At 40.8% G+C, this 144,179-nt stretch overlaps 3 protein-coding genes across 3 annotated transcripts in view; all 3 read left to right on the top strand.

The window, feature by feature from the left end:
* Positions 1-1,746, top strand: part of LIN7C (lin-7 homolog C, crumbs cell polarity complex component) — a 12,674-nt gene extending 10,928 nt beyond the window's left edge. Inside the window, exon 5 of the mRNA XM_035550214.2 lies at positions 1-1,746. This exon is cut by the window's left edge and continues 1,828 nt beyond it. The gene's annotated coding sequence lies outside the window, so the exon portion shown is untranslated.
* A 7,200-nt stretch (positions 1,747-8,946) lies between these two features.
* On the top strand, positions 8,947-83,683 carry LGR4 (leucine rich repeat containing G protein-coupled receptor 4). The gene is made up of 18 exons (XM_035550379.1): positions 8,947-9,137; positions 39,669-39,740; positions 54,728-54,799; positions 56,272-56,343; positions 66,913-67,128; positions 67,656-67,727; positions 69,455-69,523; positions 70,117-70,188; positions 70,275-70,346; positions 71,035-71,103; positions 71,350-71,421; positions 72,540-72,605; positions 73,844-73,915; positions 74,821-74,892; positions 75,207-75,332; positions 76,757-76,878; positions 77,516-77,590; positions 80,713-83,683. Exons 1-18 carry the CDS (start codon positions 8,947-8,949, stop codon positions 81,987-81,989), a joined length of 2,859 nt encoding a protein of 952 aa, XP_035406272.1. The 3' UTR covers positions 81,990-83,683.
* Positions 83,684-88,967: 5,284 nt separating this feature from the next.
* CCDC34 (coiled-coil domain containing 34) lies at positions 88,968-111,129 on the top strand. The gene is made up of 6 exons (XM_035550388.2): positions 88,968-89,167; positions 92,457-92,592; positions 93,866-93,973; positions 107,871-108,029; positions 108,882-109,023; positions 110,671-111,129. Exons 1-6 carry the CDS (start codon positions 89,013-89,015, stop codon positions 110,883-110,885), a joined length of 915 nt encoding a protein of 304 aa, XP_035406281.1. The 5' UTR covers positions 88,968-89,012; the 3' UTR covers positions 110,886-111,129.
* Positions 111,130-144,179: the final 33,050 nt, after the last annotated feature.

A 144,179-nucleotide genomic window follows, 5' to 3' on the forward strand; every position in this document is an offset into this window, starting at 1 on the left:
TTATATTCAAAAACAGAAGATATGTTAATGCAGTGAAAAAGAATTCCAGAAGTTTCCCTGACTTTCTGCTGTTTAAAAAAAAAAAAAAAAAAGCTGAATTTAACTGTCATACCTCTTTTGTGTTCTTAGTATGTCCTATTGTAAAATCTTACATACAGAGTGACTGTACAGAACTTGGAGTTGTTAGTATCTAAATTACTGATTTACTGATTGTTACATTTGTTAGGGTAAAAAGTTGCGAGGCTTACATGTTGCGTAACCCTAACGTGAACTTGTCTGGGGTTAATTGCTGACTACTTCTGATTTGGAGGGTTCACGTTTGTACTGCAGAAGGAGTAGCATCAACATCGCTGTAAAACGTTGTATGGAATGGTGCTGTGGTGGCAATAAGGAAATCTCCAGGTATAAACAATGTCTTCTTCCAAGTGTGGTTGATGATGGCTCATTTTTTGTGTGCCATTCTAAAGAACCTTTTTCTGGACAGAAGTACACTTCTGTGAATCTACCAGGTTTGAGGCTGTACTTGTGTAGCTTAGTTTATTTTAAAAGCTTCACTTTTGGGTATATATCTATAACTAACTTGATTGTCTACTGGGTGTCTGTTAACTTGTATGGCAGCTATGAGTGCATCCTAATTGACTCTTGGTAATAAAATTCTTAGAGACTTAAAAGTGCAGTTCTGACCGTGTGGCTACTCCCTAATTTTTCCACATGGAACAGTACGATCGATTGTGAAATAATTCAGTATGTGAAAGAAAGTAAGAGGTTAAAGATCTAAAAATGACAGCATGAAGTTTGTACTTCTTCAGCTAATCTATGGGAAAAGAAAAAAATGGGATTGCTACAGGCCAGTGAGAAATGTGATTGCTTTCTGCATGTTTGCAAGCATGGTCAGTCTGCAAAGAGAAATTGAGATTTTAAAGATACTGATAGTTTGAAAATGCAGTATAAATATTTATCAGTTAGATGACATTGAGCACTGAAATGCATGGTTGATTATCTGTCATAGGTCTCTATCTAAAGGCCTCATGTCACTGATAGGACCATGTTGTTGAATTGTATATTTTTATGGAACAACTAATGTTTAAAGTATTGAGACCAAAATCACTAGTCAGATCAATCGTGGATGTGTTTTAATTTAATTGTAAAATAGTAGATATTTGCTTTAGAGCTATATATAAATATATATATATATTAAAGAAAAGTGTGGATACAAGATAGAAATGTGCATTTTAAAACATGTATCCCTTGGTGTTACTGAACAAAGCAGTGGTTTTTGTTACTCTAAGGAAATAACTTTAGTGTAGCTAGAGCTGCTAAATGCCAGTAGCGTTGTCATTCTGAGTGGAAGCATTTGGATACAGTTTGTCATCCACTACAAAATGTGGGGGAGTGTACCAGGGCATATAAATTGTATGTGTAGAATTTAATACCAAGTTTTTTTTAATTGCAACAACAAAAAACATCCAATAAGCAGATAACTTGTTAATGGTCATCTTTTATTACTATGAAAACCCTAGTATATTGAGGAAAGGGTGGATTAAAATATGCTGAGAAACTTGATTTCTTTTACTACTGAGCAGTGCCTGTACTGTGTTAATATGCAGTCCCTACACGCTTGACATACTTGGGTGTGCAAACAGATTAAGAAGAGATAACAGTTCTGCAGGTAACTTCTGCATCTATTGCTGCTGTGAGGGATCTCTGGGTTTTATCAACAGAAAAATAAAAGGTGAATTTCATGTGCATTGTGTTTGTGTGGTTTTTTTCTGACTTTCCATTTTTGGTACTGTTTTCAGGCAGCTGTAGTTGGGTGTTTATAATCTCTGGGGCATAACATAAACAGTGTATGTGTGTGGGCGTGCAAAGAAAACTTTAAATCCTGGGTTTTAGTTTGTTTTCCTGGTTGCTTATGAATCTTGCCTTTTCTGCCCTATGTTTTGTGATGTGTTGGAGAGACGAGGAGAAAATTAGAATGCTATAAAGGGCATGTAATATTGTGGACCTCCTGCATTTTAGAGACCTCCTTAGTTTCAGCTGCATGAACTTACATGATGCGTATTATTCTGAGTCTGATATTATCTTCTAATTGTTTGAAGCAAGTATCTCCAGTAATGAGATGTTAAATATCTGTAATTCCTAGCTTAAAGACCTTGTAAGGTCTTTTAAGAAAAATGTGCCTGAAGTTATGAACTGAGATAAAGGCAGGAGAAATGCTTCAGTTCTGAATGCAAAAAGATTTTTTTCATATAGGTAGGCTGGAGTGGGAATTGAAAATATATGCAAAAATATTTTTATATTTTTTTTATTTGATACAGAAGACTGGTATCACATGAATTGGAAGTATGAGTTTTCAATTTAATTTTAAAAAAATCAAATAATTTCCATGATCTGGCTGTGTTCTTCTGAATGTAATCCAGATTCATAGAGAAAAGCTCTGAATTGCATTTTAAGACTAAAAGTGAATCGAAGACTGAATAAAGGTAATGATGTTTCGTATCTTAAAAAACATGAGCTTATCTACCTCGTGTTTTTTATTGAAATTACAGGCATAACTACTTTGACTTTAAAACAACTGGGGAAAAAATGGTAAAACACCTATTTCTACTTGACTTCTGATGTCAACCATGACCTAGCAGTCAGTATCCAAACGAGCTGGAAAAGTACTTTGTCAAAGTACATATGCCTTCTTAAAAGTGCATCCACTGAGCAGAACCAAACTTTTACACATAATAGACAGAGCAGCTGTTTCACTGAAATTATTTTCCCCTCCCAATAATTTCTCATGGAGGTTCGTGCTGGGTTTGGTGCTACTGTGTATTTTCATCTAAGTTTAAAACAATGCTAATTGGAAAAGGCAAAACTTGTATGTATCTGAGACTGGCTACGTATTAACCCGATGAACCCTGCCTGCTGCACTCCTAACACCTTGTCGTCCTCAGTTTGCTTGCTGGTGCTGGCACTCGCTGGTTTCTGCCCACGTACTGCGCCGGTTCAGTTCAGTAAGCTAGCAGAGGCCGGTGAACTGTGTCTTAGTTCTTTGAGTTTTTCTGTTGCCTTAAGCGAACTCAAAAAGTGCAGCGTATGGTCGAGGGAACTGTGTTGGTGCACGGGAGGGTGTGACCACAGTGGATAGACAAATGGGGTGAAGTGACATGGAAGCCCAAGAGTTGGAGTCAGCTGGGCTTCTGATTAATCCTGATTAGAAGCTAATTTGAGAGCTATGTTCCTATGCAAGATGTGTGTGAGTTGCTTAGAACCAATTGTGTGGCCTGATGAATGTAGGTATCAGGAGGCAAAGTTGTTTTAATAGGGTTGGCAAAAAATGGTTTTCCCCAGCCATCTATCTATATATATAGAAGGCATTTGTGTAACGTCTTCTGTCTATAGGGCTGTTGGTTATTAGCAATGCTGTGTTAATGACCAAGCAAAAATACTATAACCTACTTCGGGCATGATAATTGTCCATAGTCCATAGTTTGCCTCTTCTTGAAAAACACATCTGCTTTCCCCCTTTAAAAGTGAAGGAGAAAAGCCTACAAAACTGAGTTGTATTCTAATACTTGCTTGCCAAAAAAGCCTTCAGATTAGACACATGCTAATCTTTTCTTCCCGCTCTTCAAAGAAGAAAGGCGTATTGTTGCACTTTGCAAGACTTGGGGAAACTTCCTCTACTAATTTCAAAATGAGCTGTCCTCAGATACCTATTATGATCTTAGTATCTGTTTAGTTCTGCCGCTTGATGTATTGACAAATCTTTCATATGTAGAAGCGTTTCTGTTAATACAAAAAACAGAGTAAAATCAATACATTCTGATATTGCTGGGTGATCATCTTCAGTTTTAGAAAATACTGCTTTGAAATGTGTCTTGTTGAGAAATTGTGATGTTTAAATAGTAATTTCCTCCCTCTTACAATTAAGTTCCCTCCCCTTCTTCCATCATTTTAATAGCATTTTATTTTCCTGGCTTGTTAATGTGATTTGATAGCACAGAAGGCAAATATGATTATCCAAGTTAGCCAATTTGTGTGAAGTTACTGGACTTTTGTCCGTCATGTGTCTGATGATCTAAAACAGATGATAAGTTCTTCCAAGTTTCTTTCTGATTTCTCCTTTGCTATCTAGAAAATAGATCTGTGGAGTGCAAGGGAAAAAGAATAATAAAAATAAAATAAAATATTAATAATAAAAAATAAAATAAAAAAAAATGTTGTCTTCCTGAGCAGTGTTGGGCTTTGTCCTGTGTACTTCAAAAGGTGAGTAAAATCACCTGCACGTGGTTCTTATATAATCACAGCTTGGCTTCTCTGCCCGAGCAGCACAGTAGTATTGTCTGAATAAAATCTAATCTGTGTTGGAGACAGGCTGGCTAGCAGCAGAGCAGTCCTCACAGCTCTCATCTACTCCAAGTGGCAGTAAGTAAAATGCAAAGGTTAGTGATTTATTTTATTACTTGCATTTCGGTAGCACCTCGGAGTCCCGGTTTTGAATCAGGATCCTATTGTATTTTGCAATGTAAACACGGTACAAATAGTTTGGCTCCAAGGAGCCTCAATCTATTGCTAAGAAATCATAGGTTTAGTGACTGAAGAGAACCAAAGTGAAAACACAGTAGGCAATTACAAAAACTTTTTTTTCCCCAGTTTCTTCTGTAATTTAATTTTGAGCTTTTATTTATTTATTAATATCTCCAAAGGATACAAAAGTGAGTCTGGCTATCAGCACAGACAGGCAGCTTGAGATGCAAATACCCATGTCACCTGTGGTAGCCTTTTGTTTGTTTGTTTGTTTGTTTTTGTGGTCCCAGGCACACTCCATAGTTAATGTGGTGTTGCTGATGCTTTGTGAAAGTATGAGATGTGTACAATGTGTCTGAGTGGCTCCCGGCAGTAAGTGTGTCACATTGCAGTTCGGTAACTGTGTGCAGGAACAGCTTTAGGTGAAGGTGAAGGCATAGTCGAAAGAAAAGTCCAAAGTAACTCTCATTAGACAAGGAGAATGCTACTAGTTAAGTAATTTAAAAATAAAAAATAAAAAAGGAAGATCAGGATAACACGTGACAATTACTTCTGGGAAGTGATAGTTGTCTTTGAAGATTGTGATACCTGAAGCACTGACGAATAATGTCACTTGGTGCCTAGTGTCCCCAGAAATTTGCACATTAATTTCCGTGTCCCGTCTGGCATTTTTGGCATAAATGCCATGCTTTTGGGTCATTCTTGCAATGATGGCCAGTGGGTATATATTCTGAGTGGCAATTCATCAGTGACCGGTCCATTTGCTCTCCTTCACCAAAACTATATTTGCAATGTGTCCAGACCCCTTGGAAAGCATCAGCATTAATGAGTGTCAGATCCTGAATCTGTACCAGACCCTCTCCAGTGCAAGTATCCTCTGACTTTTAGGCCTGGTGGTGATTTTAAAACTTAAAGATGTTTTTTCAGTTTTTATATAACCTCCTCACTATTTAACAACAGAGGCGACATCATAAAAAATGTTTCCAAAAATTTGACTGCTGGCAAACAAAGCTGATCGCTGAGGTGGAGAAATGCTCGTGGCCCCTAAGGGACTTACTTGTCTGGATTTTGCCCTGCAAATGCTGAAGGGAGGCCTTGGATAAAGCTCTGCTGAGCTAGGGCTACTGGTTGGCAGGAGAAACGTCGCAACCTGTCTGCTGTGACCAAAAAGCCAGCATGTTCTCTTGAGGAACAATAGTTCTGTGACGTTTTCAGCTTTCTGGTTTGCTTTGCAGGTGCAGTTGTTTTTGCATTAAGCTTATGCTACAGAACACAGCTTGAATTTCCCTGCATTGCAAGCCAGAAGGAAATTATAGGAAGTAAATTGTTAGTGGGGGGAAAAAAAATAGAGAAGGATAAAAAATTAGCAGAGAGAAGAAAATAGTCCCAAAATAACTAGTGTACGCTTATGCCCAAATTTTTGAAGATATTTTAATAGCTGATAACTCAATTTGATTATAAAACTTAATTACTGAACAGTTACTTTCCATTCCTCCATATGAAAATACAAACTACTTGAAATAAAGCTCACATTTAGCCCTTACACCTGGTTATAGGAAATCTGAAGCCTGTTGGGTTGGGCACCTGCTCAAGAGCTTTTCAGGATACCAACTTAAAGTTAGTCCTAGAGAAACTAAAACACCTTCAGATGAATAAATTCTTTATACTGCTTCAAAATATGAATCAACTCAGATCTGCTGTTTCACTGCAGCGTTTGAGGGAGTCAAGAGCAGCACGGATCCTGCCTTGTTAGGTAATGATGAGGAATTACTTGCTGTAACAAAACAGAAATAACACTTGTGTGGATTTTCAAGGCTCCAGGTACAGGAAGAAATCAGGCTTATGGCAGTTACCTAGTCATTTCTGAGAACACACCAAAATACGATATTTGGCATGTACACAACCTGACTTGGATCAATAGAGGGCATCTGGGAATGTTATTGGGTTAATTTATACTAATAGAAAATCCAACTCAAAATCTATGGGGTGCATATTCCCTGCGACTTCACTGGGGATGTTCTGTTATCTATGGCTTGAAAATAAATAATTTGCCTTGCTAGTGCAGCCGAATGTTTTGGAAATGAAAAGAGCAGAGCATGTAATTGCTCCCTTACAAGATTCAATGTGTGATTTTTTTTTTTTTCTTCCCAGAGCATTAGGGTTATTCTGTGATGATGATGGGAAGTTTATCAAGGGAGGTTTGTTTAATAAAGACCTTAATCAAAAGGATTTTATTCCTTTAACGTGGGAGCTGTAATAATATTTTGCTAAACAGCTTAGGATCCACATGCGTGTTCTGAGACTAACTTTGGTGCAAAGGCTTTATCATTGAAGTTAGGTTTGCTCTTTCTCGTTACTTAGGCCACATTATAATTCTTCAAAATAGGGCTAAGGTGGGATTTAATGCTACGCAGTCCTTAAGCTGGCCCTCTGCAAAGCCAGATTTCACCATCAAAATGCTTTTCTGGTTTGGTTTAATTCCTAGTGTAACATCTTGCCTTAAATATTGTGGAACCAGCCAGCCCTTAATAACGACGTCTGTGCCTTCACCGGGTCGCATGTACTTGTTTTGCAGCCCCTTGGGAAAGCCCATAGGGCCTAAGGACTTCAAAGCTGTGCCCAGAGGAGGGCAAACGAGGAGTTGCTGCTGAAGGGTTAGGGGAGGGCCAGGCGAATGATGGTCAGGTACCAGCTGCCAGCAGGTACAGCGCTGTCTCTGGCGTGTGTCTGAGCAGTGGGACACCTGATGAAGGCATAAAATGAGTCAAAAAAACCCAAACCAGTGGTGATGGGAGGTGACTGAACCTCTCCATCAGCAGTGAAAAAACATAAGCGCATGCTCGGTGAGCAGAAGTTTTCCACCTGTGGTTTTTCACTGATGGACTGCTTTGGTAGAGGGGGCTCTGGCTGTAAAAGGCCCAGTTAGCACCAACCTTATGCATGGGGTATTTTTGTGGGGAATCACAAGGCCGGGTAAGGGCCAATTAGCCCGGTACAGCTCATAAACCTATTGAATTACTGCCAAGTACATAAAAAGCCAGGTGACGCTCGGATCCAAACTGTGGTATCGGGCAGGGAGGGAGGGTCGGTGGCAGGAGAGCTGCCTGCTGATCTTGTATTTATGGTACGCTATCCTCTTCCTATGCACAGCCCAGCTCACGGGTCCAAGGGTAGCTCTGGGGATACCCCAACAAGAACCAGGTCACAGAGCCAGGCTGCAAAGTGCTCGCGCTCTGTGCAGGCAGTCCTTGCTGCAGGGGGTGCCACAGGCCCTGTGCCTTTGGAAGTTGAAATACCATTTACACATACAGGTAACATTTAATTATGAGCATTTTTTAAAATAAAATTCCTCTCCTTTTATTCAATATATGAGCAGTGCATCTCTTTCCTTCGCTCTCCATGTGCTGTTTTTAAACTGTGAACCTTGGGGGCCTTGCTTGTCTGCATCAGCTTCTCTTGTGAGATAAACGAAGGTGTCATTAGGGTCGCTTTCTGGGCAAGCCTTTGGCCTTACCAAAGCAAATCTCTTTTATTTATTTATTTATTTATTTATATATTCAGTGTAACCATTCTTCTGAAGTCTCAAATTGTCCTTGTGTTTCTGAGCCGTGTCGAGGTTTGGGTTGTCGCCTTCGTTACCTCAGTAAACTCGGTTTAGCCTCTCTCAAACCTGAGGCGTTATTCTGACGAGATGTAGGGGTTTCCCTGCACCACCTCCCGACCGCACCTCCAGGACGGTGCAGTGCGGCCGGGCCGGGCCGGGCCGGGCCGGGCCGGGGTCGCTCCGCGGCGCTGCGCGGTCGCGTCCAGGCCGCGGGGGCACGGCGCGGAGCCAGCGCCCGCCCCTCTGCGCCCCGCCCCCCGCCGCCCATTGGCCGCGCCGGGGATGTGCTTTGCATATTCACGAGCTGCGGGCCAATGGGGGCGCCGGGGCGGCCGCCTCATTAGCATATGCACCTCGGCGCAGGGCGCACAGCAGCAGCAGCAGCCGCCGCCGCCGCGGCTCGCAGCGACCCAGGGCCGGGAGGGGCGGGCGGCGCCCCGCAGCCCCGCCGCAGCCCCGCGCCGCTCGGCGGCCGCGCTCCCTGGGGACCGCCCCGCGGCAGCCGGCGATGGCCGCCCCCGCGCCCTACCTGCGGGGCTGAGCCGGGCTGAGCCGGGCCGGGCCGGGCAGGGCAGGGCAGGGCAGGGCAGGGCACGGCGCTGCATGGGGCGGGCGCGCCGCTGAGACAGCCCCAGGGCCGCGCCGCGCCGGCCAGCACCGGGCTGGCGGCCGGAGAGGGCTTTTTTTTAATTATTTATCGTTGGTCGTTTCCGTGCTTTTAATTTTTTTTAGCTATTGTTTTCATTATTCTCGTGTTTTTGCGGGGGGCCGAGCCGTGCCGTGCCGTGCCGCGGCGGGCGGGCGGGCGGGCGGGGGGGCCGGCGATGCGGTGCCTCCTCGCTCTGCTCGGCCTCGTCGCATGGGGCCCGGGGAGCTCGGCCGGAGGGCCCGGCGGCGGGGCCTCCCCCCCGCCCTGCCCGGCCGCCTGCAGCTGCGACGGGGACCGAGGAGTGGACTGCTCCGGCAGGGGGCTGGCCGCCGTGCCCCCGGGACTCAGCGCCTTCACGCACGCCCTGTGAGTGGGGCCGGGGGGCGGGGGGCTGGGGGGGGGGGGCTACGGCCCCTCCGCCTTTAAACCCCGGGTAGGGGGCGGCGGCAGGTGGAGGCGGCCGGGGACGGGGGGGGGGGGGGGGAGCGCGGCCGCGGACCCCCGGTGGCGGCGGTGTGCTGCGGGCCGGCGGAGGCCCCGGCTTCCCCCGCGGGCCGGCCCCGGGAGGGCAGGGCGGGGGGCTCCCTGCCGGTCCTGCGGCACAGCCTCGCGGCAGGGCCGGGCGGCGGCCCCCGGACCCGCGGGGTTGCTCGCGAGGAGCCGTGGGTCCGGCCCCGCTCCCCGCGCCGTGCCAACACGAGAAGCGCGTCTGCCCTCGGACGCGGCGCCTCGCTCCCTTTGTTTGGCAGCGCCTGGATCTGCCTGCGGGTCACCGGAGGCTCCGGCCGCTGAGCGGGGTCCCGGTTTCCCCACCCTGCTTGGGCAAGCACCAGGCCCTGCTCCTGTCCGCGGGCACCGGGAGCCCTCCTGCGAGCCGCCCCCGTGGGTTGCCCGGCTGGGGGACAGGGAGGGAGCCCGGGGCTGGGAGGCCTCAGGCTGGCCGGTAACGTGCCTTCTGTGGCCCCCCAGGCGAAGCGGGGCTGCTGCCCCGTGTCAGAAGCTACTTGGAGTGTATTTGGTGGAAGCCACGTTTGAGCGCTGCGTTTTATGGCTCCTGCGCCGTCTGGCTGCCTTGTGAAATGGGATCGGTACGTCCCTGCGTGCCTGCAACATGGCATTTGCCGGCTAATGGGTGCGAGTTGTCATAGCCAACACCCATTGCAGATAAGGCTGCCAAAGAGTTTCAGGTGTAGCTTCCTACTTTCCGAGCAGGTAGGTTCCCAGAAGGCTTGTGCTCCAGCTTATGGCCAAATCGAGAGGGGACACACACACACACACGCACACGTGGAGGGAGGGGTGTTTGTGTCTGCCTTGGTTGGCCCAGTTTGAAAGCGAGCAGCAGCTTCGTGGCCATCTCCTGCTCCGGCCGTGGAGGATCCCCATTTGTGTCTTGGCTCTTGTTTCCTCATTTACAACATGAAAAAATGGGTGCCTTCGTGGCACTTCTGCGCTTGAATAAGCCTCTGTTGCAGCACAGCTGCTGGAAGTGTAGGGTATGCACAAAACAGTTTTGTAGGCCATAGAAAACTCACCTCTGAACCTGCTCGGGCTGTGCAGCGTGCAGCTTTGCCAGAGAAGCTGAATTAGCTTGTGTGGAGCAAAAAAAAAAAAAAAAAAAAGTAATAAATAAATCGCACCCCCTAGCTGACACATTGGTGTCACGGCCAAGTGTCTTAGCGACACGAAGAGAAGAAAGCTTCCCCGTGCTCCGTGCCTGGCAGTACAGCTATGCCAGGAAATCCCCTTTGCATTGCTACAGGGCTTTTTTTGATTATAGCCATAGCAGCAGAGAGTCCGTGGCATGGAGGTGGCTGAAGGAGGGCTGCAGGGAATGGGTTGCGATACCAAGGGCCAAGTCATGCCTACGTTTTCGGCTTTGGCCGGGAGAGAGAGTGGGAGCTGTTGCTGACAATTAACCCGAGCTGGCAGCCAAGGACTTCCAAGGCAGCGGAGAAGCGTGGAAGGGAGCTGGCATTTCTGTTTTACTACTCGTTTTAATTTCCCTGCGTTCATTTTAATAACTTAACGTAACCTCCACTCGCGTTGTTAAGGCAGCGCCGTGTTCCTGGGGCCGCAGCGAAGGGCCAGGCGGTGACTCCTTCGGGGCCTTGGGAGCGCGTCCCTCGGGACTCCCGGTCTCGCCCTGCATTTCCTTCAGCCGCTGACCGTGGCATTGCACGTTCCTGCCCTTCGGTGGCTTGTGGAAGGTCCAGCAGACCTCTGGGGGGATGTGTGCTGAGCAGGGAGGCCTGTGGGGATGGCCATGGGGATAGCCATGTCAGGCCCCACAGCGCTGAGGGACGGGCTGACCCGCTGACAGGGCCTGAGGAAAGGAAGGCAAAAGTGTGCCCCCAGCTGCCAGCACCTCGTCTCGGTGGTGGTGCTGGGAGGTAGGAGAGCCCTGGGGAGCTGGGGGGTGGCAGGGGGGTGGTGGTGGTGGGAGGGGAGGGATGGGGAGGGAGCCGGGAGGACACCGCCGGGGTAATTGCCTGGTGCTTGTGCTGGAGGTGGCCATTGGCTTTGTGTAATTTAGGTGGGTGTTTATGTAACGCTTAATTACCAGCTGCCTGGCTCTCTGTTTGTGAAGGTTGTGATTTTACTTTGTTGCAAAATAACTGCCGTCTGACAAGTTGATATGCCTATGCAATAATGTCCAAGTGTTTGTTTGGCTTTGCTAATCAGTGCCATACGTTTCCCATCTTTGCTGTGACATTTCACGTCCTGTGTGCTAGAAAACTTCCACGTTAATGGAAGGAAGTTAGAGCAGGGCATGCTCATGGTGCTTCTGCTTCCCATGCGTGCCTGTCTGGGAACTGAACTCCCTGTTTTGGGAGGCTGATGCTTGCGTGAGTGCTCTGCAGGAGACAAAAAGCAGATAATCCTAGATAATGGCTTCAGGGATGTCTTAAATGGGCCTGCCTGTTTCAGGGGCTTGCCTGACAGCCATCGGTGATGCAGGCCCTGCGAAGGGCCTGCAATTATATTTTGGGCATTTTAAATATGAAAACTTTGCAGATAACTTTCTTTTTAGTGCCTCTGATGAACTTGTCCAGGATTTCCCTCCCCTCACTGCTACTCTCATATTTTCCTAGTGGCAAGGTCCATGGCTTTAATTTTTCTTCCCTCGAGTTGCGAAGGGAGTGCTTTCAAGCCCCTGGTGGCCCTGAAGTCTTAACGCTTCTACACAACGCTGGGCACAAATGCTAGAAACGGCACACTTGTTTATACTCTCTGCTACCCTCCCTTTGTGAAGCAAGCCCACAATCACTGCTTGCTTTTGTTTTAAAAGCACTCCAGTTTTGCTGGCCATGTTCTAGTGTTCCCTCCTTCCAAATCCGTTGCCTCTCAAAAACCTCAAATCTCCTTTATCCTCTTCTCCCATAAAGGATAGTCCTCTGCGGGATGGAACAGTCCTCTCGCCTTTTGTTTTTCCTAACCCATCTAGCTTACTTCTGGCAGCCTTTCTGTGTGCTGTGTTGTGCAAGAGCTCCGTACGATCAAGGTGTCCATGTTCAGAAGGATCCTGTTTTAGTCATTTTGTAACATAGGCTGGTTCAGCAACTGTAGAGAGCTGATTGCCTTTTCAGTATACAGACTATGTAGAAATACCCCCGCTGTCTCACGTTTGAGTTAATTTCCTGCTGTGTTTATGTATAAATGGCAAAATTATATGGTTCTGTTTGGAATCAGCAAAGCTTGAGTGTTTTTGTGTCTTCCTTTCTGGCACTTTTATTTTTTGTAGAATGGTGATGCAACGCGGTGGGTGGATGTGAGATGTGGCCTCCTCATATACCAGGCACCAACACGTGGGCATTGAGCATCCCGCTGTTGTCAGATAAGCATGGTCAAGACCTGGCTGAGGTTCTGCGAATGCTGTCTCGCAGAGTGGTTATGGTGAAAAGTAGGGATGTCCAGACCTGGCCTTGAGTCTGGAAAATGTAGCATAATTGCTGCCCTCCTGAGATAGAGAAGCCTTATCTAATTAGAAGGTTTCACAGTTGCACTTCCTAGGTCTTTGCTTGCATTCGCTGTATACTGGTGTTAGGATGGCAAGTAATAAAACACTCATTCTGTCTTATGAGAAACATGCTTTCCATAATTCTTCAGGAAAGGTACAATCATGCCATTTTAATGCACGTATTTTTGTTAATCAGCAGAAACGTTGTTACCCTGCTTTACTAACCCCTGGTGCTGGTGCAGCCCCACTTCCCTGGCTGGTGCAAACGGACAGAACCCGGCCCTAAAGCTGGCAAGGGCTTTACCTGTCCCTCATCTCGGGGATGCTGGAGGTGTGCACCTTTCAGCCATGGCACCTCTCCGGTCCTGGTGCTGCTGCCATGGCGTGGTGATGTGCAGCTGGCACGAGGGGACTGGCTCCATCTGTGCGATGTTGGGCTGCTCCGGGGCATGAGAAGTGGTGAACAGAGAAGTGAGGTTGTTGTTTCAAAGCCCGTTGCATATTTTTGCCCTTCTTATGTTCCCTGTTAGCAGCAGACTTCGTGTTTGGCCACTACCCCTCTTTTCCTTTTCTTCCTCCCTGAAAAAACCCGATGCCCCACCATAACACATAATTTGTCAGGTATTTGGCGTGTGTTTGATATGTTGAGCTCATTTATATCAGCAATATGTCATTTCTTGTTTGGTGCTTACTGGCAGAGGCTCATAAATGTGACTTGGGGGAGCAAATACTAAGATAAGTCTGCAGTGTGGAGAAAAAAAAAAGGTTGGACTTTAGTGTAAGCAGGTTTATGCCAGTAAATAATTAGCTAGTTCTCGAGAGGAATTTACTAGTAACTATCTGCTTGAGATGGAAAATATGGAAGCTGTAATATAAGGACTCAAAAACAAAACAAAACCCAAAGAAACCTCCTCCGCAAGGATCTTTATTTGTTTTGTATTCTACATCTAAGCCAGCAATTTTTGCAGAACACAAGCTCTTATTTACCCAGAGAAAATTACTGGCCTAGATTTCGGAAGGGCTGAGCACCCATATCTCGTTTTAGAGAGGGTGGGAGCTGCTGGGCTCAGGGAGGGTCTCTGAGTGTCAGTCGTGCTCTTCCCTTCCCTCTTCTCTGCCACCTTTGTGCTTGTTCCTAAAGATCTCCCTTGTGTTGGGAATGGATACGAGCTGATGTGTTTATGTGCTGGGGAATTTGCAAACAACTGGGATTTGCCTGCTTAGTGTTTTGCAAACAAGCAAGGGAGTGAAATGGATGAGGCTCTTTAGCTTCGGTGCTGTGTGTGGGACTTCATGGCCAGCAGCTATCCCACCGGGATCCCACTGGGGTTCACGCTGCGCTCTGTGCTGTCGGGCCCTGGCTTTGGGTCTCTTCAAGGAGGAAGTCCAAAGTCAAACACAGCCTGGGGGAGAAATCTGCACGATCCTAGAAACAGGAGACAAAGGTCGGAGAAGACACACGAGAGGATAAGTCAGGAGGAGAAGCCATCCCGACATGATCAAAATGATCAAAAGAAACCTGTAAACAGAGGCTGAGGATTTAAATGTTAGGAAGCCTGTGTTAGCAGAGGTTTCGAGAGCATTTCCAAACGTTAGAGGTCCCTGGCCACCTTCCCTACCTGGAAGACTGCTGTGGTGGTGACCCAGGGTTTTGCTACAGGGAAATTCTCTTCTGTAGTTTTTCATACCTGCCTTTCAAGTACTGCTGCAGTTTTCTGATAAGATATTCTGAAACTGTGGTCAGAAAAGAGATTTCTGTTCATGTGATATTGGTTCTTAATTATTTCCCACTGCGCAGTTGCCCTACAGAGCCCTTTTGGGAACGTGGGCGCAGCTGTGAACACTTCCTCTGCTAACACAGAAGCAAACAGCTCAGGGGGTGTGGGACAGTGGCTTAGACAGAGGAGAGGAGGACATCGACATCACTGTGTAAGCACCGTCCTCACTAGGAAATCGTGCGAAAGCCTTTCTATCAGAATCGGGTCCAGATTCATTTGAGTTTGGGAACCAAATAAAGTTGTGAAGTCCAAACGGAGAGCATCTAGCGTTGTATGTGTTGGTGCTTGGAAAGTGTAATTAAATGATGCAGAAACGGCATGTGATCTACCTGGCAGAAGAGTGGACTTTATTTTTAAAAGTGCTGAGTTACTGCAGCTGTCAGCGAGTTTCACTGAAGTAGAAAGTTTCCAATATTTTCAAATCTTATGTCATGTATTTTAAAATACATAACTGAAATAGTTGACTGCATTTCGTTTTACTGTTGAATAATTTAACTGTTCCAGGACTGTAGCAAGGCCAGAACTTGCAGAAATGTACTATAGTGGCTGAGAGATGAGGGGGGGGAACCAAACTGGGTTTCAGCTTTATCCTGAATTTGACAGCACATTCTGCATAGTCAATAAAATGACATTGTTACTGATATACATCTCATAGAGAACAACGGAGCACTGTATTGGTCTCAAAATGAGCACTTGAGTTTGGGTGTGTTCAAAAAAAAAAAAAAGAATTAGAATACATAACAGATAACTGATGGCTTTGTGCATAGTGTCAATCGATGTGATAACATGTTTGGGGAAAAAAGCAGATAGCTACTCTTGAGCAGGTGATATCTGCGTGTGTGCCCTGGTGGAGCGGGGTCTGACAGCTGTGCAAGATGTTTGGCTTTGGAAATGAAGAACATCACCCGATGAACTGTTGCCTGCCTCGTTTTCCAGGTGCTTTTTATATTTACTCTGCATACTCACTGAATTACAGGGGGGTCATATTTTTCTTAGGTGGGCCGTTCACTCATACGATGTGCCTAGAAATTAGTAAAATTCTCTTAGGGAAGAGAATTTCAACTGTAATTTTTTTTGTAAACATGTTAAAAAACATGTCTGGATGATTTCATTTGGTATCTTGTCAGATGAAAAATGATCTTTGCTGCATGGCAGAAATAAAATGACTTCCTTACAGGCTTTCATTGTTTGTATTTTGCATTCCCATGTAACGAGTACAATTGGCTAAGGACACCTGAAAAGCAATGAGCGTGTGGAACATAAGGGCAGTGCGTTTTGCACTGTTGAAAAATGTTTCTCTTGTTTGTCAAGCGATGCCACTCTTAAGCATAGCCAGATGTTTGGTACTATAACACAGGGTAACTCCTGAAACTTAGAAGGTCTGTTGCTGAAACGCGATGCACAGTATGACAGTAGATTTTGTTGTTGGCCAACTGTTATCGGTAACTCCACATTTAATTAAAAGTTCTGCTCTATAACTTTGCCTGTAAGTCCTTCAGACAATGATCTGTGATTTTTGACAACTCCGCCTCAAGGTTTTGATACAGGGAAGATGAGTATTAAGCAACTTTTCAGTCTGACTTTTTTATCACCTGAAGTTGAGGAAATATTGAAGATAGTTGTGTTCAGGAGTAAGAAAACTCTAATGAAAATGGAGGAACTCTTTAAAATACAGAAATCAATTCCTGTGAGTCTTACATTAACGGTGCAGGAGGAACCTCAGACCGTCTCTGTGGTCTGGAGGGAGGGAACAGGAGTGATACAGACGGTGGTGTGACTGGGGAAGGGAGAAAGACACTCGCCATGAGAGCAAGTGCTATTTCTTAATCTTGAGGAAGAAATCAGGAGAAATCCCAAAGGGAGGTTAAGTTGTTGAGAGCGTTGTGAGGAGTGCCCTGAGAAATCGGGCCTCCGGAGAGCAAACAGCTGTCTTTGCAGCTCTCAGTTGAGCGCTTTATTATTTAAGTATGATTATTTAAGTGCTGTACTTCCTTCTTTCCTCTCCCCCGGCCAGTGCTGGGGGAATGCTAGGTCTCACAAGGGCTTTTCTTCACCCTGAAATCTTTGAGAAAGTGTGTTGGGGCTTTCGAATGGTGCACAATTAGCAATGAATCATAAATGGATGTGCAATTTCTGAGGTATGCAGGGGAGGCCTAAACCTGTTTAATTTAGCTTAATGATGCTGCAAGCACAGTTGTGTATTTTATAACCTTGTCCTGTGAAAATGTGTTGTTGTTTGGGAGTTCTCCCATTACCTTCTGACATCTGCATAGCTGCACATGAATAGCCTGACCCGGCGTCTCAGCGGGGAGACCCGTGTGGCTGTGCTTTCAATAGGCGTGTTACTGACAAAGAAAACATATGGGATGTTTCATTGCTGTCTTTGCAAGCAGCACATGGGGCTGTGAGGGCACAGGCCTGGAGGCTTCGGCCTCGTAAGCTGGCCGCGAGCTTTGTAGGGAGCTCACAAAACACTCCTGCCAAGGCCGTCGTGCCTCGCGTGGCCACGTGTGGCTGAGGGAAGGGAATCCCAGGTGGACAACAAACCATCTCGGCAGCCAACGTCAGTAACGTGGCCGTGTCTCTGAAAGCAGAGATCTGGGTGTGCAGGGCCAGGTCTCAAGAGCAGCTGATCTCTCTGCACAGAGACCTGCCTGTGCTTCTCGGCTTGGCAGGGCTGGTGGATCCAGCTTGGCTCAGCTCCAGCGTGCGCAAGCTTTGAGAGAGCCATCTTCTTTTTCAGGAGGCACGGTTGAAGGCGAGAGGAACGTATTGGTTTTGAACCAGAGGAGACCTCCTTTGGACCAGGAGTTGTGCCTGCAGCTCTAAGAGAACTTCACAAAGCTGCAGTCAGCAATGATCTACAGGCTCCTTGTTCATCTCTCTTGGTTGCGGTTTTGCTCACGTGGCTGCCCATCTGGAGCACTGACTGCGCACCCAGCTGTGGCCTCGCTGGGCATCTCCTTGGAGTCCCCAGTGGTCTTCATGGAGGTTGCAGTGAGGAAGGAAAGGATAAGATCCTGAACAACTTCACATGCTATGGGGCTGTGCTTTGAAAATGTAGCTGCTGCTGGTTTGGACCTGGACTGGCTTCTGCCTTCTGATAGTTGTTACTGCTGGTGGTTTTAACACTTGGATTTGGGAAGGGGAAAAAAAAAAAGAGAGAAAATGCATGTGCTAATATTGACCAAACTGTTAATATTTTACAGAACTAGTGTGAGTCTTGTTAGGTGTAGAAAATCCATGTCTCTTCCAAGGGCGAATGTGCTAGCACTGTGAGTGTTTAGTGGAGACATTACATCTCTTGAATATCTAGGTCAATTATTTATTTAGAATTGACGTGCTCTTCCTTGAAATCTCACTTTCAAAAACTCCAACTAATTTCTTTACATGTTTTTTGTTACCGTTTTTTACCATGTTTCCCACAAAAACAGCTCTCTGGTTTCCAGGTCAGAAAACATGCAGTATCCTGATATTTATTTTTTTATGCAGGTTTTTGATCTCTTGTGAGGATAATAAATAGCAGTTGCTCACTGCTTCAGCAGAGACCTCTGCAATGGTGCAGCAGGGCCAATTCTTCCTTTATAAAAATACTCCTGAGTAATTGTACCAGTAAAAAAAAAAAAAAAAAAAAAGGCTCTAATTTAAGCAACAACATATCAAACATCCTGCTCAAGAGTAGGACTGCTTGTACTGTTGTCTCTTCATTTACATAAGACAAATTTTTGTGTCCTGATACCATCATCGGGTGAGATTCCATCGCACATGGGGTTGACATGTATATCCAAATACCCTGGATGTTTGTTGGACTTGTCTAACCAAGCACATTCCCCAGTTCCTTCAGGCAAAGTGCATCACTGGGTCTCAGTTCATTCAGTGCCGTCATGAACAGAAAATAGGGAAATAACAATACTGAACATCAAAAATATCTTTCCCAATGCCATTTTTTCATCAAGTTGAGTTCAGTAATGGGTTTCCCGTCTTGCTAGAAAAGGACCAGTTGGATTACATAGGCCATGCTGCTGTGCAGGTTGCTCTACACCCAGCTTGTCCTTTGCCATCATCTCTTGGATTCGACAGCTGCTGTTTCAGCTCCCTGCCACCCAAGCCCCTGGCAGGGGACAACACTCAGGGCTTGCTTCTCGCTCGGGTCTGTCTGGCAGCACCGAGGCCCTTGGGTTGTGTGATGTGGGGCTGGCAGGGAGCTCTGTACAGTTTGAGCCCCTGTGATCTGTTGTCTTAGCAAGTGTGCCAGATTGCTCTTTGTATGTGTAAGCTCAGTTGGTATAATAAATGTAACAGAAACAAATGCTTCCAACCATGAGGCATGTAATGTGCATGTAGCTTAGTAATCACAAAGTTAAGAAATTCTGCCTTAGCAGGGCAATATGAAATCATCTTCCTCCATGAGCTTCACTTGTGCTAGTGCAGAATAGGTGGTCATACGTGCCTCATGCTACCGAAACAAAATGTTTAGCTCCCTTGCTTTGCTCCCTGATGACCACAAGATGTGTACTTGAACACCTGGGACTTGAGCATCATACCCATCCTGTCTGACAGTCTGATACCCAAAGCACATGTACTGCCATACGTTCCCATTGCTTTTCTGGTTTGGGGCTGTTTTATAGAACATCACGTTAATTGGCAAGCATCTGTGGATGTATTAATTTTGGTATGTCCTCTAAAGCCACCTTGCTCTCCCTGGAGTGGAGTCCCCTCACTTGTTGACAGTACAGCTCAAAGAAGTCTGAGCTTTTTTCTACAACTTTAGAGCAGTAAATATTAGTCATGACAAAAATAATTATGCGTTTGCCTGCATGGAGCTGGACTGTTGAATGGCCAAGTACTCAATGTGTGCTTTACTAAACTCTAGATGACTTTTTAAAATGACTTTTTTCACTGTCCTGTTTGTGTGTTGCAGCATTGAGGACTGATGGCATTGTTGGGTTATCCCTGTTCTCCAGCCTACTTCTTTTCAACAGGTGCTAGTTGAACATGACTTCCACCTGTAGCTCCTGCACAGTCAGTCCCTGCTGGCTTCTCACACTTTTGAGGTACTGGCGAAACTAAGGATTCTCCATGGTATTTATCACAGAATCATCTAGGTTGGAAGAGACCTCCAAGGTCACACACATGTTGTAAAAAACAAACAAAAACAGAAACAGAAGCAAAAAAAATCCAAAGATGGTAAATCAGAATTCATTTTGCTCTTATGGAGAAAAAGGACAACAAATCTGTAGTGCCTACAATTGCTCATCTCATTTTAATTAAGTACATTTTTAATTGTGGGTGCCCTTCTTGAACTACTGTGCCAGGTTGAAAAGTGGCTTCTGATTTTAAGACAACAGGTGAATCACAGCATGAATCACCAGCAAAGATGCAGAGTATTTTGTATGTGACCATCTTCAATACTACAAAAGTCCCTGCACCTCTGATTTAAAAAAGAAACCCTGGAGTAGCAACACGTTACTTCAGGGTTGGAGTCCTTCCTGTATGTTTGTAGTACAGAGCAAGGTGTACGTGTGGTGGTGGGGATCGCTGTGCAGACGCTGTTTGGGTTAGCTCTGTACCTCCACAGAAACGTATTGGTACGTAGAGGTACAGTTTGGAAAGTTAATCTAAGGGATTTGCTGAAGAGGTTAAGAGGCAAGCAATTATGAAGTTGTTAAAAGTTTTGTAAAGGAAGCAGAACAGTTCTTGCAGCACAACAGTGTTAGCAGACACTTCTTTTGAGGCCGATAGCAGATCTCTTAACAACACATATCTCCAAAAATAGTGGGAAAGCCTTAAGGTTTGTCTACTGTAAACATTTTGCTTCTCTTTTGGAGCTCAGACTCGCAAGCATGGGTTTATATGGGATTTTCTTCTTAACCTTTCATTACTAAATAGTCTCTTTTAGATTTCCCTGAACTGTATAAGAGCGCAGACTCTGTATGTGCTTTATATTTTTAAAAGCAGTTAGGGCATAGTTTATTTCCAGAGAATATATGCAGATCATCCGAGAAGCTTCAGTGAGTAATAACCAAGTGTTTGTGTAATTAAAAATGCAAGCAAAGCCTACTCTGATGCTGTCTTGCCAGCAATAAGGCATTGCTAAAGCCTTAGAAAGGCTCTTTGCCCCAGATAACGCAACTCGCATAGAAGGAGGAGATTCTGTTGCAGCTTTTCTTCACAAATCTTTTTGGGTTGTTCAAATGACTTTCATTAGGTTTTTGCACAATAGCCCGAGGCTTTTGAGGAACTGCTAGACTAGAAGCTCGTCACACTTGTTCCCATATGTTGCAGTCATTTGAAGAAGGCAGTTTCCAAAACACAATGGTGGTTGAAGCTCAACAAGCATCTTAAACGTTGAAAATCTCGGTCACATTTTAGGTATTTTTAACTGTTGAAAAGATGCTATCTGGGGAGAGATTAATGAGCAATAAGTAAACTATGTTGGATCCGGGCTTGCAGAATGCAGTTTAACTGCTTTAGGTTTCAGCACACTCGTTTAATTACTGGGTTACTGCATGTTTTCTCCGGGGGGTGGAGGGACGTATATATGTGTGTGTGTAGGGGAAGTGTATACATTTATACAAAGAACACGAATTAACTTTGGGGATACTGTGTTTGTGTTGCCTAAACAATCACACTTTAGATTACCACTGCCTTAATTTCCTTTCAAGAAAATTGTAGATAGGTCTTGCTATCGCTTACACTTGATTACTTCAGTATTAAATTCCCCTGTGTGATTTAACATGCATGAGCTTAATTATTCTTTTCTGGCCTAGGGAGAGATTTCCTTCCAATAATTACCTTCACTGCCCTTTACCCTTCTGCACAGGAGTTTGTTTGGAGAGCCGTAGTTGCTCGGTAAGCAATTCCAAACACGGCAGTGCCTGAAGCTGTCTTGAAAACATAATTTATACCTTTTACATTGCGTGTTAAGCTTCATTTCACCGAAGCACAACTACTAGGTGGAGCGAATTAGTGAGTTTTAAACGTTTCTCTCTTCACTGAAGGCAGTACGTGTTCACCAGAAAAACACTAGTTTGCACCTCCCTTTTATACTGTGGTGGGGTGATTCAGGTAAAAAGGAAAGGAAATATAAATTAGTGACTAACATCTATTAATTCAGCCATTTCTTTTTACTAGCAACTGCTGTTTAGTCATATACTATTTAAATGTCAAAAGAGAATGACTCCTTATGAGCTGGATGTGATGCAATGTTGCCAGACTGATTGCTCCTGCGATAGCAAAGAAATACATATTTAATCTGGTGGAAATTCTCAGGTTTATATCTTTCTGATTGCTCATCATATTGCCCTTCCTGATATGTAGTATGGAGGAAAAAAAAATACAAGTGGTAAAGATGGGCAAAAACAAAGCAGAGAAGTTCTTTGTTAAAATCTTTTTATCTTAAGTCAGTGGTAGTTGGAGGAGGCACGACTTCTTGATTGTTTCTTGGAGTGGGTGGTACAGAATTAGTTCTAAGAGCTTTGTCCTCTGCAACTTGTATTAGTCTGTACACTATACAAGATACAGCCTGATCTGTCCAAGGGATGTAGATGCTGCCTTCTCTGCCATGGTTACTGTTGTAGTCCGTACGTAACTGTTTTGTGGTTAATAGAGTAAAAAGCAGCAGAAATACCTTTCAGATTTGGTGGTGACTCTGAGATGTGTTGGTGTTTATTGTGGGATCTGACACCGTAAGTGCAGAGTGCTAGTTCAGATCTGGTTTCCAACTTTTATAACACTTAACAAATTAAAAGAGAATAGGGCTTACCAGTCCCAATAAAACCCTTTCACCCTCTTAACTTTTGGGGGGGGGTTAATTTTTTAGTAGTATCTTTTCGCAGTTTTGCTGGCTGTGGATTGGAAAAGCTGATGGTAGTAAGGGATGAAATTGGTAATGAGGGAGACGGTGCGTTGCTAGCCCTTAGGTGTCCGTACCTGGGGCAGGTTTTGAGCTGCACGACAAGTTTTGCTGGTCCCAGCTTACTGATTCAGTAAAACAGTCTTTAAAGGGAGAAGAAACCAGACTGGATTGAAATAAGTGAGAGCAAGGAAAACCAGATGTCTTTATTAATGGAGCTTGGGGTATGTGCTTTGTCCAGCTCGCACCATCCTTTAGCATTCTGTCTTAACAATAACATTGTTTTTTCATCAAAACATAATTTATGTTGATCAGTGGCCTTGAGGTAAGAACTGGGGTGTATTTCCCTGCCCATGTGATAGTTATCATGGAGCAGGAACACGGCCATGTTCTTTGTGTGGAGAAAGCTGAAGAGACACAGGTTTGCAAGTCCAATTTTCTTGTTTGGATTCATCTGCCAAATGCATGCTGCCAGGAAGATGCACATGCAACTTCTGTCTACAGGCAGGCTGGAAATACAGACAGATTACTTGATTGCCTTTTGTGGGTCTCTTGCTTTTCCATCACACGTGCATTAGATGTGTTTATATTATAAAAAAAAATAAAATTGATCCTATGTACATGATTAAACTTGACAAGCCTTAATCTCTGTTGCAAAGTGTGGGCTAGATAGTTCATGTGGTAGGTCTTTGTTTCTCAGGTAAATACTTGTGATGTTGTATTTGCATTAAGTATGCTGTTTTTCTCTTGACAGTTTAGTGATAAAAATCTACTCAGTTTTAAATATAAGTGTAGTCATGTAAGTACTAAGAACAGTGTTAAACTGAAGAGAGAAATTGACCTTTTCAAGAAAATAACTAGTAATAAGTGCTTCTTTGACCTCATTTATTCATGACAGGGGCAGGCAGTGGCTGTCAGTTTTTGTCTGAGAGTTTCTGAGAAAGATTTCATTTGCTTTTATGATTTTCTTTTAAAGAAATAGAAAATACGCTAACAGTTCTTACTTCTTTAGATTCTTGTGTCAGCAGTAGTAAGTGTTATTATCTTTTGTTGATATTAGGGGAGAATACAGAAGTGCAGAGCTCTACTACTGAATTTGGTTAGCACAGCTATTCAGTTTGGGCTGCGATTCCTGACCAACCAAGTCCTGCTGGCAGTTTCCCCCGATGTGCGGACAGCTGTAGCAGCAAACCCTGCTCGTGCTGATGCAGCTCATTCTGCTTAGGTGACGAGACACCGAGCAGGGACGGAGGGATCCTGTCCTGATACGAGGGCAGCTTTGCCAGTGTGAGCAAAGGGACAGTCCTCTGCCAACCTGTGCTACTGCTGCCACAATTCCACTGGCAAAGTGTGCCTTTTTATTTATTCTATTTGTTCTTTTCAGGCCATAGCTGTGTGTAGGTAGTGAGATCTATCTGTGTTGGATGCTAAGCCATGCACTAGCAAGAGGCAGGTCTTCCCCTTTGTGCTCTACCTGTAGAAAAAAGCTCCGAGTCTGGGGCTTTTTTGGGGGGCCAGGCAAGAGGGAGGGGGGGTTAAGTCTTGGTTGTCTTTTTTACATTATATTGCAGTGGCATGTGTTACTTCCAGTGAGAATCTGTGTGCCTCGCTATGCTGTATAACGTGTAGGGGATTACTTGGGGTGGTTTGGGAGTTGGTTTTGAAATGTGTTATATCAGAGGCTCTCATTGAGATATTTTTTGTAGCTGATGCATTGGATGCACTCGGGATGACACTTGATGTGCATTGTTGGAATTTAAATTGCTGTTCTTTCTGTTTGCTGCTGCTCTTGAACTCCTGGTAAATAATGACTGGAATTGCCAATAACACAACAACGTGAGAGCAAACTTCTGCTTGACCGATGTTGAAATTCTGTCAAGGCCAGTGCTATAACAAGTTGTGATAAAGGTTTGTGGGCAGGCTTCCTAAAAATGTATGCTTGGAGTTAGGCCTTAAACCAAATCATGCATATATTCTTTCTTTTTTTTCTTTCTTATCTTTTAGTAGAGCTATGTCCTATTTTCCTGCGGTAGAAGGAAGCAAGAACGCTGTGGGGAACAGGTGATAGTTGTGTGTTATTTGTTGGGCCTTAAATCAGCCATCTAAGGCTGATTTAGATGCCACCTAAGGGCTGAGCAGCTCACAGGACAAGCTTTGTTAGCTTGTTGGGTCTACCTTCTGCGCCTGCTGTCCCTTCCCCTCATCGCCTCGCCACTTGGTGACCTGCCAAGCAAGCTCCCATGTTAGCTTGTCACTCGGGCTGGTTTTGGGTGGAAATGGGCTGGTTTGGGTGGAAAAGGGCTGGATGTCCTGCGCAGCCTACACCCACGAGGAGGATATTTTATAGGGGTTTTCTTAAAGCTTTTATGTTTGCTGTTTGGGGGAGAAGTCCTTTAGGAAATGAGCTGCTGTTTGGTCTCACACAGTAAGTTTCTGTAGCTGTAAAGAGTTAAAGGGGCTGTTTAGCAGAGACTGCCTACATTGCTGCAAAGCAGCTGCGATGTGCTGTTTCACATAGAAATGCTGATACTCCATCGGTTCGGTTGTGAGTAATGGAATACAGATGACCTTCATCTGTATTATATACAAGCCCGCACTGAATCGGCTGCGAGGCCACCAAAACCAGCAGGGTGTACCCAAGCGTGGACAAGTGCTGGTTTTTGGGCAATGCCAGTGCTTGGCGTTGCGGTCCCCACAAGTCAGCATCCATATCGCAGCAGCTTCCGCATCTGCCCGGGCCCAGGGATGCTTCAGCCGCATCCCCGCCGGTTGCCTGCCTTCTGGGAGCTGCTGTCTTGTGGTGGATGTGGGCGAGCTGCTGTAGCTATGTCACGTTTATGACCGGCTGTATTTTTTTTCCCCCTTAAAATAGCAAGGAACGTAGAGCCAAGAGGGGACGCAGTAAACTTGAACTTCTTTTTATTGCCGATAATATTTAAAAGCTGAAATGTAACAGTATTTCGGTTGTGAATACATGGAAATTGTGTATACTGCTTAATGTGTTTCAGAAATCCCTGTTACTTTTCTTCCTTAAATACAAGAAAACAGGCGTGTAATGCCTCATTGAAAGGAGCCTGTAGGGGTGCTTTGTGAGGGTCTTAATTAAGGGCTTTGAAAGACTAAACAAAAGGAAAAAAGAAAATGCTACAGGGTTATTGTTATTCCAGCCCATTGGCTCAGCTAGCTGCCCATCCATTGGTGCCTTCTGTCCATTTGGAAGCTGAATGACACTTTTGTTCGTGGTTAACAGAGGTGAAAGAAGCCAATTATTGGCTGTCTTTTCCACAGGGCAGCTGCAGACGGATTAAACTGCAGGCAAATATGGACTTTTCTGCCACAAGGATGGTTGTGATGACAGTTAGTTTTGTGGAATTGTATGAAAGAAAACAGATTTTTTTTTCCCCTCCAGTGACTTGTGTAGATGTTTATTGAAAACTACTGTGAATATGCTGGCTTGGAGTGGGATTGTGTAAATGGATGGATTCCCTCTGCTAACAGTGTACTCAGCTTTTTCTCTGTGTGTGAGAGAGTGGGATTTTTTGTGCTTCTTTTCTTTTTTTTTTTAATTTTAACTGTAGTTTTTTTCTTTTCCTTTTTTTCTTTTTTAATTGCTATGCAGTATGCATTAACCCTCTTATAGCTGCTAGCTCAGAAGCCGCAGAAGGACACTTGCAGGTTAGCAGGAAGTTGTAGGGCTGCAGAATAACTTGGTGTATGCAACTAGGGACCTCAGAAAGTATCTGTGTGCCAGAAACTTGCCACCCCTGCTCCCATATCTCTTATCAGTTGATCCAAAATATTATCATATCTTTTCCTACAGCCCTTGTTTTTATAAAAAGCGTACTCCTTTCCCCCAGATCTCTCTGTTTAAACCTATGGTCGTAGTCTACATGTGTGCAAAAGGCTCAGTTGAGAATAAATCAGGTTCACTAACTGTGTTGCTTCTGGAAAAGTCTTTTCCAGTTGGGGACTAATTTTGATAAAGGACCCTTGTTGCCTTCAGAGTTTATCTATCTTAGTTTATTATGCTGAACACCGTCTCAGCACATTAGCTGCTCAGAAGACCTGTTGGTGATTATAGTAGGTTGCTTGTGGCCTCTTTGCATAGGCACCCAAATCTGCCTTATGGCTTAGAATAACAGTATGAAAAAAAAAAAAAAAGCTGTGGTGATCTCCTGTGGCTTTCTGCTGGTGGTGAGAGGAGTCTGCCTGTTGTCCTCTGGCTGTGGGAGGTGGCAGTTGTGGGAGGTGACTGGTGGTTCATCCTGGGGTGCATAAAGCAGAGGTTTTGTGCTTTCAGTTGTTTTTATTTTCAGCCTGGCTGGTTACTTTCTGTTACAGACCTTGTCACCGGCTGACTGTTTACCTGTAGCTGTGACTGCCTGATGGCCAGCACAGGCCAATGGCAATCAGCCGTGTCCCCTTGGCAGGGCGCAGGCAGCCTCCTCTCAGGCCTCTGGCCTGTCTGAGGATGCAGCTCGCCGGCCATTTGTCATCTGCTGGCTGGCGTCAGCGTAGAGCCCGAACTCTGCCAAGTTCCTGAAAACACACAAGATGTGTATGTGAGCAGTGCCCTGAAGTCGTTTGTGCAGCCTTGGCAGCAATGGCTGAATGCACAGATGCGCTGGCAGTAACAAGGGTGACCAGCCTGGAGGCCTGGCTAGGCCTTCCAAGGGGGCGAGGGAGCAGCACATATCCTGTGAAGCAGCTTTTTTCTTAGCCTGAGGTGCCAGCAAACGGAGGTCCCCAGGTGGGGGCTGAAGGTCCCCAGGTGTGGGCCGCCTGCTGGGGGGCAAGTGCTGGTGCTGACCGCCCCCAGGCTGTGCTCTTGAAGTCCAGGCCTCACTTGCACGAGAAGTAGAACTAGTCTGCCTGTCATTTGGAAAGGAAGAACAGTTTGTGGCCAAATTTGGAAAGCACTAATGACTTGCCGTTTTTTCCAAGTGTTTGTAACGCTAGCTAATTTTTTATTGCAGGCTTTATGGGAGGGAACCCACCATTATGTATACAGAGTACACGGACACGAGTACTGCTGTCACTGTAGGTCCTGGACTTTGGTGCATGTCATATTCAAATGGAGTTTGGGGGAGGAAAAAAAATAGTTTAAAAGCTACGCAGCTTTCACCACCGACGAGTTATGCTTTTCAAAAGAAGGCAAAGCATACCTGAGGTTTTATTTCTTGAAATGTGAGTTCTGTGTTTAGTCTGATAGGAATGAGATAATTCTTGACACTTTCATTATATAAGAAAAAATAAAGCTGAATTGAAATACTTGTTTGACGACCCTTGGTTACTAAAGTAATGACGAAGTAGAAGCTGAACCTGTAACTTGTTCCTAAGAGTGTCCTGGCAGGCGCTTTGTGCAGCTTTCATTTTGATTAGTATCTAAGGTTCATTGGAAGGTAAGAGTGGATGTTCAGCCTGCATTTTCATGTGTATTAGGGACTAGGCAATACATCTCAAATGCAAAAGAGGAATGTGGCTGAAACCAGTATAGCTCAAAAGGGATAGGAAGCTTTTTCCTTAAACTGAAAATTAACTTGTCTGTTAAAGTGTGGTAACTGATGACTAAGAATTACCCAAACCTAAGTTCTACATCTTATCAAAACTGGCTAGCTCATGCTTCATCAGCTAGTTTAAGATGCCTTGCAAATTGCTATGTAAAAGCACATTTAGTGCTATAAAGGCAATTCCAGGTGCTGCCATGAAATCTATTTTGACACTAGAAAGCGGTACTGTGTGCTTTTCGTTTTCCCACAGTATATAGATAATTATAGTGCTGTAGTGCAGAAAAGGCTTTTTTTGCCAGAAATAATTTTTAGTTACATCAAAGTTATGTGTTATATGCAAGTGAAAAAATGGTAAATGTTGGCACCGTTATGTACAGGTTTGGCCTGATTGGAATGTTTATATTTTGTGTTCTTGCTTAATCCTATCAGTGACCGTGTTCATACACTAATTTTGTTTTGCTTTTTTGCTTTAATCTTCTAAAAATGTAGGGCTTACCCAGACTTTTGAGGCTCAGGTTGCTTTCTAAACATTGGGTGGGACAGACTAGCAGACCAAAATAAACCAGAAGAAAATGAATAAAATTCAAAATACTCAGAGTTACTCAAGTTGGCTTTTTTATGAAATTGGATTTGTAGCTGTTTGTGTTCTCTCTCTCTTTTTTTTTTTTTTTTTACAGAACAAAAATACCAAGTGAAAATGCAACAGAAGACTTTTATAGGAATATAAACGTATAACAATAGTACTGCTTTTCTATTGGTGTAAACAGATTTAAGTGCCGGGCTCTGTCTTGACAGCTCAAAAACATCAGTAGTTTTATCCCCCCCCCTGCTTCTGAGATGCGGAAAAGATTTCTCTTCTTTGAGTAGGGTAGCAGGGGCTTGGAGAGAGGGGAAGCAACCTGCCCAGCCCCACGGCGTGAGTCCGGGTGGGGGTAAGGCGCTGAACCTCCATGGATGCCTGCCTTTAGCTCGGGAGGCTGCCATGCTCTCAGAGGAGCGTTCAGCTGGAAGTGTTTGTTGTAGTAAGTAAGTGCACTGTTGCTAGGTGGAGCGAGACGTGGTGTCCTGGGAGTCCAAAGGGTGGACGTGGCTCCGTACGCTCCTGTTGGGCGGTTTAAATTGTATGGAATTGCCCTTGGAACTGTAAGATGGAATGAAACATTCACTGGATGTGTTTATGGCTGTGAAATAGGGACCTGAGAGTGGAGGTGGGAAGGGGAAAAAAAAAAAGACTTTACTAAGCCGGTTAGATGCATAGTTTGGAGATGTTCTTAATATTTCAGCACTGGTTGTTCACAGAAGCTTTTGGTAAAGAAAAAATACTTACGAATTTGCTCCACAATAGTGTGCAAAACATTGACTTTTTCACATTTGAAGTGTCTGGGTTAGCAATATGTGCTTTAAGTGAAAACTCCAATATGTCTCTAACCTGGGACTAATGTAACTCATTGATGAAAATACCAAGTTCTAGAGTTGTTGTGTGGTCACCTTGCTGGCTGATGGTATGATGTGACTGAGAGATGGCAAGGACAATTGTCCCTACTGCCTGTACTGTCCTGTTTGAAGGTGGTTGCAAACATAGTGTTAAACTTAATTTATTTAAAACATGACAAATATCTTTCTGTCAAACTCCTTTAGGGAATTTGGTGTTCATTTCACTGGAGATGTAGCTGCTGTGTGTCATGTTTTCTTTTGGTGGAATGTGTATTGAAGCCTTAAGCCTGTAACCTGTTGCCGTTCTTTCCCCTTGTGACAAGACTGGTGTCGCATTTGTGTGTGGAGACCTGTGGATTAACAATGCCTTCCAGTTGGCTTTACGGGCTTTTGCAAATAATCTCAAGTCTTGCCAGCAAATGCTGGTTGTTGTGAATGGTTTGGACATGTGTCTGAGCTAAGGGGATCCCAGGTGCCAGCCCCTGATGTGTGGAGAGTTGTTAATCCAGCCAGTTTGATGGCATTATTGTTAACTGAGATGAAGGCATTAAAATATTCCTCATAGTTCCTTATATCTAGAAGATACCTTAGTAAAATATGAAAATATTGGTAGCACGAGAATAGCATTTTGAATGTTTGTACCCCAAAATTCCGTCGTGAGGTTTACAACTTCTCTTAGCTCCGTGCTTAGACTGAGCTGTGGTGGCTGGAGGCAGGACCCTAGCCAGAAGGAAACGAAGTGGATAAAGCACAGAAGATGCACAGCAGGCATCAAACAATTACATGGCTTAGATTTGACCCCCCTCGCGAACAGCCTGGGTGGTGGCAGGATGCAGGGAGCCTGCCTGGCGAAGGTACTTGGCGGCAGTGCTTGGGAAGATGTCGGTCCTCACAGGCACTAGATGCTGCATGGTTCTCCCGAAATCCCTGTGCAGCGTGAGGGGATTATCTGCCTGGCATTCTGAACCGCGGGTGGTCTCGGAGCCCTGGATAGCAGTGGTACTTTTTATACAGAGTTTTTAAAAACAGTGAAGTCAGAGAGTAGCTGTGGTAAAACCGTGCTGAGAGCCCCTCTGCTAGGAGTGGGGTGGCAGCAGGACGTGCCAGATCCCACACTGACCTGGGACACAACACGCATGACCCCAGGTCCCGCTCTCTTCCATCCATCCACGGACTTCTCCACAGTCAGCATGGATCAGTTGTTCCTGCTTTGTGACGGATCCCGGTGGGTGTACGAGGAGCGTCGCGGGCTGCTCGCCCTGCACAGCTGAAGCCTCCCTGCTCAGTCCCCAAGTCAGAGCGTAAATGGTTACAGACACCTGAGGAACGCATCATTTTACTCCCTGCTGTAAATAACCGCCACTTATGTGAGGGAAATGCTCGTACCCACCAGCCCGTAATCTGCACCAAACGTGTGGCTCTTCTTAAGTGAATGGAGGGACGTAGGAACTCGTGCTATATTTCTATTCCAGGCCACCATCCCTTTCCTAATAATGCAGTGGAATTTTTTCGTGGTTAATTCCCCACCATGTGTCAACAAAGACCATTAACGGTACGTGCGATTGCTTAATGGCTGGCCTGCAGTGACTCAAATACCAGTCCAAAATAGGTCTTTGCATACAAGTATTGTTCTCTCCAGGATCTTGATGATGGCTTGATTGGCACATGAATAGGGTACATTAGAGCTAGTTACTGTGTCTGAAAGAAAGCTAAGACATCATGTTGGAGGAAAAAAACAGGTTGATGTGACATGGGAAGGAGAAGGAAGGAGAAATAACTTACAAATATGGTGGGGGAAGAGAGGGACGTTGCTTCTGTTGCAGGAACAGACCTGTCTGGCATTTTTTAGCCTTTCTGTGGCTGTCAGTGAAAATGTTGTAGGTCCTGCTTCAGCAAAATGCTCAAGGCTCACTGGCATCAACAGAATGTGTATGCGTTTTTGGTATTTTCACTGAAAAGAGCTCTGTGTACCCAGTTTATTAAAGCTTCTCAATGTCTAAGGCGCCTCTGGTAGCCAGGATTTGTGGCTGTTTTGAAGGGTGATTGCTCCCTGAAAAAACATGTTAAGTGCTTCATCCACAAGTGGGTGTCACACAAATGTTCCAGTTAGATCCACAGAGAAGTGGATGGAAACCCTGCCCAAATAGCTGAACGTGTTGTTAATTTCCATCTCTACGAAATGGACGGAACCTACACATCTAGCAAACGAGAAACCGTCAGAGCACCCTCCCATCCTGGTTCCTTGCTTCAAAAAGAAATAGAAGGAAAGGAATTCAGTCTCTATGTCTGCTCTCTTTTTGTTTTATCATTTGGATATCTTTACTTCTGCAGGTGTTTTGAAAAGGCCATTGTAGGCAGTAGCTGGGTGCAGTGGATGAGCAGGGCGTCCTGGGAGCTGGAGGGGCATCCAGGCTCCTCCTGGCTTTGACAAGTTGCTTCGCCCCGGTGCTCCTGGCTTCCGTCGTCCCGTGCTGTTTGTCTTGTCCACTTAGGCAGCAAACCCTTCCAGGCGAGGAGTGTCTCCAGCTGAGTATTTGTCCAGTGCCAGTCACACTGACACGTTGAGCCGGGGCTCTTAGCTTCTTGTTGCAGTACAAACAATGGTGATAAGGCTTTGTGCTCATTAGGGAGATAGCGTGGGTACTTGGGAGACGACCAGGGCATTTGCTGGGTGGGAGGGCAGCAGTGCGTTAATACCTGTGGCTTGTTGAGCCAATCGCAGCAGAAGTTGACTAAGGCTTTGAGTATTTGGATATTTCCTTTCTTACAAGAACAGTACCTTAGAAGAAGTGGAAAAGGAAACATACGCATAAGTGGCATGACTGATGTGCTTATTGTGAATGCAAAATGGGCTGTGCATAAAGAAAGGTTTCTGCACTTTTTAAGTGCTGGAGGTCTCTGATCATTTCAGAGGCAGTGGGACCATATTTAAAATTAATGAGGAGGGATGGAATCACGAGCTGTAATAATCTGTAATAATGCAAATCTGTAATAATGCAAAAATGGTTTCAAATCTTCTGCTTCATTTTATCATTAATAAACTTGTCAGTGTGAAAAGGAACAGTAAATTAAGTCTGCGAGGAGAAAAATGTGTTGGGGCATGGTGGTGGGGACTTGGGGATATGGGACAGCTAACGCTGGAGCACCCAAGGGTGCCCTTGCCTCCTGCTGATGCTTGTGCAGACCTTGACAGAACACGGAGAACTTAAATTGTAAATGCAATCAATGCCAGTCAAACGTATTGGGGCATCAGTGTGCTATTACTTTATAAACGTTAAATAATAGTATAGGCTGAGGTAGCCAAACCTTGCAGTAGTGAAAGTACGTAGTATGTAAAAGGTAAGAAATTAATTAGTCGGCCTATTACTTTACCATTTTTGAAATTCAGGCACTGTTGCAAGCTCACTTTTCAAGCGTAGGCTTCTCTGTAAGCGTCATCTTTCCTTTGCCTGATACTTGTTTTCATCATGTTCGTGATTTTTAGCTGATGGGCTTGGCATGTCTGCATGTAATATACCCTTGAGATGTAGCTGCATTAATTGGATTCACAGTCCAGGCAATTACTGTTCAAAGTAGTAGTTGTGAAGTGATGCTTCTGGGAGATTTGCTTCTTGTTATCAGGAAGATGCAGTAAAACAAACAAACCCCCCTAGTTTTTTCTTTTTAATTGAATGAATTTAATCAGAATTTCCTTGCTGATTCTTGAGGTTTTCTGCGCTTTCATTACATACCAAATATGACTAAGACGCGGGACAGTGTTAATGCAAGCTCATTTGCTCTGTTCCTTGAGAGTTTTTATTTTCATCCTGAAGGAGCTGGCTAAGGGGGAAAACAGTTCTGAAATGGGGATGGAGTTGAGCTCTCGGTCTCCCCTGAGACTGTCTGCTGGTATGTGATGTGGTTGAAAATGACATTGTTTTTCATCCTGTGAGCATGTTCCTGCAAGGCATTCAACGCTGCATGTGCTTCTTCAGGACCGTAGCACCACAGTGCAGCTTAGAGCAGCCGAAGGTCAAGTTCCTGCCAATCTCCCTCCGTGCTCACCCTCCGCTCCAGCTCCTGTGCCTCTCTGTGCAGCTTTCTGAGCCCGTTCACCGTGGGTTGAACAAGCACCGATGCTGGCACAGCAGTGGAGAGGAAGGAACCCAGTATGAAGTGTGCACAGAGCTCCTGTGAAACCTTTAGTAGGCAGGAGTGGATTTTTCTTTGTATTATTTTTGCATTTTGCTATTATTTAATTGCTGTTCTGTGTAGGATGTAAATGACTAGCAGTAACAAAACCTGAAGTATCCTTTGGACTTGCACTGACTTATGTCCTCAGAAAGGCAGTGCCATTTTTAGCAGTTCTGTTAGCTGATGTGGGTTTAGCCTGGACTCTATTCAAAGCAATGACCACTGCTGTACAGCTATGTATTTTTCTTAGTATACCAGTATATGAACAATTCTGTGTCTGATTGCCAAAAAAATAGGAGGGAGCAGAGGGTACAGAAAAAAATTGTTGCTTTGTGTTGGTGATCTTCACCTAAGTTAACATAACTGGACCATTACCCAGGTATTAATGTCCCAGTCATAACGGACAGCTCCTTGTTGTTGAGTGTTTCCCAGCATCACGTTGACTTACATTTGCAATAATCTGGTTTATTTAATGGGCTTTTAAGAAATATTAACAGCTCCGGCTTTGCCTAGTACTACTAAACTGGGTCAGGGTTGCTACCTGGGGAATTTTACATAAGACGAAGACCTTTTACCTAATTGTTTTTGTACAAGTAGGTGGGAGGGCTTTATTCAAATATAGATAACTCTGCCTAAATCATTTTGTAAGTGTTATAATTAAATTGTTCAGTGGCAGAGGGCCCAGACCTTGGAAAAGACTGAATGGAGCCTACAGTATTACATGCTATTATCTATCAGCAAACAGGTTAAGCTTGCTCAGAGGGAGTATTTTATAGGATTTTAAAGGTGCCTTGTTGAAACATGATCTTTCCTTCAACAAACACTCCTCTCTCTCTGCTTCCCTCTCGCCTGTCCCTTCTTAGCTTCACAAAAGATAGAGGTGAGGTGGAGGGACAAAAAGTTGGCTGTTAATGAAGTGTAGGGGGAGCGCAGGAGTATTTTAACTTTATTTTTTAAGCAACCCGTCTTGACTGGCTTTGACCGAGATTTTCTGTAGCTAGCTCTTGCATGTCTTTTCAGGCTTAAGGTCTTTTTATTTTTCTAACCAAGCAGAGTGTTTCAGGCCATCAGCATGTGCTCAGATGCAGCGCACAAGTGTGGTGGGAAGGAGTGTGTGCAGGCTCAAGGGGTGATAGCCGAGCCTACGGTGCAGGGTAGGAACCAACACCAGCATCTCCTGGGAGTTTGAGGAGACATACCTGCACACCAGGGCTGGGGGGGAGGAAGGTTGCTCTGTCTAACATAGGAACACCTTTCAGCTGGGAAGATGCAGTGAAGAATGGTACATTTAGCCAGAAAAAAAAGAAATAAAGAAAAGTTGTTGCAGGTAGATGGCCCTCAGTTCAGACAGACTGGCGTTGTTTTCTTTTTCTCTGCCCATTAATTACTGTGGCTCTTCAGCTTTCATTCCCTGCCTCTGTCTTGGGCCAATTTTTTGATCACTTTTGTGTGTCCTTTCTGTAGTACTCTGCTGGAAGCCTATGCTTTCCCATGTTGCGTTCCCTCTTTGTTACAGCTTTTCTTGCCATGCAGGAATTATTTGTTGTTCCCCCTCCTCTGTTCGGTCACCTTCACTCAGCCATCCTGGCTAGACAGAATCCCCCTGTAGCTGTCAGCAAGGGGGACATTTAGGACAAGTCGTCTCACAAGGGTCGGGCTCTTTCACGGTACAGGCAGTAATTTAAAGTAAGAGAGAAGGCTCTCTGTGCCCTGCCTGAGACTGAAAATGCTGGGTGTGCATTTTTATCTAATTCTTCTTCGCGTGATCTCACCGATGAAAGCCTTGACTTAAGCCACGCTCTAAGATAGATAAATGCAGTGTTTTTATTTTTAATGCGAGAGAATTAGTTAGGTGCCGTTCAAGATACAAGAAGTGGTGCAGAGTTCGGTGCAGCAGAGGTGGCCAGATGGGGGGGAGGGTGGTTAAGGGACTCAGGAGAGGCACAGGATGCGTGAGGGCTGCTGTGGGGCTGGCAGGCCGCAGCAAGCTGGGAGCGCTGGGTCCTGAGAGGAATGGGAGCTGTTGGGGGATCGGGTGGGATGCGAGTGCTTCCAGCTAACCGCCACGCTCAGGTGTGGTGTTCCTGCTCGTCTCCAAGCCTGGGGGAGTTCGCCCAGCGATCGATCGAGCAGCGACCAGAACAAGCCGGGGGGGCCTGCTGGAGTGGGCTGCAGGCCGAGGACAGCCAGTAGCCGCGGGGGTGCTGCTGCTTGGCTTTCTTTCACCTTTGGCCAGGAAAAGTTAGACTGCCGTACCCGGGAGAGTGAGATAACGTTTCCAGCAGTTTCTGCGAGCTACCTGTTTGACTTGTTAGTTTGTTTGCTTTCTTCCTTGGTGCATTCCTGGAAGAAGGATGAAACCCGTGTGTTACTGGGGTGGGCGGCCACTGCTGCGGCTCCTCGGTCCGGGCACGTGAGCCTCGGTGACCCTGTGGGCCTCCGGCCCAGGCAGCAGCACTGCTGCCAGAGCAAGCACCGCGCTGCCTCCATGCTGCTGCCACGGCTCCTCTGCCTCAAGTGGCGAAACTCACGGCGGCGATAGGGCCGTGATTCACCTTATCCCCTCGATGCGGCTTACTCTCGCTGAAGCGGTTGCCACCTTGGGCTGCTCATCCCCGCGGTTTCGGTGCCAGCTCCTTGCCTGCTCACGCCCCAGCCTGTCTCGCTTTGAGGCGGTGAGGGAGCCGCGGTGCGCTGCAGCTCCCCGGCACAGATAAGCCGAGTTAATGGCTAACTGCTGAAAGGCACAGCTCTGCCCCGCGCCGTGCCTGCGGGACGGGGCGCTTGGCTCGCTGAGAACAAGTCATTTAAGCCTTTCAGATATTTAGTCTGAACTTGAGCATACCAGGAAAATGTAGGGCAAGGTTTTTTTCATAATGGTGGCCACATTCTTTAAGTGTTGCCTTGTGTTGCCTTGCTGTCACATGCAGATGTGAGTCCCAGAAGGGATGCTTTGGCATGCTCCTGCTGAAGTGTGCTGTGCCTGACCCTGCTTGCTGCTCTTCCAGCTTTGTGGCAAAGCATCAGGACACATTCTCCCCAGGTACAGAAAGTAGAGGGTGTCTATTTCAGTAGAGCTCATGGATAGCGTTAATGCTTCTCAAATCTTCACTTTTAAGGTGTTCTGATTAGTGCTTACATCCAAAGAGTCTACTCCCCATATTAAAATAATAGATGCTAACACTCAGAGCTACAGGCAAAACATTCTTTGCTAATTTCAGATCCCAGAGAAAGCTGAAATTATGTCGAGTTTGGATGTCAGCCATGCGAGATGTGTACATGATTTCCACTGACTCCGTGGACAATTTCATGTGAAGGTTCTGAGGATCAGGCATTTCTGGCTCTAGAAACTTCAAGGCTACTGCTTTCAGATGGCCGGGATAATGTATGTCTGTCCTGAAGAGCAACAAATGCGGGTGCACGCAAAATCCTTGACGAGGTGATATGTATTTGTTTGGGAAGTGCTTTCTGAGGATGTGTCCTGCTGCCCTGTTTTCACTGCCACCATTTCATACAGTATACGACAATAAGGATTTTATACCACCTGTACGGGCTTCTGAGAGGCTTTCCAGGAAAAAAGAGAGTTGTGGTTTCCATGCACACCTTACTATTTCTTATGATTCACTGAGGGGGTCTACTCTCTTCTCAGGCTCTTGCCCTACTCATAAATGCTTCCAAATGGATAGTGGAAAGGCTTGTGTGGTCGTCTGGAAGGGAAAGGACTAGCCTGGTTGTGAGAAACGCGTGTGTTGGTGACAATTTGAAAAATGTACGTGTGTGTCGGGGCAGGGGGGCAGAGAGAATGAATGTTGCAGTCTCCTGTGGAGCAGACAGCTGACGATTCATGCATCTGATACTTTTATTTGCTTTTCTGCACAAGAAGAAAAATGTCCCCCCACAGCAACTGCAGCATCTTGCGGTACCCAAGCTGCTGGTGAGATACAAAGCGCCTTTTAAAACAGGCAGACGGCAGAACTCAGAAATAAATCATCTCTGATTCAGCTCCTACTGGAGCGGAGTGAAGGCGCCTCTATTGTGCTGCAGTGAATTTTATTTTGGTCATCTCTCACAACTGGACTTATTTTCAGTGTGCTAAACCTTATTTTGATCTCCATTGATACTGGTTTACATCAGTTTACCAGCTGCTGAGGAGTAAGTCTCTTGGCTTACATTGGTGTATGTGTAAATGAAGATTTGGTCTACGTAATGAACAGCTAGTTTAAGGAAATAACTGCATCCAGATTTCATGTAGCAGGGTAATGATAGTGCCAGCGGCAGGAGGGCTCAGTGCTGCTCCAGAGGGAGAGCAGGGGGCAGCATACCAGATAGATGCCAATTATTTACCGATTTCAATAAATTCACTGGCATCAGTTGACTTTGTCAATTGCTGTAGAGAAAAAATATTTTTCCCAGTAACTGTGCTTTTTTTTTCTTTATATGGTACATTCTGTTGTCAGTATAAATACGGAAACTTTTTTAATGAGCTAGGTTAGACATTATGGTCTGGCAATTGGAGGAATAATGTGGGCATTCTTCTCGAAAGGCGGTTTAATTAGCTACTGCAACGACTTTGATTGTAGATTATATGGTACTGACATGGCTTTTGGTTCGTCACAGCACGAAAGGAGGCACAGGTACCCTGAGATACCATTTCCTTAGAAGCAGCACCAAGCCCTTTGCACGTTCCTTGCTCTCCTTTCAAGCCAATTCTGCCCTGTCCAGCACCGAGTCCTCTCCTGGGTGGGAACCATGGAAGAGTATATCCTAATGATGAGCCTGTTCAGTTTCGTGACTTTTTTTTTTTGCTGATACAAAATGGTTCTTCATGGATCTGTGCAGTTAGTGTGCAGCAGGGAGAGTCTAAACTGATCTTCCTCTGCCTCACTAGAAGAAGCAGATGTTTGAAACACGGTGGAGGCTATGGCCAGGCTAGGAACATCCATACCTTGTGGTAGTTTAGGGCTGGCACTTAATTGTGAGGCTGAGCCTTTGAGGTGACAATCAGTCTGCTGGCTCGCATGCAGTCCTTAGGCCTGTGGCTCTTCATGCGAGAGCTTCAGGGTACTTGCTGAATATGGGTGAGAAGGAAGGGGTTGTTTGGTTTGGTTTGGTTGCTTTTTACCCAAAATACATGGGGAGGTGACACAGATGCTAGAGGACAACAATAGTGTTCGTTTGGAGAACAGCAAACAGAAGGAGGTTGGGAAGGCTGTGCTAATGAGCATCACTGGATCTGTCTTTAAACTACATTAAAAAAAAAGAAAGTAATAAAGTAGAAAGTAAGAACTTGGGTTATGTCATGAATTGTTAGGCAGTTATTAGTTTAATTATCAAACTGAATTGTTTTTGTGCTACTGTTACTTATATTGAGTAACGGCTTGCTTTAGGACGAGATTATCCGTGGTGGTTACGTAGATGTGAACTGAGGTGATGGCACCAAGTTTGCCACTTACTGCTTATGTGGAAAGAAAAAAGCTGAACAGGTCTGCATACCTATCATGTAAGCACTTGCTGCTGGCCTGTCTCTGCTTATGGACTGAAAATGAAATCTGCTTAAAACTATTACCTCGAGGACGTCTATAGGTTTTGTAAAAAAAAAAAAAAAAAAAAAAAAAAAAGACTGTGGTAGAGCTGGGACATGTTTCTGCTCTTCTTGTCAGTTGCTCCAGAAGCTGTTTGCCAGAAGCTCTTTATTAAGTCCCAATATATATTTTTTGTTGGTGGTGGTTTTTTTTAAAGACATTGTGGGGTGAAAATTTGCATGGTGGGTGGTCACAAGCTTTTTTTTTTCTGTAATTTTTTCATATGCTGTGGTTTTCGAGCAGCCTTAATTGTGTGTTCAAATTGTATACACGTGCAAGTTGGGAAAAACTAGTGCTGGGGATAACAGTACCATAGAGACTGTTCTATACATATGTACCGTGCAGTTTACAGTCATTGTTTTGCTTATAGTTGTCAGAAAACATTTTTATCAACATTGCATTACATAGGCCTTTGCTGCGACCAGAGTCTCAAATTGCTGTGCTTTGAAAGTTTAGCATGCAAATTTCTAGAAACAGATATTACTGTTTGATGATAGATTTTTTTTTTCTCCTACTGTCTGGTTAGGCTTACTTTTTTCTCCTCCTTTTTCTAGAGTGGAAAAATCCCTTACTGTTTATTGACAAACCTGTGTTTCTTCTTCCACAGAGATGTGAGCATGAATAACATCACAAGGCTACCAGAGGATGCGTTCAAGAACTTCCCCTACTTGGAAGAGCTGTAAGTATTTCACACAAGTTAGTTTTGCTACAACATCAGATGGCTGTGTAAAGTGGAAGGTGGGTGGGGAAATAATATTGAGTTGAGCTGTGAACAGAGAAAGCAATTATACCTTAAAAATCCTCTACATGTTTGGAAACCGGAACAGTAAAAGCTACCTACAAGGGACTTTTTACAGTAATTATTTTAATCATGACTAGAGTGATGACACATCTTAATTACAGCGTTATCCAAAGATAACACAAGAGGTGTGTAATTACCATTGTTTTCGATGGAGCTGCAGTGTATCTGTTGCATAACTTCCATAAAATATATGTTGTTTCAGTTACTGAGCAGCTTGCTCCCTTTGCCCTTGTAGGCTGCAGAGACAGTGTTCACAAGCCCAGCCTGACCCTGCTTCAGAAACTGAAGTTACGTGGTACAGGACTTGCTCTTAGTTTCTCTGGCAGAAGCTCTCTCTCCAGCTCCCACTTACCTCCTGTCCCACTTGCTTTTTAGCTTTAGGTTTTGCTTAGGTGGTACTTGCACTTCTGAACTCTAGTCCCTAGTTTGTGCTTGATTCGTGTGCCCAGTATTTTGCTGAACCCAAGTCTTCACTGGGATGCCTTTGCAAAGGTGAAACCCTTAACAACACAGCACTAAATGAGATTGGGTTTGAGAGCTGTCTGTTTTCAGAGTCAATAAACAGGGAGGAGGCTTTGACTTTGAATTACTACTTTCATAAGTACTATTATGTGACAAGTAACTTCTGTGTGCCTTAGTTTCCTTATCTTTAAAAGAGGGCAGTGGTTCAACCTTTCCCCGAGAATGTTGAGAACTTGGAATCATTGAATATCCCGAGTTGGAAGGGACCCATAGGGATCATTGAGTCCAACTCCTGGCACCACACAGGTCTGCCCAAAATTTCAGACCATGTGACTAAGTGCACAGTCCAAACGCTTCTTAAACTCTGACAGGCTTGGTGCAGTGACTGCTTCACTGGGGAGCCTGTTCCAGTGTGCGACCACCCTCTCAGTAAAGAACCTCTTCCTGATGTCTAGCCTAAACCTCTCCTGCCTCAGCTGGACACCATTCCCACGGGTCCTGTCACTGGTGACTAAGAATAGATCGGCACTTGCCCCTCCACTCCCTCTCGTGAGGAAGCTGTAGGCCGCGATGAGGTCTCCCGTCAGCCTCCTCTTCTCCAGGATGAACAGGCCCAGTGACCTCAGCCGCTCCTCATACGTCGTTCCCTCTAGGCCCTTCACCATCTTCGTCGCCCTTCTCTGGACACTCTCCAACAGTTTCACGTCTTTTTTATACTGTGGTGCCCAGAACTGCACACAGTACTCGAGGTGAGGCCGCACCAGCGCAGAGTAGAGCAGGATAGTCCCTTCCCTCGACCGACTAGCAATGCTGTGCTTGATGCACCCCAGGATATGGTTGGCCCTCCTGGCTGCCAGGGCACACTGCTGGCTCATATTCAACTTGCTGTCGACCACAACTCCCACAACTTCCAGTAGTAAGCAGTAGAGAAGCAAAAAGCACTGCAATTTTCTTTTCTTTTGCATTTTCACAGTATCAAAGTAACATTTCTCATAGCAAAGAACATTTAAAATACAAAGTGAGGCTGTCCCTATTTGTGACTTCATATAGCCTGAAAATACTAATTCTGTGTTAAGAGATTTCTTTCCCCAAGGTGCTTTTATTGAAGAAAGAGTTCAGTTTCCAAAAAGAGATGGGTCCTTACGAAGTAGGGAAGCATTGTTCCAAGTGTTAAAGAAAAGGAAACTGAAGCAAAAAAAGGAAAGGCATTTGTAGAGGGCAACCCGATAAATTAACCCCATAGCAAAACTACAGATAAAACCTGAAACCTTTTAATTCTAGTTATCTGCTATAACTGCACCTCCTTGGAACAAAGGTGCTGAGAAACTGATAGAGATGGCTCAATTGCTCCTGAAGAAAGGCTTGTGTTTCTGAAAGCTTCTCTGTGTTTGTCCCTTGTGCCGCAGCTACACTGATGGGTCTAATAAGGTGTTCTGTCTCTGCTTAGAATTTTGGTCTCTCCTATGTCCTGATAATATAGCAGCTACCATTCCTGATACACTTACATGTCTGATTTCACTGTGCTTTAAGAGACTCTGGTTCAGGTCATTACAGTTGTGAAGTGTAGATGAATGTCAGATGAACTGTGTGTGAGATTCCTCATTTCATGCTTAACAGGTTCTGTTTCCTTGCATATTACTTTAAGCATTGCTTACTTTTACAATATAGTCTAGAAAACCTGGCAGAAAACAGTTTTACCAGAATTTCAGATGGTTCATATGCACAATTGACGTGATTTGAGAAAGGCTGCGGTATGGCATGAGTAACCAATTCAAAAAAAGGAAAGGAAAAAAAAAAAGAGAGGCCTGGGGGAAACTTGCTTGGCTCAGAATTTGTATTGGCCAGCACTCCCTATGTGCTTTATAATATGTGCTACTGTGTGGCTGTATCTTATTTTGTTAGCCTATATTTGTAGGCCATTTGTTTTCCAAATTCTTTAGCGGTATTTCACACCAAAAGTAGAAAGAAACAATTCTGTTTTCTGAACTCCACCCCCAACTTCAGATGACTGTGGGAGCCTTTATTTTTTCACTATAAGTAATTAAGCAATAAAACCTAACTGGTGGGTGTGCATATTGTGTAACTTCCATAAACCCAGGGGCGTGTCAGGAGGTAAAGAGAAAAGGCAGAGCCTTCAGCCACCATCTATTGTGCTTATTGCCCAAGAGTCGTTTGCTACATGCACCTCATTGTCCCCTTAAATTCCAGCATTTCATTTTGTAAAAAAATAGACCGGCATTAAGAATTAGATGTGAACACCCAAAAGCTTTAAATCATTCCTAGCGTGCTGACTTCAGGGTTAAATCAACTTCTGAAAACAACAACAACTTTACAGTAAAAATTAGACTTGCCAAAGGTTCAGACATACTTGAAGCAATCATAGATCCTTAGTACAAAAGAAAAAAAAAACACCCGATATTATTTTATGCTTGAGTTACCTCTTACAAAAGGTAGCTGTTTGAAGCTGATGTTCTTACTTTGGAAGATTTGGGGAAGTAATCATGTATATCAGAGTACATGAGTCAATCTGTTGTTTTACCCGTAGTCTCTTCTCCCCTCAGAAAAACCAGCCAGTAGAATTATGCTGCAGAGGTAGGAGAATCTCCAGAAAGAAGAGTTTTTGTTTTTGTTTTTTTTTTTTAAAAAACTCTCCAATTGACAACCTGTCACGTGTAGGAAGACAGGAAGGTTGACCAAGAGAGCAGAAGATAAATACGCTATATCTACATACTCTTCTCTTCAAATTTTCTCATTTGAAAACGATGAAGTGAGACTTGTGAGTTGTTAATGTTTCGCAGCAGCAGCCTGCTTACAATTGGAAGCCTGCCTGCAGAGCCTCTGGACCTCTCCACTGGCAGTGGGAAGGTTTCTTCTTGTTGCATAAGGATCTGGTTATGGTCATCTGTACACAAGTCAGCTCCAGGTTCCCTCGCTTCATTTCGTGGTCTTCGTAGAGAGACTATAACAGCCTAAAGTAGACACAGGGAAGTTTACCTCCCTATCAGAAATAACTAGTACCAGACATGGCACGTTTTGGCTTCATTCTGCTGATTCCCTTTTCTCTATGGGAACAGGGTAAAGAAGCTTCTAGTCTTTACTTTTCCTGGTTGTTACTAGAACAAACTGTCGTACTTCCCAGTGTACAACCACAATTTTCCCTCTCCACTCAAAGATGATTTTCAAACTTTCTTCCTGGATTTTGTTTACAGTTGAACAGATCCAAGTTCTGACTGCCAGGCGCTAGCAAATTTGCTTTTTCAGCACACAAACCTGGGTGTGAGTCTCCATGCCAAAAAAAGAGAGATGGAGTTAAAGCAAAGTGGTGTTGAAATCTGTGCTGGAAGCAACTTTTCCATCTAGACCTTCTCCCAAGAATTACATGCCTAAAGCAAATGAGAATCCCACAAACTAATGTGAATGCAGTAAGTACCACACCGCCGTGGACACTAGTAACTGTCTTCATCCAGGAGATGAGCCCCACACACCTTTTTCTTTATACCATGGGAGAGCATGGTTCTCTCTAAAGCGTGACTTTAGCCCTGCTGTTTGTCAAATCCTCCAGGAGATTAGCCCCTTGAAAGAGTTAGTTAATATTGCAAAATAGTATCACAGAATTTAATTGACTGTAAATGGGAGGCAATTAAATGTATTATGTAGGGAACTGAGTCTTACACGGTACACATGTGGAGAGGATGGGATTAAAAAATGCATTAGGAGTTCTTTAATATGGAGCTTGTCATCTCCTTAATGCAATTTGGTAGTCTCCAGAGATTTCAGAGGATCGTTTTCCAAATCCTAAAAGGAATGATAGCAAATAAAAATGAAAGAAGTAGCATAACAGATTTGTAAAAGCTGGCTGCTCCATTAAAAAGTGTCTTCCACATCGCTAAAAGGTGGTTGATTTGGGTGCCTAAACACCTTCATCCAGTGCTGTTCTTAGGTGTGCTAGGTTTTCTGACCTAGATGCAGATGGGAGACTGGTGGCCTCCTGGAATGGCAGTGGGAGGCTGGCTGGAAGAGGACATCTAACGTGACACTAAATGGCCATGTTTAGGGAGCCGACTGCCTGGTGAAATATCATATTTGCAGGTATAATCTGAGGTTTTGTGCTGCAGAGGTGCTGTCGTACGTGAGTCTTACTAGGAGGTACAAAGAAAGGCATTCCAGCTGTCTGCAAGCCAAATCTGCCTGGTGGGTTATGTGCTCTGTGTGCCCCTGCTCACAAGCTCGTGCATGTTGCTGCACAGTGTACTTACCACGTGTCTGTAGGATTCTTGCACTATTTATAAATGTTATAAAAATTCTCCATTTCTGTGTAACTGATACCCATCTGGAAGTAATTTGCAAATGATTGAAACAGCAATGGTCAGAGTCAGCGAGGAGCAGACCACCAAGGGTTTTGCCACAGCAGTTAAAGAAGTGTATTCTCCAGAAAATGTTAACATAAATATGCTACAGCCCTGAACTTGGTATGGAAACTAAAAATCCTTGAAGAATTCGGCCACAGTTTTCTAACCACACCTCAAAGTATTTATAGAAAGCTAGAAGGGGAAAATATAGCTAGCTAATGCAGTGTTTTTAGAAAGCAGGACCCATTTTCCAGTGTGAATTTTTAACTAGAAGAGCAAGGCTGTGCCATGTTTTGATGCTTTTCTAAACTGTTTTAGTTCCTTCTAATATTTAAAGTTATCTGAAGGAGTCTGAAGGGTTTTGACTACACGGTTTCTATTCACTGCATCGGTGGAAGATCTGCTGGATTAATTAAAAGGTGCTCTCTCATCAGGGAAGGCAAATTGAAATGATTTTTATTCTTGGCAAGTTTTCCAGTTTGACTTCAGAAACGTGAACCACTCAAAGAAAGCAAATGTCTCCTTGACTTCATGACCTTTTTACCATGGCTTGATTTCTGCTCTTAACCTTTTAAAGCAGTGTCTTATCTGCCCTGCACTGTTGAATAAAGTTTTGCCTCGCTGCCTTCTGGTCAGCGTGAGCTGGTGGGGGAGGCAGAGCAAAGTGTGCTGCTCATCTTCAGGCTGCCGGTGGCACAAGCGTGTGGCTGGCAGAACAAGACCATCGCTCACCCCAAGCCAGCCAGCCATGGGCAGGGCTCTGCACTTCCACAGAGGTCAGGGAGGATGCTCACTGCTCTCCGACTGCAAGTTTCAAAGAGCGTATCGTGCCCAGTGTTAGTGAGAGGAAAATCATTGCTCCTGAAGGCACCAAGAGACAGCAGTGCTTGGTTATCTTGCAGATGTGTGCTGATGCCAAGGTCTGTTTTGTTTCTGGTTTTTGTTTAGACTGTTTCACATGACATCTCTCTTCTGCGACACTGTCCTCAGATAGTTTTTATTGGTCACGGGCAAATTTGATTGAGATTTTTGTTTAATAGCTGGTGAAAGTGGTTAGGGAATGAAAGTGACAAAAAGAAAATTCTGATCTAGAAAAGGTTTCTCTTTTCTGAAAGACAACACGTGTCTGCTTTTGGAGAGGTGGATAAACAGCGAGTGAGAGAGCATGCAACTGTAGTTTTTCAGGAAAAGAAATGGGAGGACTGAGAATGGCTTGACTATTTAATTATATCTATGCTGATTACAGCACTAAAAGGTCTTACTGAAACATCTCACGCACCCCTCCCCCCAAGCCAGAGCTTCTGATCGTGGCTTCTAATTGACAAAATACATTTTGAGAACGTAAGGATTAATTAAAACGCATACAGGCAGTGGAAAATGAGGTGTTTTGGCCATGAGGTTGTAATCAGGAAGTATCTGCAAGGGAAATGTCTCGAGTTATTTTTCCTCTTGACTGCAGCTGAAGACGACCACCTGGCTGAAATGGCACAGCTGCTTGCTTTTGTAGTATCTGCTTCAGCGTGTAATTGCGATGGTCCCTTCCTTCTAATTTCTGCATCGGTACCAAGCTGTGTTATCCTTGAGGAGGGAGGGGGGGCGTCGGTCTGTTTTATTACTTGGGTTTTATGAATAAGACACGTCGTGGAGTTGTGCCAAGGCCACCGAGGCTGAGCTGGTAGCTCGGCATGCAGCGGCTTTCCTCACCTGGCTGCGGAAGCATTTGGTGGAAGGAGGTCTTCGTCCTTCGGTGCTCGGGCTGTTCATACAGTGCTCACAGGGTAGCGTGGGGATGTTGATAAGGTGGTGTCATTCCTCTCCCTTCCATAAATACAGCTAGCCCCGGGACTGGTAATGGGAAGCTGGAGACAAAGGGCTCATTCTGAGTAGAAAAGGAAGGATGAATCTCCATGAGAGAAGTCGTTCTGCTGACATGTGCTAACTGAGGCTGTGGTTGAGCATCCTCTTGTGAAACTAGCTGGTGCGACTGGAGACGTCACTGCCTCGCACCGCTCCGTTCAGCTCCCACAGCAGAGACGGTGGAGCAAACCAAGAGTTCTCGTCAGCTGCTTTATTGTCAAGGCAGCCTGTTGAGCCATCCTGGGTCGGTGTTTCAGAAATAGCCGGCTGACAGTGGGGTGGAAGCCAATGCGCGCCCTTGGTCCGTCTGCCAGCCCTGAATATTTGAACAGCTGGAGGAGGCAATTTCTTCACTCTCTCCCTCCAGCTTGAATTCCGAGAGGTGAAGTTCTAATGAAGAAAATGTGAGGTGTAGGTTTCACGTGTGTTAGCAAGTTAAAAGCCTAAGCTTCAACTTGACCAGCTAGCATACATTAGAAACTTTTGCTGCCTTGTGTGTGCTGGAGCTTCAGACAGTGCGCCGGCGTGTCACAACTTGCACCTTCGCATTCTCGTCAAGACAAACCTCTAGGCGAAGACTCCCAAGTAGAATTAACCACAGTCAGCTAAGATATTTTTAAACATCACCTACTTGGTCTGCACTAGATGCTAAATGATGTTTAAAAACATGTTGGCCAACCTGCGTTTAATTAATGTTTTCTTATCTGTGTGAGTCCTAAATCAGTTTGATTCTGGATGAGTTTCAGTCCTGCTGATACAAGAACAATGCTTCAGTGGCTTAGAAAGTTCTCACTGTGCTTCACAATCGCGTATTGTTTTCTGTCTGAGGGCTGAACCTTACGGTGTCAGACTTCGAGGCCTGTCTCGCAAGCCAGAATTGATTATGCTGCCTCAGCTGCCAGGCTGGGGCTGCCTGAAAGTATAAACTAGGTAAGAAACTTCTGGAGGCTGAGTGGCAGCCTCAGAACCTCTCGGGCTAGGCCTCCACAGTTGCAGAGGTGTCTACATAAACTAGGTATTGTATTTACCCAGTATGTTAGAAAAATGGTAACAGATTTAGTTGCCAAATATATGTTGATTGAATCCACTTCCACATTTTGCAGTGTCACTTGCTAGATGCATGGTCATTCAAATGATCCCATGCCTGGAAAATCAATAAATGTCAGGACATGAGACAGGCTGTATGGACAGAATAAAGCAGCTTTGAGGATTTACTGTCTCAACTGACTTCTTGTTTTCACCTTCTCATGTCTAACTGTCAAAGAGTTTTGTGATCTTGGAAACCCGAGCATCCGAATAGCAGTATCTGCCAGTAGTTGTTTCAAGAGCTTCATCCTAGCTGATGAAAACATATCTTGGTTGCCTTGATCTCTGCATTTCTGCTTTACAGACTTGGTAAGTGAAATGGATCTATAGCTAGGAAGGAGTGTGTTGGTGCTGGAAGAGCTTCCATCAGCTCAGTGTAGCGGACCACGTGCTGATCCACACAGGCAGCAGAGGGTCTGTGTCCATCTCGTGGCCTGTGATGAGGTTGGTTTCAAATCCACACATCCAGCTTGGAAAGTCCAAGTCCTGTGAATTGGAGCTGTCAACCACAAGTCCTCTGAGAACATCAGAGACCCTGCTCAGCAGCTGGCCCACCACTGTGGAAGTCATTCCCGTAGCACAGCGAGGTGCTCCCTATCTCTCAGTATCCACAGTGAAAAGGAGAAGTTAGTGCTCAGACATGGCTTTTGGAATCAACAACAAGAAAAAAGAAAATCCCCCCAAAAAGTCATCTCTCTCCTCTCCAGCACTGCCTTATTTAAGTTTGGCTGTCATGGCGAGGAATGTGGGATGTTTGTCTCAGGTAGCTCCTTCTCCTATAAACATGATGGCATCTGTAATAGTGCCTGTTTGTGCTCAAAGAAACATAGAAATCCAGAGTGGCAGAACCTAGATCAGCATGTACAGACCCACCCTAGTGCTTTGGGGCAGCTATCCAGGGAAAGGTGTAGCTGGGAAGGAAGCTACTGCAACTTCCCAGCTTACAGCTACTTCCTACTGCAAAGGAGGGTTAGTTGCCATGACACAGTGCAAGACATGCAAAGGCAAATAGGGAGAAGATGTATTTTATAAAATAAGTTCTGCTTTCAAGGTAGGAGAAATTGAAGTTGTTTACTGCAACAACTTGCCATTATGACTGCGGAATAGTTGTTACCAATTCTCAACGCAGCACGTTTTTACCGATTTTTAGAAAATTTCTGCAAATTTCTGTTTTTTTTTTTTTTCTGGTGAATACTAATTGGGAGTACTGTGACAGCAACTCATATTGTGTAATAACTGTTTTAGGTTATATGTATTTCTTTAAGTGCACATGGTGGTCCCTGATAGTCACCACTTCAAGGAGGTCTTGCCCAAATATTAGGCATCATTCAATTTGCAGGCAGTATCTCACAAATTAATGAGGACTCATATTTTGCACAGAGGGAAGTGCTCGCTTTTTTCGATATCAATTATTTTCCCCTTAACAAGAAAAGAATATCACTATAAATATTCTGTGATAGTCCTTGAAAAGGAGTATCATACAACCACATTTTGTCTTGCAGTAGGTGCTAGTGACTCTTGCCGAATATTTAGCATTAGAACTTAAGGAGAGGCTGTAGACTTTCTTTTGATCAATTTAGTTTACTTTGTCATTTTAAATTTCAGATCAGGAATGCATTTGGAAAACAAACTATTACCTTGGAGTTCACTATAGTTTATAGACAACTGGAGATGTGAACAAGTCTCGGGGTGGGAAGTGCCTACTCAGCCTGATGGAGCTGGTGCAGTTTCAGTGCTGGCTGTAGTTGTAGACCTCCTTTTTTGGTTCCTGATGTGTCTTGGCATATGTAATCAGAGTTTTATAAGTAATGGTTGAGATTGTAGAATACAGAAACCAGTGCAAGAAAAGGAGATGAGGATGAATGCATTTTCCATTACCAGAAGCAGAATAAAGTATCCATTTAGTTACGCTAAACTGCCACGGAAGAACTGGAATAATCTGTAGGTTATTGATTTTGCTTCACAGCAGTACAGCAGGCTGTAGCTGACAGAAGTCCCAAAGGGGCCGTTTGCTTCTCACAGATAAGCAAAGTGAAGTTTAGTCCAGCAATACTGCTTCCACTTAAAAGTGTCCCCCCTTCTGCAGCTGCCGAGGATGGGCAGGAGCTGTCTGCACAGGCATGTGCCCTCTCAAGGGATCGCTGCACGGGAGAAGCAGTGAGCCTTTGATACTTTCCTGCAAGCGTCTGTGCCTCTTTTGTAAAACTTCAAACCTTTAGGAATAAATTGCAGCATGTAACTATGGATCTCCAGCACTTTTCACTTGTTGAAGTTAGAAGGTGGGTGTAAAATTGTCATCTTCTGCCTTTTCTGTATGGCTTAAAAAAAGCAGATAATCATACATTTTATCGATTCTTTGCACTTAAGGAAACAGAATTCCGTTCCAAAGTGGATACTTTGCAGGAATAAGTGGAACATGAAACTCTTTTTCCTAGGTCTGAGAATTTAATCCATATTCTCCATTAGGTGTATCTGTAAGGCATTTTCAAAGGTTACTCCTGTAGCGGGAGAACTTGAAGCAAAATTCAAATTTGTGCGTGAAGCACAAAGAACCCCAGAAAAGCTGATGGTAGGGGTATGGACACGTATGTAAGGACGACAGAATAGTCTGGTGGAAGACAGCAAAAATGTAAAGAAATTGCTAAAGTGTAAGTGGGGAAGCAACCAAATGTTTTCCTTTAAGATGAAAGTATGTAGATAAAAGTTGGAGAATTAAAAGGAGACGGGGAGCAGGCAGAGAACCAGTGGCAGATGGTCTGAAAGGAACTGTGAAAGGTTGACTCGATCTTGAATAGGAGTCTTGGGTCTCACTAGAAAGCAGCTAAGAAATAAAAATAATAAAGCTTGTGATTTCTTATGACATGTAAAGCTTTTATTCTGTGTCAACATATGAATTTTCAGTTGAGAAAGGCAGATTACAGTTGATCCATAGAAAAAGTAGCCTATGTATTATTATGGGAGACAAAGACTGCCAGGTAGAGTTAGGAACACACAAAGGTGGAAGAAAAAACAACAACCTGAACTAAATTAAAAAAAAAAAAAAAAAAAGGCAAAACCTCTTTCTCTCCCGGTGTGTGTGTGTGTGTGAGAGAGAGAGAGGTTTTCAGAAGGACAGGAGGAGACCTATTCTTTGCTCAAGTAACTCGGGTTCACCACCATCTGGGATGAAAGACAAGCAGAGAAGTTTCCAAGATGTTTGTGTTGCATCCTGTCAAGATGAGAGTGATGGTTTTAATTGTTATGGCCAAAGATGCATCCATGGGACATCCTCCCTGATTTTGGAGTGACATGAGTGATTAACTTGGCTCGGTTACCATGCAGCAGGGTTGCCAGACTCATCATTGCAGAACTCTTAATTTCCCAAAAGAGAGCAGTCTTTGCTGCCTTCAGAACAGTTTCACTGCAAGAAGTGATGCTTGCTGTGTACTCTGGGAATTAGATACCATGGAAGATTATTCCCCAGCCAGATTGTATCCCGATTTCTGTAATAACAACGAGGTGTTGTCTACATCTGGAGATCATTTACTGTGCCACTTAAAATAATGATTAGAGTGTATCGGTCTCCTACCAGAAACGACAGGATAGCAGAAGTATTTTGTCCTCTGTATGTCCTACTTACTTTATTATGCTAATACACTGAAATCAGTTTTGTCCTTTTGGATGTGTCCAAAATTGCAAAAATTTTATCCTAACAGTAGTCTATTAAATTACATTTTTACTGTTTGTCTCTGTAGACGGATCTATTTTATAGTCCTAGGCCTTTTGGAGAAAGATCTCTCTTGAATGTTGATGTGACTTGGCCAGCCTAACTATGGACTGACTTTCAGCCTAGCTCTCTTAGTCTGTTTCCATTCAAAAGGAAGAAAAGGATGGGTTCTCAGTTTCTGACAGCGTAGATGTAGGGCTGCCTTCAGGTGTCACTTCGGAGCAGCTTGGAGTTGTCCCACCGTGGTGAGGAAGTTTCCAGGACTGGGCCCGAGCAGACCAGGCAGGCTGCTGGGAAGAGGTTAAGCTTGCTTCTGTTCTGCTGGGGTTCTGAGCCTTGGTAATGCTGGGATTTTCCTCAACCCACTTACCCCGTGTGTTTGTGAGAGAGAAACGGAGGTGCGTTATTTTTATGTGTGTGTGTATATATATAAAAATTATACTTTAAACTCTGAATGTGTCTATTTTTCAGACATGCTGTAAGGAGGTATGTGGAAAACCCAACTGCACTATTTCAGTGACATTTCAATGCATGTGCTGTATATGCGCTACGTTATGTGCCATTATTTGCTCTTTTCTCTCTTTAAAATGAAGCTGATTATGCAAAGAGAAATCCCTCCATCCGCCCAGCTGCTGCGTGCTGCAGCAGAGGGAAGTAAGCGTGCTGAGAGCGGCGTCCAACACATTCGTCCTTGCCTACTGGAGAGCTGCAGCTCCAACCTCCTAATGAGTAGCTATGCTCCCCAAGGCTAGGACACGAATGATAAATGTATATTTGGCAAACTGATTAGTAAAGCCTTTGCACACTTGGCTAGTTGTATCCTGTTTCCTGGAAGGCTGCCAGATGGAGGAGAAACGGAAATGTATTGGATTGCAGTTTTTTTCTGCTGGTTGGTTGCAAAAGGCTGAATAAACAGGAGTTGCCTTGAGGTAGGCTGAGTCTTGCTATTTGAAGTCACGCAAGCCTTGCTTTGGCTAAGTTGTATTTTGTTTCCAGTGCTCTGTACATTGTGTTAGGGATACTCGGTGAGGCTGGGGGAAGGTTGTTCAACTGGCTTTAGTTTAGCTTTCTAAAACAAATCATAATCCTGAGTCTCTCTGGGAGGAAGAAATTACAGCAGATGCCTGATATGTCACACACCAGCCCATTTAACTGGAAACCTCAGCAGAGCTGGAACCAGAGCTGCTTGACAAACATTCATCAGGACTGCTGCGTTCTGAAGCACGCGTTAGGTAATCAGCATCCACTATTGTTTCAGTGCCAAAATAATTCAGTGCTGAAGTCTCAGTTAAATTTCTCTTGATTTAAGGATTTCTATTTTGATGTTTTGAATGCTTTTTAAAACAAACGTGTTCTGCAGATCACTGCCAAAATTACTGGTGTAGAGACCCAGCATGTTTAATCTATTTCTTTCAGTTTACAATGACCTTCTTAGGAAAATGTTAAAATGAAAGCCCTGAAATACTGGAGAACTTCTCTCCCCACCCCCCCCTTTAAGGTGTAAAAAAAATGATTTGGGGCAGCTACTGGCAACAAAATGAATTTGGGGAGGCAGATATTTAGTTGCCATTTGGAATTTTTCATTCCTGTTAAAAATTCAAAGTATTTGAAAAATCATATCACAACTCCCAAGTCCCAAGGTTCTTTGCAGATGGGGGATTTCAAGAATAAGTGTATGTTGTTTCTCCTTTTCTTCTGGTTCAGGGCCACCCAGTTATATACAAGCCACACGAGCTTTTCACAGCAGTCAGCTCTCTATTTTTTTATTATTATTATGATGATTTGTAAACAGCAGGTGATGAACTTTAAGCATGCTTGAGATGATGTTGGAGCCGAAGCTATGGCGACTGGGGTGTGCATGGGAATGAAGGAAACTAAAAGCAAGTTCTCTAAAAGCAAGTAGGATCTGCAGCTACCATCCTGTTCACTGTGAGCAATCCTCTTCTCCCTTTGCTCACAAATGAAATCGTCTGCCTTTGATGAATGGATTTAATAAACATAACTGTTATGCTCTCTATTAGGCAGCATTCGATTAAGCCATTAATTCTGCTATGAGCAGATTGCTATTGGAATCAAATGCTCTGGGTGATCGCTGCTATGTAGTTAGAGGTAGAGAGCAAGATAAAATGTAATTGTGTTGTTTTGTTAAGCTGATACTTTAGATGATGCCACTTTATTTCCTTGTTTTCCTGTTAGAAATAATATTTTCTCCTAGTGTGGCTGTCTCACTTCAGCTCCCGGTAGCAGTGGTGTGTCGTGATGTTCTCTGAAGCACATATACTGCTTCTCACTTATGAACGCTGTGTTGTACGTGGTACTTCCACCAGATAATTTCATTACACGACCTCTTCCAACATTGATTTTGCTTAGCTTGGATATGAAACCAAGTCTGAAAGCAAAGACTTGGCCTGAAATGATGGCGTCTTTTGGCAGCTATGGATCACCAGGTGTTCTGCGTTGTTGTCCTTACCCCTAAAACATACACCTCGTGTCACAGCTATCCGCAGCTCAGCGAAGGTTGGACCACACAGGGTCTGCTGGTCGGGATGCGGGCAAAAAGGTCGTCGAAAAAAGGAGAGGGGGATGGGAGGAGCTGCTGGAAAGCAGCTGTTGGGGCTGATGTTTCTGCTTTGTCTTCTGCGGTGCCTCCTGTATGTATTGCTGCTGGTCTCACAGTTGTTTTCCCAGTTGGGTTGTGTTAGCATCTAGCAGTCCAAGGCTGAAAGCAGCCTCGGTTGGAGGCAGTGGGATTACTGCTGAGGATGCTGTTCCTTCTTTCTCGCTTCCCAAAACAGTTTTCTTTCTGAAAAAAATATCCAAAGAGCTGACAACAAAGTGAAAGATGACCAAGACAATTGTCTTGGTGATGTTGGCAGGCTTTCTGTCAGCTGTCAACGCTGTAAATGTACAGCCTGCTTGCGAGTACCGTTCACGTTTGAGACTCCAGTACAAGCGTTTCCCTCCCTCTCCTTAGCATCTAGCTATTTTTACTTCACTGCAGTTTCTTTAGAAACTGCTGCATAGATTAAAACCACATGTATATCAGAGCATGTGTTTCACTGAAGCAACGCTGAAAGCCTGAGGAATTGCACTGACAGCGGGAAATGAACTTTTCTCAAACCTAGTACCGTAAGGAGATTCCTTATTGTTCTGTAGTGCTTTTTTTTTTTTTTTTCCTAGCATGTTTGCACAAGTATATCTGTGAGGCTGAGTGTATCCCGGTTGTGAAAAGCGTGTAATGACTGAAGTAACTGATACAAACTTGGAAGATCATAAATATAGCATAAGTGGATGCAAAATACCTCGTTGCTTGTAAGATTTCTTGTGTTGGTGATTTGTCTTGTTAGATGATTGTAGAAGTACTGTATTTTATGACTGAAATTATTATTACAATTTTTTTCCAGGCGACTGGCTGGCAATGACCTTTCTTTTATCCATCCGAAGGCCTTGTCTGGGTTGAAAGAACTCAAAGTTCTGTAAGTAATCGGGTTTTAGAGCTTCGTAGCTAGATGTATGCTTTCTTATTGCATAGTCAGCCTATTTACTGATGGGCTGCCTTGAGATTTTTTTTCCTGCCTTTCTCTGCTAAAACAGTATTGTGTCCCCCCCCCACAAAATTTACAGAGCTCCTACATTTTATATAAAGCCTAAACAGAAATTACTGCATCCAGTTAGAACGCTGAGTTTTTTTTTCCAGACATATAGCTTGTAGCAGAGGAATCCTAAGAAGGAAAAATCCTGAAAAGGGCATATAAAGCTTTTTTGTTGTTCTCCACCCCCACATCTTATTGCATCAGGTAGTGCTAGTGCTCACAGAGATTTATGATACCGGTTGAACTTTGCACCATACCCTACCGGAGATAGAAGTCATTCTGAGAGTTTCGTGCTGCTTTAGGTGGAAATGACTTACTGTTAGAAAAAAAAGTTCAACTACTTTTCCATAGCTAAGGATAAAAACAGCTTTTTGCTCTTTGGGGTTTTAAAAACCTCTTCCCAGAAATTGTAGCATTTATGCGGATGTAAATATTTCCAATTGCTGGTAGGGTAATAGATAGTTAATTAAACAGGTATTTAAATTACCTAGTGACAAAGGACTTTGAGGTTTTAAAGAAAGAAGCATAAACACACAGCATAAGCAGGATGCAGATTAGGAAACTGCTGATCTGCAAAGATGTTTTGTGAATTGAATGCACAATATGAAGGCCCTTGAAGGTATCTCTGTTGGGATACTCAACTCTGGAGAAGCCTGAAATTCTCGCAGTTCCTGAAAAAATTGGTGTTTAGATATTAATTAACAGGTAACCTTACATGTCCAATTACAGTTACCCTAATATGAACCAAAACCTAATAATATTTCATAATGTTTGAGAATCTTAATTATTTAAATTCTCTTTGTATGAAAATACTCATCATGCCATGCTATGGTGTCCCATAAAAGAAATTCTAAAAATACAGCATAACTTAATTCCGCTTGGCTCTAGTTTTGTTCTGTATCTTTTTAATGTTGTGCCCAGAGGTGCTTTGTTGTGAATAAACTTTGTAAATTAGATCGCTAACACATTGTGTATTGATGCGGCTTTAAGAAAAATTAGAGGTTTGTGTATTTTGTAGCACGTATAGGAAGATTTCACAAGAAAATAATAAAATGTCATTCGTTTTAGCAAATTTGTACTAGCATTAAACTGTTTGGCCTCTTCAGTGAGTTCTCAGGAATTTCAGTGTATTATGTCAGAACCTTGTTCTCTGCAAGTTAATACCATTAATGAGTTGCAAATGCAGCTCAAATAGACCATTTTCTTGTTTCATCGTCTTTTGGTATGTTGTCTTGATAATCACACGTGCTTTTATGTGCATTAGAAGTGAACCGTGGGCTCTTCTGTCCGCTCTGCTGTTTGTATAAAGATGATTGTCAAAGTCTACTACACTAACACACTGGAAATTTTTACAGAACCCTACAGAACAATCAGCTGAAGACTGTACCTAATGAGGCCATCAGAGGATTAAGTGGTTTACAGTCCTTGTAAGTTTTCTTACTTGGCTTTTCTTCTTGCATTGTTCTCCAAGTTCCACTTTCGGTCACTTCGTACAAGTTTGCTTCATTCTGTAAATTTCTGAGGTATAATCGTTTGTGTAATAATGTACCCGGACTTTCTGATATTGCTGTTTCAGTTGAGGCAAAGTTTTCCAAGTTCACAAGGTATTGTATTCATTGTCCTTGGGGTGTTCCAGACCCAAACTCTTTCAAAACCCAAACCCAGGTACATGATTGCTGTATAAATGTAGAGGTGGTGGAGTTAAGTATTTATCATTCTTATGCATGTCCTAAGGTGTTTAAGCAATTTTAAAACATTGTGCAAAAATGAATCATGCCCGAGTCTTTTGTATCTGGAGGAGGAAAAGGGGTTTCTGGGAAGGAGCATTGCTTGAGACATGCATAGTATTGGTTTTACTGGAAGGTGTTGAAATCACATAGACAGTTACGAACGCCTCAGCCATTATTGCTAGTTGCTCATAAGGTATTTCGTATGTGCTTATGCTATCTCATGGCTTATTATGTTTTATAAAGCATCTTAATCAGACCTTAATAGTTAGCTACAGCTCTCTAGGTGGTAGATACTTATCACTGATGAGGAGGCGGAGGGGGGGAAGGGTTTCAAAATTTTTCCTCCTTTCTGCTTACCTACAGAGAGAGGGCAGATTATCTATTCCTTCTGTGCCAAAACTCAGGTTTCTGGCTAAGATCCTGTTTCTTTGTGTTGCATCAGATTACGGAGTAGTTGTGCAACTCTTGCAAAGGTGCTTTCTGCATTCCCTGAGCTTGGATCTTGGCCACTACATTCTCATGGTTGCTCCTGTATTCCCGCCTTTTCCATCTCGAGAAACCCCAACAAGCTGCACGGGGCACTGTGAGACTGGCTGCAGGTTATCCCACGGCGGAGCAGGAGTGGGACAATGTGTAGTGCATGCCATGGGGGCTGCTGCTGCTCATCTCAGGACTGCAGTCTGCTTGGTGCAGAGGTTGTGCATCGTTATATAACCCCTCCAGATGACATGATACGAATAACCCTGTAGTAAGATTTCTAAAGAAGAACCGAAATGCCTCCCTCCTTGCTTCCAGCACTTCTGAGGTGCCAAAGAAGAAACTGCTTCAGTAAATACTTGTTTTCTAAAAATAATCCATTTCATTTTCGATGAATATGCTTTTGTCTCTGCTTATTTACAGTAACGTTTGTTCTGTATTTGAAGTTCAAAATATTTAATCTCCAGTTGTTGGTTTGGTAATTTTATGGGCAAGAGAAAAAGGTCAAAGTTAAGGGGAAAATGATAAAGCCATAATTTCTCTCTTTCTTTTGAAATTAATATACTTGGATATGATTAGAAACAAGTTGTTCAAAAAAGCAGATATTTTAGGTTTAAAAAAAACACACTGATTATGCAATACCAAATAATATAAATGATATAATCGTGTGATACAGTGTCATTGATACTGAAACATAAAGCCACAATTCCAAGCGTGGTGATGTTTGCTGTTCTGGGAGCTTCGGTGTTCGTAGACAAATGATAAACCATCAATTTTAGGAAGGTCCAAAAGGAGGAAATTGGATTAATAAGTAGCTAGATGTTTGTTTTTCTTTTTCTGAGGAAAACCAGATTGTGTTTTCAAGAATTACTGTGAGAAATACAGTGGACAAATCCAGTCTGGAAGTCACTGAATATCAGTGTCAGAAAGTCAAAGAGTTTTCTTCTCTTTTTAGAAAAGCGTAGTGAGAAATGTGAAGCATTTTTCCTGTGTGATCAGTATACTTCACCAGAATGCATTTCTGTCATTTTCACGTTTCAGGAAAACTTCCAATTTCTTGCATCACTTGTAAAAATTGCAAAATAGTTAGGAAGATCCCCTGCTAATATAGACAGCACCTTCTGGCAAAAGAATATTGGACTGGTCCTCTGAATTTTGTGTGAGCATGGAAACCTGAATGCCAGCATGCTACTTTATTTAGTAAAAAAAAAAAAAAGCAAACAAACAAAAAATTTTCGAAAGAATGTGTCAAAAATGGATTTAAAGCTCCTGAGCTGCTCTGACCTTCTAGAACAAATAACTTGTTGCAGAATATATGCTTCTACCTATTTATATATAATCTCAATCCAAAAACTGCAAGTTTAAACATCGCTTAACTGAATGTCTTTTGGCAGTTGCCCAGTTTGCTCTAAAGGTGGCTTTAGGGGGATTTTTTTCTTGGTGAAGACACAATTTGCTTGTTCATAAAACTTTATAGTATATTGATAATCTGAGCTTGGTTTGCAGCTCCCATAGAACCCTGTCTCGTTTCAGTCTTAATGTGCTCCAAGTCCCGGCTGCGTAGGAAGGCAGTTGCCACATTGTGTGCATTAATGAGCCCAGTAAACATACCTGGGTTGAAATAAATGAGATGGTTACAGGAGCTTCATGATTCCTAGTGTTTATACTATAGCTGGAGAGTAGCCAGTGTGGTTCAGAATACTAAATGACAGCTCTTTATTTTCTGTTTATATTGGATATTTTCCCAGCTCTGGCCTCCTAAAGAGAGTTAGAAAAGAGTTATTATTTATGAAAGTGAAATTTTACCAAAAGGAAGAGTTCTGGTGAGTGGAAACTCACTTTTTAGCACCTCAGAATAACTTATCTGGCAAGATATGCTCTCACATTGCACGATGCAGCGATACCTGTGGGCAGAAACTGGGACCGTGGGACTGTGCTGCTGGGATGGGAGCCGCCAGCTGCTTCTGCCTGCAGCTTTTGGGAGCAGAGAAAGCTGATGAGTAAGGAGCTACACACGGAAGCAATACTGCCAAACACTGACAGTGTATTTTTGTTACTACAAGGTAATGAAGTGGCATCTTACATTGTTTAAGTCTGGGAATGGTGTTGGTGAGGTTTACCGGCAGTCCAAGGGTCACACGGAGAGGGGCAGCAAGGTGGTGTGCCACTGTGAAGGTGTGTGCAGATACTGAAAGGACTGGGGAATAACTTCAGAGGGTCACTTGTTTCAGTGTTTTAGCGTAAGGTGTGTATTTGACTGCAATAACTTTTTTTTGGTAATACTGTTTATTCTGGGATTTAACCCAGAAATGGTTCTTTAAGCTACAGCAATTTCCACGATTCCTCTAACTCACCCCCAGAAACCCAGATAAATTGAATTCTTTGTCATAACACAGAATTTTCTAGTACAAACCAGAGCATGATGAATACTGAAACTACTGCATTAAAAAAATATATTAAAAAAAATCAGGTGCTTTGGAAAAGAGAACTGTATTCCATCTGAACTCAGAAAACGGATTGCTGCTGCTGTTGTCGGGCATTTGCCATCAAACCCGTGAGTCATTTCTGAAAGCTGGTCAATGGCCACCGACCCGTCAGAGACCACGTCTTGTAATTGCAGCCAGGGAAGCACGGAGCTGTTGGCCCTGCACATGTGCACACACGCCCGCGCGCAGGGAATGTTCGAGCGTTCTCCAGTACCAGTTCAAAGCACCGCAGCCTCGGTGTTGTTCCAGATTCCCAAACGGTGGTGTTGGGACAGAGCCAGTGCCGCACTCGGCTGTGGTAGCTCCTGCCTTGCTCCGTGTGTGGGCGTTCACCCGAGCTGCAGGTATGTGTCCGCATGCGCCGGGCCAGCCGTGAGCATCCGTGGTACCCAGCCAGCTCCGAGCAGCGTGGCCCCACCAGGGAGGAGCTGAGAGCTGAAGGCTGGGGTCCTGCTGCGGGACGGAAGGAAACGAGAGCGGCACCTTGCTTTGCAGGGCAAAGGTGTACAGTAAAAGGGTGGGAACAGGGGATGGAGGAGTATTTCGGCCACATTTTAGATGTGCTGTAGCACATACCTGCTCTAACCTCGCATCTCTAACATCCAGTCCATCTGTGGCTGTCTGGCTGTCTTGGAAGGATCCCTTATCTTCCTGTATATACAACAAACAACAACAAAACCCACAAATCACTTCTAGAAACATTCTGCTAGTACCGTAATTAAAACACACAGCTTCAAGTGGTAGTTCGCAATGATGACAAAAATTTTAGTAATGTAACACATGCAAACTGAAGCACGTTGACAGGTGTCGCAAGGGAAGATCCCTGAATTTGGAGAGGACCACACAAACACTGCTTTATATTAAAAAAAAAATTAAAATAAAATGCAAGTTTCAGCTTGTTCCTTTAAAAAAAAAAAAGTCTTAGAGCTTCTGTTGATAATTTTGTGTTTGTGGATTACCAAATTTTGAAGGACCAGGGGTATCTGTAAGGATAATCTTCAGTGGGAGACTGTAGAAGATATTGATTAACAGCAATAACTAGATGAAGTTAGCAAGCATCCTGTCTCGGATGATGCACACTCCTTCAACAGTTGTAGATTTTTTTTTTTTTTTGAATGAATCGACTTTGAATGGGTTTTCTCTAGAGGTTTTTCATTTTCCTTCTTTGCTGTTACTAAAATGATAAAAGGAACCAGTCTTCAAGTGTGTCTGTTGTCAGCTGAAGAGTTAAACTCTCAGCGTCCGAATGGGAAAGGGAGAAATCTGCGCACACTTTACATTGTTTTTGCAGGTTAAAAACAAATTTAAACGTTCTGAATGTGCTTTTCCCTTCAAGAGCTCTCCTCAGCATGTTTGGTTGTGCTGAAAAATCTTTAAATATTCAGAAGTTAAAATATACTGCTTTGGAAACTTTGCATACTTGCTGTAGGACAAAATAATAATAATAAAAAACATTTTTCTGTGCTATGTGCACCTTTGGGAGCTCCTCTGATTTTCTTGTACGTGAGACATGGGTATTTCATGTGAACCTCAGGATTCTCTGGGCATTTTGTATCTTATTTTTTCAATGTCTAGGCTTGTTTAAGGCACTGCTAATGTTTAAATAACAATCAATAAATGATTTAGAAACAGAACGCATCGGAAACTTACCTGGAGTGGTGAAAATTATCACTCTTCTGCTTATCGGTTGTTTTTCTTTTCCTTTACACAGCATATAGGTAAAGATAGCTGAATCTTCTATGGGCAATTGGCAGCAAACTCGGTGTAATCTCTGATTAGTACCATTTGAAGCATTTCAGTGGGAGAAATATACGTGCTGTCAGATCAATACTGGTGATTGAAATACCTTTGGCATGTATCATTTGTTTCTGAGAGCTGCCGTAAATTTGTCTTCAAATAAAGCAAATCCTTGTACTGATGTTCACAATACGCAAGGTGCAGAGAGCAGCTGTTTGATACAGTGAGCAAATGAACTAAGTATGTTAAAGTACCTCTGTTAACCTCTGTTAACGGCAGGTTTACTGCCTTACATTGTAGCGGAGTTTCCGATGTATTAGTCTTATCAGTACTCAACTTCAAAACCTAAAAGTCAACTCCAGTGTTATTTGAGTGATTTCTTTGTGGTTTTTGAAGGAGCACTTTAAAGAGCAAAGTTCTTTAACGATTGCCATTGAGCAGAAGTGGTTTTACACAAGAGTCGGGAGTGATTTTCCTTTTATTAACATCAATGTTCAACTCTTGCTATTAGTACAAGGCTGTTACAGTTTCTCCATCACTGAAACCCGGACTGCTGCGTGTGGTTGCAGGTGAGAGCTAGCGTGGCGACCGGCGAGGCTGTGACGGAAGCCAGAAATAAGTCTGACAGTCTCCTCTTCCCTGGCAAATATCAATAAAAGGCATGGCAGGGTTACGAGATGCAGTGCAAGTACATTTGTAACGAGTATTGCTAAAACTGCATGCATGAGGTGTCTTCTTCCGCTGTAGTGTATTCAAAAAGCTGGATGGCATGCCATTGTGCCTCCCAAGTATCTGCCCCAAAATTGTCTGTGCTCTGCACACACCAACATGTTCCTGGGAGGCCTGGTCTGAGGCTTTCAGTACAGAGTTTTAAGAAAATTTAAGATATACTGGACTCAGAATGGTAATGTTACGTGTGCTTATATAATTCATGTACACACACGCACTTAGGTGTTAGTTAGACTTTGGAACTCTTATTCATTTGAATTAAGGTAGGAGTTCTTATTAGTTTTACGGTTTCCTTTATGTGAAGTTAATTGTTTGTAGATCTTTCATTTGCTTTGTTCTTTACCTGTTCTAACAATACGTTAAAAACTCGCATGAGAGCTGTTGAATGTATAGGCTTTTGTTGTGCTCCTGCTCTTTCTTCTTGTGCACTTGTTGGAGTTTGTATGAGGAGAGAACCCGATAGGAAATACCAATGAAGATGGCAGCTCAGAAGGTAAACTCTGAATTTAGAGACTAAAATTTGAAGGCCTCTCACAAGTCAGTGCTTATAGGGCAGCTGGAACTGGAGTAGCTTTTGAAAGATGAAGGAATGTAAGTATATGCTGCAAGCTCTAATGTCAAGACCATAGAACATCCTTAAAACCAATGGAAAAGGACAGACTTTATTAAGGGTCAGTCTAAACAGCAAAGAAGAGTTCCTGTGCTTCGTTAGCTATTAGTGCTAGTGAATACTCTCGTCCCATCAGAAAGAAAAGGTGTGGTGCTGAATTGCACTATTTTATGGAAGCTGTCAAATATTCTAGTTTTGCTTTTCAGTTGTTTCATGAAGTACACTGTTGTGTGCGTGCCATGTTATACAGAAGCATCACAGCTGTGATTTCCACAGTGGAAGTAATGTAGATAAGCTTAAATTTTACCGAGGGGTGTGTGGGGTTGGGGAAGTAGGAATAACTGTGGCATATCAGGTTCACACTAAGAGGAATGAAGGAACACAAACTGTGAATAAGACAAAAATGGCTGAATTACTTAAAAATGAATCTCGACGTCTGATAACTAATAACAGAAATTGAGCTCCAATAAATTATTTTTTCCATAACCCTAGTAATACCCAGTTGGGTTCTTTTTAATGTTATACTTGCTCCTGTTACATTTGTAAATCACAGGTTTTCCCTTTAAAGCTGTAAGTGCAGCTCAACAAGAGCGCTATGCAAACCTTCGGTTTTCAGCTATTTTGTTGAGATGTGCGATGGCCTTTGGGGAAAGCTGGGGCCAACACACTGCTTTTCAGACTCGCAAAGCAGGCAGCTGCTATGTAACTGGGGAATTGAAGGGATGCAACCCATCACAGCATGCTGTCCCGTCTGCCTGCTTAACTTGGGCTTTATGATTTGGCATCAGTAATTACTTCCAGCTCAGTTCAGACATTGCTCTTGGTTAGATGATGCCAAGAAGCCACAGAGAGCAAGAAAAATGCCCTTTCTGTCTTCCACCCGCTCTCCCGCTCCATGGGAATGGTGGCTGTTTTGCCTCTCCCCCCTCGGTTTTACTGCTTGGGGCAGAAGATGAAAATTAGAGATTGAAGGACTGTGGAGAGCCATCGGCGTATGACCCCGATGCGGAGTTACGTGGGTTCTGGATGGGGCTAAGAGCAGGGCCAAGGTTCTGACCAGGGGAGCGCCTCGGTGACCTGCCTGGCTCCCTGGCCCTGTGCATCCATCCTTCTGCCACCCGTCTGCCGGTGAGCGGCCGGAGGGACAGACCCAGGCCTGGGATTTCTGTGGGTTTTGTTGTTGTTGTCTGTTTGCTTGTGTGGTTGTTTTGTTTGTTTTTGCCCAAATCTTCTTGGATAAGTGGAATTTAGTAAGGAGCACAATGAAAGTACAAGCATAGGCGGAGACAGGTAGTCACAGGGACTAAGTGCTGCCTGCCTCTCAGGGTGTGTTGCTTCTCTTACAAAAGTAATAATAGAAAAATCAGTTGAAGAGAAGACTCGGATATATTTATTCCACTGGAAAATAATTCTTTTGATCTTCAGGGAGGTGTGTGAATTCAGGAGGGAGAAGAAAGACAGGTAATTTCTATTTTTTTTTTCTGCAGCAGAGCCCCAGGCTTTTTTTCTCTACCTGCTCCCCCTCCCCCCCCCCCCTTTTTTTAATTATCACCAGACATTTAATTTCTCTGAAATGTTCCAGTCTTGAAGCACACTAAAAGCATTCAAACAGAATGGTGTACACACCTGTCAGACCATGGGGCAACTGATAAGGGGATGCCAATATATGAACCATAGGAATTAGCTCTTTGATATATAGCTTTAGAGCTAATGGCACCTCCCTCATCTTAGGAAAGAGCCTTTTGGCTGCGGTTTTTGTAAATTCCTGCTTATATCAGTGTATTTGTTGCTTAATTTTGTGCATTTCTTGACTTGTTATTATATGGAAATTCAGCTGCTGACATGTTTTTCTGAATAACTGGGAATATTCAAACCACGTACAGCACAACAGCAAGACCCTCTTTCACAGAAGTAGACGAAGGGCATTAATGCCTTATGGATATTATGTGGAGATTTCTTAAGATGGCGTGATCAAGCTTTTCTTCTTTCTTTGAATTTACCATATATTTTACATTTCGGAGAGAAAATAATTAGGCTAATGCTGACCACTTTGGTAAACCCAACATTTTAACATCTTAATTGTTCAAGGTTGATTTAGATGCAATAAAATGTATCCTCACAGGTATGCACAGTGCTGTAAGCTAGGCTGAAACAAGATGTTTCCAGCTGACTGCAGGTGGAGCAATGTACAGAAACACCTCCCCTTCTCTTGGCCCTTTCTGCCTTCCCAGTATGGTCCAGTGAGCTGGGCTGGCTGCTCTTCATCTGCTCTTGTACACGGTGAAAGAGGAGAGAGCCCAGAAGCCCCCTCGTGATTACTGGAGCCATAGTGACCGTGCACAGGGACAAATGTGGAGCAGTCACCTGGGCCATCCTGCGCCTGCTGAGAGGGCCAGGATGAATGGCTGCAGGCAATGACTTCTTAAACTGATCCGGCTAGATTTTCAAGAGCATGTCTGATCATGGCTTCAGAAATGCAGTGCGTGCTTAATATAACTCCCAACCCGTGCTGTGCTGGTTTGTATCATAATAAGCATCAGCGTTAATGGAGTGCATATGAGTTTTGTCTCCCCAGACAGCAGCATACATAACACAACTGGTACGCCAGTCATCTCAAGCTAGTTACGCAAGGTGTTTTCTTCCACGTTTGCAGTGAAGTCACCAGGTTTCAGCTCTGTGTTGACCTGCAGAAGACTGAATGCCAGTCACTCTCAGCCCTACGCAGACTCAATTTGTTACAGTTCTCTTTGTGTGTTTTTTTTTTTTTTTATAATTATTTGGTTTTGTTTTCTTTTTTTCTTTTTCCATCTTGTGGGCTATCATTGCTTGCCTTTCATCTCTTCCACTTAGGAAGAATAGTGCTTTATTAATGTTTTTTGCTTCTTTCTGGGTCATCCCTCGCAGCTGCCCGTTCTTGGGGCTTCTGTCCGTGTAGACCCAAACTTAAGCTTTTACTCTGGATGTTTTTCCATTTTTGTCGCTGACACAGCTGGTTATGTAGCAAAACATGGGCAAACCCAAACCAGGCCCTGTCTGTACCTTCTGCCTGCTGTGGCTGCCAGTGATGATATCCAAGTCACCACGCTGCTGGATTAGGAAGATGAAAAAGCAAGTTGATTCAGAGCATGTTGCACGAGGGAAAAGCACACGTAGTTTTGCATAAGAGTTTCTGTTGTCACTGCCAAAGCCAGGCATCAGACAGGGAGCACACAGTACCACGTGGATGAGGATTTGTGGTTGGGCTGTGAGTAGCACCTGCACCTCTGTTGTGAGGGTTCACAGCTGAAGCCCAGGCTGAGGACCTACCTTTGGCCTCCGAGGTGGAGGAGCATGGAGTTCTTCCAGGTGTGGAGTTCTTTTTTGTTTTTTTTTTTTGATGCTTTGAAACATGAAGAAGCTGTGAAACCAAGAGCATATGTGAGCGAGTAGTTGTAACAGGACTAACTGTAACACGTGTGCTGCAGTTCTTTTTGAAAGGCAGCAAAGCCATTTTCTACATGTGTTGCTTCTGCTAGTACTTGCGATTAGAGTTAATGTAGGGAAAAAACCTGGAGGCAATAATGTCCAACACTTACCAGTGCTAGTGTTCTGGTTTGCATTTTTTGTGGAGCGTGACAGGAGAGATCAGCTGTCAGACTGATATTTCTCCATTTTGGCTGATGGTGTAATGTTTTATTTGCCAACACGGTTCATAACTGACTTTGTTCAAGAACTGCATTTAATAGTTGCGTTTCCTTAAAGTAGTTGCTTAAGGTGTGTAGCAGTACCACAAGACAATACGTATGACAGTATACGGCGCTATTGACAATGGAGGTACAGGGATAATCATTCAAAGGAGTAATGCTCTCTGCAATCTGTGAGACAATATCAAGCCACCTTTCAAGGTCGTGTTCCAGTAAGGTACCTACAGGAGCTGGAGGGTTTGTGGGGAGGAGACTTCTGTAGTTACCAATTGACGTGGGTAAGCTGATTGTAAGCATATGAATTTGTTAAAATGTTTTATTAAAAACATCTAAGAAGATATTTTTATGAAGCTTTCTTTTATGGGTTCATGTGACTTGAAAGAGTGTTCACATGTTGCTTCAGTAAACTCTCAAACTTATCAGTATTAAAATATTTCAGTAAAACACATTTAAAAAATGTTCGGGGTGATAGGACTTGAATCTACTTTTTTACTGCTTTGCAGTTTGTGGATTTACCATGGAAATTCTTTCTGTTTCAATCTAGGCGTTTAGATGCAAACCACATCACAGCCGTACCAAAGGACAGTTTTGAGGGCCTGGTGCAGTTGCGTCACCTCTGGCTGGATGACAACAGTTTGACAGAAGTCCCCATCCATCCGCTCAGCAACCTCCCCTCTCTGCAGGCGTTGACGCTGGCCCTTAACAAAATAACGCACATTCCTGACTATGCATTTACAAACCTGTCAAGTCTTGTTGTTCTGTGAGTATTTGTTACTTTGCTTCACGGGTCACTTGGATTGTCCCCAGTTAGAGCTTCAGTTTATCTAGGATGACACTGAAAATAGCATTTGGCTGTATTTTAGCTCAATTGTCTAGTAACGGCCTATACCACCAGTGCAAGTTGTTATCATGTATACTCGACAGCCCACTGCAGGTTTGCTGAAGACTTTCTACTATACAGAAAGTCAAAAGTGCTATGGGTAGTGAGGTTCCCGCATATCTTGATGCCATATTTTGATTTATACGTTTAAATCATGTTTAATTGCACTTCTGGATAGTGAGTAAAGGTTTAAAATAGGTTGTTTTGACTGCAGGCAATCTATTCTGTTTCCGTATGAGGATGAGATATTTCTGTCTGGAAGTGCAAGACATTTTGCTGCATTATCCATCCCATGAAATGTTTTTTCTAAACCATTTAACTGTCTTGATTTCATAGAATAATCTGCTAATTTGTTAATTTACATGAAGTTATTCACTCATCTTCATTCTTGTTTTGTTCTTTTTCAGACATCTTCATAATAATAAAATAAAAACTATAGGAAAACACTGTTTTGATGGATTAGACAACCTTGAAACCTTGTAAGTATGTTTCTTAAAGTAATTCTTTGTTCAGTGTCATTTGTCTCATTCACAGCTTAATTGAGCTTTATGGTGAAGATTTTGCGAACAGTGCGTGTGTGCAGCACAACACATACCTCCAACACTTATGTCCAGCTCAGGTTTCAGAAGTGAAGGCTAATACCAGTGCAGTGCTCCACCAAAACTAATTAACTATGTTGAGAAGCGGGTAAATATTAGCCTGGGTGAAATGTCGTGCAGGATGATGTGGCTCTAATGTTCCTGGTCCTGATCTAGCTGGTGTATCTTTGCATAGCACTCCTCTGAGTCAGCTGGATATATCAGAAGTGTTTGAGTGGCCCTGTTATGTGATAAGGGACAAATATTTGTTTCTCAGATTTACCGTGGGATTAAACATATTTAAAATACGCTGTCAAAACTGTTGTGTGTCAATAGGAGGTTTCTCAGAGGGCCCTAGTGGGCTGTTTCTCCACTGCTCCTCCTCTCTTACTGGATGGGCACCACTGCCTGCCAAGGAAACTCTCTATCTCAAGTGTCCAAGCAGCTCCTGAAGTGATCCTCAGCTCCTGGGTTCCCAGCCTCTCGAGACTGACATGAGTTCACTTCAAATACTGGCAAATATTAAACTGATAGACTGCTTTATCTGAAACATTGAGCATTGCATTCCTTCAGACAGAAATAGGAGATGCAGGTGCACCTGCACCACTTTCCCCTTGCCTCGAGTCTGTTGTCCTTGCTGACAATTCATACTTATCCCAGTACCACTTTTCTATAGTGGCCTGTCAAGACAGGGTCTGGGCTCTTTTCAACCTCCAGAGCACCTCCTAGGAGAGGAATGGCCTTCAGCTGCTTGAGTTGCATTCCCTGTTTCCCTTCAACTTGCTCAATGAATGTCTAGTAAGCAGTGTTTCTTTCAGCGGTGCCTTTAGTTATGCTTAAGTGAATGCCAAATAATTAAAACTGATGAAGGAGGGCAAGGGCACGCTACAGCCACTGACAACCTCTGTTAACATCAGGAGTTTGGAGGAGTCCAGGAACATTGCTTACTCCAACTACCTTGTCATTCTCTTGGAGCCTTCAGTTATTAAATTAAGCAATAGCCAGGTACTATGTAAATGCATGCAGCTGCTGTGAGACTCTAAAAATGGTTTTGTTTCTCTTAAGCAATCCTTTTTGCAGAAGTTTATAGCAGGTTCTGACATAACTGCTAGAATGGTGACAGGTTAACAGTCCACGTCCGTATCATTGACGTGCACTGATTCAGTGTGATGTGATGGGCTTTACCTATGCTTCTCTTTAATATTTAGAATTGGGTTTGCCACAAGGTCTGCTATTGCCTAATGGCTTATTTACTATTTATTTTATAAAACCAGAGAGAAAAGTTGTCAGAGTAAGCTAACAAAGAGTAATCATATGTGTCTACTTTTTTTTTTGTCGTCGTTACTTTGAAATCTTAGTTCATTGTCATGTAAATTCATTTGAAGAAAAATCTGTGAGGTGTTGAAAAATACTGAGCTTTGCTGTAAAGAAATGTCAGAAGTTATTAGCTGGTTATAAAGTATGTAAAACATCAGAATACTGAATCTAAGTTAAAAATCAAGTTATTCTGTAGTCTAGTTAAAGATGTTCTGAAAGTTTTTACTTTCACTGAATTGTCTTAAATAGAAAAGATTTTGTTTCATAACCATGATAAGTATTTTCTAACTTTTCTGTTTTGTTTCTTCTAGGGATTTAAATTATAACAACATGGTAGAGTTCCCTGAAGCCATAAAAGCCCTCCCAAGTCTAAAAGAGTTGTGAGTATTACCTATTATCCCTTTTTAACTCTTTTCTTTATCCTTTCTGTAAATAAAAAGAGAAAAGAAATTCCCAGATTTAAGAATGCTCATCTGATTATGCAGCAGCCTAGATCAGATCAAGTTATGCTAAGTGATGCTGTAATTAAAGGAAAATATAATCAACAGCTACAGAGGGAGCCTATTGAAAATGATTTTGGAGTTATATAACCAAGGAATTTATTCAGGAGTACCATTAGCATAGATCTTAATCATGAGCTGGTTTTGGCCTCCCATAGCAGAATTATATATTCACTGATTGTGCATGTTTTCCTTGTTCCCTCCTTAAAAAGCGAAAAGGAGAGAAAGCATAAGATCATGTTTTGGACAGAATATTTTCTTCCTATTGAAATATTTTCAGTATAGCTAGAATGGCGTAGACAAAAATCACGCCTTCAAACCTGCTCCTACATACTCCAATTTAACTACAACCTAACTTTTGGCAGGATTAGGAGTTGAATAGGTGTAGTGTATCCGCACAAAGATGACGACTGTTGGTTGAATCTACTGGCAGTATATTTCTAAATGTGGGTTTTCTTTGCTAATATCTTTAGGGCATTTCACAGTAACTACATTTCCATAATTCCTGATGGTGCATTTGCAGGAAACCCCCTTCTAAGAACGATGTAAGTAATTTTCATGCTTCTATTTTTAGTCTGTAGCAGACTGCGACTGTAAGAACAGTGATTGAAACATGTTTTTCATTTCCCAGACATTTGTATGATAATCCTTTGTCTTTTGTGGGAAACTCGGCATTTCAGAATCTGTCAGATTTGCATTCCCTGTAAGTATCACCTCAACTAAATAGTACAATAATTTGATATGAAATGTTGTGGCTAAAAACTCAAAATAACTGAATTTCCCAACTGCCTCTACCTCTTAATGTGTAATTTTTTTAATCAGTTAGCTTTAACAAGCATTGTTATGGTTGGGAACGTCCAGTTTCATAAGAAGTTCTGCTAAATATGCTTTACAACGTTGTTTTTTTTTAATCTTCATCACCTTGCGTAAGACATAATCTCAGGCTGAATGCTCAGGTTCTTACCTAAACAAACTCCAATATGTCCTGGGTGTTTTTTGAACAGGGGTGTACATTGTGAGGATACTTTGCAGGTTAGTGCGTGCATGCTCTCAAACAATATCAGTTCTGGGGGTGAGGAGTAAGCAAAATGGAGTTCCAGCTTTGAGCTACAAACTACCAAAGAGTTTAGGCCCTTTTCCTATGTGTTTTGATATGACGCTTTCCAATTTGATTAGTTCCAGTTAATTGCTAACAGAGGTAATTTATTAAACAAATTATTAGTGTAAGAAGCACTTAGAAGAATATCTTCATGTGTAAAATTTAAATAAAGCAGAAATAATAAGGATGTTAGAATGTCTGCTTAGTGAAAATATCTACCTGATAGCAAGACTGCATGTCACAATTCATTTGCATAATAATTTACAGCTAATTTTTGTGGGGATTTTTTTAGGGTCATTCGGGGTGCCAGTATGGTGCAGTGGTTTCCTAATTTGACAGGAACCATTAATCTGGAGAGCCTGTAAGTATACTATGCAGAAATAATTTCCAATGATTTCTTGGGTTTGCCCCATGTGAAATGATTGAAATATGATTTAGTGGGTCTGGAGAGCATCTTGGATATATGTTCTCTTCCTCTCACTAAATGTCTTTGTTGGTGAATCTAGCACCTAACAGCTAAGACACCATCTTCCGTCTGTTCCTATGTATGCTAGTTTTGTTATACCATCAACAATACAAATATTTATATGTGTTTTTTTTTTCCTAGAACTCTAACAGGGACCAAGATAAATAGTATTCCTGTTAATTTGTGCCAAGAGCAAAAGATGCTACGAACTTTGTAAGTGTACACATTGTGCTCCTATTTTCATCTGGATCAAAATGTTTTGATGTAGAGCTAATTTAAAGAAAAGGTTTTGCTCAGTTAGTAATGCAAAGGAAAAACAGAAAAAGAAGAAGCAAGGTGTGCTGAAAATAAATGCAAAAGAACAAGCTGGAAAACATAACCATTAGGGGGCCAAAGCCATGTTTACAAAGGATGCATACGAAAAAATGGAACAAAAGCACTTTGTGAGAAATGGAGGAGAAAAATACCTTTTGTTTTACAGGAGATAAATTGGGATGAAGGAGGAGAATGATGTATGATTTATTTTCAAATACCCGTTTATCTTTTGAACAGAACTTGAAGGGTTGTTTGCAAGTTTCTAGTCTCCCTTTTTTGCTGCATAGTTTCACAGAAAATTCTGAGAGGTACCAGTACCCCAAATCAAAATTTGCAACAAATTCCTGCATCACATACTAGCCATCCAGTTCATCCTAAAAATCCAGCTTATCAATAAACCTTTTTAGATTACAGTTCTAAGAATTCAGGAAATTTGTACAGTATGATTTTTGGGTATGCGTGTATCCAGACATAGAGCTAAAAGCAGCGCCTATAGGATCAGAACTGTTGTTTGGGAGGGATTGCATGAGCTGTTGAAGCCACTACAGAGGAACAGCCTATTTCTCCCTTACATTTCAATTGCAGAACACTAATTTCAGTTGTTAATGATTGCCAAATAGAGTTTTCAGTTGATTGTTTTTTCTATGCTTGCTCACTTTACATGACTTGTTGAATATTTCAGGAAAGTCAATGATAATTTTGTTCACCTAATTCAGAGAATTGATTGGGGAGATAGAAAAGTACCTTTTAACAAGGTTACAAGAATGAAGTGTTGTAAGGCAATAAATCAGTGTTTTACAGAGTTTAAAATAGCCTTATTTCTGTTACTTGTTGATGTATGTATGTAACACGTATAACTGAAGTGCACAACGGGACTAGCTGTCTTCACAGATGATGCTTATAATTCCCTCTTTAAAAAGTTTTTTTCCTGCCAATCCACTTCGTTACAAGCAATGAGATGTTTCAAGTAGAACAGAATTAAACTGAGCATCCTCCTCCCATTTTCTGTTTTGAAGGGACTTGTCTTATAACAATATAAAGGACCTCCCAAGTTTTAAGGGCTGCCACTCCTTGGAAGAAATGTAAGTAGAAATATATGTTGGTTATTTTATTACTTCTTTAGTTAGTACATTGAGTCCTGCTCTCCAGAGTTGTTTTTGCTTCATGTTTGAGCATAAGTACAATTTGAAGATTAAGGCCAGAGTGAAGTAATATGACCCTGTCATGATGGACAGAGAATTCAACCAGTTGTGTTTTCCTCAATCAGCTATGGTTTAATTGTTCTTTTATCAAAAAAAAAAAAAAAGGACGCATGAATCCTACATTTCATAGAAGTATTGCTATATGCATAAATAGAATGAGCACTTAGGTGTTTTCTTTCATGCCTCTTATTTCTTCCACTCTTCTTCAGTTGCCTTCAACTATCAACCTATACTTGGATAAAATACTTGCTTTTTTCCTGTAGTCCCTATAAGACACATTCTTTCTCAAAACCTATCTGTGTTTTTCCTTATTTCATTGTCTTAAAACTTCCTAAGCTTTATTTCTAGGTCCTATGGGATTTTCCCATGTGCTTATGTTCCTACTTCTCCTTAAACCTCTCTGCTCCTAATCTTCTTGACTTTTAATGAGATTGGAGATAACAGACTTCTCACAGATCTTTGCTGTTACACTGACATCTTTGGGCTCATTGTGCACGCTTTTTCCGTAGAACATCGAGCAAAGCATCTTCAGAGCTTGTTGTGTGTGAAGGAAGCCTGTTAGTCTCCAACAAAGGCACCACTGATGTGGTGTTTTTTAGAACATGCTGTTACTGTATACACGGGGGAGCCTAAGGGAGTTTGTCTGGAAGGGACATGAGGAACAAACTTATTGAAGTATAATTTAATTTGCCCATTAGCTCTTGAAGCATTTATCAGCATTGTCCTTTCAAAAAATCTGTATTTTGAGAAAAAGAAAGCACACCTGAATGTCCTAAAGATTCCTTGCAGAATTAGGTGGGCTTGCGTTAAATCTCTGTGACTCCTGAAAATTCATAAAGTGTTACTTTTCACTTGGAAGTAATACAGTCCACCCATGACATTCTCTTCTAAATAATAAGAGTTGTGAAGTGGGATTGGGCAAAGGTGCTAAAAAAAGAGCTTCATAATTGTACTAACATAGCTAATGTGAAATGTAGAGCAGATACCTACACAGTTTGCCTTCAAGGGGAAACTAAATCTTGCCATTGGTAAGGCTAAATCTACGTAGTAGCAGCCATCGAGCTATTCCATGGTTTGAAGTCAGCCCGGTTCGCCAACAAAGTTTTGTTTCTTTGCAGTTCCTTACAGCATAATCAAATCCATGAAATCACAGATGATACCTTTCAAGGACTGTCCTCCCTTCGTATCCTGTAAGTGTACACAGTTGCATACTGAGTAAAACAAGATAATGTTTCTGATTCATTCCTAAAATGATGGCAGGGCTTGGTGTTACGAATCTGGTTTACGTCCAGTGGCCAGGTATGCTGGATCCTAAGGTGAAGCAAACAATGTGCAAGAAATACTAGCGGCAGCCAGTTTCAGTCCTGTTCTTTTTATTCTTTGTTTTGCTCTTGTAGACTCTCACACGTATGCGTATCTAAAGTGATTTTTCTTGGGTAGTCTACTATCCAGTATTATATGCTTTGTATTGGAGCATCCTATCTGTTTTCTTCAAGAGAAGCAAACCACTAAAAAAAAGTAACCCCTACCTTCACATTAGTTGTATGAAGATTATATAGAAACACTGCAATTATCAGTTAAAAAAAATACAGAATTTCACAGGCCATTTAAAAGGAATGTCTTAAAAAGTCATAGTGGTCCAGCAGGAGCTGGATCTGGAATTAGAAATCCAACCAAGCAAATGCCCTTCTCCTTATTCTTCCGTTCTCTTCCTCCACCCCTTCTGACTTGCCCTACTGCAGGTGTGGTTGTCACCAAAGTGATCTAGCTGGCACCTTCACCCTGGGAGTGGGTGATGCCAGAGCCTGCCTCTGCCTTGCTGAGTTGCCAGGGTCAAGGAAGGAAGGGAAGGGGAGCACTAATGGGATACAGCTGCTACCTTGGTAATGGGATGAAGCCAAATGCGGCTGACTGGCCAACAGATTCAGCTGCTACTGCACTTGTCCAGCTGGGGAGAGAGGGGAGGTGGGAGGGTCATTCAGCTTTTCTGTCAAAGATACAATGGGTGTGTCACCTTAGCTTTTTTCTCAGAATAGTGGCTGTTGCAATGTTTTGGTGAAACTGCTAAAATAATGTTATTTGGCATTTATTGCAGTGACCTCAGTAGAAATCAGATCCATAAGATCCACAAGGAAGCTTTCATCACCCTTGGAGCTATTGTTAACCTGTAAGTAGGCTATTCTGTATGGGAACCTCCTTTCTCTACCATTAAATTGCTGAGATAGTAAATGCTTTTAGCTTAAAACTGGTATATCTCCATCATTTTTTTCATCTGTGTGGATCACAAAACCTCTCGTGAACTGAATGCATGCAGGACACAATAAAATGAGGCATGCTTCTTTAAATTGCCTGCTGCAGCGACAGTCATTTTCCAGACCACAGCCTTGGTGCGGGACTTTAAAGACTTCCTACTCCTAAAAGTACGCTATAGGATCTTCAAACTTGCTTTGTTGTAATGCTATCTTAATATTCATATTTCAGAGACCTAAGTTTCAATGAACTCACTTCAATTCCAACTGAAGGATTAAGTGGACTGAACCAGCTTAAACTTGCAGGCAATTCCGAGTTGAAAGAAGCTTTGGCAGCGAAGAACTTTGCAAAGCTCCGGTACGTTGGTAAACAACACTACAGAGTGCCTCGCTTTTCCTTTGCCTGTAACAAGCAACGTGACAATAAATGAAGCCGGTTTATTAGATAGTACTGATGACAGATGATCAGGCCCTTCACTGAGTCCTGCAGTGCCTCAACATTGGTGTATATGAAGGTGTATCCTGACTATTCTGATGGAAAAAAAACACATTTGTAGACAATTTTCTTGGAACCTGTTAAATTTTTCCTCCACTGCTTTTCAGGCAGATATAATCAGCTGACTTCAGATTAGTGGTTTGGATGGATTCCATTTGTTATTGAACTGAGCACATCTGTCTTTCAGTGCGTGGAAAATGGGAACAAACTCACAGGTGCCTGATTCCATAATCACCACACTTCATACATATGCTGTTTATTCACGGAGGCAAATTATATAAGAGTAACAGTGATCATTTAAATTGGAACCTGTTACTGATTTCAATACACGGTGGATCAGACAGTGATGAACTGTTTTGCATTTCCAAGATCTTTGTACGCATTAATATTTCAATCCTGAAGAAGTAGTTAAAAATTGTTTTCCATACTGTCCAGTGGAAAAATGGGCATGAAGATACTGTTAATTTGTGTAAGGCTATTAGAGGGTTCTTTGTCAGTCTTATAAACAAGCCTTGGCAATCCCATGGAAACAACACACTTTTATGTTGTTGTTGTTTTTGATCTGTGCTTGAGAACTAATGCACTGTGGGATCCTTCAGACCAATGTTCCTCCTAAATATTTACATGAACATAATTCAGGAACAATACTGCAGATAGTTGATATTGTAGCCTTGAGTCAGAAAAAATAGCTTTTGGTCTGCTATTACTGAGTTGTTTATATGCACTTTTAAAAACTCTGTATGCAGCTATACTTCTTTTCTACACAGATTAGTAGCATGTACCATTTCCAGAAAACACACAGAAAGACAATAGCAAAATATATATGTAATTTTTTTTTTCTGGCCAACAAAATGAACTGAAAAGGAAACATGGGTTTTTAATGCTGTGGTCATTTGGGAATTAACTTTCTTACAAAACAGTTATGCTGTAATTAAGTTGCTTGGTGAATTTTTGATTTAATTTGTACAGTAACACCACAAATATTGGTCAGAACTTGTTTTGTATAAGGAGGAAAAGTAAAAGCAAAGAGATAAATGTCACAAAATATTTTTGGTACTCCTTGCTGTAGACAACACTTGGATGCATCACCTGTCCTTTATCTCAGTGAAAAAGTTAATCAGAAGTGGTTACAACTGATGCAATTTAAAATTTATTTTTTTCTTAGTGACCAGACAAAATACTTCTGTTTTAGCACTGAAGTGTGCCGCTTAATGTTTTTTAATAGGTGGTAACCTTGGTTAAAGTTACAGCAGGTAACAGTCTTCATTGTTCTGCCTGTATTTCAGGTCGCTCTCTGTGCCATACGCTTACCAGTGCTGTGCATTTTGGGGTTGTGACTCTTACTTAAACTCGGATGCTGAAGATTCCAGTCACCAAGATCAAGGTACCTTGGTGGATCGTGAGAAGGGTAAGGGTACTTATCCTAGTGAGGAATATGCGTTAGGACAGCAATAGTTTTTTTGGGCCAGACTAGACCAAATAAAATGTCTATTGTCTTTGAGTAAGAAAATATGGAAAATATCATCTTCATAGGAATACAGAAACCATCTGTGAAAGTGATTAGCAGTTCCTGGCCAGGTGGGCAATGCCACGTTCTTTCTAAATGTGTGAGAACTGACTGTTGTTTAAAACTATTTCCCACTGCCAGATTGTTTCTGTTATTTTCTGCCAGAGCAGAAGATGTTTTATTGATCTCAGTATTTCAGCCTTCCTGTACAGAAAGCTTGTCCTTACGCTATTAGTTCAAGGCCTTGTAGATCTTTTCCCTGTTGATTAAAAATGTTGCTGCTGTGTTGCAAAACGCTGTGAGTAGTTACCCAGGGCAGTAGTAACTTACCCTGCTGCAGCAGTTTCTGTGCTGAGTGTTGGACCATTTGTGACAAACTGGAACAGCTCCGCTTGTTACAGGCTAGAAAGCTGGTGAAGTGTTGGGTCTTTGATCTTCCAAAGCTGTACTTCCATCCTAGGCAGCTTTGTTGCATTTCGTTCTTTTTTTTTTTTTTTCTTTCTGCAACTAACCTGATTTTCATTTTATTTGGGTACAGCTGATGCAGATGTTCTGAGAAATGATGAAAATGCAGAACTGGGACAGACTATTATTCACTGTACACCAGCAACAGGTAAATCTCATAAAGCGCTTTAGCCACATGGTGAACTTTAGGCATGGTGTTATGCAAATAGCTGTCTGCAGAATTGTGTTGTATTCCTCTGTTCCTCTGTACAGAGAAAGTTAAGCTGCAGTGCTTGGGTGAAACTTCATTTGATGCCATTGTTGTTTTGGACAAGCAGTCACAAAGAATTGGCTCAGCTTTAGACATAGTACTGTATGGGAGAAATATGTTACAAAAAAACCTGAAGTTGGTTTCCATATGCAGAGCATGCTAGACTGTGATACTTACATTTGGGGCTTGCTGTGTTTGCACTGCCCCCTAATTCTGCATTACTCTTGCCAAGGAAATATCTGTGGAGCAGACTGTATGAATGCTCATCTGCTTCAGTGAGAAGTTAGCCTGCGCTTTAAAAAGCTTCTATCAAACTGCTGTCATTCGTGGTTTAAGCTAAGCCTGATGTCTTTTCAGGAGAGAGGATGAGGAATGCTCACGTGATCTGTTCTCTCAGCCCTGCCCTAGCAGCATTAATTGACAGCAGAGGACTGTTACAAGTAGCTGGAGTAGCATCTTAAACTGCTACAGATATTTGTGCTACCGTACTCATACTGGCATACCAGAACTACTTCGATTTGGGCTTGAACAGTCCAGGAGTGTTGAAAGCCTTTGATCTCGCAGATGAATATATTCATTCTAGGCAGTTTCATTGCTCCCCTTCTGCTTATCTTCCTTCTTCTGCACATTTCCACACACGGTTCCGCTCAGCTCCTAAAGCAGAGGCTGTGCTGCCTCTTACTTCCTCACCTTTGCCATGGGCTCACAAGAAGAGAGAAGCTTTTATACATCTTGTATCCTTCTGTTTGCATAAACAGGAATATGTAGATAAGGGGGAGAGTATGCTTTGAAGAAAGCTGATTCTGGATGAACGCAGGTTTTCCAAGCCTGGTTTCATTCTTTTCTCCTTTACTGGTATTTTACATCCATTATGAAACTTCGTCTGTTTGCTCTTCATCTTTTGGGATAGCTCTGGCTGTAGTGTACAGAATACTGCAAGGATTTCTAGGTCACAGCAAAAGAAAATTTGTGGTGGTACTAATGTAACTGGATGATCTGAGAGGGAATTGAACCAATGTTGCTTATTTGCTTTTGATCTCCTGTTCGCAGAATGAGAGTTCAGATAGTATGTTATATGGGTTAAATCTTTAAAGCCTTTAGCTCTCTTTTTGCCCATGCCAGAGATGCTGTAACTCTAAAAGGAACGAAGAGCTTGTTTTACAAGTTCACAATTTGCCTTGTTTTTCACCAGTCCCTCCCATACTAACAACGTATTTTCCCTGCCGTGCTGTCGTCTGGTCATAAGTAGGACACTCCACCCACCACCCGAAGTTCTGAATCATTGCTCATCCCATAGAGCCACTTTCCACCTTGCCTAATGGCAGGAATGGATTGCTGAACAGTGGCACTCAAGTAGCATAGCGCTGAAAGCAGCAAAACTCATCCTTCCTAGCATGAATTTCCCTAGTGGGTTGGGAATGTTAGTGGGAGAGGAGGCTAACTTCGTACTATGATAGTTAGAGAGAATGGGAGTTGGGAGAATGACAGGAAGGTGTGGTGGACTTTGTTGGTTGTGTAAAGATGACCCATGATACAGCTGCTAGATAGAAAAAAGACTTCAGATTGATTTTCAAAACACAGAATTTGCATTTTAAAATTTCCTAAGTAGGAAGTTGTTTTTAAGTATATTCAGGTTAGAAGATTTTGCTAAATAGAATGGTCTGGGTGGGAAGAAAAGAAAGACCGTCTAGCTGCAACCCCTTGCAACGGGCAGGGACGCCTCACACTAGATCAGGATGAATGTCCGTGGTGAATGTACTTCAAAAATAATTCCCTGAGTAACAGATGCTCATTGGAGCATACCTGCAAAAAAGGGGATTGTACTGCTGTTTTTACTGGTCTGATAATCCAATTAACAGCATTATTTCTTACTCAGAAATGAAGCTTACTCGTTTAAACAAACAAAAAGATTCTTTCAGGACTTGTCAGTTGAGTTATTTCTGGAAGTTGCTTTAGGCCTTGGGAGTTTCTCGTCCTGATGTTTAATCTCTCTGTGCAGTCAGCGTTAGGAATGGGTTGTGCTTACCTTTCACCTGCCTCAAAGGAGGGGATGAGGCATGTGGGGCTGAGGGCTGCCTGGCCGCGGCTCAGAAGCTACTTTGCCAGTGCGGTTTGGCGTTCCTCTGCTTCTCCTTCAGCTCGCAGGGGGCCAGACTACATGAGAGATCCCTCGGTATTGTGTTTGGGACAATTAGCAGTGCTTAATGGAGATGAAGGAGAGGTTAAACTCTTCTAATCGTTACATAAAATCAGTGGGATTTCCCTATGGAATAAATAGCGATTAGAAGGGTAAGTAGAAACAGTGACCTTTTTTTTCCCTTGTCTTGCCTTATATCATTAGACATTTTATTTATCTTTATTTTATCACTTAGTTTTTTTACCTCAGTGGCAAAAGAAGAAGAAAATCCTGTTTTTCCTATGACTTTGCAAACTCTCAATGCCTTCCAGTGACGGGGGTGGGAGAGAGGGTTTGTGGTGAATTCCTGTCCCTATTAAAGCTGATAAATTAAATTTGTTGGCTGTTTTACAGATGTTTCCTTGTGACCAAAAGCTACTCTGGAAGGCGTGCTTGTGAATCATTTTTTTGAGAGAAACGTTACTTATAAGGGAAAAGGATTTTTTTTTTTACAAGTGGGTTTTGAACTTTTGGTTTTATTTAGTTATCAATTTTTTTTTTTATCAAGTATGAAATATTAAAAAAAAAAAGTATTTAGGGGGCACTAATAAAAGCTATTTTGAGTAGCTGAGAGGTAATTAGGTTTGTTTATCTAGTTTGTTTATAGAAAGTATTCCCAAGTGACCATGCATTGCAGTAATTATTATTTCAGGCATAATTAATTAGTAAATAGCTTCAGCAGAGCAGTTTACTTTCAACTGACCTATTTAGCAGTTCAGCTGGGTACTCTATTCATGAATTAATGAATGAGGAGTGCTCTTGTAATACCTTTGAAAATCTTGCTTATTAAGGCACAAGTTTTCTCCCTAAATTGGTTGTCCTTCTGTTTTTTTTTTTCTTCTAGGTGCTTTTAAGCCTTGTGAATATTTACTGGGAAGCTGGATGATTCGACTGACTGTCTGGTTTATTTTTTTGGTTGCTTTGTTCTTCAACCTGCTTGTCATGTTAACAATATTTGCATCTTGTACTCCATTGCCATCTTCCAAACTGTTTATAGGCCTGATTTCTGTCTCTAACTTATTCATGGGAGTCTATACTGGTATTTTAACTTTCTTGGATGCTGTCTCTTGGGGAAGATTTGCTGAATTTGGCATATGGTGGGAGACTGGCAGTGGTTGCAGAGTTGCTGGGTTTCTTGCAGTATTTTCATCAGAAAGTGCCATTTTTTTCCTGATGTTGGCAGCTGTTGAACGGAGCTTCTCTGCAAAGGAGATCATTAAAAAGGGGAAAAGCAATCGGCAAAAACAATTTCAAATTGCGGCAGTCCTTGCTTTCCTGTGTGCTATGGTAGCAGGATGCTTACCACTTTTCCATAAAGTAGAGTATTCAGCATCACCCCTTTGCTTGCCCTTCCCCACTGGAGAGACACCTTCACTAGGCTTCACGGTAACTTTAGTGCTCCTGAATTCGTTAGCATTTTTGCTAATGGCTATTATCTACACTAAACTTTACTGCAACTTGGAAAAAGAGGACCTCTCCGAAAACTCACAGTCCAGCATGATTAAGCATGTCGCTTGGCTAATCTTCACGAACTGCATCTTTTTCTGCCCTGTTGCATTTTTCTCGTTTGCACCGTTGATCACTGCAATTTCTATCAGCCCTGAAATAATGAAGTCTGTTACTCTGATATTTTTCCCGTTACCTGCTTGCCTGAACCCAGTTCTGTACGTATTCTTCAATCCAAAGTTCAAGGAAGACTGGAAGTTGCTCAGACGCCACATGACCAGGAAGAACGGAGCAGTAGCAATTTCCGTCAACACTCAAGGGGGCTGCGTGACGCAGGACTTTTACTACGACTGTGGCATGTACACCCATCTGCAGGGGAACATTGCCGTGTGCGAGTGTTGCGAATCGCTCCTCTTGTCCAAGCCCGTGCCATGTAAACACTTAATCAAATCACACAGCTGCCCCACGCTGGCAGTGGTGCCTTGCCAAAGGCCAGATGGCTACTGGTCGGACTGTGGCACCCAGTCCGCCCACTCTGACTATGCGGACGAGGACGACTCTTTCGTGTCGGACAGCTCAGACCAAGTGCAAGCCTGCGGCCGCGCGTGCTTCTACCAAAGCCGAGGATTCCCTTTGGTTCGCTATGCCTACAACATACCAAGAATTAAAGACTGAAAGGCTTTGCCGTCAGCTCCTCTAACGAAGGGGTATAACGCTTCATAGACCGTTACCTGTTTTGACCTTTTCAAGCAGGAAGCACTTTTGTAATCGTTGTTTAGCGTTGTTTGTAAAGAAGGGAAGTGGGCAGTAATTTCTTGAGCCATACATTTAAAAATAATGAAACAAATAAATAAATTGCCCTGACTGTAAATAATTGGTAAACCAAATTTGTTACCCAATATTTTTACTCTTTCCAAGCAATAGTGGTTCCTTTTATACGGTTTTTACATGCCTAATGGTCTGTTTCCATGTTGTGCTCCAGTTGTATTTACTTCTGCTGGTGGTGAGGTAAGTTCTGATGATTTTTTTCCTGCCAAAGCACAATATAAAGGACAGCTGTTAATATTAAAGAAATTATTTTTAAATGTGACTTTTCTATAATTAAGCAAACAACTCTCTTGCTAGCTTTGTATAGTGTATTCAGCATTGAATCTCAGGATGAATTTTACTGCAGGGCCAAAAAAGGGATTAATTCTCCCATAATAACTGTGAGAGCAATATAGGAATACCGTGTTTGTTTTGTATTTCAAGCCAATGTTCAATCTTTTTTAGACAAAAAAAGATTGCTATAGTAAAAGCATTTGTAATCCACAATATCTGCAGACTATGAAACAACAATATTAACAGCTGTCAGGCACAATAGGGCTGAACGCGTTTTTCAGCAACGATGCATTACTTCAGGTGAAGCACAGCAACTTTCTTCAGTATTATGCAGTAGGGTCACACTGTTAGGAGGAATATCGATGCATCAGGTGGCGTATTACCAGTGCTGTCAATGTATACAGCTCGTGCTTGTAGAAAAAGACTGGCTAATACTGTGCAGCCTGTTGAATGTTGATGCACCCCAATAATATCTATGAATAGACTGAGATTTTCGCAAATGGAGAGAAAAAGGAATTTTACAATTAAAAAAAAGCATTTTTGCCAATTATTTTACTGAGTGTGATGTACACTGTGCAAAGTCACTGATTTTCATGTAAATCAGTGCTTTATTTTAAAACCATTTAAGTCTTGAGGCCCAAATGATTTAAGTACAATCAGTGATTCGTTCATTTAGTTTGAAATCTGATCGATATAAAGTTATGAATGCTCGATTAAGTAATTATGTTCCTCAAATATGATAAATCAAGAGCAAATTCACTGCCATCCCAGTTACTCTGGAGACATTCTTCTTAAGATTTAAAGCTAGATTGCTGTTTTGAGAATTAACCTGTATATACTGTTCATACAATGAATTTTTATCTTTGTATTGTAAATTATTTGATAGAACACATGATGGGAAATGTGGCTTCAGTTCATTTTGTTAATTAAAGCTACCTCCTAAACAATAGTGGCTGCCAGTAGCAGAATGTTTAAAACATGGTTTATATACTTTTGCATTGTAAATAGACATGGTTGTATATTGTCACTGTAATAAAAACAGAATCCTTCTATATCAAAAACATGTAGTTTGTATAAAATACGGGAGGATTATTTACTGTAATGCTGTTAATTTTGTAAGCCAAAATATTCACATGTAAAAACAAAGGAGAAGAAAACCAACCACCCAGAGTTGTTAATTCTTATATTTACACTCATGAATATTACAGCCATCTGCAATTAGCATGGAATGTTACACTGAAAACAAATAAAGGGTACATGAATATTGATTGTTATTTATCTCTGTTTTTCAGAAGTTTAGGGTAAAAATGGTGGTTAGAGTGTTAATGTGGTTAGAGTGTTGGGAAGGAATAGCCAGCAAAATAAGCAAGTTGCCAGTTTACATGTGGATCTGTGATCTCTGACTAATGCTGTCTCAGGGCGTGCAAATGATTAAAACATTCAGGGGAGTGCTTGCCCTCTTTCAAAGCAATCGCTTTGAAAAAAGACATTATGTACTGTATTTAACCTCAAATGTGTGATACATCTTGGAAAGTCATACAGAGGATGATTTTATGTTTTCGGTATCATTTCCCTGCTAGGTGTTACTTTTTTTTTAAGCCATAGCTTTGTAAGAGTCACAGTTTGTTCCATGCTCCCTCTGTTGGCCAACTAGTCACAGGTATCAAGAATACTTCTAACAAGAATACTCCACAAAAAGGAAAACAAATTTCAGATGGAATTTTATAATCAGCAGGAAGGAAATCCAACTATCAAGCCTCCAACTGCATTTTCCAACAATATTCTTGAGCATGGATATATGTCGCTTGTTGTTTACAAATGAGTCCTCACTGAAATGCTATGAAAGTGGCCAAATGTAGTTCATTTAGAACTCTAGTATTTCATTACACTGCGATATGTTGTTTTTTCTGCAGTTAACTTCTAATTCAGTCAGTCCAGTGTCTTCCAACATGTGCAGGTTTTACTGATAGAGGTGAAGGAACACTGGCAGTAGCTAGTAAAATCAACCCGTTGAGAAGTAGTGCTGTGAAACTCGCCTGGCTCAGCATCACCGCATGCCCAACACGACCACGTAAGAACGCAGAGAAGCGCAGCCACCAGGTACCAAATAAATCCCTTGTCACATCTTCACTGGGCAAGCTGATCTCTGTAGCTGTGCCTAATGTTCAAATGTTCACAGCTGCAACAGAAAAGATCTGCTGAGAATTCACTCCCTCTCTTCCCGGCTCCAAAAGTGGTATCAGGTATGTGGGGACAGCTTGCCTCGAAGCTGCGCCGTGTTGGTAACACATGGGGGGGATTGCTTAGCTCTGTATGAGTGATGTCCAGAGTGCTCTCCTCCCTTGCTAGGCAAAGCTTCCTAATCTCCATTTTGATATCCAGGCAAGTGAAACCTCATAAGTTACATCCTTCTTGGGTGTCCACAGGAAAAAAAATCCTCTGATTCCTACAGTCTAGAGTTATCTGAAACTATTTTTACAGTGACAATGTCACTTACCTTATCTCTAAACCCTGCCGAGCAACTGTTGTACTGAGCTTCAGTACCAATTTCAGCAGACACAAGGAATTTGCTGTTCACTTTAAACAAATGAAATCTTTTGAGCAAGACGGGGATTTCTGCTGTTGTGAGGAAGCAGCTTTCTGCAAGGGGACAGAGGAGAAAAATAGAAAATGCCAAAAGTTGTTGCTAAGATATTCCACACCTGCCCCCCATTAAGTTTACGGACAGCTGTTAACCTGCTCTATGGAAGTATTCTGGTGAGATCTCTTAATCTGGAAGGGAGCTTTATTACTCTCTTACAGAAATAATGCATCTACTCGGCAACTGTTTGGTCTAAATCCCTTTTGACTTGTTTCATTTCTCTCCATTAGAACTTCCTGAGTTTAATCACACATTTACTCAGAAAATTCCAAGTTGCACAAGGATACTTTTGACTTCGATTACAATTTTTAATCCTTTGGTTTTAATTTATAGGGTAATGTTTTTAATTAAAAGCACAATGCACTGTTTGTTTCATATGTACTCTCAATTTAATAACTTTTAATTACATAGATGCTTTTGATCTTTTACTGCTAGTATAATAAGTTTATTTTTAGGTAGAGATTTTTAATATTGCCTTTCATATACTTTACAGTAGAATCTGAGCAATTTACTCTGGAGCTAGAGTTCAGTTGAGTGTGATTCCCAAAATAAGGAAATGAATGAAAGGTGGAGCAGGATAAAGCATCACAAATTACTGTGTTTTGTTTACCGCTGTATGGTGTAAGAACTTGGAGGATGAATGGACACATTCTCTGTTGTTCCACGAATGCAACTACACTAGTATAAAATACCATCATTTAGGTCTTACTGAAGAAGTACTAGTTAATGGGAATTGTGGCTTTTATTATAAGGAAATTGGTTTAGATTTGAGAGCAACAACATGTGAGGTATATCAATGGTTTCCAGTAACAAAAGCATAACCTACGAGTGTCTTTTGAAAACTTTAGCCCAAAAGCAAGTGAATAAATCTGTTAATAACTGATGCTTTAAAAGAGTATAAGGACTGAAGTAAAGACTTTGCATGAAGTAGCCAAGCAGGTGAAGGTTGTTCAGAAGCAGGCTGTGATCTCCAACTAATACAAAAACTGGGTGCATTTTGCTTGAATATAAGGTGAAATCCAGCCCACTGAGTTGAGCACGAATCATGCTATTGATTCGAAAAGATGTGATTTTACTTTTCAGTTTGTTTCATAGAATTCTTGCATGTTCCCCTAAAAAGAGAAACACGTCTTCTCAAGGCTGTGGTCCTTGAAAATAGCTGGCTCCGTATGTGCAACCTACAGAAAATCTGGACTGGGACCAGTAGTGGGGTATGGCTTATTGCAAGGATGGGAACCCATCAGAAAGTGAAGGAAAACTGAAGTTATCCAAGACCCCTCATGATTCATAGCATCTAATTAAGCAGAATTACAAATGCAGGTGCAAAAATAGCTCATAGACTAGCATAGACATTGATCGGTCAGCTCCAATGGTGAGCGTGGAGCCAAGTAGCTTTCTTCCTTGCAGAGGCACCTGCTGCACCACTTACTTTTGCCCACACCAGAAAAATCTGAAGACTCCGGGAGACTTTTTAAATTCATCTACATACATATGGCTTAAATTTTGTATTTTTTTTTCTGTTTGAGTAAAACGTAGACAAACATTCTCAAAATGTGTGCTTTGTTGATGCCAAGAAGCTTAAGGCATGTTGTCTGTGCCTTAGTTTGTGCCTCAGTTTAGTCTTTTTCTTTTCAGTAGGATTATTTTATGCTTTTTCTGTGTTCCTGAATGCAGGTATGGAACTAGAGACAATACATCTGAGAACAATGTCATTTGATTCTTTTCATTAAATCTGACTAGTATTAAGTTCAACCGAGAGGTTTCCTCCTGACAGCCCTTGCATTTTCTGAGGCTGAGCTGATCAGAATATAGTTGAATTTCTAAAATTTAAATATTTTATAAGAAAGAATTGGCAAATTCACTTATTGCATAGAGTTGTCAAAACAGGGTTGTTAATAATTGAGGGTAGTTGATTTACGTCTAGGATTGAATTCATTTCTATGTTTCAGTTAGCTGTAAAATTGCTTTCTCAGCACCATTTTCTACATAAAATCTTTTTTCAAGTACAGTGGATGACAATTAGGGATTACAGCAATCTGTCAGAATCATTTAGAAGTTCAGACACGTCGATTGACTTTGAACTGACATAAAGTATAGGTCTGTGAATATGCACCTGTGGTTTTACTCCGAAATTAACTCCTGTTGCTAGATAGCTTAAAGTACTTCCTCCATAGTCTGTGATGGTGTGAGTTCAGTTAGCACTGAAAGACTGAATGTAGGTTTTGTCACTTCTATGGTGGGAACTTTGGCTGTTTTTTCACAACGGTATCAACTGTAGGGGTTGTTACCCCTACATGTACGCCCACCCACGCACATATATATATTGCACACATATATTCATTCACTGCATCCAGTTGTTTGTGGCAAATTTTGTGCCTCATCGGGTCAGCTTGGTTTTACTCACGGGCTTCAGTAGTATCAGTGCTTGATTCCTGCCATAGCAGATGCTTTTCGGAGGCAGTCTTTCCTAGGAAAAGTTCACAGAGTTAAAGTTTTGCCATGAAGCATGTCCTTGCAATGTGCCATTTTTCTATTTGCCAGTCCTTCTGTGGCCATAGAAGCTGTGTATGAACCTGCAGGATTCCTGTTTCAGTCATTATTTTACAAAATCTCATTGTCTGGGATCTTGCCAGTATTAATTTGGGCAGAGTGACTGGACAGAACAAAAAGAAAAGGGGTAACAACGATGTTACGTTATACCTTTACATCTTCAAAGCTGGATGTTTCTGCCATTCCAGTAACGATGCTTTAATTCCTCAGAAGGTGAGCAGGCTTTTGCTGCCCCCTGCGTAAGTAATCTGGAGGCATGAACTCTGGTGCCTTGTCACAGCAGTAGGGTTTGCACTGCTTGTTAATACCAGCTGCTGGCCCAACACGGTCTTCAGGAAGTGAGGCTGAAGTGAGGAGTGGGATATAAGCAATCGTTTGTAAGGATAAATGATATTTCTGTTCTGGAATCCTTAAGGAATTATTCTGTACAATACTATGCTGTTTTCTTAGGGAAGAAGAGAACGACTCAAATGTGTTGTGTTATCTGGCTGCTGCCTTTCCTTGAGGCGTCCTGTTTCATAGTCGGTGCTCGGGAGCAGCAGCAGGGTCCATGCTAACTCTGGCTGTCCTGGACGAACAGCGCAGGGCTTCACTGGCAGAGTGAGATTGCTGGTGCAGTGAGCTCCTGAAACAATCAATTCAGTGAGGACCGTTATTTTTTCCCCCCTCTTATTTAAGACTGTTGCCTGTGTTCACTATGAAGTGGGCTTTAAGGTCACAGGAGGCTTTCAGAGGACATCTTCCAATTATGTTGGTCTGCAGCTTGTTGAAATTCCTGACATTTTCATGCCCACCATGATGTGAAGCTTTGCTCTTGCTGCTTCCTAAGTCATTGACTAAAAAACGTAGTTTCTAGTGCTATCCTGTTGCTTCCAGTGCTGTACTCATCAGCTTAGGTTATTTTAATTACTGTAATTTGCTGTCTATTACAGACTGTAGCTCGTACTGCTTGAATCTCTGTGGACGACCAGCTCAGCAGCCTCCTGTGGAGTTGTGTTAACACCACGAGTATGAGTTGCTGCACGGAGAGGCAGTCAGTGTTGTGAGTTAGGAGTCTGACCGGGTTTGTCTTTCTGACTCTGGCCCTTTGTGGTGCTTCTGAGCCTGGCCGAGGGCAGTTTCAGACCAACACCAGCAGCCAGCCCCGGCTGGGGGCTAACGCCGGGGCTCTCCCTGCGGGAACCATCACGGCGTTTCTCCCAGCTGCGGCTCCTGTGGGGAGCTGCCACGGGGAAGGGCAGAACCCTCACACGGGGCAGGGGGGACCGATGTCGCGAGCAAGTCGCGACAGGCGCGCGAGGAGGCGGGTCGGGGTCGGGGCCGGGCCCGCCGCGCCGCGTCGCGGTCGCCATGGTGGCGCCGCGGGGGCCGCCGGGAGCTGGGCGGGGGGAAGTTGGTGGCCGTTAATGGCCGTTAACCGCTGCCACTTCCCTCAGGTGCTTGCCGGCGGCATGAGCAGCGGTGGCGAGGAGGAGGAGGAGGAGGAAGAGGAAGGGGAAGGGGAAGGGGCGGCGGCGGCGGCGGCCGCGGCCCCGTCCCCCTGCGGCCGGGCGGGCCATAGGTAACCGCGCGTCTGGGCCCCGGCCCGGCGGGGAGGAGGCTGCGGGGCGCGGGCTTTATTTTCCCGTGGCTTTATTACACCCCCTTCTGCAGACCTCACATGTCTGCTTGCCCTCGGGACCTCCTGTGCTCCGCAGGGGGATAAATAGGCACAAAGGCACGTGCTGTCTTTAAAAGAAGCGTGAGGAGCTGGCAGTGCCCGGGTCGTTCTGGGATGTGACCTTCCCGGTGGGAAACGGGTAGCTCTGCCTGCACCTCTTGGGGCAACTGAGCTAAAAGTGCCGGTGGGCCAAGGGAAGGACCACACTGAACCTTTCTGGCAAGCATTTCCCGAAAGAAGTGCTCAAAGTCCAAGAAAAATGTTCAAATGTACTCAGAAGTCTCAGAGTAGAAAGGCTATTAGCCTGGTCATGGTCCCTCCTGTCTTTCTGCCCCTTCCCAGTCACTAATGTTGTGCACGTACCTCGAAGCTCTGTAGCACTTGGGTCAAACTGCTTGAGATCTTTGAGGTCTTTGCAGCTTGAGATGCTAGTTGAAACAGCTCTCAGTTTTGGGGCCTGTTGCTACACTATTCACTGGCAGCTGTAAAATGCAACTGAGGAAGACCTCTGTTAGGGCTTGAGTTGGAACAGCCTCATTAAATTCTGTGGGCACAATATAAATTTCACTCATACATACCCCGCATCTGAATAATGCTGCTGTATTGTAATAAGTGTCTACCAAACATTCACGTAGTAGTTTCCGTGTGTAACTGCCAAGATCTCAAAGGTATAATAATAAAAAACACTTCTTACACAGACTCTACCACCCCCCTCCCCCGCCCCGAACACACTTTCTCAGAGTCTTCTTGCTGTTGTTGTCTTCTTAATTTGCCAGAGGCAGAGGTCTAACGTGGGAAATTTAATATTCGTAGAAGCTGAAAACAAGGCCTTGTGAAAGGAAGTTAGGCATTTTTGTGCTTTCAGTATAGATCAGTATTGTGTCTGATGGTGGGACTTCAGTGAATGTATGGTAAATAATAATCACAGTGTTTTGTTAATCAGGCTTCCGTTTTAACACCAAACACATTTGATTTAGGATACTTATTTAAATACATACGCACACTTGAGAATGTGGTACTTCAAGAAGTCTCATTTTAATTACTCTGATGAAGGTCATAGCTGTGAATATGCTAGCATTTCAGAAAGGAGTCCCATGAAATTTAAGTTTTGTGTGGCTCAAAACACAACCAGTGTGCCACAGAGAGTGGGACTGGTGGCCAGGATGTGCATTGGGAAGGATGGGGTTCCAGTCCTTGCTCTGGTGCAACCTGAGAGCTTTGGGCAGAGAACTGCAGGAGAGGGAACACACTTCTCCTACCAATTCTACATCTTTGGCATGTGTTTTCCTCTGTTTAAACTCCATTTTCTGTTATTTCTGACTTGCACTTAACAAGGGTCTTGTTCATTACTCTGAATATTTTTTTTTGAAAAGTTAACAATCTGGACTTTTTAATTATTGATCTAAGAAAACACATAGCGAATAATGTTTTTCTGAATTGATTCCTTCCGTCAGTGCTTTTTCCCAGGTTAGCCTAGTATGTCAGCGTTATTTTGGTACAAAGTACCACAATGCAAATTGTGCTGAGCAAAGGAATGTGTTCAGGAAGTATCCCTGCCCAAAACATCAAGTCTGGACAGAGTTGCATCGGTTTGCTGAATTTGAATGCATAATACCTTTATCCTTATCTTTAATAAACTCTCAGAGAGTTATTTTCTAACAAAATGCATTATTATGCATTCTTAAGTTGTATCCCTTGTATCTGCCTGTTTAAAAACTGCCTCTGTTAAATTTTTGGTCTTCCTGCTTTCGCATCCAAGACCTAGGGTGCAGCAGGTGTTGGACAACGCCGTGCTTGGGGGTGCTTGGTCTGTGCTGCTTTTCTCCGCTTGGTGTCTGCGTGTGGCCTGTCATTTCCATCGCGCTACCATGCCTCTGTGGCAACACAGTATAAAGAGGGTTGCAGGCTGATTCTGTGCAGGGAACATGACCCTCTTTAAGGGTTAGTTTCAACAAGAAGCAGTTTCCCTGGAATTCCACAACATGACCAGTGAGCGGTCATGTAGGCACATGCATGTGGATAACAGCAACGGAGAACAGTAGGACAAAACTCCTTCACATTGCCCCCAAGTGCTTGCTATCACAGAAATATATTCTAAAGATTACTGCGACAAAATATTTTGCATTATTGCTGCTTCTTGTGAATATGTATTACTTCCATGTTTATAAAAATATGTTATGCTTAAAAGATCCATTTCAGGAGCATTAACATAATATGCTTGTTTGGATGGCTCTTTCATAGCTTGCATTAAGCAAGCAGAATTACTCACTGTAGTAAAGTGTGTAGGTAGGTGTTTTCAGAGTACATGCGTTCCTATAAAATACTAATGTGAAGTCTAATTTCATTGTTTTGTTGTTATGAAAAAAAAATTCTATAGGATAGAGGAAAGCTTATAAAGAAATCTACTGGCATGTTATCAGTTTTTGTTGACTTAGAGCCCAATATAATTTCTTTCTTAGGAGGGAGTACACGTACAGAATATTATAAAAGATATTTCTGGCCCAAGGCTAGGATGGCTGCATTATTCATGAGTAAAGAAGTTATGAGTGAGTTATGCAAGGTGTCCTACTAAAAGTCTAACTTTGTATAATATCATCAAGTATTATGTGCAAGCCATAGTTCTTGTGTATCTTTCCTATGAATGTGTTTTAAGAAGGAAAATTGTAACCGTTAGAATGATTGGATTCTCAATGCTGAGGTTGCTTAATAACATTAATCCAATTCCATAGGACTTGAAAGAAGAAAAAATAATCTTGATTATCCTTTCCTTGTGCTAAAGGCCCCTTGATACTTTGAGCCTCTCAGTGACCAAAGATTGGATGTTAATGTAAAATCTCTGATTTCCTTTGGTCTCTGTATGTGAGAAGGAAGGTGACACTTTAATGTTTCTGGTGTTAGTTTTTCTTTAGCTTATAAAAGGTAATGCTTGAATCTGTTTCACAGTTTGGAACAGGAACTAAAAAAATCACTAGCAAGTTATAATTTAGTAAGTAGAATGTAAGTGGGATGGTCAGAAATACAAAATAAATGCTGTTTATCCATTCTGGAGATTACTAGACAAGTAGAAAAAATAATTTTGTTGTCACGATACAAAGAAATGTCATTTTGGGGGGGGGCAGCAGCACTGGTTAACTTTTCAATGAAACATATTACAGATAATATTCTTTTGCATTTCTTATTTTTAACTCAGGAAGGCTGCTGAAGACTCAGAAATAGCAGAAGGAAAAAAACAGTCTCCTTTGAAAGACAGTCTTTCACCGTGGGAAGAATGGTTCATTGGGAAAGAGAAGGAACTACGTGCCCGCTTACAGGCGAGAGCTGCAGAGGTGAATACATCTGATTAGCTTGACATCAAGTCTAATAGAAAATAGCAAGCACCAAATACAGGAATTCTTTTACTTTTGGTTGTGGATAAACAAGTCAATTTTGTCCATTATTTTAGGGCTGTTATCTCTCCATAATGTTTGGCAATGCTTACATTGATTCATGCTCTGCATATTCTCTTTTGCTAAACATTGCACATCATTGGTGGTGCTCTATAATGTTTTTCTTATTCTACTGTCAGGTAATGGTTCAAGTTTAAAAGAGTAAAACATTTCTGTAATTGGTACCTTCATTTTCATCACGGGTATATACGCATGCATGTAGGTAGTAAAACACGACAGGGTGTGTGCTGGGCGTAAGCATGCCAAACTGCTTGGTTAGATATGAGGCACAGTGTTATTACGTGCGTGGTGTGTAATTACACAACTGTTTGGTGTCATTTTCCAGGTTGTGCTTCTCTGTTTTTCCTGCCTGCCTTCCTGCCTTCCATTTTTTGCCTCCTTGCAAACAAACAGTTCCTGAATACTGGGGTTAGGGCAGAATTAAGTGAGCGCACTATATCTTTTCTTGATTAATGTATGGGTAGTTGCAGTTGATTAAATGATACTATCGTTTACAATCAAGTTGGAAATATTGGGTAGCAGTTAGAATAATTACATCAAAGTTCGATCATTTCTCACTTTAGTTACTGATTTGCCATTTGACCTTGAGCAATATCCTAACCTTTCTATGATTTCCTTTATGTGTAAAGTGAAAGTAACATAAATATATTTTTATGTGGGTTACCTTGTGCTGTTATTAAACACCTACCACTGGAAGGTTATAGAACAGTGTTTTAGAGGTCAGCATAACACCAAAATAATTTGTTAATCTTGAGGAATATTTTCTTATCTGTTAGTGTTCACCACACATTTCATGCTTTCCCGTTTAGATTCCAGTTCGGTAGTTGTCTCTCTTTGTAGTACTACGTATTGAGATCCCATTAACTGAATGGATGTTTAAAAGAAGGGGTGATTTACTATGTTGAATTGTTTCCAAAGCCCAGCTAAAAATACATATTTCCAGTTCATTTTCTAAAATATTATATATTTCCATTGGTTGTATTTCATAATGTTTCGGTGTTGGCTGTCATCCATCTTTTCCAAAATCTTAGTGAAGGAAAATTTTCTAAATCTAATACTTACATTGTTTTAACCGCAGCACTATCGACGGTACTGAGCGCGTTTGTATAGGTGGCCGTGACATATTAAAGTTGTCTACTTTTTCTTTAATTAGCAAATGAATATACAGCTTGAGAAGATGAAGCAAAAACAAGAATGTGAAAGAAGGAAAAGGCTAGCTGAAGAGAAGCACAAGGAATGGATGCAAAAAAAAAGAGAAGAGGTAAAATACTCTTTGTCTGCAAGAGTTCCAGCATATGCCATGCTTAAGTAAACCTATGTAAAATTTACTTAGACTGTTTGGACAGCCATGTTTTTAGTTTGCTGAAAGAATGACTGTTTTAATTGAAAATTGCAAAACCACACGAACACAGTTAAACGTTCTCCCAAGACTGATTTCTTTTTTTTCCCATGAGGTATAAAGAGATTTGTTTTCTGAGTAGTCAGATAACTGACAATTGGCTTGCATCTTGTGCAGTAGACTTCTGCTAATGATAGCTGGGATTCTGGTCTAGGGTATACCCTAGTCTTTCTGACTTCCTAGGTTCAATGTCCAAGCATATTGGGTGAAGCGTACAACTTAACTGCAATGTTTTGTACACCAAGTAGAGCCAGAAAAGGGGTTTAGTTAAGTACCATTGTGGACAGGCAAATAGTACAGTAGAGTTTAGAGGGATAATTGAGGTGTGAGGCCAGATTCAGGAAATTCTCAGTAGACCACAGCTAGCAGTTGGGAGTTCCTTCATGCAAAAAGTCATTTCTGAGTGGGATCAAGAAATCTTTTTCAGTTCTCTAGAGAGGATGCCCACATTCAGTGTCAGAAGCAGACAGAATCCCGATCTCTACAGGGCAATATACAGCTCTGTGTGCCACAAACAGTGTGTGCACTGAGTGGCAACAATGGAAAAGCTTGAGAGATTTGGTCTTGTTCAGCCCCTGGTAATTCATGGACATATTTGTTCACTGTCTTATGGTCTGTAGCAATACCAGTTACTTACTGTTTCATACTTCTGTTTCTCAATAAAATCAGATGAAAATTGATTAAAAATAACACAATAGCACTACATGGGCTAGATATCCAGGCCTAATACATTTGTCTCTCCACCTTCAGGTTCAGTCTAGAACCACTAAAATAACCTGTGTTCGGATCTAACCTATTTTCTTGTAGCCTCATTGCTGACTGGCTGACTAGCATAAATCTGCACCAGAACAATCCTGCTTCAGATGTTTAATATAATGTAGAAATGATCTGTCCTTATTGAAGTACACAGCAAAAAGTAAAGGATGTATTATTCAGCGAGAACAATGCAATTTTCCTCTTCTAAAACACAAATTACAGCTGTCTGTAACTATTCATTGGCTTGAACAAGTTTGGGTTGCCTGTTAAAATTTTTCACTTCAGAGTTCAAAACAGTCAAAATTCTCTCTGAGTCTGTCTATCTTAGTCAACTCCTGTAAATCTCTAGCTATTTGGGTCCTCCTTGAAATTTTGTGGGTTTACTGATGAACTTCTTCCTTTCTGTTGTCCATGGGAGTAGGAGATCTTTTTGATGGCACATCAGCCCAGGGGACAGTGGGGAAAAAAAAACAAAAAACACATATTTGTGTCTGGACTTGTACATGTTATGTTTTGGAAGAATAAGGTCATCCTTAGGCCATGTCCCAAGCACTTACCAAAAGTAATCTGATTTTCATTTAAATCAGATGATTCATTGGCTAGTCTTTTCTGTAAACTGCACTCAAATCAAGAACAAACTGAAGGCTTAAAGGCTTAGCTGTCTTGAGAATATTAACATGTGTGTTACATAGTCCTCACCACTTCAGGTTTCCGCAAGATTACGTGTGGATCTGAACACAGACTGAAGGATAAGCATGTCAATTCAGTGGCTAAGAATGCGTTTAAAATTGCATGAAGATTTCATGTGAAGTTTAAGGTTGGATTCATGAATACTTGCTATGATTTTCTTGAGGAATGCATGTGTGTATTGTATTTGGGAAAGCTCTCTTTATTTCCTTCTACAGGCATGAAAAAGTGCTCCTTCCTGAGGGCAAAATTCACAGTATTCTTCACTGAGTTAAGCATTAAGCAGTCATCCTTTTCATATCTTCCCGATTCTCATCCTTGTGTGTAAATTGCAGAAAACGCTTTATTCTACAGGAGGCAGTCCTTTCAGGGATGTTACCTTTATGATCTCTGCAAACCTATAATCCTTCCCCATTGCTGAATACTATACAGAGGAAGGAAGTACAGGATGGTTGAGCATACATGAAGCTTTTTCCTTCATGTTGAGCACAAAATCTTTGGGCAGCTGCAGGATACTGCTGGAAAAGTCTTTGTACTGTGAATGTGAGGGATGTTTATGCCAGAATTAGAATAACTGTATTTGCATAGAAGCATTCTGTTCTTTTTCTGTCTATCAAGTCAGATTTCTTGCATTTTGTTTTGTGGCGAAGTAAGTTGTGATCTGACAGACTTTTCAGGTCATGTCAGGTTAGGAAGCAACACTCGAGGATCAATTTCATCTACTGGTAGTTGCTGGTTTTTTTTGTTGTTTTGTTTAGTTTGTTTAATATCTATTTAAAAACTTGTGATGTGAAGTTTTCATACACTTCCAGTCATTTTGCATAAATTATTTTTGAAAATAAAGTGTCATCAGCATTTAATAAACTTCTATGTAAATAGCTTTTGTGATTTTAAAGGATGAAAGTGAACTAGAACTGATATTTTGAAATATGAACTATCAAAGAACATCTTAAGCTGTGAAATATGTATGCAAATATAACAAAATTTTGCAATTTACCAGGAAGTAAAAGCTTAATAAAATAAGCTGTCAGGTGCTATCCTGGTTCTACTAATGCCTTTTCAATTTTCATTAAGATACTACATCTCTGGTGGACAAAAATAGTCTTACATTCTCTGTCTCCTAAGGTTGAGTCATTTGTGGGCAGACAGTAAATTGTCTGTCTGACTTGTTCTGTTTTAGCTGTAATAGAGCTCTATCTTGTAACAAGTCAGAGGAATACTGGTCAAAATATTTTAACTCTAAAAGTATCTCCAGACATAGTTTTGAATCCAGAAGAAAATTTGAATGAAACCAACAGGATTTTGTACGTATTACTAAAACTTCTTTCTCTGTTACTGTTAGATTTATGGATAAAAATGAGGTGTACATGATTATAAATGCTGGGCAAGTGAAGTTGTTCAATGTCATTTTTTCATTATTAAAGAAGCCTTATTTTGACAGGGATTTGAGTGGTATTCAGAACTAAACTTAGATCAGTAAAGCCGTTAGAGTCTGTCTTAATGTTTCTGGCATGTTAAAATGATTGCTTGATTGCTAATTGCTGTATTTAGGCTCCAGTTTGTAAGGAGCTCTGTGTAGGCAACTCATAGTTGAACTGTGAAGCTTAAAAAGAAAGAAATTGACATCCTTGATTCCCCCATCTCATCACTGGTCTAAATCTTGAATAGGTATTGAAAGCTGCCTACTGTCTCATTTCTTCGGGTTAGAATTAGTGCTTGTGAAAGCTTATTTTCTCCATGTCTGTTCATTCTGGCACTTTTTGTTGTTGTATTTTTTATTGCTATTTTTGTTCTACCTTCAGTAACCACACTTGGGTAAATCTGTTAACATTATGTGGAATAAAGTTGTTAAGAGGTAAAATTGACCTATATATGCATAGTTTATTTTGGATTGAAACAGTGCAGCCATGCTTACAGAGCTTGTAATTCCTTGTGCCATACATAAATTTTACTAGGTTTTGAGTACAAAGATGTATTTTTGTGAAGTAATTTAAAACTTCAGCTCATTTTAAGCTGCGATGTGGTAGGTATATATTTATGTAATTGTATTAGTTCCTAAAGCAGTTCAAATCTGTGATGATTGTACCAACAACTTGCTTATGGTCCTACTTTAAAGTCAGTCACTGCTTTTGTTGTTATATACTCCCTAGATGTGTATAAGTCTAGAACCGTAGAGAACTCACTCACCCACTTTTTACAATAATAGGAAAGCTGTTTTTCCTCCGTCATTTTCAATTTTATCAGTACAATCTTGAAAGCCTGTAAATGTCCTTCTAATCGTTCTTTATTATCTCACAGTCCTTGAAGGAAATTACCTGATTTCACTGATTGATCACATTCTTCCAGTTTCTTTGAAAATATGCGATTCTTCTGTTTAAATTCAAGAATTTTAAAAGTGGAAGTAATCAGGACTGAAGTTGTACTTTTAAAATATATAAAAGTAAACCTTTGAAAATCTCTACAACAGCGGACTCGGTATTGGACAGATTTTGAAGATCCATTTATATGTCGCTCTTTCTTGTCCGTGTTGTCTATGTTGCTTTTTGTAGCTAAATGTTTTTGCAAAAGCTGGGTGTATTTCTTGTTACTATGCCATTTAACGTGCTGATATGATGTGTAAGCACTAAATCCAAGCAGCTTGTGGAAACATTCTGAACTAATACTCAGCACTCTGTTTTCCTGTACTAGTGACAAACAGAAAGATAAAAGTTCTCAGAGGGCCAGGAAAGGGCCCTTTCCTAGTGGAATGAAGCTAAAGGCTTTTTTTTTTTTTTTTTAAGAGGTAAAGAATTGCTAGAACTTGTAATTAAAAAAATAAAAATTGAGACCCTTGAAGTCTGTCAGTTCATGTTTATATGCTGACTGACTCCCTGTAGACAATGAACAGATCAGTTAACTTCAATCATTGTTTACTACCACTGAGTAAGGTTAAAAAAGCAAGCCTGTATCTTTGAATCATTGGGACTGGGAGACCTACACATGTGATACATTTTGAAAATCTCCTCTCCGTAACAGCATCTTTGTAACTTGTATCTTGTCAAATGCGTTCTTGCTTGACAAATAAGAGCTATAGTTTTGTGACTGTAGGTGATGCTTAAATGATTTGCAGACTTGGGTAAATAACAGTTTAAGGAGGAAGATAAAAAGTACTGCTTTAATGTCTTCAAAATATTTGGGATTTCCATCTGTGATTCCTTCCAAGGGTTTTTCTTTCTTATCTGAATTTTGATGGATGAACATGTAATTACAAAACTGACTTAGTATAAAATGAGCAACAAAAATGTCATGAGTGAGGTCATAGGTGTTCAGACCTGATCACTCATTCATGCTTTCTTTTGTAGTGTTTCCTTTGAAGATCACCACTATTCAGAATTTGTCCAAAATGGTTCAATTCCAAGTTCCTTCACAGTGTGACCAGACACTGGTTCTACTGCCTCATTACTCCCTATGTTCTACTCAGTGGAAGTTTGGAGATGCTAGTGAAAAGCTTCTCTTCTCTTTTGGAAAATACGTAAGCTGCTGTCTGAAGCCAGTTTAGTGGTTTTTGTTTGTTTGTATGTTTAGTTTTGTTTCCTCTTTTCCCTTATCTGCCCTGGAATTTCTGAATTCAAAACGTATGTAGCCTTTTTCCCACAACCTCATCTTGCATGAACGAGGAGCAGTACACAGAACTCTTGAGTTTAAAAAACCTTTGTCTTCCAGACTCCCTTTCTTCCTTACTCCATGTCCTCTTCCTGGTATTTCTGGAAAGACCTGAGGATGCTTTTAATTATAGATGTCTCACACGATGTGTTATTATGTTATCTTCATGTAAACAGTGACACAGCCCCTGCCTCTCTGGTTTTTGATAATCTGGGTTTAAGACTTGTCCACTTGTCAAGAGTGCTGTGTTTACAAGACTATGTCAGAAGAACCCCGGTTTTATCCATGAGCTACTCTCTATTGTTTTGCTATAGAATAGAAAGCTTGTTGTTGACAGTAGGAAGGTTGTTTTTTGATTTCTTTTTTCTGTTTTACATAACTGTTGATCCACAGATGTGGTTCTTTGGTTCCTCTCAACAACTGTGGGATTGAACGCTTAAATTAGGTACATAATTAGCTACATTTAATTGCTGATTTACTGATTAATTGCCATCAACTCAAAGTACCAGAGGCTTTGAGAAATGCATTATGGATGCTTGAACTGTGAAACGTTTATGAAATGATATAACCATTTAGTTTTCTAGAACATTCTCATAAAAGAACCTCTAATGAATTAATGCTGATTAAAATATCAGGATTAAAAGTAAGGGATTATGACAACAGTTTTTTGATTAAGCATTTAAAAAATTAACATTGATGCAGTGCACTTCACCCTCTACATTCTATTTGATATTTTCATGTCCTGTTAAATCCACCTTTATTAACTGCAACGTGACTTCACTCTTAGAATACCAATAGAATATAAACCTAGAAATATCTAGAGGATTTGATTAATGTATATACATAGTGTACATATAAATACCCACATTATATGTTGTTGTTGGTTAGCTCTGGTAAGTGGCTAAGCACCATGCAGCTGTTCTCTAACTTAATTCTTCTTCCCTCCACCCACTCACCCACCCTCCTAATGGCAGGATGTGGAAGAGAGTCCCCATTGTGCCGAGAGGGTGAAACTGAGAAAACCTGTGAACTGAGGTAAAGACAATTTAACAGGTAAAGCAAAAGACGCATATGCAAGCAAAACAAAATAAGGAGTTGATTCACTGCTTCCCACTGTCAGGCAGACATTTAGCCATGTCCCAGAAAGCAGGGCTTCATCATGCCTAATAGGTACTTCAGAAGACAAATGCTCTAACTCCAAATGTTCTCCCCTTCCTCTTTCTTTCCCTCAGCTTTTGTTGCTGAGTATAACATCATATGGTATGGGATATCCCTTTGGTCAGCTTGGGTGAGCTGTCCTAGCTTTGTCTGCTCCCAGCTTCTTGTGGACCACCAGCCTACTTGCAGCATGAGAAACAAGAAGGCCTTAACATTGCTCAGCAATAGCTAAAACATTGGTGTGTTATCAACACTGTTTTGGTCACAAATCTAAAACGTAGGGCCGTATAACCTACTATGAAGAAAATTTACTCTGTCCCAGACAAAACCAGTGCATTTATCTAGTACACATTTGTAACGATAACAGAAATCTCAAAAGCAGAATGCTTGCATCCCAAAACAGCTGTAATTCTGAAACTCATATTGTTAGCATCTTTGTCTTCATTCTTTAACTTACGTATAATACATTATGCTATACTAATGTGATATCCAGAAAAGTTGTGAGAGCACAAGGAGTAAAACTGCACACTTTGCATTGGAAAAAAAGTATATATATATACTAATACCCACATTAATTTGACTGTAGCATCTCAAATGCTTTGTGTCACTGAATAGAGAATACGGCATTGCTTTTTATTTTTTTCTTAAAACTAAATATGAGCAAAGCAGATGTTACCCTTAGAATTCTGCTGCTCAATTTTTTGTTCCTTTTTCATTTCTTTCAGTAAGCCCCCATTGCTTGCTGAGAAACAGCATTTTAAAGGAAAGAAAGGTACAGGGTGGGAAAACTCTCTGCTGTTGCTTTTTCAATGAAAAATACATGTTTTTATAACTTACTTTTCTATTGGCTGACAGTCTTTATAAGAAGGACGAAGCAATAAGAAATATGAAAGCTAGAACCGTCATGCTATGAAATAATGAATGACAATGTTCTTAGAGCAGAATTCCCTTTCTTGCGGTACTGCATGATTTCTCCCGGAAGAGAGACTTAGATTCCAACTCTTACTCCAAATACTTCTTGTTTAATGCATACTTTATCTCACTATTGCTAATATAGAATACAGGTTGTTCAGCAGCTTGAGCATTACTTTAGAACTGAAAAGTAATTCTCACTCCTCCTCTCTTGCTTCCATTCAATGAATATGTAATTTTTTCTTTTTTTTTTTAAAGCATCAGGTCAATGTCTCTTTACACAGATCTTTTCTGTGAGCCTGTGCCAGGCCAATGCCATTGATATAATTTTAGGTTGTACCTAGATCTTATTTGTGTCAGACTTACTTTTAGATTCCTGTAGTAGAATGAACTAATTTCTCGTGTTTAGTGTTAAAATGAGTTTGCGGTAGACTTGTGGAGAATAAATTGAGGGTGGCAGATGATTAAAGTAAGAGTGCTCATGTTTTGCAGCAGTTTTCACGGAGTCTGCATTATTCCGAAGACCCTTTGAGTGTTCATGGACCAAAGACAAAAAGAATCATAGAACATTTTGGGTTAGAAGGGACCTTAAAGCCCGTCTAATTCCAATCCTCTGCCACGGCCAGGGACACTTCCCACCAGACCAGGTTGCTCAAAGCCCCATCCAACCTGGCCTTGAACACCTCCAGGGATGGGACATCCACAGCTTCTCTGGGCAGCCTCTTCCAGTGCCTCATCACCCTCTGAGTGAAGAATTTCCTCCTTATTATCTAATCTAAATTTTCCCTCTTTCAGTTGAAAACCATTAGTCCTTGTCTGTTTGATACATTCCTTAATAAAGAGTTCTTCTCCAGCTTTCTTGTAGCCATGCCCCACCCCTCCCTCCCCCCCATTTTGGTACTGGAAGACTTCTGTTTGGTCTCCCCAGTGCCATTTCTTCTCCAGGCTGAAAAAGCCCAACTCCGTCTGCCTGTCTTCATAGGAGATGTGCTCCATCCCTTTGATCATCCTCGTGGCCTTCCTCTGGACTTGCTGTAATAGGTCCATGTCCTTGCACTGGGGTCTCCAGAGCTGAACGCAGTACTCCTGGAGGAGAACCACCTCCCTCTACCTGTTCGTCATGCTTCTTTTGATGGAGCCCAGGATATGGTTGGCTTTCTGGTGTGCAGGTGCACATTGCCAAGTCATGTTGAGCTTCTCGTCAACCAACACCCCCAAGTCCTTTTCGTCAGAGCTGCTCTCAGTCCATTGTCTGCCCAGCCTGTATTTGTGCTTGGGATTGCCCCAGTCCAGGTGCAGGACCTTACACTTGATCTTGTTGAACTTCACAAGTTTCGCACAGGCCCACCTCTCAGGGCTGTCCCTCTGAATGGCAGCCCTTCCCTTCAGCGTGTCGACTGCGGCACACAGCGTGGTGTCATCGGTAGCCTTGCTGAGGGTGCGCTCAGTCCTGCTGTCCGTGTCGCCAACAAAGTTGTTAAACAAGTGTTGGTCCCAATACTGACCGCTGTGGAACACCACTCATCACTGGTCTCCACCTGGACATTGAGCCGTAGAACTCGTGGCACTCTTTGAGTGCAACCATCCAGGCAATCCCTTACCCATGGAGTGGTCCATCCACCCAATCCAATTTAGAGACAAGGATATCGTTTGGGACAGTGTCAAATGCTTTGCGCATGTCCAGGTAGATTACACCAGTTGTTCTTCCCTATCACCACAATGCTGTAACCCCATCACAGAAGGCCACCAAATTATAGAGGTTATAGAGGCATTTTTATGAGCCAGGGTTGGTGATTGAGCTGTGGAAAATTTAGCTGTGTTAAATTAAAAAGATAACAACAGTTGGCTGAATGACCCATGTTTCCGAGATTGTTAAATGTGCCTGACATTCTGGATTGCTGTGAGGATAAATGAGGAAATTTGGATGTATGTTCTGTTGTTGGTTCCTATATTCCTCTGTCAGTATAAAATTATGGTAGAATATGGAAGCTAAGATGTCAGAGCAAACAGCTCTGAAATAGAAAAATGTCCAAAAAGAAAAACGTTGTTACATTCTGCAGAGTGGGAAATAGGAAACGATTGCTGTAAGAAGTATCTTAGACGTACAAAACAAAACACTAATTTCTGGAAATATTTCTGTTTGTAGAATCACAGAATAGTTTGGGTTGGAAGGGACCTTGAAAGATCATCTAGTTCCAACTCTCCTGTCATGACACTGCATAGAAAATGCAGAACACATAGCAGCTCTGCACTTGTCCCTCTCTTCAGCCTCTCATTTAATTGTTAATACAAAAGTACAGGAATGTATGTTTTATTGATTGTCTTCCAGTTGGATATGTTGTCTCTGTTGCAGTGCTAATTGGGGTATTTTCTGCCTGGGAAATTCTTCCTGACAGAAGGCAGATATAGTAAATAAAGTGTGATGCTTCTTCAAATTTTAAATTCCTTTGACAGTTCTCAGCATATATGTAGATGTGATTTTTCTTAGGAGGTTGATAGTTCTGCCGATGAGACTTTGGTTTGGTACTGACTTGGTGAGACACATGCTGCCCTCTGAGTCACCCGTCCTGCTTTGTGTGATGGCTGGATTTGTTTTGGGTGGCAGATTTCCAGGTACTGACCTAGCCCAGTCTTCATTACGTTCGTAGGCTCGATAGGATCACAGCCCAGAGCAGTGAACCTGCAGGCCAGATTTGTATCCTTTCTCCTTAATAATGTGCCTGGGTGGGGTGGTGGGAGAACAAGCCTTTCTTGCAATGAGTAATTGGATGTTTTACAATCAATACCTTAATTTATGTAATATGTGTAATCATATTTTAAAGTGCATGTAAATTTCCTAGTGGTTTAGTGAACAGATCATGTCTGTTTGCAACAAAGGATCAAAGAGAATTTTTAAAATCTGATCTGACGATACCAAGCATAAACAAATGAAATCCATCTCCCACCCCCCCAGTTGTGGAAGGGGAGTGAAGGGAGGATTGAAGAACATATACATTAATATGCACATTCCTAGCATTTTTGATAGACTTGTATAAGGGAAAGTAATGAGGCTGGAGGGAAGCTGGCAGGGCTGGGGTGACAGGAGTTTGACATGAAGCAGGTTATTAAAGCAGCTGAGAATGTGTTGTACACTAACTGTATGAAGGAGAAGCTGTTCTGTGCTGGAGAGAAAAAGGAAGTGTTTCTAGTTTGTCTGCAGAACAATTTCTAGGCAGCTGCAACATCTGCAATTCTACAGGGAGTCTCCCAATCTTCAGGGTGTCTCATTGGAAGGAAAACTTAGCAATAGCTGTGGCTTTCATGGTAGTATGCAAGTATGCATGGCATATCATTGTTTACATAGGGCTTTATTTAACTTTGGGACAGCCTAGATTGTTGCTAACCTGCTGAACTCATTTGAAGTATTGTGATTAAAGGTTTGTTATCTAAGAAGCTCCCCTTCCCCCGCACTCCCCTTTTAATTACAACCTTTGGAAAGATTTTTAGCCTATTTTCTGCCTAAATATTGTCGATAGTGTATAAATCCCTTAAGTATGGAAGGGCCTCATTTTTTCAGTTTCTCCTATATTTATTTTTTTGCTTGTTATATAAGAGCCTTAGCTAAAAGCTGTTGCTTTGAAAGATCCTTACTTTTGTAATTTAATGTTACAGTATGTTAAGTCCTCAAATTTTGTGTAGAGTGCTGATAAACAAAAGCTAGCAAACAACAAAAGACTTGAAATCCTTGTAAGCCTTTTTTTTTGCAAATGATTTTAACTCACTGTTTTAGCATGTATCTCTTATCTACATAATGCTTGCTGTGTGTCAGACTGTCATTGTCTCAAAATAGGAGTTGTTGAGAGATGCATGTGGGGAATATTTGGTAATGAAGGGACAGAGGAACAGCTCTCAATAAAAGAGAATAAGATGCATTATAGAAGAAGGGGGAAAAGCTTGGTTATTTGTTTTTCATGCAGATATTACTTAGGATCTACATAACTTGCCGAAACCAGGTGATTTTTTTCTTTTTTACATATTTAAACAAAAAAGGCTTTTCTTCATATTAGGAAAAATCATTTCCATTCTTTACTAGTACAGAAATGTTTCAGAATCTCCAATTTTTTTCTTTCTGTCTTTTTTTTTTTTCCCCAAAATGAAGTTCTTCTTTTATTGGTCTTAGTTGTAATCAGTAATTTTATCACATGTACAGGCCTTTTCTATAAACCCCGTTGTGCAGTCACGTTATTAAGTCTTTGATTATTTTGTAGTTCTGTGGAGTTTTATGTTTCAGAGTATGCATTGAAATTGTCATGTATTCATATCTGACTGTTTTCCCTGTGCTGCAGAACAGACTCGGCTGATGTTCACCAGAATTTATTAGAAGTGAAATGGAAAAAAAAAAATACAAGGAGAAAATGTAGTTATGTAGCCAGGTGTTTTTTGAAATTGAGTGCAGTGTGTGCACAAGTAACTGTTTCTTGTCAGATAAGAACATACGACAAGAGTATACCATACAGGGCTCCTGTATGTACCATCGTAATGAAGAAATGTACCCCAGAGGTTACGGCAAGTACAGTCAGTAAGGCATATCTTGTAAAGGTTAAAAAAAAAAAAAAAAAACCAACAAGTTGATGCATACTTTAGCTGCTGATGTGAACATTGTACTATTGCTTCTAGTAGTGCCAAACACAGATAGGGACACACTAATGCAAGTAATTCTGTAATCTGGCTCCTTTAGATAAGAAGAGTGCAGTTTAACATTATGACACTTTACAAGGAAATGAATGGCAAGAGTAAGCTAAGGTTATGCTTAAAATGACTTCTTTATCAAGACAATTTCATGTAGTGTGGGTAAAGCTTCAAATATGAAAATATTATTATCCAGTACATTCTTAAAATAAAAATAGCAAACATTTTAGAGAGAAAATATATTGCTTTCATGTTATTGGCCTTGTTTTTGCACCTCATCCAGTAAGTGGCAGAAATGAGTTAGTGTTTTGCGGGGCATTATAAGCTTAACTTTTCTTCTGTATGCTGCTGCTCTATTGGATTACCGACAAGTTTTGTTGCTAAGGACAAGGACTGACCCAGCAAATGTCCACTTTAGACCAGACCAAGAGAATTGTGCTGGTCCCCAGCTCCAGTTTTATGCTTATTGTTTCTTTATGCATAACTGCATTTTCTAGAAGAAAACAGAATTTTCTGGAAGAAAAGCAGGGGAAGAGGAGAGATCTAGCTTTCTATCTTTTTGTGTTTATAAGTGAGACAGGAAGGGAAGTATATATGCCTGTTTGTTTTTTGCTTTTTTTCTTTTTTTGGTAAATGTTTTTCCTCTTTTCACTGAAGAAGATATCCAGTTTGTTTTACTTTGCAGTTGTATTTCTAGGCATTAGACATCCATACTGCCAACTGTAGTAATTCTGAGAAGGTGTAATTTCCAGCTATACTGCATGTCCTTTATATAGTCAAAATTTGTTGTAGTATGTCAAAATAGTTCAGATTCTCCTCCTTATTGGCTAGGAAGGCTTACATGAAAAAGATTTCTTGAGAAAAATATCTTTATTTGGCAGTTCTTTTCTATAGAATGGATAATGTTTTATCTTGAGTCTTCTTGCCTCTCCTCCAAGTCATGTGTACAGCTTGTCTAGTAAAGATTTTTGCCCCTATGTGTGTATCACAGGTTCTTCCGAGCTAGGTAAGCTAGGCAGCAGTAGTAGTACTGAACCAGCAGAATCCCAGGCATTTCAAAAAGGTTGCAGGAAAGGGAAGCGAGAGGTACGGTTAGTCTTCAGATGAAAATGCCTTTCTCTCCAGATCAAGAAGAGCCCTTCAGTATGTGCTTGTTAGCTTAGAGAATGGTTCCCAAAACATCGCGTGCCATTAGATTCACACACTTGAAAAGACGGAGAAGTAATGACACTTCTGTGTTTTGTATTTTAAAAATTATAAGGATAGCCATTTCATTTCACACTGTTACTTTTCACCAACCCTAGAACGTGTTTTCTCATTTTCCATTTCAGCATATAAAAAAGAGGATCATGTAGATGAACAGGTGAATTTCATATGCAAATAAATGAAAAAGTAGCACAAATGTAGAAAATATAATACATGAACTGGATTCTCATTTGGACTTCTTATTTTCCATATCCATTTATGCTTAAGTGTGCTGAAAATCTGAGTATCTCGGTTATTCTTAGAAGGGGATAGTTTGACTTCCACTTGGTACTGGAGTTTGCTCTAGGTTCACTGAAAAGTGGATTTCTTCATCTAAAACTAAAACATGTTTGTCAAGAATTACAACGTATATTTCTTTCCCAGAAATACTGAGAAGTGTTTGAAATTTTTTAAAAGATGTTTGAAGAAATAAAACAGAATAGTAAACATAACAGCATAGGGAGTCCAGAAAGTCAATTTTTATCATGTTTTATGACAAGTTTATATGTTTAAAACTACTTTATCTGCAGCTAGTGATGAATAGGTTCTGTTTTCATAGATTGCAATAAGATTTTTTTCAAGGTTTATGATAATTTTATTTGTAATTATATAATAAACTATTCATCAAAATAATTACCCATTGAAATATATTGAAATTTTTTATTCTGTTTCTTTTATCTGTTTCATGTAGGAAAGAAGGGAAAGAGAACGAAAGCAGAGCAAAGAAATGGCAGAAAAAGCCACAAGGGAACTAGAAAAAATGCAGCTACAAGAAAAGGCTGAAGTAAAGTATAAAGAATGGTTAAAGAAGAAGAGAGCTGAAGAGTCAGAAAAGAAGAAGAGAGAGAAGGTATTTTTTATTTATTTATTTGGGTGGGTTTACCTAACACGTTAAATATATTGGTTGATTAAATTGATTGGAATTTATTGGATGGAGTGTTGTATGTTAAGAACAGTTTCAAAAGTTATATTTTTAGTGCAGTGAAGACATTGAGGTATGGCCAGCAAAGCATGATGCATATTAAACACATTTGTTAATAGTCTTTGTTGCAAAGCCAAACAAATTCACTGCAGTCATGATGTGTGATATAGGAAATGGAAATACAAACCACAGAGTATGTCTTCATTACTCAGCCGAGGCAGAAAATAAGCAGCATTTTGGGCATTTTTATTCCAGTACCGCAATTATCTTGGTCATTATACTTGCACGTATTTCAAACTAAAAAAATGTTCCCTTCTATCTGTCTGTACCAATCTGATGCTAGGAGCCCTAATTTTAGTGTTACTTCATATTTAATAATCAGCTATTTATTTTTATAGGAGCTTCATAAGACCTTTTACTTGTTGTAAGCGTCTTCGAGGTCCTAGACCAAATTATAAGAAAGCTGCATTTTCAGAAATCATGCAAAATTCCTCTGTATCATGTATTGGTCTTCCAAAAGAGTTTTGCAAGCTTCCCCGTGCCCCCAAATTAATATAGAGGGGGTGGTGGTGGTGAGGATGTGATTGTGTGTTTTTTCAGACTTAAAGGAAAAAAATGTGACTTTTCTATTTTCAGGAAAATGTCTTCATATATGAAAACATAATTGAAATATATTCAGCAGTCTGGGAATCTGCAAAGATTTTATTTGCCATTTTTTGTATATTGTACATGGCTTTGTCAGTAGGCATCTTAGTTGTTTTTTTTTTATTTCACTTTCAGGAAAAAGAAAAAGAAAGGGAAGCTGAGCTGCAGGAGAAGAGAGAGAGATCAGAAAAGATCTTTCAGGAATGGCTACATAATGCTAGAAATAAACCACGCCCTGTTTTAAATGGTTATGGCTTACCACATAGGAAATCTACAGGTTTGTATTCCTGCTACACATATGTAGTGGCTTAGGTTTGTGGTTCCTTCCCTCTAATCTTTCAATGTAAAATGAAGCCTGTTTAAGAATTTCATCTAATACATAGTTTTGACACATGGGAATGAATATTCCATATGGTGTAAGTTAGAGAAGCTTTTACAGTCAGACATTAGTACGTTTTTCATAGCCATTTATTGGAGGAAAAGAATGTTACTTGAGAAGACAATAATGTTGTATACTAAATTATAATCGATTTTGATCTCATTGTGTTCCTTATCAGGCATAAGAATCACCAAAGCCAATTACTGGTTCCTGTGAAGCATATCAGCTATGTTAGCATCCTTGTAAAGTCAATGTTTGTGTTAGAGGAGCTGTGTGCCTTCTTATTGCACCACAGTCTGTGTTTGAAACGAGGAGATTTTTGAGATGCAAAAATTAACAGAAGCCTGGCAGAAGTCCTGTCTGAAAAAGACGACACTGAATCATCCTCTGTTCTCAGCTACTGTTTGCTTTCCATTTAGCGTTGCAATTGTATCACACCTTCTTGGGTCTGTGGTCCTATTCTTGTTTTACTTTTAAAGGGAAGTGTTAAAGAGAATACTGCTGATAGTTGGTATGGAGTTTTGAGAGCCTCACTTGATTTTTGTCTTTTCTTTTTGCAATCCCACGTGGTACAAAGGCTGAAGAGCAGTAAGAAATACTATTGCACATTACATTTGAGTGCTTAATTAAATTTCCTTTAAAAACAAACACAAGAAAAATCTATGCTTTCATCTTTCTTTTCGTGTAGAATTAAAATCATTGTTATTTGAATTTATAACAGAAAATATTCCAGGACCTAAATCCCAGACTTTGAATGCTTAAGGAAATGTATGCAGCAGATGAACAACCAGTTGCTCTTGTGCTCACATCTTTTTATAGGTGGTGATACGCTTTGCTTTCATGGTTTGTTTTGGAACCTCATTAGTTCCTGACAGCTGCAATCATTTGTTAAATTGATTAAAAGAAAAAAAAAGTAAAATCCATACTCAATTGTGTTCACACAATAGAATACATTATAGACTTTGTTTTACCCAACAACCTAATAGTGCACTGGAATTTCACTACAGACAAGCGTGACTGATAGAGCAATATGTTCTGTCTGTTACATTTTAGGCTTTCTGATACTGCTTTACAGGCCCCTAGGTTAATAACTGCAGGTAATTAATGTAATTATGGAAAACCAACATATTTTTCTCCTCAGTAAAATGAAAAATAGTAGTTCAGCAAACATGGAAAAATATGTGAATTTTACATACTTGGTGACAGGAAGTAATATTTATAACTGCTTTGAAATAATACAAAGTAGCCAATTTTTTTACATTCACATCTTTTAAGTATACAAAAGACTGAGCATTCTGAATGTTGCATAGAATTTGACCTGTGGGTTTGTTGTTGGTTTTTTTTTTTTTTTAAACACAGATGAGAAATATGCCAGTAAAAGAAAGGTGGAAGATTTATCTCTCTGAATCATTTGAATTACATGATGTACCTTTTAAGATGCGGTTGTGTCTTTGTTAGTCAAGATAATTTTTATAACTGCTGGCATTATAAAGCTTGTAGTGTAAATATTCCTTTTTAGTTATATATATTTTCTAAATGTTTTAGGGCGCCCTGATGGAAACTCATATCCAACTCCAGCATATTGCAACCCCATTCCGTGGAAACCAGTACATGTACCTCCTCCAAAGGAAGACAATGTTCTTACCATGAAGAATAGTAAGAGACCTGTATCTTGTCAATCACATAAGTCTTCATCTATAGTAATTTATAAGCCCAAGAACAACCTTCATGTTGGCTCCTTGCATAGAAAGCAGTTATAGTATGGAAAGCAAAATCATTCTTACGAGCTTGAGTAAACTGGGGCATAAATATCAAGTTACATGTACAAACGTGTTCGTGTTTTTTTGAGAACCTGTTTTGTATTTATAGGTAACTGACCAATAACCTTTGTTATTCAGTGGCTCTTACATGTTGATTTTTTTTAAGAAGTCATATTTAGCTAATTATAATGGGATTGTACCTCAATACCAATAAAATATACAGGATTGTTGGTTGCTTTCTTCATTTTTTGTTGTTGAAAGAGTTCTTCTGTGCATATGGTTGTGTTTCCAGTATTATTGGATTATTTTAAAGATGGTGGTTATAACAGACTTTAAAACAATTCTTGGCTTAACGGGGGAGAAACTCGAGGCCTGTCTGCAGCTGCAGGGCTATGATGGCTTTGGGATTACAGAGATGTAGTCGGATGGCTTACATTGATGGAACACTGCAGTGGATGGATACAGGCCCTTTAGGAAGGAAAGTCTGGAACAGTACAAGGAGGAGAGCACAGCAGCAATGCATGAAGTTTTACCTGAGGACTGATGATTAGCCAGATGAGACCTTATGAGTTTGCATTAAAGGGCGACCAAGGTGAGCCATGCTGCAATGGGCATCTCCTGCAGACCACCTGATCAGGAAGAAGGTCTGTGAGACACTTCTCAAGACAGCTGGAAGAAGCCTTATACTTGCAGGCCCTTGTCTTACAGGGAGACTTGAATGACCCTGAAATCTGCAGGAAGGGCGAGAAAGCAGAGTACAGCAGTCAAGGGAGTTTCTGGAGTGCATTGATAACTTCTTGACCTTCCTGACACAGCTGGTAGAGGAGTTGACAAGCGGAGGTGCTTCTAGAAGAGTCCAGGTTGCAAGGGATCTCCTGAGATCATCTGATCAAGCCCTCTGTTGAAACCAGACCTTTCAAATGCATTATCAAGGGTCCTGTCAATCTGAATCTTCAATATGTTTAGTGAGGAAGATGTTCTCATGATGAAGATTTTTCTTCTTATATACAGGTGCAATTTCTTCTGGAGCAACTCATGCCCATCGTCTCTCTCTGTCACCATGCAATCTAACGAAGAGGCTACCTGTCTTCTCCATAGCTAACTTTTAGATGGTCAAAGACTGTGTTTAAATCCCCACTGAGCCTTCTCTTATCTAGGCTGAATAAATGCAGTCTCTTCAGCTGTTCTTCATGTTACTATCCATATCTCTAATTATCATACCTGAAACAATTGGGAAGGATAAAAGTGCAGGAATTACTGTAGTGTTTGTGTTGATGCTGTAGGTTTTTCTATATGGCAGAAGGATTTGAACACTTTATTGTTTTTTAACCCTGTCTTTCTGATGTGTTTAGCTTTGTGTCAGAGGTGACAGGAGTTTGTGAAAACAGCTGTCCAGAGTCAACATGTTCTATTGATGCATCGAGTCTTTTAATCCCTTGGTTGCTTTCATGCATAAGCTCAGAACAGCTGTGCATTAATTGCATTTTTTCAGACTACCTGAAAGAAACATCAAAAGCACCAAAAACTTTTGTCTTTTTTACTTATAGCATCCACTTTGGAGAACTGGTTAGTAAAATTTAGCAGGGAAGTAAAAGATCAATTTAGAAAGGAAAAACATTGTTTGGGTTTTGCAGACCTTTCAGCCCAGATATGATAGGGATAAGGATAGGGATAGAATATCCTATATCATTGAAGTCACTATTGATGGTGTGTAATATACAGGATGTCTTCTGCCTCCTGTGAGCAACCTTATATGAAATAGAAGAAAACTGCTTTTAAATGTGGTCATTAGTAGAGATATTTATGTGGTGTAGATACATGGCCCTGTACTTAGACTTAAAGATATAATAAAACTACCATTCAACAAGGAGAGAATGAAGTATGGGGACTGATGAACCTACTACAGTTTCAGCCATTAAGTTGTTTTTACCCTTATCATTCCTTATCATTGGAAAAAAAAAAAAAGAACAACAAAACATCACCAAACATCTTGTACTTAAGTGTTAACATTTTGTCCTTATCTTTTTTTATAAAATATAAGTGCTTTTTTATTTGGTCTTGCCTAGTTTTACTTTACTGGTTAAGCATTCAGTAACTGTCACTGTCCTGGAAAAGGATGCACGTACTTAAAAGCACATGGGGCATGACATACCCATGTTAATAACTGCATATCTAAATAGGCAATGCGAGCCTCTGTACTTCTAAAAAGTGTTTCTTACTGGGTCTCTGAACTTGGCCTCTGCCTTAAGTCATCTGTATTACCAAGAAGAATAATCTGTTAGTGTGTAGCATAACTAAGTGATGCAATTCTGCAAGATGGCTTATCAAGGTGCAGGCAAGCTTCAAGCAGAGATGTGGCTTAGAGTGCAATTCTCCTTGCTTAGAAAAAGCTGTTATTTACCATGAAGGAGATGGAGGTTTTCCTGCCAGCAGCCCTAGTTCTTAGTGACAGTAGTATAGAAATAGGAACTAAGTTTGACTCACCACTAGTAAAACTCAGGCTATGCTCAATAGACCTGTGTCAGAGAGCTGTAACCACTTCCATGTGGACCTACATATTTTTAATACTATCCTGTGTACATACACATACATACATATGAATATATACACCAGTTTATCACATACTGGGAGTGCGCAGGCTGATCTGATGCATTTCACTTCTACTGTCTTGTAAGATACGCTCAACAGTGTCCATGATGGGACCGTTCACTTTCTGCTGTAACAGTGTGCAAATAAAGTGTAAAACATTTATGAATATGTAATGTATAACATGAATGATCATTATATTAGTTAATGAATGTCTGCTAAGAGTACATGAATTTCTGCAGTCTAGTATTTGTCATAGGGCATGTAGAGTAAAAGAAAAAAAGTCTTTTTATGCTGTACTTATTTAGTAATTTAACCTATTTATTCTAATACGTAAGTGAATTAGAGATGCCTAATGCAGCTCTCATGAAAAGCAATAACAACTAGCAAGGTCACTGCCACGACTTAATATAGTGTTCTCTTAATGTTGTTTATAGGTTATTTTGATGTTCTGAAGTATGTAAAGCTTTTGCTTCACTGCAAGTTACTTTTTTTTTTTTAAAGGGCAGAAAATATGTTTAATTGTTCATGTACTATTCTGTGTATTTATTTGTTATTAATTTGACTATAAACAGGAGAAATGTGGAATCCACAAAATGCGTGGAGTGTCAAACTCTGTTTCTGTTTAATAGGAGTATATGGGCTTCACAGAAGAAGTCTGCACATTATCATCAAAACGTAGAACTCTGCGTCCACCTTCTGTTGTAAGGAGTCCATGATGAATTGGTTTTGAAACCAGTGGATTAGCATATTAGTTGTCAATCTCTCCTGCTGACATTCCCATGTGGAGATACCTTATGTGAGTAAGAAGTTTGACAGTTGCGTAAGCTACCAGACGCTCATCAGCATTTAGATGAAAGCACAGCATTATACCATAATATGAATGATAAATTGTGGCTTAACCTACATTGATTTTTTAGGACCCTGCTGTCGTTGAAGAGGAGCCCTATGCTATCATGTTAATATTTTCTGGGATAGTTTTTCTGAAATAGCAGGTGGCCACCAGTAAGGTGTGTCGACTTAGTTACATGAGTGTATATTTATGACTTTGAATTTATACTATGTAAATGCTCTAACAAATAAGCATTAGGGTGTTTATTTGAGGTAAAATGATTTGTCATATAAAGATAGGTATTGACAGCATTTATATTAGCAGAGTATGAAAGAATCCATGGCTCAATTCTGCTGTAACACATAGTTGACAAGATTTCTCTTGGCTTGAATAGTGACAAATGGCAACTTAACAGACATTCCTACACTGAAATAGATAGAGTGGTCCTTCATGAGTTCATGTCTGTACCCAGGCAGAAGGGCTAAATAAATCTGAAGTGCATATTTGGTTCAGGAATAGGGATATATCAGTAAGTGTTGAAGTCTAGTAGATTTTTTTTCAGATGCCCCAGCCAGAATAATTTGGCCGAGTACTTTCTGGAATTCTGATTTAGAGATTTTAGAAAATACTAATAAACGTTGAAAGCTATTATTCCTTTTCTCTTCCAACCATAGATGGTATTGTTTTTCCTCCACCAAATTTTCTGTGGAAAGGTTTATCCTGTCTTCAGAATCAAAACAACATGTTTCATTTGGAGAGAGACAGCTTTAAGTGGACTTAAATAGGAAGTTTAAAATGAGGCCCTTGCTGTATCTTATCTATAGCATCATACATACAGTTCTGTCCTAACAAGTTTACAAATAAGGTTAAGGCAAGATAGCTCATGAATGTCCATATTGGCTCTGATTCAATCAACATAGTGTTTTTGCTGAGCAAAGAAGAGAAGAACTGTTTGGAATTTTTCCAACAGGATATCAACCACAAAATAAAAATTTCCTGGCATCATAGCGTAATTTAAGATTATATGCTACAGAAAGCTGTAAGTTCATATTGTTGTGGCAGATAATTAATTTACACCATTCTTTCTCAAATGTTAGAAGGATAAAATGTTAACGCTTTGTAAGGTTAAACAGCATTCTATACTTTCAAGTTCTGTCCTGGATTTCTCTGCTCATGAAATTTCACAGTAGATCGAGTTACGGAATCTAGAATTACTCAGAAACAATCCAAGATCTTGCATCTTGATGCCTATGCTACTAAAATAATACACGACTGAAGCTCAGCTTATTTTCATCCCCTTGTTTTTGTGCGACTTCTGGTTCTAAGAATTCACAGACCATTTCCAAATCCTGGTCGCGGCATCCTTCTAGTATGCAGAGCCTTTCCTCCTCTCCGTCTGTCAGTCATAAATAGACTGCCACATTCAATCTCACTGTGAAGGATTGCATCTTCTGTGAGCCTTTGCTGTTTTTCAAAATTTTACTGTGTAGGTGCTCCATAAAACAACATGACTTTCCAATAATTGTCAGTAGATCCACACTGATATTTCAGGGTTGAAAGTCTACAAGCAGTAAGTGGATCAAAAGAAATCAGAGAAGAAAATATGATTAGTAAGAGGTCGCTATTATTGTAGGCAGCATTGCATACTTAGAAAGTAGTCCTATTAATGTAACATAATACAGCTTCACTGATGGAAGTTTTGTTACTGATTCTGGTGTGGAGCCAAAGTCTCATCTGAACCAAGTAATGCATCAGATTTGAATAATGTCTTTGCCAGTGTAATGGTTAATTGTAAAATTAATTTCTTGACTTGCTGTCAGTAGTCCAGATGTCGTTTTCACTGTGAGATTTTTGTGAGTAAATATGGAAGATTCTGTCCTTTATTGTTGTGGTCAAAAGGTAAGTGTTCCAGCCTGCTGTCCTCTGGGCAACATGATGAACCTAGTTTCAACTCAGTAATGAAAAGGAAATCTGAGCACCCTGATCTAGTAAAGCTTATAAACACTTGATTAGCTTGAAATGTGCTAGAGAGATCATTGATAAAGCAGGGCTAAAGCTGTCATGCTTTCCTGGATTTGAGGCAAGGAGCTTAAGACCTGTTCAGTTAGCAGAGCCTCCATTTCACATATAAAGTTATGCCCATGTTTTTACACAAGTAAATCATTTTATAATGACCTATTAGGCAATCTTCTGTAACTGTAGTTAAGTACATAAAATTTTGCAAAAGAAGAGTTTTTCTTAGTATCTGGACTTAATTGTTTGCTTGGTCTAACTTAGTGAATCAAGCAGGGATTGTAAATAATTCAAAGGCGAATTTGCATTTATGGAAAATTGGCAGGATGGGTGATTCAAAAACTGAGATACTTGTAGCTACTGATGTCAAAATCTACTGAACTATGTGGTGGTTAACTTTGCTGGTGGGTTTGATTATGTTAGTGATATTGTTACAAAAAACTCAAAGTTTGATTTCTTTTACTGAAGTCACAAGTGCAGTGATTTCAATATTGCTAGCACTAAACATGGTAAGTGGTTAACACAGAAAAGAACATTTTAATAGGTGATTTTGTGCACAGGTTCAGTGGAAGATGCATCTTTGCCTTTCATGTGTTACTTAAACAATGCAGGGTTATGTGTTTGGGGATTAAGGCAACAAGTTGTAAATAAGTAAAGCAGCAAAGTCAAAATGTTAAAAGATGCTAGAATGTTTTCTCTATCGCTTCAGTCTGACTCTGCACTTTTCTGTCTGTACTGCTGCTGAGGCACAGTGTTCTCGGTACGTTGTTGTACCTTAGCAATGGCTCCCAACCCTCGGCGCTCCCTTAAAAGAAAACAGGAAGGAGATCTTAGTCTGGCATCCCTTCCTGTAAGTTTGTGGAAGTAAGTTGCAGAGTTTTGAGTGGGCTGGTAGAGAAGGTACTTGGTTTTGGACTTGACTGTGAGATTTGGACTTAACCTGTAGGTTATATATCCAAGTTGGCAGGAGAACATTTATTTTGGCTGAGCAGGGTTGGCTTTGTTTTCATAGCTGTTCCTGCTTTGCTTGACACTATTGACCTCTGCATTCAGTACTAATATTAGTATGGCACATTAACATGCTAAAAAAAAAGAAAATAGAACTTCTATTATGCAGTGCCGCCTTGTATCATTGTGCAGATCTGAAATTCATAAGTCTTAGTTAAGAAGATGGTCAGGGTGTGAAGAAACCTCTTCAGTTTCCTCTTTATGTTGACACGTGCATCCATCTTTAAATAAGTTACTAAAAACTATGTAGCATATTGATCGGTACCCAGAAAGAAAGCAAGATGGCTGTGGTTCCTGAGTTCCAAGAGCCCTATCACAGCTGACATAGACTGTACGAAACTTCCTAGTTTTCTTGTGTGTACTTCAACCTCAAATGGCTTTCCAAATCTTAGCATTGTTTCTTGCTCTCCTCAGGCCTGAAGATGGTAGGGTAAGTCTGTTTAACAGTATTAACATGCTTGGTGTAGTGGAAGGGAGCAATATAACCCCAACAAATTTAGCAAGGGAAGAATTATCATACTGGTTTAATCTGCTAGTAATACAAAAGATACAGGAACCAGAGTTTGGAGAAACTCTAGGATCCAGGTGCCTCTGATTCCCCTCTCTTCCCTTCCCCTCCCTTCCCTTCTTTTTCTTCAGGCTGAAGTTGTTATTGAACTACTAATCAAGGCCATGCTTAAACACTGACCACGATCTCTTTGTTTTTTGTTTTTGTATTGGTTAAGTTGAATGGCTTTGATAATTGGTAAGGTTTTATGTGATCTCCTGAATGCAGTGGATGTGCTGGTAGTGTTTCAAGAGATTCTGAAACAAGCAAATCATTTGAAAAAAAAACCTTCCCACTTTTTTTTTGTTTTGTTTTGTTATTTCAGGTGGCCTGGGTGTGTTGCTCATAGAATTGTTAGGGTTCTTCTAAGACTGCTTCAGAGGTATAAGGTTTCAGGATTGAACCGTTTGCATGGGAGTAAGGTGACTAAACTTCAACATTATGCCTTTTAAAACTATTGAAAAGTGGACTTATACCTTTAAACTTACCCATAAACCTGTGATACTTTTAAAGCATAATCGCGTATAACAGTTATTTGATCTAGTCAGTTAAAACGTTGATCTATTTCATGTCTAGTTCTATATATGAAAGATGATTTATTGTTAATTTACTTTCCTTACTAATAAATTTACAGTATTTGATCTCCCTCAGGCCTTGCTGTCGAAATCTGTATTTTTCATTTTTAGTTTTTATAAGATAACTTACAAGTAGTAAAGATTCTAGAGCCACTGGCTTAGAAGATAAGATATAGGAGTTTCAAGTCTTTGATCCATGAACTTTTTCTTATATATGCAAACTGAAATACTTCCAGCAGAAGGGATTAAATATCTCCAGGTAATCTATTGTCATTTGCTCCACTAGGTCACTCACCTGAATATACAGGGAAGAAAGAAACAGAAATCACTGATACTCATGGTAAGTGTTGACTATTGGGAAATAATTTGCTTTGATTTTTTTTTTCAGAAGTTTAGTGAAAAATCTTTTAATTATCTTATATTCTGTTTATAGTAACCGACACAAACTGTTTTATGTCGCAAGTTTGATGTTGAGCGAATAATCTTTTTGGCTTTTTACCTTGGTAAGGACAGTTTTAGTTTGGGTTTGGACACAGTTTGAATGGTATCTTGGGGAGAGGGAAAATGTAGTTCCTTAACTGATGCTAAAAGCCTAATTATTCTTACAGTTCTGTTCTTTAGCATCTATGTTACTGTTAAGGTTTTGCTGCATACAGTTGTTTGGCAGAGTAGACATGCATGGATGGTGACTGATGTTTGTGCTCTGCAAATTTTATTTCCCAGTGTGATCAACCAAGAGGCTAGCTGGGAAGAGTACTAGATTTACTTAGCATTTTGACTTTATTTGTAATACAAGTATTGCAGTAGTGTGCTACTTTTTCCTTTTAATTTTGCGTATATTCAATGGTAAGTTATATCTAAGTTCTATATAAAAAGGATTTGCTGTCTAGACTTTCTAGTCAAAATCACTGGTAAATAAAAGACATGCCTCACAAGTTCATGATATGATCTACAAAGTGTATCCAGGGGTTTGTTTTCCTCTTTCTTCTAGTGCTATGAAGCACTTTTGTTCTGTTTTATCTTGGGACTTGTTTTAAGAGTAGAAACATGTATGAAATTATATTTTTATTTGCATAAGGATTTCAAATGCACTTCTTCGGAGTCTTATTATATATAATATGTGTATTTTTATATCTATGAAAAACATTTGGCTAAGTTTTAGTGTCACTTCAGTTTCTTAACTCAAAAGGGAAGCAAAATGAATAATCATAAGCTTTTGAATCATGATCTCAAAAAATAATTCTTGTCTACCTCAGTATAGCTTGTGGAGTTCCAAAGAATACTCTTTAATTAACACTGAGACAGTATAGTGGCTAAAGAATGCTGTCTTGAGATGAAATCAAAGAACTTGATTTAAACCTCCTGAGTTATATATCTAACTGCCTCTGACTATTTGTTAGATCTAGGACAAGCTAAGTAACTTCTCTCTGCCAATGTTAGAGCATGTCTGAAAGCTAGTAGCTTTCATAAATAAACGCTTTTGATTGCCATGTAAAAACACACATGAAACAGGGTGTAGCAGGCTCAGTTACACTGAATAGCTGAGTGATAAGGGAGGACTGCCATTGTCTGGCTTTTCTTGTAATGGCTAGCATAGACAGTATTGCTTTTACTACACTGATGATCCACTGCTATAAGAGGCAGTGTCTCAAACACATGCAATTAAATATTATCTGGAAACAAGATCACTATGTTTTCCACCACTTTGTTTTAATTTTGTTTCTATCTTTGCTGCCACGTTGTTGTTCTTGATTATGAGTTTGAAAGACATGCTCTGCCAGGCAACTAAATGTACTTTGGCAATATGAACTTTTAAAAAAGCTAAAAACTATAAGAAAAGATTACTGTAGAGCATAAACCAAACACAAACAATGTTTGGAACTAACATTGTACACCAAAAAGTTCTTGCCAAAAAAAAAAAAAAAAAAGTTTTGGCAATAGAGGAACCTATAACCAATTGTAAAGCCAATACTGCTCTCATACGTAGTATGTACAGAGCAGTTATTGCTTCATAAACATTTTCCTCTCTCTTAGTTAGCAGTTAAGGAACAGGTTAACTTTTCTACACTGTAAGTCCACCCCAAGCCCCTTTGGTAGTTTTTTAGGGGAAGAAAAAATAAAAACCACAAGGCAAAAAAGAAACAACCATTCAACCAATCCCATATGAAAGCTTGACTCACTGCAGCCTGAGGCATAGTGCAGAATCCAGCTTTTTGGAAAGACAAGTTCTTCCAGTTGCTGGAGAAGGGAGTGGAGGGATGAGAGCCTGTGTCATGGATTTCAAATGCAACATGATTTGCAATGTGAAGAATTGGTTGCTGTGTACTTTCAAGACTGGTTTTAAGTGTTGTTTTTTTTTTTTTCTTAAGTGGACAACTTTTGATATGCCCGAAAGAAGGTGAATTTTGAGAAGCTGCTGATCTGTTTAAATCAAAATCTTTCCTCAAATTTGTCTCAAATAATTTGAGGCAAAATTAAAACAAAAGTCAAGTGCCTTGGGTTTCATCTCACCTAACTTTAGACACCTACCTTGTAAACTATTCCCACTATGTTCCTTTATATCAATGAACATATATTGGCATGCTCAGGGTGCAGTTACATATCTTTTAGAAAGACAACTTGTGCGCTAGAATTTCATGCTTCTTTCCATTGTATATACTGACTGTCTGTGATGACGATATCTACAGTGCAGGTCTCTGTTAGGTCGGGTTTACCATATACCATTTGTTCACAACTTCTGCAGCATTTGCTGTGTCTTGAAATAAACTGTATCTACCATTATTGTTACTGTCACAACATTATTTTGAGACTTATATTGGATATTTTTCATTACAATCCTAGTTTGAATTATAATTTCACTTTCATTAAAAAATACCTCCAAGTACTATGAAAATAGAGGAATCTTAGTGCTGTGATTTGTAAGCCAATGCTCCATTAACTTACTGGGGATCGACTCATGCTTTTTGCACTTCTTAGGTGCACAGCCATGCCAGTCAGTCCAAATTACATTTCTGTTTGCTTGGCTTCCAGTTCCTCCCAAACATCAGGTGAGGACAGCATACTAATTTTTCAGTGCAGACCTTCATATCTATGTTGCACCTCTCTATCGGATATTACCTGTTACTGTGTCTCATCACTAACTCCATCTGTACCGCAATATGGAGAAAGGCAAGAAGCAGAAATGTATATTATATCTATGTATTTGGAAATATAAAGATATATTTTGTATATATTCTTATGCAGGTTTCTGGTAGGACAGTCACTAGCAGCCTGTATATCCTCAATCCAGCATCACTTTGAGCAGGACACAAATGTATCACAAATAAATTAATAGTATGGGCTGTGCATCTGGTGCCTAGCAGCATTATACATTGTAAGAAAAGCAAAAATAATAGTTATATTTTATTTAATCTGTAAAAGTGAGCACCCTGCAAATTGTAAGATGAGTTTGGAAGATGATTTTTGTGAAGAAATCTGTATGAGACTTATGAAGCTAATAAGTGGTTACAAAGATGAGGTAGTTAGCTGATGATATGCCTAGATACTCAGTATACCGTTTAGTAATGCTATTGAAAATTGTGATGTGTGGAAAAAAAACCTAAGAGGTTCTATCAAGCCTGATTAACCTTCATTTTAACAAATTTTATTTGAAAGAAGCAATAAAATATCCAGTATATAATGTCTTTATGATCACTGGGAATGTAATTCACAAGTTTGCCTTGCTACCCATTTCCTAGTGCTTTCTCGCAGCTGTGCGAGCACTACATGTGAGTTGAAATGAAACCCTTAAAATTACAACCGTGCTGTATCTAGTGAAATGATGAGAAATTTCTGTGAAACACTGGTTTAGTACTCAGTGGCCAGATTGTGATACAAGATATATGCCAAAAGTAATTTGATCTCTAGCCATGACTGATGATGGAATCATAATCAGTTGTGAAAAAGGAACTCTCATAGATAATTTCATCACAACATCACAAAAAGCAAAGTTTGTGTACCAAAAAATCTGAAAATACTAGGTCAAACCTCAGCAATTAAAAGTCCTTGTCCTGTGTGCTAAAGGATACTGGTTCCCCCATTTAAGTAGGCCAACAATGTCTGACCCAGCAAAAAGGATAGCCAATAGGTAGTACAAGACCTATCTATTTCCATCACAGCAGACCACTGCATAATATGTATGTGTAAAGACTGGGGGGTCTGATTTCAAGGAGTTTTGACAAAAAGAAGTTCCCATTAAGCCTTTCCTGCCCTACTAACATAGCCGGTCTCAAATATAACAGGAATGGTAGTAGTGTGGTTGGAATTTTTTTTTTTTCAAGTCCTTGAGGGAAAAAAAATCTTAAAAAATCCTGTGGTGCTGCTGCTTTTTTCAAGATTTTTTTTCTCTCTGAGAGATACAGAGAGATTTAAATATAGATGCAGTGTCAATCCAGCATGTGCTATTTATTGATCATAAAAGTGGATAGGAATTTGCTTATATTTAATAATTATTATTATTATGTAAAGGAGAGAATATGACCTAATGTCCAATTTCAAGGGACCTGAAAGGTTCTCATCATTATCAACTCTTGCAAATTGTAGTGAACCTGTTGCAATACATTGATTTTTAAACCCCTGCTTTTGATTATGGTTGTTTGAAAATTTTAACTTAAATTTGAAAGAGTACATTTCTTTTTTCTCGAATATGGTTCATGTGTAATCTTACAACTAAGAAACTGAAATGAAAATATATTATCCATCATTAAAATGACCACTGCAACACCATCATTGAACAGTTCACCTTGGCAGGATACGTCTCTCAGTATTACATCTTTTTTAAGTACTTCTCCACACATGGTTCCTGGCAGAATGTCAGGGGTTCTGTTCTCTGAACTGATTTGCTTGCTCATCATTTTAAGAGCCCCAAGAAGCAGTTCTGATGTATTTGAGGCTGATGAATGTTGATTGTTTGAACTGTATTTGGCAGGCCCATAAGGCAAATAATTAGATGAATCTTTTCATTGATTGAGGAACAAAGTCATGGCAGGTTTTGTTATACTTATTGATGATAATCCAGTTGTGGAAAACTTGTGTTTCCTTTGAAAAGAAAGGAGGGTCCATGTCTTGTGTGATGTGCTTCATCACGATTTCTGAATTTTAAGTAAACGTGGTCTGTAGTGATAAATATGCCAGGTATCGGTTTAATGTTTAGCACTTAATGCCAGACTTGCACTATTAGCAAAAACACTAAACATTATTGCTCTGAGTTTGAAAGACTTTAAGTGTCAGCCAGAGACACAGATCAAGGGATTTGTCAAAGCCATTTTAGGGAAAGTTGGAAGTGTCAGTTGCAAAAATACCAGCTGAGATAGGCCTTTCCTAGTGGAACTCGAGTTTTTCCATTCGTTATTGAGAGTGGAATTCAGAATTTGAATGTGCTTGGGTGTCAGAGTTCTTACACAGGTGTATTTTGATAGAGTATCTTTGCACTCATGTTTTCTTTTCCTGGGAACTTCAGGAAGTGTAAGGTGTACTGTGAAAAAATCATGTAGAAATCAAACTCCCCTAGCAATGAGCCCATGCACTTCTTATATCTAATAAGTAAAAAAAAATAATACTGTTTTATTTATATAATTCCAAGTTGTTTTACTTGCAATATACTCTTCACTCATTAGAAGTTTTGGTGCTCTCTAAGCTTCCACGTATGGTTTGATTCTTAGTAAACTGCATCTTCAAAAAGAACCTAAGGCATTACTTACTGAATTCTTGAATTTGTCAGAGCCATATTTGTTCGCACAAAAATGTCCCTACACATTTTAGAATCTTTTCTGGATTTTAGTAACTAGAATGTAATTTCTATATTGCCTGCTATGTAATAAGAATATGATGTCACAATATGACTTATAACTAATTTTGCTTTTTAGGAAGGAATGGTTACTTTTTGAATCTGAAAACAGTTCTGTCAAACCAAACAATCCTCATATCCATGAGAGGTTTGCAACATTTGTCCAGTTACTAACCCACATGAAAATCAATATTACTGTTCCCATGAGCTTTAGTTTTTTATATGGAATCTTTCAGCTTGATTCAAATAATAAAAAGATTGCAAACAAATAATTCAAAGAAAGTATAATTTAATCAGTGCAGTAGGCAAATGGCAAGGAGTTCACCTCTAAAGCAATTTTCAATATATTCTGTTTAGATGGAAGTGTTGATAGAAATGAGTGGGATTTTTCTTTCATCTCATTGAATTCTAGGTCCTAATGAATCTCTAGATTCTCTTCCGTTGTTGGAAGCTTATCCTCAACTGCTTTGAAGAACAAATATTTCATCTTCAGGACGCAGCACATTGCATGCCTTGCAGGCATTCTCTTATGTAGTTGACTTCTTAACCCCTTAATCATTTTCTTTATCTCTAACTTCTCCTCTTCTGAGTTAGTCGTGGTATCACAAGTAGGTTACAGGAAGGCGAGGGGATACAAAGACTTAACTTCTAGACCAGTATAAGGGAGGGGGACAGCAATTAATGTACAGTCGAACATGAGATACAAACTAATTTGTTGTGGTCTTAACCTACCTGCATAACTAATACAGTCGTGGGTTTCATTTTCATTTATTCAGAAAGGTAGTTTGCTTCTCAGAGACATTACATACAAAGTTTTATGTCGTTTTATGTGCTTTCAACAAAACTTTTTCCAAATTTCTTCAGACTAAGGAGGCAGTTCAACATTGCATGAGTTTCCTTTCATTGCTTGCATAAATCTCAGTCTGAGTGTTTTAGTGTTATACTAAAAAGCAGACAAAGAGGTGTTACTTAATTTGATTGTCAGATGCTTGGTTATCACAAAATATTTCTTAACATGCTATAGAAAGAGTAAACTTATGGAAAGCAAGTATTTCACGTTGCCGTTCTTTATAATGCTGAGTATTTGTGACTGGCTAAAGTATTTACAAAACAGCTAGTCTTTTCATTTTTAAGAAGTTCCAGAAATTAAAAACAGCTGAGGAGGGTAGTTCGATATCTGGCAGAGGAGCTGGCTGTATCTGCCAAAGTGTATCTCACATATATGGTATACATGTGAAATATACAAACTTGTTATTGTGTGTATTAGATCTATGTGATGAAGATAAAACATCAAATTCCATGTCTAAATTTTTACATTTGCTATCAGGTTACAAATATTCAGGCTCCAGCTTGTCAAACCTCAACCACATAAACACAGGCTTTATATGTTCATCCTGTTTTTAAAGATGTAAATCCTCATCTCACAATGGCATCACTTGGAAGAATACTAACTGTCTCTCAGAATGAACATCATTCGGTGGAGTTAGGTGTTGAACCTCTGGCACACGGAGGTAACAGAGGACAGGAGACTGTTTCTCCACTCAGCATTTTAGGATTAGCCAACGCTCTGCAGCATTTTCTGCGAGTGTAGCTATACATTGTAGCTTCCCAGAAGAGCTCAACAGTTGTGAAGCTCAAGACCAGAAACCTCAGGTTAATGGAAGCTTTTGAAAATATTCTCAGGTCTTTGTTGTTGTTGTTTTTGTTCTTCATGGGACACTGATATAGTCAAAATTATTATGAAGTGTCACTATTGCTTGTGGCCCTCTAGCACTCATGAAAGTATCAGATGAATTGAGGAAACAGCTTGAAAATCATCCTGCTTTCTGTGACTGAAGAAAGACAGATGTATCAGACAGGAAATTAACATTATTTTTAAAAGAGGGCACAGTATATAAAAGGTCTGAGATACTTTGCTGAAATCAGAAATCAAAACTTTTCAAATCTTGCATAGATAACGTTTCAAAGTTCTGCAGTAAGACCTCTGCTTATGCTACTTTGAATGAAGCTATAAATTAAGACCTAATGTTAAGAATTAAAATTGTTACGAATTAAGTAGGGTTTCTGTACATTGTTATGTTTGTACCTCATTAGGATTCAAAAAGGAGCAAATGATACAACACAAGGGAGCTACCTCATTTTTGAGGAATAGGATGTTAGTATCCGTTGAGTTTCCTCTTCCTGTTTGTACAAGTGTTTGAGAATAGCTCAGTGGTTTGGCGCAATGGGAGAGGAGACAGATGAAGGGATGTTTTTGTGAAGATCAGGATCATCCTTCATGTCATAGGACTGGGCAGATGTCAGAGCTGAAGGATTTCTGTCTTGATCATATTAAATATTTGGACTTTTCATCATAATTACTGACTTTAGAAGAAAGACATTGCAGCCTTTAACTGCTCCTTTTTTTTTTTTTCCCTGCAAAGTCATGTCTCTATTTGTGGTGTTACCCTGAAGGTGTTATGAATGCTGTCAGCAGATGATACAGTACAAGAACATGGTGGAACAATATGTTGGTACTATCTGTCCTTGTCCAGAGTCAGACTTCTGTAAGTCCTAGGCCTTCTTGTCAGAGCCCCGATTAGCTCTGAGTATTCGTCTTCTCTTGAGGCTGTAACCAACAGAGAAGAAAGAAATGATTGTTCTTGTCTGAAGATACAAAACCCAAAAAAAGGGTCTAAGTATCCCTGTTAATGATTAGAAGCATCCAATTTACTGAGTTCCATGGATTTTAAATAAGGTCCTATAATGAAGGTTTAACTCTAAGGTGATCTTGTTCTTTGAGGACTATAGGAAGTGGTTGTTTATACTTTTTACCCCTTCTCTAGCAGTTCAGTTTGTAGGGTCTCAGTGCTTGTCTCTGGCCAGATGAAAGGTTGGTTTCTGTCCAGCAATACTTCAGTTCAGCAGGACTTCACCTGAAGGAAATAGTACAGCTAAGTATGATCCTGTGCCAAAATCAACTGTTGTAACAGTGCATCCTTTGGCCGCGCTACCCTATCTGTTTGCGTATGATGAATGATTCTATTTCTATTCTTTAGTTCTTTGTGCATTAAGAAACATTTTACTGCTCTTTTTTCCGTCTGTGGTCTGGCTGCCGCATCTCACCAGTTCAGATACTGAACTTCTCATTTTCATTCAACTGCCTATGAAGTAGAGCATGGCAAATTGCATAGTTTCACTGTCTTTTACCTATTGACTCGCCCACCTCTGCCAGGATTTTTGGTAGCTTCTGCTGCAAGAGATCTGTAGGCATGGTTTTGCAGATATGTATGTACTCAAGACCTAGAAGGAAGGGTAGTTAAAACTATCTTATAGAGCCCTTCAGCACTCTTCTCTTTATTTGTTTGAAGGTTTGTTAATGAAGAAAAAATATGCATAAAAAGAAAGTCTTGTCTGTGTTCCTGCAAGCAGCAGCAGGACTTTCAACTAGAGTGGGATCAGGATTTCATTATATGTCTGTAACATGAGGGCTGTGGGTAGTACCAATGGTGTTTGTCCACAACATGGTTTACCTTTCTGACTGGATGGCTGTCTGGAAGGCCATGAATGCTACAAGTTTTTCCAGCAGGGAAGAAAGCATGGCTGTGGACTGAGGAGCCTCTATACCGATCCTGTTCATCTACAAAGAAAGTAGGATAAACATTTTCCCTGAAAACAGGATATAAGAATAATTAGGAAAAGTTTCATTGCTTTCAGCTGGAAGCCTCATTCAGCTAGCACCAGACCCTGCAACTTTTTCAAAGTTTTTTCCCTTTTATTTACACTGCCAAGGCTTCAGCAACTGTCTAGATGTAATCATTGATGCATCTGTCCTTTTTCTCCTCACTTTTTCTTTTCCTGCTGTCAAAGTTGCACATCTTCTGTTTAAAAACATTACCTAGGAAACACATTTGTTTGTTCCTGAGCAAACCTGTATATGCTTTCTTTGTGTGTCAGTGATGTGTCTGTGGTTTGGTTTTGAGTTTCTGGCCATCTTGCACATTGAAGCTGGATAGAGGGTAGATTTCCCACTCATAGTTTGTAGGGAGATTTAACTCATAATAATACCATTTACTCAACATCTTGACTGATTATATGTGTAAACTGGATAGCAGCAGCCATTATTCTGACACTGTCATAGTTTCGTTGTCTGAAGTTAGTGTTCACTGAAGTATCATTGTTTCTTTATCTTAGCCAAGGTTACTGTTCCTTGTCAGAAAGTATCCTGGTGGCACTATGGTCTGAACACTTTAGATATATACAAAGGGCTCAGTTATCTTTCTCAGCAGCAACACAATCTGCATTTTAGATGACTGGGATCACACACACACAGGTTCTGTGGGACTGATCCAAGTGTAACTGATAGACGTATCACTTGAGTTAAGGGCTGGTTGCATGTCTGAACAGGCTGGTAACATCCTTATAAGAAAATTGTTGTTGCAGTTGTGTTGCCTGTAAACTTTCATTCAAAGTTTTAGAAATGCTAGATTCAGGCCCACTGAGTAACCCTGTATTTAGAGCAGAAAATGTGGGAGAGCACCTGCCTTTTTTGAGGTGGAAACGTGATAGAAGAAAGAGGGAATGTCCACAGTTATTGAAACTGCCTGAACTGTTTTTGACCATATAAGCTAATAAAGTTCAACTGTGACCTTGTTTAAGCTTATTCCAAAAGTGAAGTCATTTCTGGCATCTAAAGCAAGTCCTTGAAGCTTTAAAATCATGGCTCTGTAAACTGTGTTCCTCTGCATTACAAATAAACTATTAGTATGCACCATTTAAGACGTGAATATGGGCTGTTTTGCTTCAACCCATATGCACAGTTCAGAAGGTCAGGCATTACCACAGTATCTCTCCTGTTATTTTAGGGCTCTCATGTGTTATGGTTGGCCCTGATCACATGGCATTTGGTTTCAGTTATTTTTCCATGGGTTTGGCTTTTAAGAATAGACACATTTCAAGAAAAATCCAACAAGTTGTAAAGTTCACAAAGACTGAGGACTGTGATCACTTTTAGACTTCAGCAGCTGAAAGAAGATAAGCATCTTATTTTAAGGACTGTGACTTTTTAACCTAAATATAGCAAGTCTAAGTTATGGGTAATGGAGAAAGCAAAATTTGTTGAGGGTTATGGGATGGGGAGATGAAAATAGAAGTGGTTAGTATTGTAATAGCTGTGAATTTCTTTTTAATTCATACTGATTATTGCTAATTTCTCCAAATTTAGAGGCAAATGGATGCAAAAGTAAAGAAAGAGTGCTCTTTGTTGCAGTTGAATAATTAGTTTGATAAATAATACAAGGAGGCGAAAAGGGATTCCCTTCTGGTCAAAATGTTGACCCTTTGATCTCCAGCTGTGGCTCATCATTTAAACTGGTGTTTTTCTTGTTGCTGTGGTTTTTACTGTAAGATGTTGTTTTTAACCTCTGTGTAAAGACCCATACAGCAAATGTGGGCACCCTTTGTTTAAAGAGTGCCTTGGGGGTAGAGTCAAAATTCCAAGGACTACATTTCAAAATGTACGTGGCTGTTTAAATGATCAAATTCTAGTGGTATTAAAAGGAGTGTGTCTCTCCTCTTTTGTCTCAATACTGAAAACTTGCCTCAGGACTTATAGACTCACCATCTAAATGATGCGGTAAGATTTTCAAAACCAGGAGCTGCTTAATACTTTAGAAAATGTTTCCTCGGATTCATTCCTAAGAATGCTTCTGAATGTTGAATGAAATAAATTAATGCCAGCATGAAAGAAGTGTATTTTGCGTATCTGTGGATTGGTAGAGACTAGCTGCTTATGTAGAAATGCAAGAAGTCAAGGGAGACCTGAAGGAATGTGTATTTAGGTTTTTTCAATCATAAAGAAGAGTATTATATACACATAAATCCAGAGAACACACAACTTTATAAGGAACCTGTGGATGTGGAATTCTAAATAAACCTTGCCATGTTCACTAGTCTTTCAGTCTTTTCAGGCTCTGCAAACAATCCGCTGTCAATGGAAATGTGATGCTGTAGCCCTAACAGGAGATCAATGAAATGCCGGAAAAACGTGATAGGAGCTACAGATTAAGACGATAGGAAGGACCTCTCTCTCCCACTGTTCTCTACATCTGTGAGAGTATATACGGCTCATGTTGACACTAAGTGTGCATTCTTAACTTATTTTGACTGTTTCAGTATAATTAACTTTGCTTAAATACATGTGACAGTATCAAGACATGAGGTTTGGGTTTGTTTTGGATTTCAGCTCTTTTGTCGCTGTCATTCTAATCCAAATCAAAACTTGATTCAAGACTGCACTCTTTTGGTAATGAAGATTTATCATAGAGGAATTTGAGTGTGTGAAGACTGAGGTTTACAATACTAATAATGCAACTTTTTCTTGAAGACCTCTTATGTCTTCCTTCTTTTTTCCAGGCACTTGTCTTCAAATAGGTGTAAATAGCCATATAGTTAAACATAATATAACTTCTGTTCCAGAGAAGAGCACAATAGCGATAAAACAATATGTCTACTAAAACATTTCCGGCTCCTCTCATGGCAGTATCAGACTGAAATAACAGATTTAGAAGTTCATGTTCTGGTGAAACACAGAGACATATTCTTCCTTTCTGCTGAAATTAAAAACAACTTTGATGTGTTTCCTATCAATTTAATGAAAACATACATTAGATTAGGTTTATATAAAAAAGGCAAATGTTTAAGACCACTACCTACTTTTGTTTACCGGTGAAAGTTCACATATGTCATGGATAGAAGACATGCTCAGTAACACCGGTGTAAAGTTCACTATAATTTGAATAAAGGATCCTGTTAAAATCAAAATTTCTGCTTTTTAAAATCCTCATGGATATTTTCCAGTTAACTTCGTGCATCTCATATGCTTGTTCTTACTTGGTATACTTCTCAGCCCTGCTATCTTGGACATGTTTACCCTTTTACTGGTATCATTGGAGAGAGAATAAACCACGAATGTGTTTGTAGATCATATAGATCCTTAGCAGTTTCCTGGTATTAATTGTCAAATCAGCATAAGGTACATATGTGTAAGTACCCATTTACAGTATGCTATCACAATATAAAAAAATATTTAAGTAAATTATTTCAAGTAACGACCGTGTCTCATCACTGCGTAAGTTCCTGTAATCTGGAAGATGCTGCTCGATTTTAAGCCATTTCTGAGTGAAAATGAACTTCTGATGTTTATCATGTGCATTACAAGTTTTTCTCCATCTTCTGCTGATATTCTTTAATGTTGTGAAATATGCTCTTGAGCAGTTTGAAGTACGTTTTGAATGAAAAATGTTGTCCCAAGGCACTGTTTTATTATGCATGTCCAAGGAGCATGACAAGAGACCTAGATAATCTCTCAGTTCTACTCACAGCTCACTGGACTTGTGTCACCAGCAGAATAAATTATTCAGTGAAAATCACAATTGTGTCGGACAGTTTAGTAGGCTAACAGGACCTAATATGCTATGGCATTGAAGGAGAACTTCCATAAACTAAATGCACCACAATTTAATGAACTGTAGCTGTACTATTTAAATAATGCTGGTTAATTCTGCAGTGAAGTGAGAATTAAAACTGGGAACATAAGTATTTCTTTCCCTCTAAGGAAAGTAAAGTAAAAACCAAGACTCCAAAAAGAAACTAGAATGTATTTTTTAAAATTATTTTTTATTTCTGAATAGTGTTGGCTAGTTCAACAAGGGCTCAGTTGACTAATTTAACTGAGGCCCCATTAAAATGGATTTTACTCTGGGTCACCTAGAGTTTAAGAAGTTCAGGAAGAGAGCAGAAGAAATATTTTTGTGCGCTTTCAACAGGCCTCTGCAGGGCCTCAGCAGTAAGGGAGCTGTTGTTTGTGAAGCACCAGATCTGTTGGACAGAACCCGTTAACCTGGGAGGGGAGAGGCGAACGTTGTAGTTAATGGCAGGAAATCTATTATTTATTATCAGTCAAAACTAAAAAGCATGTGTAAGTCTTCAGAGAGAACAAGGGTGTAAATGTAGCATCACGTTGATGAAAAAGTATATATCCCCTGCTTCTTTCCTGCTTAAAGTATGAAAATATTGAGTTCCCCTCTTGTGTTTTTTTTGCCTGCTGTTTTTTGCTAACCAGCATGGCTTCCTGGCTTGCAAATAATTTTTCCTCGTGGTTCTTTTTCACTTTAACAAATCCCCACCAAAATTTGAACAAAAAAAGACAAAAGGGGAAAAGAAATACCACAGCCTTCAACTTCTGGAAAAATATCTATATATATAGATTAAACTGAAGGGAGCTTTTATTTATTTAGTGCATATTTGTAGCTGATTTTGTGACTATTGGTCTCCAGAATGAAACATGAGGAGTAAAAGCTACTTGTATTCATAGAAGAAGTTATGAGTTTTAGACTTTGTTCATGACCAAGAACTACTTAGGCTCAGAATATGTCCCTTTTTCAATATGGTTGAGGTGCAAGTGTATTTTGTCTGGAGCTTTTACCTAGGCCTTGGTAAGGTAGTGAGCATCCAGGATGAAATAAACATCTGTCACAAGTGCAGAGGACCAGCTCTTACAAAGCGATAAGGTAAATCTTGGAAAATCTGGAATTTGAATAACTAATAGATATTCTCAGCTGTGGTCTCCTTCAAGATGGCGGTGCTAGATATTGCTGTAGTGACAGAATGTTTGAAATACTTGAATGCTAGGGATTTTAAAGGTCAGTTTTGCCATAGGTATTGAATCTCCATCTAAACATTCGGGTTTTGTAGTATTTAAGATTGTAGCTATTTTAAGATTTAGCATGAGCAGAAGTGCTCTGCAGACACAATCATCTTTTGATGTGTCCCAGAAATGGGAAGAGAATTTTCACTTTGTACAGGAGGGAAAACATTATGGCTAGATATAATTGGCCAGATAACCAATTAGGTCTAAGCTTCTGGAGTCTTGGAATTTGTTTAGGCCTGTTATGGCGTAGAGCGTAGAAATACCACCAGCGTATGGTCCCTGCCACTCCAGGCCTGAACAGAGCTCTCTGTACTAGAAATAGAGTTATGTGAATTCTTTTATCTTTTATGTACCACTGACTACTGCTGGGCAGAAATCTTCTGACTAAATGAGTCTGTTTGCTGAACTGGAATCGTTGCCAAGAAAGATTGAGCTAGCTGAATCTCCTGTTTAGAGTTTTTGGGGGTTTAAAATAATAATAATAATAAAAAAGCCCTTTGATATTCCCATTCTGATGTTTTCTCTCTCTCTCTTTTTTTTTTTTTCCTTCCCAAATTCAGTGTTGAAATGCAGCTTTCACTCACGGGAAGGAGGTCAAAATCTGAAGGAAATACTTCAAAAGTGTGGAAAGCAAAACTGTTCTCTCAAGCCCATCTGCTGGATATGATTAGTCTGTGGACATTTTTCCCTCCAAATTTTCAGCTCCTTATGTGGTAAGGAAAAATGTTTGAGTTCTTAAATGCTGACAGGTTAGGAAAACTGTTTCCTTTGCTGCACCCCCTAAAACTGTGCAGCCCTTGTTTGTGGACTGATAGCAGTGGGCCGGCAGCCAGGACCGACACAATTCAGTGGGGCTCTGGCTGGCAGCAGTGCTAACAAGGGAGCTGGTCTGAGATGCTTTTGTTTTACTGTCATCAGTATCTTATTGTTTGCTAGAATAATTGCCCAGTTAATTCTAACTGGTAGGATAGTTATATAAAGCTCATGCCCAGTGTAAACAGGAGGCAATATTCTTTCCTTATCTTTGCCAGGCATTAAGTTCCCTCAACCTCTAACAGCCTCTCAGGATTGGCCCTTAATTGTTTACTGGCAGGCAATATAGGTTGACAAATTAACATTAGGGACATGGGATCAAATCCTAATCTCCTTTATTATTCAGGTGAAGTGCCAGATTTTTTAGGGCCTAATTTTACTAGATCTAAGGATTAGGCTTAATTAGATTGTGTCCTATATTTATAGGCACCCAGCTAGTATTTTTGACTTTGAAACAAATAGTTCTAGAAGTTCATGCTTTAACAGGCTTTTTCTCAGCTCTAATAGTAGTTCTGGTACTTTTATATTCACAATAAAGAGGACAATTACTGAGTAGTAATACAGCCTGCTCTATAAAAATCTGATTATTACTACGGCAAATGTTTCGGACGGTTACAAACTTTACTTGACTTAATAATGATTTTATGCCAATCAGCTAACTCATTATAATTATGAGGACAGGTTCTAAAATCAGTGTTTTGTAGTAATGGAAAAATCTTGTTTAGTTTTTCTCCCATTTTAACCCCTGAAATTTAACAACAGGTTTTGCTTTGCCTTCTCACATTGAGTATTGGTGCCTTACTGCACAAGTAGGGCTATTTGCTTCACTGGGACTGATTGTACTGGTGAGCATATCAAAATGTGTATCATAGTAATAACTGATTCAACAGTGACTATGTGTGTAAAATATTGGTGGAAAATTGGATGGGGAAGATAAAAATTCCCACTTTTGATTTCAGAGTCATGAGTGGCACAGAATTGAATGAGTAGGTGTTGTACAGTCAGGTATTGACCTAAATTTTATGAGGTAAGGGGATGTAGTGAATGCTGCCTGTGTACCTTTCCTGCTGCCAATTCCTTAACTCTATAAAATCTCTTGTATTTCTTAGGCTTGCTTACTTCTAGGTTACCATGCTGGAAGTAGTAGTGGTAAATTGCTTTCTAATAGTAACGTTTCACTACTGGGCTCTCCAACCTTGGGCAGCAGACCTCTACGTACTTTGATTAAGGTGCTTTTCACGTGCACAAGATCATTGATGCTTTCTTTACTCCAGTTCTCCCACTATAGTTTTTGTGGTGGGTGGAGTTAAGCCAGCGGTGGAAGTGAAGAGAACATTCCTTACTATAGCCTAAGGGGTCTGTTTTAATATGCCTGCTTTTCCAGCTTCAGTTAACGAGTATGGTAAGTCAAAAATAGCTGAAGGAAAGACATTTTAAAAGGGTATCTGAAAGTTCCTAAATGATTCAGTATTTTAGGAAAAACTTTCAAGTAGTACAGGAATGTATCTGTCTGTGCTCAAACACCCTCTGCTGTCACTTCCTGATAACACCTGGTGGGTCCACCAACTCAAGTACTATTACATTTATAAGTTTTGATTTTGGTTAACTATATTGTTCCCCTGTTTTATATGAATTTCTAGCTGGTAGGTCTACATAGTGTGTCATATAATTCAGTTTGTTTGTTCCAGTAAACCTTTCTGCCATCTTTTAACCATTTGATTTCTTGAGTCACCTTACAAAATTCCAGGAGACTGTTCAGAAAATCAGTGAATCCACTGACTTTCTCACATATCTTTTTCAGCATTTGGCCGTACGTAACAGCTTTTGAAATTTGTGGTACTGGGCAGGCCACCAAAACAGATCAACAACATCTTTTATCGTTTGTCTTATTTACAATCTCTGTTGAGAAAACAAGAGTGTGGACTGCTATGTGCTTGGTGACTTTCTGTAGTAAGATAGGCTTTGGGAGAAATTAAGTTTGTTTATTTGTTTGTTTGAAGTAGGCTAATTTCCTTAGAACAAATTGTTTCTTTCAAAGTCTCTTAAAGTGTGTCCTTCTGTTTGTAGTCCTAGTTTTCTCCTAGAACCCATACTTATATTTAAAGCAACTCTTCCACAATAAAAGACTTCGGCAAGTTAATGTCAAAGCAGCTACACAACTCCAATGAAACTCTTCCTGTCAGGCAGGTTTCTAATGGACTCTGGCTTGGTTCCCTTTGTATGTCTGGCTTCTCCAGTACCAGGTCACTCTGAATGGTGCCCTTCTCCAAGCTGTAGAAGCTGCATCTCCAGGGTTGTCTGAAAGACACGAGCGCGGAATTCTAAGGCCTGGGCTGGGCCAAGTGTTTGAGCTGAAGCAGAAAAGGAACAGGGGGTTTGGAAACCTCTAAAAGTCACTGAGCAGCTCTGAAATCCCATTTTATTAAAGCATCCATTTTTCTAGGCCTGCAGGCAAAAAAGCTGCATGTACAGTAATGATTTTGCTTCAGAAAATAAATTCTCCTTCACAATATGTATGTACTTCACCAGATTTCTGGGAAGTTTCAAAGAAAAAGAAAAAACGGTTTGGGCTCAATCCAGAAGTAGGTAATTTTTTCCTGAAATAGAATTTTTCTGTAAATTGAAAGTCTTGAATTTTAGAGATAGGCAGCAATAACTAAGTAGGGGAAAAAAGTGTGAGATGCACTTAAATTTCTGAAGTAGAATTTGCTATGCTATTTCATGGTTAGTACTAGGATTTGTGCTATCAATCAGCCAGCACACTACACCTCACTGAAATCTGTGAACAAATGAAGTAAGAGGGACTCTTATTGTTGTGTTCTGTTACCATAACTTCCGAGAAGTGAATTAAGGCTATTGATTTCACGGTATCTGATGCTATCATTTTTCTTGCTTTTCCCCTTCTGCTCTTTGTCTTTTCTGTTACTGTGCTTGTTCTGTGAAGTGCAACCTGCTCTGTACAGGCTCAACATCAGCCTGAAGACATGAGCTCTGACAGTGCTACATCTGCAAACCTTCCCCCAAAGGAATGCAATTGTCATGGCATTCTGGGAAGAAGAAACACGTTCTGATTAGTCGGGTCCTAAGCCCTTATTTAGGGATCCGTCACAAAAACAGAGATAGCAGCAGCAAGCAATGAACCAGCAGAGATGCTGAACAATATGCTAAGGTATGTCCAGCTCTTCCGGATGGTACGGCAGGTCTGGATTTGCATCTCCTGGCACTGTTCACACCTCCACAGCAGGAAAACAAGCTTTGCCATTTTGTCCATGGATGGCTTCCAAACTTGGCTCAGAAAGTTGCCACCTAGAATATGTAATGAGGAGCCTTATAAATAGAGCTAGGTGGTGTTTGACTGCAATTGCCAGTGGAACAACTGCTCTGTCCTGATCTGTGGGCCTGGTTGAAATTTTTGTCTGCTGACTGTTGATGGAGTTGTTTTCTCCATGCAACTGCGTAAAGCTTGTTTTCCATGCTGATTTTCTTGGGCTCAAGCCTTCAGCTAGAAGTCAGACAGCAAATGTTTGAGAGGAAGGAAGGACCTGTTGGGCCAGTGCTGTAATTACATGCAGAAGATGTAGGTTCAAATTCTGGCTTTGCTGCAGGTTTCCTATGTGACCCTGCATAAACATCCCAGTGCATCAGCTGCTATAGCAAAACAAAGATATCATTTCCTTTCTTCCACTGCCTGTCTCACATGCAGGCATTCGAGAACAAACATTATTACTTACAGTTTCACTGAACCGTGCTCGACGACGCAGTACGGCCCTGCCTTCTGGCTGGGGCGATTAGCTGCCTCCTTGTTACCAATAATAAATAAAAGCAAAGCAGGCAGTCTTGTTCTGCAACAGTGACAGCCCTGGACTGCTATCAAGGGCAGCCTGATCAGAAGCACATGCACTGTCTAAAAAGTATTTTATCTCTTATTACCAATTCCCTAGTTCATCCAGCCTTCCAGTTATTCTCATGTAAAGAAACAGCTAGTGCCAAAAGCCGAGTAAAGCTGTAGCTTCCTCCCTTTGCTTCTTTAATGTGGCATGTAGAGAAGTAGCAGCCACTCTGCTCGTTCTGGTATCATGTGTATGCATAAGTCCCCCAGTGAGCATGGTCCCTGCAGGGTGGAAACAGCAAACGTGACTGACACCCAGACACAGACTGTCTCTTCCTTATGTGCGTGTTGACAGATGTGACAGGATGTGTCCATCCTGGCCTGCATCTCTGGTGGAGGGTGCACAACATCAGCCACATGCAGGGAGTGGTCTGCGAGGCTCGGGCTAGGAATGGGATCGTCTCCCTGTGATATTGCTGCTTTGAGCTTCAGTTGAACATGTGTGTCCCATGAGGTAGGTGTCAGAGTCTGTAATGTGAAGTCCTCAGTAAAGCAGCCTTAAAAATACCATCACATATTTATCCAGAAAGAACCTTAAAAATAAGGTGTTCTGGATACGTCTTCTCAGTCACTGCTCCTTGAGGGTGGAAAATGGCAACTGACCCACTAGTCCACGTAAGCAACTGTGGACTGGAAGTGAATGCAAATACCCTGCACTCCAAGGAAACTACGCAGGAAGAATTCAACTTAAGAAAAGATGTTAGCAATGTCTATCCTGGGAGCTGGGCAAGGACACTATGAGCTGCTTGCCTCTCTGAAAGATTGCCAGGGTCTCTGAAGCTTTTTTGGTGCATTATGCAAATCTTTGAGAGATTTATAGTAGTTAGAGAGTAGAAAGGGAGTTATGTTGGTGTGGTGATGCCGTAGCAAATACACTACGTCATAAACAAGCTCTAGGTTAGCTACCACTGGTATCAGACTTGTGTCTCCTAATGGCATGGTGGGACACAAGCAGAGCAGTAATTCACAGGGAGGAGTGCTGTCTACAAAATTACAATGTCTCCCTTTTAAGCTCCTGGTATGTTTCTGGAGGTTTTCGTCAGCCAAACATTGGCACAACATTGTTTATCCTAGTTGAAGAGACCACAGCTTGAAGTGATTGTAGGCCATTAGGGTTATAGCAAAAGGGCATGTTTCAGGCACATTTGGGAACTTTAAGAAATATATTGACTAAGGAGGCAACACTTTGATCAGGTTCCAAGAAGAGCATATAAAAAGCCGTTTTGATTAAAATGAGTTTCAATTCTGCAGTAAGGTGAGAGGTGGGTGAAATGCTTAGTGAAGTCATTTCTCTGTCAGATATTGCTGGTACCTTTTCGATCTGCCCATTTTCCTGTGGTTTCCAATGAGTAAAAAAAACCTCTGCCCCCCCCATCTGCCTGTGAACTCGTCACATCAGTGACATCCATGCTCAACTGTCATCTGTTTTCCTCCATTCTCAGCCCTTTTTTTTTCCCCTCCTCTGTTTCTTGTCCTTTCTCGTGTCACTCTCTGTATTCATCATCACTTTGTTCGCTTTTGATTCTTTCTTCCTGAGTGCAGGGGAATTCTGTCCACATTGGCTGTTTTGAACCTACCTATGAATGGGGATGCCCACATAAAGAAGTGGCATTCTGAAGTGTTGGGTGTGCTGTCACTATTCCTGTTAATTGTTTTTTTTTAAAAAAAAAGATTGTTGAAGGTCACATCTGTGCCTGAACATTTGTGACTTATGTGCAGTTTTCAATTGGTCAAGTTCATATAACACTGTGAGGTCATTTTGTTAGAGCGTTTTCTTGGATCCATGTGGGCTCCATGCCAAGCAAACTTGCCACAGTCAAATTCTTTAGATCTTAGAGCTGTGGTTGTCAAAAGTGCCAAAAAACAAGTGCTCAAGGCCAGATTTTTGAAAGTTCATTTAGTCATTTAACCATCCCTGAAGTGGGGGTTGACCCTCAGTACTTGTTGCAGTGCAGTTGAGTTTGGACAACTAGCTTTTCCAAGCTCTTTGAGAAGCTCTGGTTCTGCATGTGTTGCAGAATCCGAGCTTCATTATGCATTAATGGGGAGGTCAGTAACTAAGAAAACCAGATAAGAATCAGGAAAGCAAAGCAGGAAGTCAGTGTGTGCCATTTGGTTCTTAGATAATCTTGACAGTCAGCCAGCAATATATGTTTTCTGGGGCTATTTTTTCATCTTTCACAAGAAGAAGCTAGGTTTGTGTTTGAATTTTGGATAAATATTTTCAGGGGAATATGTGTATTTGTTGTTCATCACAAATACTAACCAGCATCCTGAGGAAGAGCTCTTACTCCCAAACAGGCACCAAGAACAACTTCCCTTACTGCCCAAAGAGAGGTTTGACAGTAAATTAATATTTACAAGATGGGAATCACTCCAAAGTGAGAGAATTAAATTTTTCACCCATCCATGGGAGGATACTTTTCAGCTCTGAATGTATTTTGCTGTAAGATGAAATGTATGGCTTTTTTATAAGTAAAGTTATCAGTTAACACTGGATCAAGTGGTAATTTTATTAGCTTCAGAACCATTCAGACTTATTTGGAAGATTCTGCTTCATTTTCTATCTGCACATCTGTGTAGCAGCTGCAGGCACATAGTTCCCAGGGGCTCAGTCTAATTTGTAGAATTACAGGGGTTGTGCCTGGCTACAGAAAAGGTCTATTAGTGTTGCTCATGTTGAAAATTTAAGCTTGATGCCTTCCACATGTTTGTTTTGTTTTGTTAGTCTTTTTCTGGGTCCACAATTAACCCTTTGGAGAAATTTCCTTTAAAGCAAGGTAACTATTGTGTTGTCTAATTCCTGATAAACTGTTTTCAGGAGGCCATGGTTTCATATCGTGTATTCTTTGAGTTTCTAACAACAGTGTCAGATGAATCGTAAACTCAGTTGTTTTTAAGTGCATTCAGAAATCTATTTCTCCATTCCTGGAAAGTATCTGCTCTCGCAGAAATAGCAGCTGACAGAAGAGGTGTGCATGAAGCATGCAGCAAAGAGTACTTCATCCAAATTAAACACTGAAGATAATTTTGGTTAAGCAGAGTGAAGTTGACCAGATCTGAATTTGGTCAAAACACTCAGCACAAGGCCTCACTACGATGTTTGTTGGATTCCAGCGCCAGCCTGTACCTTAGGGTGAAGGGAGGCACAGGGCCTCTTTTTCTTTGACAGCAGCAAATCGGCAGCAACTGGGTCAGTCATGCAGGCAGCTCCATGCAGATGACCTACTTGCTTCTCTATTTTTGTCCAACTGAACTCGACCATATGTTTATGTTCCGCAAGTGAAGAGCATCAGAAAAATAACGCTTTTCCATTTTTGAACCTTTGGACAATATATCTGTTGTCTGGGGTCTGACTGATCGGGGCTTCTTGCCAGACTGGAACCTCAGAGAGCAAAGTGCCACCTAGTGAATAACCACTGCCACATCCTGCCTTGTTCCTTTTCAGCTTTCTGTCTAAACACCGTGACAGCTCAGCTCATCAACTCAAACAAATGGTGACAGCTTTATGTCAGACACTTTCTGTGCTGGGAGGAACCCTCAAGCTGAATTTCCAAGTGGGAACAACTTTGCTGTTTGGAGTGAGCTGGGGGCTATTGCTTTTCTCATGGAAAATGAAATGGGACTGGAGGGGAGGTGTTAAAAAATTATTTAGGTGAAATTTTGGATTTGCTACTGGAAAGAGATTGCAGCACTTACTTTCTGTTAGGCTAGCTCTATAAGCTCTAGTTTGTCAGACTAAGCCAGTTCTTTCCTTTTAGATCTGCTTCTCATTAATCTGTGTTCGTCTCAGTTATGATACCTTCACAGTGCCTTATTTCACTCCTGCTGCAGGGACTGGGGTCACTGGAAGAAGCACATCTTTCATGTCACATTTTAGTCACACAACATGCAGTTTGCATCACAGAAATCCTATCAGAATATAAAGTGTAGGCTGTGGAGACATATGGCACAGAGTACAGAAATGGGATTCAGGCAGACTTCAGGAGGTGCTGTGAGAGCTCAATGGAAAGTAGTCCAAAGAAAAGATTTGAACATGTACAAGTATTCTGTCTGGTAAATTTCTCTTCAGAAAAAATCTCAATATTTTAATTGTTCTTCCTTTACATGAAAAACTAGAATAATATATGTTCTTTATCCCAGAGATGAAGTTTATAGCTTCTGAATGGCTGTCTTTGGATAGGTTTTTGAATTGAGCATTATAAGGAAGACATATAAAGAAGTTGTTTACTGTCCATATGTGTTCTGCAGTTGAAGGGGAAGGTGTTAAGACATTATCTGTGTGACCAGCGACTATGCATGATTAAACTTAGCATTATGCCCAGACCTTCTGTGACCATTATATGTATACAGTTATTCCCTGTAAACAATATAGAGAATTCTGGTATTTTTTAGTTAAAAAGAGCTTCATAGTCTTTATACCTAACTAACCTGACTCTTGCTCTGTATTCTCAGACCCTCTGTATTACTGTATCTTTCATTCTTGAACCATACAGACATACGTATAAAAGAACTAACCATTTTATTGTAATTTCATTGATATTGTGGAAATCATTTGAAGAGCTAACTATATGATCACAGCAATTTGTTTCTGGAATGGTCATCTAAACTTTTAATGAAGGAAGGAGTAATTTCTTTTGTTTTTACCACAATAGCTCATTATTTCCTTCAGCTGTATACCACCTTTTGTGTGCTATAACTAGTGAATTGTTCAAGAGATTAAGATCATGATTTACCTGCTTTTTTATGGGAATAGGACTTATAATTCAATAATCTGTGCAATTTGATAATGACGTTCAAGTACAAAGGAAATTTCACGAAAATACTGCTCATTAGTATTATGTGAAGTAATAATATGTGTATATGAATTCATTCATGTGAGATTCATTACACAAGATCCAAGTGCACTTTAGCCAAAATTACCTTACCAGTCCTCCTGAAATAATTGATTAAACTCCTGTATTCTTCAGTGGAGACAAGAATTCATCCTCACTTAAGGTCTTTAAGCCCTCTTGCTCTTTTTGTCCTTCACATATGCCCTCTCCCTTTCTCTCTCACCCCAGATTCCCCAATCTATGCTTATAGGCTTACTACATCCATCACTGAAATGCAGCTATTCCTGTTCAGCAACTTGCAGCTGTGTTACATAAACAAATGGAGAGAAATGAAGAATGGGGTATCAAATATCATAGGTGGCCATAAAACTTTGTTTTTGACCATATAAAATATTATTAAAACATATTTTGACATTAAAATTACAACACACTGTCTTTGCATGTGCTCTTTCTTCAAACCCATGGTTTTATTTCAGAAAAACTGAGATAGCACTATAAGAATTGCTCAAGTGCTTGAAAACATGTGTTGGGAGGTGGAGCTAAAAGCTTACCACAACAAAAGCAGGCACACACAGTGGATTCAAGTGTCTCTTACCTACAGTTAAGAGTATTTTTTGTCATCAATTTAGGTAACAAAAATATTGGAGCAAGTGAAATAAATTAAAGATGACTAATCCCATTTTCCTGTTCATTGTTTACCTTTCATTCATTATCTGTTCGTTAACTCTGAGCTCATTATTTTATGTTCCTTCAGCTGAATTTGTGCAAAAGAAATATATTTTCACATGCTGTGTAACCATCTGTTTGCTCTGGCAAGTTATATGGTTTGCCTTTCAGAGGGGCTGACATGATATTATGCAAACATGTCTTTTCATTTGCTACACCATCTTGGTTACCATTTCGGCCATGTTTTCTGTTCCAGCTTTCACGTCTGTATTTCTAACTGTGTAATGTCCAGATTTAAGCCAACTCCATAGCTATGTGGAGAACTTCAAAATGAAAGGAAAAGATAAATGGTCATTTAATAACCTGTGAGCAAGACTTTGCTTTGGTTGTCTTCATTGTTTAACATTAGTTGATATATGTGCAACAGAAAAAATGAAGTAATGGGAACAAACTCAACTAAGTCAGGAGATGTTTGGAAATTCAGATGTGTTTTTGGTTTAGTGAAAGCCTGAAAAAGCATCAGATCTATGGGAAACATGAAAATATGTGTGTTAGAGCAAAAGGAGCCTCCACTGGTTAGTTTTACTGAAATACATTGGTAGATCATGGAGTACTACTTTTGTGGTCTGAAAAACAAATAAACATTGGGTCACATTCTTAGTACATGTAAGCATAGGTTCTTGAAGTCAGTGAGGTTACGCCATTATATTTTAGCTCCATTCTGTCCATGCATACAATTAAAAATGGTGACAACGGGCCACTTTATGAACAGAGTGACTGGGAATGTCAAATTCAGCTTTCTGAAAAGCTGTGCAGTCACTAGTTTATTATTCATATTTATTATTTATATTTATACAAATTTGTATAAATAATACATTTATATAAATATATTATTTATATTATTTTTATTTATTATTTTTATTTATTTTTATATTGCCATTCAATAGAATGAATACAGTTTGCATATGCTGTAATGCTATGGATATTTTTTTTCTATTATTGTACTGGTAGTAGTAA

The sequence above is a fragment of the Cygnus atratus genome, chromosome 5, assembly GCF_013377495.2.
Source record: "Cygnus atratus isolate AKBS03 ecotype Queensland, Australia chromosome 5, CAtr_DNAZoo_HiC_assembly, whole genome shotgun sequence".
Lineage (NCBI taxonomy): Eukaryota > Metazoa > Chordata > Aves > Anseriformes > Anatidae > Cygnus > Cygnus atratus.

What these genes read in the sequence shown, in the direction of transcription:
- LGR4 (XM_035550379.1), top strand. Translation starts at nt 8,947, where the DNA reads ATGCGGTGCCTCCTCGCTCTGCTCGGCCTCGTCGCATGGGGCCCGGGG. An exon ending in TTAAGTGGTTTACAGTCCTT is followed by an intron (nt 56,344 to 66,912) that starts GTAAGTTTTCTT and finishes GTTTCAATCTAG; the next exon opens with GCGTTTAGATGCAAACCACA. An exon ending in CTTGGAGCTATTGTTAACCT is followed by an intron (nt 74,893 to 75,206) that starts GTAAGTAGGCTA and finishes TTCATATTTCAG; the next exon opens with AGACCTAAGTTTCAATGAAC.
- CCDC34 (XM_035550388.2), top strand. Translation starts at nt 89,013, where the DNA reads ATGGCCGTTAACCGCTGCCACTTCCCTCAGGTGCTTGCCGGCGGCATG. An exon ending in TACAGGCGAGAGCTGCAGAG is followed by an intron (nt 92,593 to 93,865) that starts GTGAATACATCT and finishes TTCTTTAATTAG; the next exon opens with CAAATGAATATACAGCTTGA. An exon ending in TGCAAAAAAAAAGAGAAGAG is followed by an intron (nt 93,974 to 107,870) that starts GTAAAATACTCT and finishes TGTTTCATGTAG; the next exon opens with GAAAGAAGGGAAAGAGAACG.